This window comes from Setaria viridis, chromosome 9 (assembly GCF_005286985.2).
Source record: "Setaria viridis chromosome 9, Setaria_viridis_v4.0, whole genome shotgun sequence".
Taxonomy (NCBI): domain Eukaryota; kingdom Viridiplantae; phylum Streptophyta; class Magnoliopsida; order Poales; family Poaceae; genus Setaria; species Setaria viridis.
Window position 1 is genome coordinate 5,311,800 of NC_048271.2, and position 135,242 is coordinate 5,447,041.

The 135,242-nt window shown below is 46.3% G+C and overlaps 16 protein-coding genes, 2 long non-coding RNA genes and 1 pseudogene across 27 annotated transcripts in view; 10 read left to right on the top strand and 9 right to left on the bottom strand.

Annotated features, from left to right (window-relative positions):
• Nucleotides 1-290: 290 nt before the first annotated feature.
• Nucleotides 291-7,798, top strand: LOC117839575 (MADS-box transcription factor 34). Of its 4 annotated transcripts, none has more exons than XM_072290833.1 (9): nt 291-611; nt 691-943; nt 3,333-3,414; nt 5,825-5,886; nt 5,989-6,088; nt 6,584-6,625; nt 6,760-6,801; nt 7,067-7,307; nt 7,382-7,798. In XM_072290833.1, the coding sequence occupies exons 2-9, from the start codon at nt 759-761 to the stop codon at nt 7,399-7,401; spliced, it is 774 nt and encodes a 257-aa protein (XP_072146934.1). In that variant the 5' UTR covers nt 291-611; nt 691-758; the 3' UTR covers nt 7,402-7,798. The 4 variants fall into 4 exon arrangements, with proteins under 4 accessions (XP_072146934.1, XP_034575833.1, XP_034575832.1 ...); XM_034719942.2 differs by having other exon boundaries at nt 704-943; XM_034719941.2 differs by having other exon boundaries at nt 291-943.
• A 16,319-nt stretch (nt 7,799-24,117) lies between these two features.
• LOC117837305 (MADS-box transcription factor 14) lies at nt 24,118-31,401 on the top strand. Of its 2 annotated transcripts, none has more exons than XM_034716905.2 (8): nt 24,118-24,694; nt 28,326-28,404; nt 29,895-29,959; nt 30,047-30,146; nt 30,263-30,304; nt 30,479-30,520; nt 30,647-30,765; nt 30,904-31,401. In XM_034716905.2, the coding sequence occupies exons 1-8, from the start codon at nt 24,510-24,512 to the stop codon at nt 31,016-31,018; spliced, it is 747 nt and encodes a 248-aa protein (XP_034572796.1). In that variant the 5' UTR covers nt 24,118-24,509; the 3' UTR covers nt 31,019-31,401. The 2 variants fall into 2 exon arrangements, with proteins under 2 accessions (XP_034572796.1, XP_034572795.1); XM_034716904.2 differs by having other exon boundaries at nt 24,122-24,694; nt 30,901-31,401.
• A 216-nt stretch (nt 31,402-31,617) lies between these two features.
• On the bottom strand, nt 31,618-35,011 carry LOC117837304 (uncharacterized). Its single transcript, XM_034716903.2, has 5 exons — nt 34,649-35,011; nt 33,137-34,536; nt 32,814-32,927; nt 32,577-32,708; nt 31,618-32,101 (listed from the first exon to the last, which is right to left on the bottom strand). Exons 2-5 carry the CDS (start codon nt 34,442-34,444, stop codon nt 31,967-31,969), a joined length of 1,689 nt encoding a protein of 562 aa, XP_034572794.1. The 5' UTR covers nt 34,445-34,536; nt 34,649-35,011; the 3' UTR covers nt 31,618-31,966.
• A 458-nt stretch (nt 35,012-35,469) lies between these two features.
• LOC117835971 (senescence-specific cysteine protease SAG39) lies at nt 35,470-37,485 on the bottom strand. The gene is made up of 2 exons (XM_034715311.2): nt 36,883-37,485; nt 35,470-36,469 (listed from the first exon to the last, which is right to left on the bottom strand). Exons 1-2 carry the CDS (start codon nt 37,346-37,348, stop codon nt 35,883-35,885), a joined length of 1,053 nt encoding a protein of 350 aa, XP_034571202.1. The 5' UTR covers nt 37,349-37,485; the 3' UTR covers nt 35,470-35,882.
• Nucleotides 37,486-44,652: 7,167 nt separating this feature from the next.
• On the top strand, nt 44,653-47,820 carry LOC117841007 (uncharacterized). Of its 3 annotated transcripts, none has more exons than XR_011897168.1 (3): nt 45,059-45,533; nt 45,751-45,830; nt 46,373-47,820. It is a non-coding gene; the product is annotated as an uncharacterized lncRNA (long non-coding RNA). The 3 variants fall into 3 exon arrangements; XR_004637142.2 differs by lacking the exon at nt 45,751-45,830 and having other exon boundaries at nt 45,104-45,533; nt 46,373-46,414; nt 47,173-47,820; XR_011897167.1 differs by lacking the exon at nt 45,751-45,830 and having other exon boundaries at nt 44,653-45,533.
• Nucleotides 47,821-49,994: 2,174 nt separating this feature from the next.
• LOC117837190 (two pore potassium channel a-like) lies at nt 49,995-51,897 on the top strand (annotated as a pseudogene).
• A 344-nt stretch (nt 51,898-52,241) lies between these two features.
• LOC140221262 (uncharacterized) lies at nt 52,242-53,298 on the bottom strand. The gene is made up of 3 exons (XR_011896979.1): nt 53,160-53,298; nt 52,969-53,066; nt 52,242-52,542 (listed from the first exon to the last, which is right to left on the bottom strand). It is a non-coding gene; the product is annotated as an uncharacterized lncRNA (long non-coding RNA).
• Nucleotides 53,299-53,362: 64 nt separating this feature from the next.
• Nucleotides 53,363-58,328, top strand: LOC117838219 (two pore potassium channel a). Of its 2 annotated transcripts, XR_004636548.2 has the most exons (5): nt 53,363-53,502; nt 54,253-55,180; nt 55,284-55,445; nt 56,759-56,949; nt 57,731-58,328. XR_004636548.2 is itself a non-coding variant. In XM_034718162.2 (4 exons), the coding sequence occupies exons 2-3, from the start codon at nt 54,291-54,293 to the stop codon at nt 55,438-55,440; spliced, it is 1,047 nt and encodes a 348-aa protein (XP_034574053.1). In that variant the 5' UTR covers nt 53,363-53,502; nt 54,253-54,290; the 3' UTR covers nt 55,441-55,445; nt 57,731-58,328. The 2 variants fall into 2 exon arrangements, 1 of the variants encoding a protein (XP_034574053.1); XM_034718162.2 differs by lacking the exon at nt 56,759-56,949.
• Nucleotides 55,903-60,370, bottom strand: LOC117838218 (meiotic recombination protein SPO11-1). Its single transcript, XM_034718160.2, has 15 exons — nt 60,206-60,370; nt 60,003-60,114; nt 59,814-59,890; nt 59,618-59,719; nt 59,463-59,536; nt 59,248-59,264; nt 58,532-58,601; nt 58,393-58,429; nt 57,836-57,883; nt 57,700-57,758; nt 57,579-57,610; nt 57,391-57,496; nt 56,863-56,983; nt 56,687-56,750; nt 55,903-56,211 (listed from the first exon to the last, which is right to left on the bottom strand). The coding sequence occupies exons 1-15, from the start codon at nt 60,309-60,311 to the stop codon at nt 56,085-56,087; spliced, it is 1,152 nt and encodes a 383-aa protein (XP_034574051.1). The 5' UTR covers nt 60,312-60,370; the 3' UTR covers nt 55,903-56,084.
• A 9,133-nt stretch (nt 60,371-69,503) lies between these two features.
• LOC117838217 (phytochrome C) lies at nt 69,504-74,577 on the bottom strand. Its single transcript, XM_034718159.2, has 4 exons — nt 71,959-74,577; nt 71,044-71,860; nt 70,479-70,772; nt 69,504-69,977 (listed from the first exon to the last, which is right to left on the bottom strand). The coding sequence occupies exons 1-4, from the start codon at nt 74,015-74,017 to the stop codon at nt 69,740-69,742; spliced, it is 3,408 nt and encodes a 1,135-aa protein (XP_034574050.1). The 5' UTR covers nt 74,018-74,577; the 3' UTR covers nt 69,504-69,739.
• Nucleotides 74,578-79,698: 5,121 nt separating this feature from the next.
• Nucleotides 79,699-81,704, bottom strand: LOC117835700 (uncharacterized). Its single transcript, XM_034715039.2, has 3 exons — nt 81,303-81,704; nt 80,812-80,893; nt 79,699-80,643 (listed from the first exon to the last, which is right to left on the bottom strand). The coding sequence occupies exons 2-3, from the start codon at nt 80,891-80,893 to the stop codon at nt 80,018-80,020; spliced, it is 708 nt and encodes a 235-aa protein (XP_034570930.1). The 5' UTR covers nt 81,303-81,704; the 3' UTR covers nt 79,699-80,017.
• Nucleotides 81,705-90,539: 8,835 nt separating this feature from the next.
• On the bottom strand, nt 90,540-100,878 carry LOC117838939 (polycomb group protein EMF2B). Its single transcript, XM_034719144.2, has 21 exons — nt 100,514-100,878; nt 99,800-99,936; nt 99,629-99,684; nt 98,850-98,958; nt 98,592-98,748; nt 98,448-98,516; nt 97,411-97,547; nt 96,788-96,847; nt 96,309-96,433; nt 95,887-95,951; nt 95,138-95,190; nt 94,863-94,916; nt 94,722-94,781; nt 93,877-93,923; nt 93,652-93,788; nt 93,369-93,495; nt 93,225-93,273; nt 93,032-93,115; nt 92,866-92,945; nt 91,204-91,293; nt 90,540-91,107 (listed from the first exon to the last, which is right to left on the bottom strand). The coding sequence occupies exons 2-21, from the start codon at nt 99,923-99,925 to the stop codon at nt 91,008-91,010; spliced, it is 1,785 nt and encodes a 594-aa protein (XP_034575035.1). The 5' UTR covers nt 99,926-99,936; nt 100,514-100,878; the 3' UTR covers nt 90,540-91,007.
• Nucleotides 100,879-105,206: 4,328 nt separating this feature from the next.
• LOC117840750 (oligopeptide transporter 3) lies at nt 105,207-109,353 on the top strand. The gene is made up of 6 exons (XM_034721271.2): nt 105,207-105,914; nt 106,816-106,913; nt 107,029-107,604; nt 107,706-107,961; nt 108,054-108,236; nt 108,335-109,353. The coding sequence occupies exons 1-6, from the start codon at nt 105,390-105,392 to the stop codon at nt 108,947-108,949; spliced, it is 2,253 nt and encodes a 750-aa protein (XP_034577162.1). The 5' UTR covers nt 105,207-105,389; the 3' UTR covers nt 108,950-109,353.
• On the bottom strand, nt 109,230-114,255 carry LOC117840749 (protein TORNADO 1). 3 transcript variants are annotated; one of them, XM_034721269.2, is made up of 4 exons: nt 114,116-114,255; nt 112,672-114,017; nt 111,097-112,322; nt 109,230-110,959 (listed from the first exon to the last, which is right to left on the bottom strand). In XM_034721269.2, the coding sequence occupies exons 1-4, from the start codon at nt 114,163-114,165 to the stop codon at nt 109,580-109,582; spliced, it is 4,002 nt and encodes a 1,333-aa protein (XP_034577160.1). In that variant the 5' UTR covers nt 114,166-114,255; the 3' UTR covers nt 109,230-109,579. The 3 variants fall into 3 exon arrangements, with proteins under 3 accessions (XP_034577160.1, XP_034577161.1, XP_034577159.1); XM_034721270.2 differs by lacking the exon at nt 114,116-114,255 and having other exon boundaries at nt 112,672-113,881; nt 113,953-114,027; XM_034721268.2 differs by having other exon boundaries at nt 112,672-114,229.
• An 811-nt stretch (nt 114,256-115,066) lies between these two features.
• Nucleotides 115,067-116,499, top strand: LOC117840752 (glucan endo-1,3-beta-glucosidase 4-like). Its single transcript, XM_072291121.1, has 3 exons — nt 115,067-115,202; nt 115,863-116,120; nt 116,203-116,499. Exons 1-3 carry the CDS (start codon nt 115,076-115,078, stop codon nt 116,235-116,237), a joined length of 420 nt encoding a protein of 139 aa, XP_072147222.1. The 5' UTR covers nt 115,067-115,075; the 3' UTR covers nt 116,238-116,499.
• Nucleotides 116,500-117,242: 743 nt separating this feature from the next.
• Nucleotides 117,243-118,249, bottom strand: LOC117840751 (uncharacterized). The gene is made up of 5 exons (XM_034721273.2): nt 118,089-118,249; nt 117,946-118,016; nt 117,762-117,842; nt 117,625-117,668; nt 117,243-117,472 (listed from the first exon to the last, which is right to left on the bottom strand). The coding sequence occupies exons 1-5, from the start codon at nt 118,138-118,140 to the stop codon at nt 117,373-117,375; spliced, it is 348 nt and encodes a 115-aa protein (XP_034577164.1). The 5' UTR covers nt 118,141-118,249; the 3' UTR covers nt 117,243-117,372.
• A 6,191-nt stretch (nt 118,250-124,440) lies between these two features.
• On the top strand, nt 124,441-126,847 carry LOC117835086 (uncharacterized). Its single transcript, XM_034714444.2, has 4 exons — nt 124,441-125,371; nt 125,469-125,570; nt 126,165-126,314; nt 126,412-126,847. The coding sequence occupies exons 1-4, from the start codon at nt 124,637-124,639 to the stop codon at nt 126,592-126,594; spliced, it is 1,170 nt and encodes a 389-aa protein (XP_034570335.1). The 5' UTR covers nt 124,441-124,636; the 3' UTR covers nt 126,595-126,847.
• A 549-nt stretch (nt 126,848-127,396) lies between these two features.
• On the top strand, nt 127,397-133,718 carry LOC117835083 (transcriptional adapter ADA2). Its single transcript, XM_034714442.1, has 12 exons — nt 127,397-127,728; nt 127,815-128,058; nt 128,645-128,710; nt 128,784-128,909; nt 128,988-129,063; nt 130,295-130,361; nt 130,445-130,503; nt 130,620-130,685; nt 131,138-131,360; nt 131,534-131,744; nt 132,705-133,004; nt 133,134-133,718. Exons 1-12 carry the CDS (start codon nt 127,676-127,678, stop codon nt 133,338-133,340), a joined length of 1,698 nt encoding a protein of 565 aa, XP_034570333.1. The 5' UTR covers nt 127,397-127,675; the 3' UTR covers nt 133,341-133,718.
• A 723-nt stretch (nt 133,719-134,441) lies between these two features.
• LOC117835084 (protein STRICTOSIDINE SYNTHASE-LIKE 3) overlaps nt 134,442-135,242 on the top strand; it is a 2,562-nt gene continuing 1,761 nt past the window's right edge. Inside the window, exon 1 of the mRNA XM_034714443.2 lies at nt 134,442-135,242. This exon is cut by the window's right edge and continues 1 nt beyond it. Coding sequence (XP_034570334.1) covers nt 134,627-135,242 — 616 coding nt within the window. The 5' untranslated portion in view covers nt 134,442-134,626.

The window sequence follows — 135,242 nt, forward strand, 5'->3', positions numbered from 1 at the left end:
GGGCAAACTTGTACGCTACGACACGAGCCGTGTGATCGACGACGACGACGACGGTAGCTGGTCGAGTTTTTACGGCGCCTGCGCTACTGTACCGCGCGGCGCATGAGTCGGCACCTACGTTCTCAAAAATTACTGCTACAACCAGGCTACCAGTATAGCATACTCGCAGTAGTAAATGGGGTATCTGTCGAGCTACGCTGTCAGCGCCCCCGCGGCCGGTTAAAAACCTAGGAGTAGTAGCTGCCTACTAGGAGTAGTAGCTGCTAATGGGCTGTAGCCTAGCAACCTAGGGTGAGGATGCGAGGCGAGATCCAATCTGCACCCCACGAGAAGAAAAGATTCTTCTCCGCCTCGCCTCTCTCACCCGTCTCGCTCATTCCTCCGTTCTCAGCCTCACCCAGCATATAGCTAGCCCACCACCACATGCCGCAGGGCCCTCCTCCTCCCCCTCGCCGAGCTAATTGAGTGCGCGCTAGAAGAAAAAAACCCCCCATCAGAACGGGAGCAGCGAGCTCCAGCTCCTGCTGCGTCCTGCTGCGCCTGCGCTAGGGTGAGCGAGGGAGACCGAGATCAGTCTCGGCAATAATTGCAGGCGAATCATAGTTTGAGAGGTAGATACTACATATATAGAGCTGGTAGCAGCAGCTAATAAAGAGCAGTCGAATTGTTACTTCTTTAATTTGTTGGGAGGTTGATTTGGAAGGGGAGACGAGATCAAGAACCGACAAAGGGGGTGAGATCGATCGGGAGGCCAGGCCATGGGGCGCGGGAAGGTGGTGCTGCAGCGGATCGAGAACAAGATCAGCCGGCAGGTGACGTTCGCCAAGCGCCGGAACGGCCTGCTCAAGAAGGCGTACGAGCTCTCCATCCTCTGCGACGCCGAGGTCGCGCTCGTCCTCTTCTCCCACGCCGGCCGCCTCTACCAGTTCTCATCCTCCTCCAAGTAATCGCGCACCAACCATACTCTTCTTCCATCTCAATTCCCCTTTTCTCCTTTTTACACCTCCAGCGGCGCGCCCACGTCCTTTAACAAATTCGCGGTGAAGAAGGCCATGCGCAATTCGATCTGAATCCTTCTTGTCAGTCCTCATGCATCGTCCTTGCATGATCTCATGGGGGTGGTGCTCTTTGATTCGCTCGTTTCCTTTTGCCTGTTCTATTGGGCAACTGGTACAGTGATACAGTCATCTCCTCAGCGAGCTGCATAGAAAGGCTACAAATGAACAGGGGAGCAGCGAGCAGGAGATCGACACATGTATGCATATACCGTGTATGTCTGGCGTATGTCACTCATAGGAAAAGAAAGGGTTTCATTTGATGTGCACCTGATCAGTACCTGCAGGCCTGCATATGCATTACGCATAAACTTTAGCCTAAATTCAACACTGGTTTTACATGCCAACTTGTAGTACAACTAGATTGTAAATGGTGTGTTGGCCCTTTCTGAACTGTGCCGTACGTACATCATGTTAAATTGTTGATGGGTAGGATTAACATATGCTGCACGTTTGTTAAATTCAATTGAGCATGTACTTCTCTGCACAGTTATGTTTGTTTTGCACAGTATGGTGTCTAGATGGTCAAACATAAAATGGTGGCATCTAAGTCTTAGTACATCGACTTGCCGCAAGCAACCTCTATTTGATCTATCAACGATGCATTAATTCAACTCTGACTAAATTGAGCCCCGGTGGTAACTTGTCTCCTAGGAATTCTTTGATACATCTTGCAATTGTTAGTAGTCCCTCGTCTCACATGATACCTATATAGTACCTAGTACTGTTGCATCTCTTTCAAAAAAGGAGCACCGTTGCATCATGTGCATGTTATGAAGATAAAACCGATTCTACTTTCTTTGGAAATATATGCCGCTTAGGACAAGCTAATTAGTTTTAAAAAGAACTAATTAGCTTGTCCTAAATGTCACATATATTTAAAAACGGAGAAAGTGGTTACATGTTCTAAAACTGTTATTTAGTGTTTATTCTTAATTTCTAAAGATTAAAGGCAGTCAATGATGCATGAAATTAATGTGGCAAGTAGCAGAGGTGGTAAAAAACTGTATCACTTGAGTAATCCTGATATGCTGTATATCAAGACAACGATAGTGACTGGTAGCGATGTGCTGTTGTAAAGTTGTTCCATAACATGTAATTCTAGTAATCTAGTTGACTATCCACATTTTCTTATACAAAAACGGAGTATAGGCTATGACATAGTTACAATGTTCCCAAGATGAAAATTAAAATTTGTACTTCACCCTTGAATAGCAAGCATAACATTTCTAACCATTAATATATCAAAAAAATATTACATCCTGTCCAAAATAATTTAATGTCCTCAAATGCACCGACTCAATTTTCTATAACTTTGTCATCTTAGTTTATATGGAAGAAAACACAAAAGTATTTTGATCAGACATGGAAATGATGCTTACAGATTAATTGTCAGGAATTTTTGCATTCACGCAATTTGTCTATTTGGCACAACTCTCCAAGGATTTCCGGAGCTACTCATCTCTAGCTCCAAAATTCTTGGAGCTGGAGCTACTGTCATGTTGAACTTAATTTGATTGAGCAAATTTTTTAAAGTTATTTTAGATTAAAACATGGTTTAAACCGTTTTATTTTTCCTATAAACTCCAAATCCTGCATGGATCTCAGAGTTGGAGCTATGCTAAACATGATCATGATTAGAAAAGTAGCAGCCATATATATGTGTTGTAGGCTGTATATCCTAGACGAAAAATGAACAGTAGTTACCATGCTGGTTTGGTCCTAGGGCTTCAGTTGCCATATATGATCACATGATTTTTGTTGAAATAATTGATGCACTCATCTAGAGAAGTTCAAACTACATATTTCACAGTGTGAACATATTTCTACTCTTTAATTTCATAGTCAGCATAGATGATATTTATTTATCTTTTAGATAAGCATAGAGGATCTTTCTATAAAGAACTTTGGGCTAGCTCAGGACTGTGACCTGCAATGCCAAACTGAGAGAAGCTTAAAATTATCCAAGGAATTGATAAATAGACCTTGTTCAACTGATGAATTCCAGTAGTGTATGGATGAGTTTGAGTGTGTCCGCCTATGCAGTTTAAAGTCGCTGAACCAACTTCTTGGTTGCATGGTAGCTCTTACAGCCAATCAACTGAAGGGGCAGAAGTAACCTGTTGACCTAGCAAGGCATAGTGGACTGTAAAATAATGTTTTACCATTGCTAGAACCAGCTATATGTTCTATATCTCTTCATGATTTGATATGTTTCTCTCTATATATTTATATACATATGGCTGGATCACTTATACCTCGTGTTTCCTATGACAGTCTGCTTAAGACTTTAGAGAGGTACCAGAGGTACATCTATGCTTCAGCTGATGCTGCAGTGCCGTCTAGTGATGAGTTGCAGGTGCGCGGACTATCCATTACTAGTATTGCAACATTTTTATATATATCATCTTTCTCTCCCATAAGAACCTTTTGCTGACATTTGTCAAGCTCTGAAGCTATACATATTATACTATGAGCTTTGTTACAATGCTTTTAAAGTACCAGTGGTATTTGCATGTACTTTCCTTTCTTATCCTTGTTACCTAAAAAGAATTAAATAAATTTACACATAATTAAAAGGGTATCATAGTAATTTCTTACTATTTTTGTACTGGTCCCACCAAATTTGTACTTCTTGGTACTTCTCTTTAGGTATTTCATGGTATTTTCTTTGTTTCCACCGTTCGATTTTGCCGGATGGATGGCTCTAATTTTTTTCAAGCACTCTAAAATTTCTTATTATATTATTATTAGGTAATGAATTTAGTTTTCGATAAACATGATCAATTGTTGTTGATTAATAATGCCCCATAGTAAAGAAACTGTATATTTATTTGTTGTTTCTCGTTGGTTTATATATTGTGAAAACCCACCTGATCATCAACTTGTACAAATCACATTTTTATTTCAATAACCTTTATGAATATGTTATCAATATAAAACACAACTGAAAAATTATTAGTTTTAAACTTAGTCCAGTTATACACAAATTGGTGTTAGCTATCCACATTTTGCTCCAACCCTTAGCAAGACACCAAGTCAAATAAGGATGTAGTAGAAAGTTGCATCGCCTGCTATTATGTTGGTATACAAGAGGAGCAGTGCCTTACTGATGGCCTATCATCACTGTATCTTATTGAGACTAATGCATAATAGAGACTGAATTCTACGAATTCAAATCAGTTTTTGTAAACTTTTGGTAGTTGGAGGATCTAAGATTATGCTAACTTTTGAACATTGCTGTGTACTACTGTTGCCAAATCTGTGTAATTCGAATCTGTTAGGATAGCAGTTGTAGAACAATAATGTCCTCATTCTTCACAAAAGATCACGGAAAAGTAGAAAGTAGAAACAAACTGCAATACCTGCTGCATGACCGAAGTAAACAAATATATACGTACTGTCATCTGTCATCAAGTATACTTTTTTTATACTTGAAAATAAATAAGGTGTGGGGCCTCCGAGCGCATGTATGCAGCCACGCGTAATTCCATGCTATCGAAGGTAGTGTTAGTTTGTACCTTATCAGCGAGTGCACCAGCTAGCTAGTTCACTATAACCAATAACAGGGAGTTTAATTTGGCAACAGCTGCATTAAGTTAAGCAGGGAGAAATTTAACACATCAAGGAATTAAATAGAAATATAAAAATGTGGTATACTCTATCCTATCAATTAACCTCCAAAAGAATATTATCTAGCATAGGTGGCGTGCAGCCCATAACCCCAACATTGGAAGCTTCAATGTCTATACTTGTAGTACTTGTTTTTCTTGCACTGTACCAGTATATATGATACGAAGGGAAATGGAAGTAGATGAGCGTCTGTCAGGTGCGAGCAGTTTTACTGCATGCACGTAACCAAAAACAATATATGGCGCTAGCTAGATTTAGTGCTTCCTCCGATCATAAAAGTATGTCCATCTAAGTTTTTTTTCCTAAATCAAACTTTTTTTAACGTTGACTCTGAATATTTAAAATTCTATATAGATTAACAATATAAGATTAGGGTACTAGATTAACCAAAAAAAGTACTTCCACAATATAGAAATCTTAGAATTTAATGCAATATATTTTATTAGATATTGATAGTCAAAGTGTTGTATTGGAGATATATCGACAATCTAATGGAATTATATTTCCGATTGGAGGAACTAATATTTATACCATTTGATGGTGATATTACAAAATGGTGCATTTATATACTACTAGTAGATATTGCTGTAGAATACATGCAATCCATCTTTGACAACTTTGACCACTGGAAATAGTTTACCATAAAAAATACTTGGCACAAGCTATTACATTGTTCATATTCTTGCTATCATATTAGGTGATGGTAAACATTGTGCTTGTTTGGTTTGGACCCTGAGAAAGCTGCCTGGTCCAGGCAACAATCTCAGGCGTTGGATTTTGGTGGTGTGCCGGAGGTTGGATGGTGCTGCCTGGGCAAAAAGTATTTAAATAATATGCATTTTATATTTCTTCTAGATAGTTAAGTAGCTATGGACTAATATAGGGCGCGCTTGGTTCCACCGCCTAGCTCGCCTCGCTTTGCCTCGCCTCGTCGGCGCGAGCAACGAGGCTGTAGGCGAGCCGATTTGGCTCTCCCCCGGGAGCAAGCCAAAGCGCTCGGGCGAGAAAACCAAGCATCCTGGCTTGCTCGCTAGCCTCGCCTAGCAAGGCAACAGAGGACCTAGCAAAAGAACCAAGCGCGCCCATAGACAGTTTTGGGACTGCTCTATCTAAGGTCTCGTTTCTCAAAAATGCAGAACAACTATCAAGAATATGTGCAGCTGAAGTCAAGAGTTGAGATTTTACAGCACTCACAAAGGTGATATTTCCATATATGTTCATGCTTGTTCTTCCCCTTTACAATTCTACACCAATATTTGCATTTCTTTTGGTAAAGAAAGTACTGGTGAACGCACTGCAGGAATCTTCTGGGTGAAGATCTGGCTCCACTTAGCACAAGTGAACTTGAGCAGCTTGAGAGTCAAGTAGACAAGACCTTGAAGCAAATAAGATCAAGAAAGGTAAAATAAGTAGAAAGGCATTCAGGATGAATGATGTCGATTGTGTTTGAATAAAATAAAATATAATAAAATTCTGGTGAACAGGCTTTTGTAGTTCGTTCCATGGCTTTCTTACCTTATCTCTGAAGTAATCCATGATGTATAATGTAACTGGAATTGCTTTGATTATTCTTCATTCAAATTAACTACTAGATGAATCTCACTTGGGAAAACAGAAGGACGGATCAATGTTGATCTATTCTACTTCAAGTTTAAGCTTATCCGGAAATTGTAGAAACATGGTTGAGGTTGTATACAATTTAGGAGACACTTTAGTGAACATTAACTTTGATCCCAGAATCTCAACACCACTTCAATTCACCATTCTGATTATTTAGTACTCACAAGCATTTCTTATCTGTTTCTTCTGCATATTACTCTTTGTAAACTTTGACTGGTGCAACAAGTTGCTATTTAAGTAACTCTTCTATTCATGTCTTTATCTGCATTTGGCAGACTCAGGTGCTACTTGATGAACTCTGCGACTTGAAGAGAAAGGTAAATGCTCTTTGCTAGCCCTATATATCGCCACATTCACATCATGTTCCTGGACTGTGAGTGGCTCTGCTTCAGTACTGAATATCGAATCATCCCATGTATCGCTGAGCATTCGGTCCTCTCATCTCTTGCAGGAACAAATGCTACAAGATGCCAACAGGGTCCTGAAAAGGAAGGTAAGTGACAGTCCAACAGCAAACCTCCCTAGAAAGCTTTGCATTCGTAGCTTGGGACCGCATGATGCACTGGACCACTCCCAAGAACATGTTGTCCAGTTCTCGTCTGAGGAGACGTTGAGTGCGAGTAGTAAAGCCGGTGCACAAAGTTGGTAGATCGGTTGCCCCCCCTGGTGGCGGCAGTAGCATATATAAAATGGGCCTTCAGCTTTCAGCTAGCCTGCATTGGCACCACACCTTAACTGATGATGGCCTGCACATGCAGGTCAAGCTGCAGCCTCTGCGCAGAGGCACCATTCTTCCTCTCCTTGCTCTTTTGCCGGATCGTTTCATTTGGGATCGCTCTTGTTTCAGCTGGACGAGGTCGAGGCAGAGGTGGCTCCTCCGCCGCAGCCGCAGCTGCCGTGGCAAGGCGGCAGCGGCGACGCCATGCTGTCGGATGGCCCTCCACAGCCAGAGCACTTCTTCCAGGCCCTGGAGAGCAACCCATTATCTCTGCAGCCAACGTATTTCCCCGGCCCCTCCTTCAACCTCTTGCCTGAACAAGTAAGACTGTTCTGAATCCCTTCTGTTTATGCAGATTCCATACCATGGACATGAACCAGCAGCCGGTGCCGGCGCCGGGGAGCTGCTACCCTCCTGCGTGGATGGCATAGCCATTGCTTTGTTGTTGCATTGGCCTGAGAAGTGCCCGTGTCCTCCAGAAATTCCAACGAGTTCTGTAATTCTGTTGCTGCTTTTGCTCGCCTATTCGCTCTGCTTGCAATGTTTGCCGAACTGTTCAAGTGACAAAAATGGCCCTGTATAGGTTGTGTCATTATCTTTAGTTGATCACTGCTCAGCTGCTTGATTTAGCGCTTCATTAAGTGGCCGCTGAAAGAAAGTTGGTTGAACTGCCTATGTTTTGGATTCCACATTGATTGCCAATAAGCATTGGTATGTTGGACTGCTAGAGTACCCATCCATTTGAATATATCAGTCGATCTTCTTTTGACAACATGAGGCGGACACGTGCGGATTTAATAACATGCCATCATTTTTGCCTCCATTTATCTTCCTTGCCATGAAACTTAAACGATCAAAACAACACTGGATTATTGTTTCCAAAGTTCCTTTTTTAAAATAAAAAACTTGTTTCTAAGGATCTTATATCAGGGACGTCAAGGCCATACTAGACTTATTACTTTACACAGTTTTTTTTAACCAGACAGCGATCTTCCTCCAAAGAGGGACGCCCTTTTCTGCTTCCATTGTTCTTTTCTTTAGTACCTCATCCACCGTAAATGTTCGCATACAACTAATTTTAAATGGTGCTCACTGCTCTCCATAGCCTGTCTGTTCAGAGTGCTTGTGCGAAGTTGTCTCTTGTTTCCAACTATTTCCATGAGAGAATTAACAGACCAGTAAATATTAAAAAAAGTTTAGTCAGTATAACACCATAGAAAGCACTATCTATATAAATGTAGCCTCGCAAAAAAATGCATTCAGAAAATGTCTGCATTTTTACTTCTAAATTCCTATGAAAAACTGAGAATTAAAAAAAAGAAAAGCTTCCCTGAATGGCTCAAAGGTCGTTTCATATCGGAAGCAAGATTTTGTTTTAAAAAATAATCTATTGCAGGTCTTAGTGATAGTGATTTGCGAGGGTTGGACTTGCAATGAACACGCATGACGTATCTAACTTAATTAGAAGGTTGGGAAGGGCTGCATAATATAATGCCTTTTCAGTTATCCAAGCAGTAAACTACCTCCGTTATCTGTTGATAATATGCAAGTGAATAGGATAAAGTTGTTCTACCTTTTGGCAAGATAGTGCCTGATCGTGAAAGCTATCAACGTCGGCCGTGGAGCACCAACGGTGGTCGGCACTCAATGGCAATTGGCATCTGCTGACAAGCTTTTCCATGTGCTTGTGGGCTCTTTGGCAGTCAGCAAATCAGCATAAAGCGTTAGCGATAAAAAGGTGAAATTCATGGAGGATAAGTGTCGGCATGCATATCTGCACTATTTATCCCTGCCATCAGCGCCAGTGACACATGTATGTATTTTCTAGAACCTAGCTGCGCTGGGATGTTACGTTGCTAACTTGAGTTTTGTTTTGCTCTGGGAGACGTTGCCATCATGATTTTGATTAAAAGATCGATATCACGGGGTCCAGGAATATTAGGATTGGCTACGCCAACATAACACTCGATTCGTTTAAAAGCCATTCAAAATATTTGCCATAAAAAATCTTAGAGCGAGCGACTACTATGCCTAAGAAAAGATTTTAAATCCGCTCTTTGGTAAGTTTTTTGTCTCTAGGAAAAGGGTTTGACACCTGCTTCATTGTGATCAGCTGGATGATCCAGAAGGAACGGTATGCATGGATGTCCGACCATAAAGTTCAGATTAGTAGACAAGCTCGTCGATTGCACACGTGAAATGGCGAGGCTTTGGATATTAGCATTCGGCCCTCGTCTCTTGCAGGAGCAAATGCAACAAGATGCAATCACCAAACAGGGTCCGGAAAAGGAAGGCAAGTGACAGCGCAACTGAATACTTGCTACTCCCTCCGTTCCAAATTATAAGGCGTTTCAACTTTCTTGAAGAGATAATGTATCTTAAGTTTGACCAAATTATACAATAAAATACTAATATTCATAATACCAAATAAGTACCATTAGTTTCTTCATTAAATTTATTTGTATAGTATATCTATTCGATGCTATAAACCTTTGTGATCCTCTCTAAACATAAAATAATTTGACTCTCAAAAAAATTAGAATAACCTATAATTTGGAATGGAGAGTAGAAAACATGGCATTTGTAGCGTGGGGCCGCACCATTCACAGGACCACTCCCAAGAATAAGTTGTTCAGCTGTTCTCGTCTGAGGAGACGTTGGGTTCGACTGATTGGAAAGCCGAATAGCCATGCAAATTCAGGGCTGTAGCTCATATCTTTGAGCTGATGACCCTCCACAGCCAGAGCATTCTACTCTCTCGATCTCTCATCTGAAACAAGTTCTTTCTTGCCTCTTTTTGTCCTCTGAATCCTGCGTTTCCGTTTATAAAGAATCCATACCAATATATATACCATGGGCACGAGCCAACAGCCGTTGCCGGCGCCGGGCGGCTGCTACCCTCCAGCGTGGATGACATGGCCAATGTTAAACATGTAAATGCTTATCCCGTCAAGGTGAACAACCTAGCGCTGATTAGTTAGATCAGATAGGATCAATCCCATGTAAATAGGAGAATATCGGCCAGGTTATTCATCTAGGGTTGTACACCACACTGGGGGTTGTTCCCAGCCTATTTAAAACGCAGGCGCGGCCCCTACGGGGTAACAACGCTTTCACAACTTTCACATGGTACCAAGAGCCTAGCCTCTAGCAGATCAATCTAGATGGTGAACCCTGGTTCCTCCGCCGCCGCCGGGCAGGCTATCGCGTCATCCCTCGGCCTCCCAATCTCGGAGAAACTCTCCAAGAACAACCTTCAGTTATGGAAGCTCCAGGTGCTGCCGGCCATTCGTGGTGCCCAACTTGAGGGGTTCCTTGATGGCTTGGCTGTTCCTCCGCCGAAGGAGATCAATGTCAAGATCGGTGAGACGACCACCAAGGGTGCCAACCCGGAGTACGCCAAGTGGCTTGCTCTTGATCAGCAGGTTTTAAGCTACCTGCTGACCACCATGACGTGTGATGTCATGTTTCAAGTCGGCGCTGCAATGACGGCGGCCGAGCTGTGGGCTGTGGTGGAGGAAATCTTCTCCTCGCATACTCGTGCAAGGGCGGTGAATACCCGCATTGCCCTCGCACCACGAAGAAGGGCGCCATGACTGCTTTAGAGTACATAGCCAAGATGACGGCGCTATCCAATGAGATGGTGGCTGCCAGGAAACCTCTCGGCGATGAAGAGCTTATGTCGTATGTTCTGACCGGACTTGACATGGAGTACAACCCCCTGGTCACGTCAATGTTGGCTAGGGTCGAGCCGGTCCTCCACAGCGGCATTTTAATCGAAAAATTGTTGCCATTCAAACCGATTGGGGAGGTGACTATGAGAGGCTCAATTCTTTTTTTCCGCAAAATTGGAATCTCTCATCTTGTGTCATGTCCTCATGCACATCAACAAAATGGTGCTGCCGAGCGCAAACATCGTCATATCGTTGAAGTTGGCCTCTCCCTCCTAGCTCATTCATCCATGCCCTTAAAATATTGGGATGAAGCCTTTTTGGCCACAACCTACTTAATCAACCACACCCCAAGCAAAATTCTCCAATATTCCTGCTCTCTTGAGATCTTGTTTCAAGAAAAACCTGACTACTCTATGTTCCGAGTCTTTGGGTGTGCTTGCTGGCCCAATCTTCGTCCATATAATACACACAAACTTGCTTTTCGATCTAAACATTGTGCCTTTCTCGGGTACAGTCACATGCACAAAGGATTCAAGTGCCTTGACATCTCGACTGGATGCATCTATATCTCACGCGATGTTGTCTTTGATGAACAAGTTTTTCCTTTTTCCGAGCTTCATGCCAATGCTGGCGCTCGGTTGAGAGCTGAAATAGAGCTCTTTTCTCCTACTCTCATGAATTCATCTAGCATTTTTGGGAGTCCTACAGTACCTAGCACTGATGTGGGTAATAGTTCTTTACCTTCCAATGATGCTACTGATCAAACTCCGGTGGAAAATCCTCCCCTGGAGCTCGTATTTCATGCCGTTTCAAGGGGGAGACAAACACGGCGCTCGAGGTGGATCTGCCTACCTCTATCCCTTACGCTGGCACAACATCTGCTCTGGGATCTGTTCCCGGATCCTTCTCAGTGCTCAGGTCCACTATGTTGTGGACTCCTGCTGGCGGGAGCCATCCAGCAGGCGCCACACGTGCGCCTGAGGACACCCTGCAGGAGCCGCATGTGCGGGCGTCCAACACACGGAAGCCACGCGCCACACTGCTATGGGCTCCGGACGCCCCTGCCCCCGACCGCGACTGTGCCAGGTGAATCTGCTGCAGCACCTGGCGGGTCTGGTGCGGCTCCTAGATCCGGTGATCCACCTCCTCCTGCGGTGTCCCCTACGGTTGCTGCAACGGCTCAGCCCTCCCTTTGTCCTCGCACACGTGCGCAAGCTGGTATTCGCAAGCCGAAGATGTATGCTAACGGTATGATCAAGTATGGCCTGACTGCAGCTGCAGAACCCACCACTATCCCTGATGCTTTGGGGGATGCTAATTGGAAGAAAGCAATGGATGTTGAGTATATGACACTTATTAAAAATCAGACTTGGCATTTAGTCCCACCTAGTCAAGGCAACAATGTTATTGACTGCAAATGGGTTTATAAAATTAAGAGGAAGCCTGATGGCTCCATTGACAAATACAAAGCTCGCCTAGTTGCCAAAGGATTCAAGCAACAGTATGGTATTGACTATGAGGACACACCTTCAGTCCTATGGTCAAAGCAGCTACTATTCGACTTGTTCTCTCTCTTGCAGTATCTTATGGATGGAACCTTCACCAACTAGATGTCCAGAATGTGTTTCTTCATGGGATTCTTGAAGAAGAAGTGTTCATGAGGCAACCTCCTAAGTATGAGAGTAAGACTCAACCAAATTATCTTTGCGAGCTTGATAAAGCTCTTTATGCTTTAAAACAAGCGTCGCGTGCTTGGTATTCTCGCCTCAGTATAAAGTTACAAAGTCTCAGTTTTACACCCTCTAAAGCTGATGTGTCCTTGTTCTTCTACAACAAAGGGGGGTTGTGATATTTCTCCTCATCTATGTGGATAATATTATTGTTACAAGTTCATCCACAGCAGCTACCTTGGTATTGCTCAAGGATCTTCAGGCCGAATTTGCCCTCAAAGATCTTGGTGAGCTCCACTACTTCTTGGGTATTGAGGTAAAGAAGGTACATGATGGTATTTTGTTGACACAAGAAAAGTACACATCTGATTTGTTGCACCTACTACTAGTAGGAATGATAAACTGCAAACCGATGAACACTCCAATGTCTTCTACTGAAAACTGTCAGCCAATGATGATCAACCACTTGGGTCGACGGATGCATCTCAATACCGAAGTATTGTAGGGGCATTACAATACTTAACATTTACATGACTAGATATATCTTTTGCTGTGAATAAAGTTGGTCAATTTCTTCATATGTCAACTACTATCCATTGGAGTGCAGTCAAGCGTATACTAAGATACCTACAGCACACAGTCAGCATAGGACTCAGATTACACAAGTCATTGTCTACTCTTGTGAGTGCTTTCTCTGATGCTGACCGGACAGGATGCTCAGATGATAGAAGGTCTACGGGTGGCTTTGCAGTCTTCCTAGGATCCAATTTGATATCATGGAGTGCTTGCAGTCTTCCTAGGATCCAATTTGATATCATGGAGTGCAAGGAAACGAGCAGCAATGTTGAGGTTAAGCACTGAACCAGAGTATAAGTCATTGGCTAATGCTACGGCAGATGTTATGTGGGTGCAAACATTACTAAGTGAACTTGGGATTAAAAGTCCTAGATCAGCCAGGTTGTGGTGTGATAATATTGAAGCAACATATCTTTCAGTCAATCCTATGTTTCATGCCAGAACCAAACATATAGAAGTGGATTTTCATTTTATTAGAGAAAGAGCAGCTCAAGGGCTTCTTCAGATCAGGTTTGTATCTACTAAAATCAAGTTGTTGATGGGTTTATGAAACCAATTCCAGTCCGACAGTTGGAAAGCTTCAGGCGCAATCTTAATTTAGATACTGTGTGGTGTTAAACATGTAAATGCTTATCCCGTCAAGGTGAACAACCTAGCGCAGGTTAGTTAGATCAGATAGAATCAATCCCATGTAAATAGGAGAATATCAGCCAGGTTGTTCATCTAGGGTTGTACACCACGCTGGGGGTTGTTCCTAGCCTATTTAACACGCAGGCGTGGCCCCTACAGGGTAACAACGCTTCCACAACTTTCACAGCCAGTGCTTCATTCCATTGCTTCGGAGATCCCTAAGAGTTATGTTGTTGCTTTGGCCTGAGCCTGACCCTTTTCTGCTTGCAATGCTTGCCGAAATCGTCCACGCGACCACATGGCCATGCGTAGAGCGGGTTCTTGGTGTCCTCGTCTTCGTCTGTTCATCACTGCTCCAGCGGCTGATTAAGCGCTATGCAAACTTTGCAAAGTGGCGTGGCGATGCATGCTGACGTTTTCGGAGCTTGCATCGCTTAGTGATAGGCTTAGCGATAATTAAGCATTGGCTATGGAATGAAGAGTTTGTCACCTCCTCCCTATGTCCGCAATTCTAATTTTTCTAGGATAGATTAGTGGTGGTGTGAAAAGACTCTAATACCCTCATTTGTTGGCCACATGCAGTAAGTTTTGGCATGCAAATCATATCTGACCACTTAATTAGGCAGCTAGTTAAATCTATTTTCTAGGATTGCGCTCTTTTATAGAATTTTTTTTAAAAGCTAGGATTGCACTTTTCATGGGACGGAAGGAGTATCTGTTTCAGAATACGAGACGTGGGAATTTAGATAAGAGTTTGTCAGAAAAGAAATACATAGGTTAATTTTTTTAAAAGGAACCGGGGAGGAAGCTGCTGATTATACTAAAAAAGAAGTAAATCCAGATTGGGCAATAAAAAAACTACAACAACAACTAACAACACATAGCGAGTTGGACTGGGAATTCAACCCGCGTCACACAAACCTATAAACGACGCTTGATGCACTGCCAAAGCCCAGTAGATTATGCCAATTAGTCATCTTCACCGCAAGCGTCGTCGTTCCTGACGATATCCCACGCCAAACCAGCCACTACCATGCAGTGCTAACCGCCGCAAGCCGTGTAGCCACCATGCCTCCTCCACCATGCCTCCTCCACCATTGCGCCATGCCGCCATCGTCCCTAGGTCACACCCACGCAATCGTCGATCTCCCAATTACGACCCCACGTTAGTAGAAGTCAAAAGGATGGCACACCACACCATGCTGAAAAGACCACCGCCATGTAGGACGCATCGCCAAAGTGTCGCTGCAGCACCGAACATACCAAACGACCGAAGCACCGCATCGGATCCTATACCCTCCAAGGCTAACTCGAATATGTGGGGGCCTCGCCACATCCACCACCTCACACCACTCCTCGGACACATCACCTTAAAGCGAACGGGAGCCTCGCCCCTTCTGCCGCTGGACTCCACACCAAGGATCCACTGGCTTCGCCACCAGGAGTGACACAGAGCCACCGAGCCGCTCCAATATCTTCACCTTCGCCTAGACGCCATCGAAATCCTAGCAATACCACATGGTCGAACCTAAGGCTTCTAGATACTATGGTCCATCGCCTTGGCGAGACCCCTATCAAACGTCAGCTAAAGAAGGGGTTGTGGCAAACACAAAAACAACACCTCTAAGGAAGGGAACGGCGCCCGAGGGCGTCGCCGTCTTCGAAGCTGGTATAACCAGCTAGACTTTTGCCGGTGTTTCCGCACGACCCACTTCACTGCCAGCGTCAGGAACGCCTTGCCACCACCAGCGCAGAGCCTCATCACGTCGCTGGGCAACCTCCTGCAACATTTCTCTGCACGCGACCACCACCCGCTGTGCCTCGCGCACGCGGCCTCCGTGGCACCACGCGCGGCCATTCCTCGTCACGCTAGCTGCCGCTACGCCGTCGTGCCTCCTCCGCGTCGTACTCCTACTGCGCACTGCTACGACAGCCTCGTGCCGCGACCCCTGCCACTGCCACATCTCTGCGGCACCGTGAGTTGGCCGGAGCACCTCCATGACCAAGCCCCGCCGCTGCTGGGATGCCGCTCGCCCCGTGCCGCTACAGCCACGTCACCGCCTGCTCAGCTCGCGCCCCGCGGCCTCCACGCGCCGTGCTGCCCCCGGCGGGCCGCACCACCACGGCGCCGCCGTCAGTCCACACAGGCATCCGCACCTCTAGCCGCCTCCTTGCCCGCGCTCTGCCACTGCCTCGTGACACACAGCCACCGCTCGGCCCGGCCGCTGCACGCCGTGTCAACCTGCGCGACGCACGTACGGCCGTTGATGGCCTCCGCCGCCACCGGTGACGCCGTCGAGCTGTGGCAGCAGGCGACAGCCTCGCCGCCACCTACCTTCGCTCCTCCGCACGCAGCCACCCGCAACGCTGCCGAGCGCTTCCACCCGCAGATCCGGGTGCTCGCGGTCCACCCGGGCACACCACAGGGCCTCCTCAGCTCGCGGCCGCCCCTTGCCCGGCGCTGCGGAAGACAGCAGATCCACTGCTAAGGGCGACGGATCCGGCCAAGGGGCCTCCACATCCGACCGCGGAGCGCCGGAGCGAAGCCATCGCCGCCGGGGAAGAAGCTCGCGCCGTCCGCACAGCGCGCGCATCTCCGAGCTGAGAAACGCCTCGCCGTCGCCATCCTTGCGGGAGCCGGGCTTCCGGCCTCCCTGCTCAGGCGACGGCGAGGAGGAGAAGGAGAGGAGAGCGGAGCCCCGGCGGCGGCGGGCGAAGGTCCGCCCGTGCCGCTTGCGGGAGCGACGCGGGCGTCCGTATTGTATATTGTTGGAATACACAGGTTAAGATGACACACGCTTTGGAGATCTGCCTCGAGCAAAAAGGAGTCGGAGTGTGATCCACACTATACGGGGGGAAGAGCCGTGTCGATTGGACGATTCCTCGCATGGAGTGTAGTCGGAAACATATGCAAGCAAAAGTGGTAGGAGTGTGGCCTGTAATGGATCTAAAAAGTGCTGCATGAGGGCAACGATTGGATAAGACCCTTGTCACGAATCCGATCAGTGATAGGTGCAGTGCACACCCACATCCTCAGAGCTAAAGCCCCCTTTTGGCTCATATTTGAGTGCCTTTTCTCATCATTCGATTCTAATAAAAAATATGGTCAAAATGAAGGAAGAGTCCCTCGGTAAACATTATTGGCTCTTCAAGGTCGATCTTCAAGGGTGCAAAAATTTGACCATATTTTGTATTAGAATATTGTTATAGTAAAAATACGCTATTGTTAAAGCACTTGTAAGAGAAATCTATGCAAATGAAATTTGTGTTTCATAACTAAATATTTTTTAGATATATTGGCAGGTGCATGACTGATCACAATTAACGACTTATTAGAAGGTGCTGCATAAGTTTGCACTATTTGCTTGTATTCTAGTATGTTTGCAAAAGCCCCCACAGTTATGAGTGGACAAACTTTTTGTCAACATGGTGCTTTGTCGTCTCCTTTCACGACATAATAAGCAGCCTGCTACTGGAGTAGTAAAATACCTCTCTCGGTACGTCCTCTCGTGATACTGTACAGATAATGCTTTGAATTATCCCACCACCAGTAAACTACTTCCATTGTCTGCAGATAATGTGATGCAACCGAAGAGGATAAAATTGTTCAACCTTTTCTGCAAGGACAGTGCATGATCGTGACAGCTGTTACCATCGGACGTAGAGCACCAATGTTGGTTGTCATCCAATGGTATCTTTTGCCAAGCCTTTTCGTGTGCCTGTAGGCTATTTCAATTCAGCATAAAGCGTTCACGATAAAAAGGTAAAATTCATGCAGGATAAGTCGGCATAGTACATTATTCTCAAACATATATATCCGTACCTCTCAACAGTACCAATAACACATATATGTATTTTCTAGAATCTAGCTGGGATGTTAGCTAGGGTTTGCACCTTAGATTTTAATCAAAAGTTGTTGACTTGCAGGAGCGCAGCTTGCGGTGCTCCTGTAATTACCGAACCATCGGGTTTCGTTAGGTTCCGACAACGAACAATATAATCGCTTGGCATGAATCTCGTCGGAACAAGCAACTTGGGTTGCCGCTCTAGTGTTGGTAATTAAAGCCTGCTAGGACGCCTTCAATAATCATCGAGATCGAGATGAAGGAAGAAAAGCAATCTAGTGTTGGAAAAGTTAGATAAAAGCAAAAGGAAAAAAAGATAAAAGTAGATAGATTTTGATCGGTTGGATACCCTCAATAGGTTGTGTACCTTTATATATAGGGTGGGAAGATCTTACTGGGAGGTAAATCCGTTATGAAAATCATGTCAAATTACAACTCTCTATTTGGACTACCCAAAACCGGATCCTCTGGTTGAAAAACGGACCCTACTGTTTACCAGACTGTGAGCATCTTCTGGTCTCATAACTTTCACATCAGACAAGGTATATATCCGTTCCAATCATCTTGAGAGCTTTGTCCTAATAAGCTTGAATATGTGATTCTTCACGGCTCTCAATACAATCAAGCTAAATTATCTAGCTAGGCAGAATGCTCACAAAACACGCCCACACACTAAACTTGTGGGAAAATGAGTATTAGCTCTAAGATTGCCAATTTTGATCGTTAACATATGACCTCCTTTTTTTAAATAATGCTTGCATATCAAAATCATTATTGTGACTAAAACTGCCTCAGTGTGATAATCAGCAATAATTCAGATAATTCATGGGCTATATGCTATCAGCCATAACGATCTATGCTTGCTTAAAATGTTGGTGGCTTTATTTTCTTGGGTCTGCACTCCCTGGTGAACCGTGCTGATCTTGTTGGTATCACTTCAACTTGTTGTTCCATTATCCTTGTTTGCGCATTCTTTGTAGTTTCCTCTTTTATGTGTTGAGATAAGCACGAGGGACACCATTTTGGTTGCAAATACCTTAAGTTTTGTAGTGCTTACTTCAATTGGTGAAGATCCTGTTGCTCTTGGCGGCAATTTTGATTCCTTAACTTTATTTGACTGATAACCAATTCCTTTGCATTTATTATATATTTTCCTTTTTTATTTATTCAGAATTTTCCTGAAAGCCCGGCTTCACCTTGTTGTCTAAGCTGGAGGTTTTGGTTTTGTTCTTTCCTAGAATTTTTCGAAAAAAATTGGATGATTTGGTTACAAAATTGGATGCTCCGATTTTGGTAGAACCCTGCATTGCACCCTTTCTTTTGACTTGCCCCACGAGCACCGAGGTCTCCAATGTAACATGGGAGTATTCTTCAGTGGCACTTTCTTCTGTAAATCTCTGTCTCCTTTTAAGACTTTAGGTCTACCTTCACCATGGATGCATTTTCCCTTTTAGTTGGTTTGGCTTGATCAGGCTGAATTATCACTTATCGGCACTACGAAAGTGACACAAAGCTTCGTTGCCAAATTGTCTCGGCCACAAAAAAAAATATCTATAATTGACTCAGCCAATAGTTGACTTCCGTTCCGTGCACACGTATCTATCGCCGATAAAGGTGTCATCAATTTTATCTGACACCATTGCAGTCATAGCTAGGTTCACAGTTCATATAGGTAAAGTGGCCACCATTTAGATAATTGATGCGCCACTGTCACCCACGGGCTGGGTGTGGCCTGGTGCAGGTAATACAAGTGAGTGCAATGTGATTAGCTAGGGGTACGTACTCTTAGGGTACACGCAATGGTTACAGAGAGCAGGTTCAGCTATAGACAATACCAATGCCACATAACAGATTCATTTTAATATTTATTTCTAAAATTTTAGTGGGTCCCACACTCATCTACCTTCTTTCTCTCCCCTCTCTGCCCCATCTTCCCCGAGCCGCTCCTGCGCCCAGCCGCTCCGCGCGCTGCTGAGCGCCGGCGGACTGGCGGCTGCACCCCTCCTCCGCCCGCGGTGGGGCTCGACGGCCTGTTGGCCCCATCACAGACTCCGGCCACCGCGGCTCGCCAGTGGTAGCGGCCTCCCAGCTCGCCCATGTCGCCCCCGCTCAGCGCCCCCGCAGGCCGTCGGCCGCCGCCTCTCACCTACGGCTGCCGCCCCTCACCTTGCTCCGCTGCTCTGCAACCACACCGGCCGCCACCCTCCACCTATCCCGGCGCCGACGCCTCGCTCCGCGTCGCCTCCTAGGCCCCAGCTTGCTCATGCCTGTGGCCTCACGCCGGCGGGGGCATCCTGCGCTGCCTCACCCCGGGCCGCGGCCAAGCTCCACTTGCGGCGGAAGCCGTCGGCGACGGCAGCCACCTGGGAAGAGCATCAACAGGAGCTCCGCTGTGGTGCCGGCCGGCCGTGGCCTAGCCCAAGCGGGGTCGTTCGGAAGGGAGAGGGAGAGGGAGAGGAGGCGAGGAGAGAGAGGAGAGGAGGAAAGGGGCCCGCGCGATATCGAAGTGCGGGTACGCTACATCTGTCGACGTTTTTCTCTCTCTCCTCTTGTCTCTCCTAGTAAGGTCTTAACGGCCCCTTGCGGGTGCCCTTAGCAGATTGTGCGCAAACTGTGGCGTCACCGAGGAATGTGTGGTGCCGCCGAGCCGTGCGAGCCCGCGATAGATGCGTGTGCCTGGAACGGGGTCGAACATTGGACAGTCTGCTCACGAGACAGCGGTGGTGGCATATACTCCATACAAGCATATAGCATATAGGCAACTGATCGATCGATAACAGGATCGTGAGGTCATGTCACGTGGAGTTTTGAATATAGCGGAGATGTTTTAGGGGAAAAATGTAGGATCCAACACTACTCCAGGAAGGACCATCATCGTTGGTTCCACTAAGTCCATCACCGTCAGTTTTGGACCGGCGAATTTAGATCGATAGGTCGGCTTCCTTCCCAACGGTAATGCCCTTTCTAAAAAAAACTATTGTCACCATCGCTCGTTGCTCGCCCATCGCTGCTGCAAATCCCACCCGCACCTGCCGTCGCCGCCGCTCCAAATCTCGCTCATGCCGCCCTCGCGTCATGCCCTCACGAACTGTCGCCACATCTCACACCGCCACGTCCACCACCGCTCCTCACCTGCATGCCGCTGCCACTCCTTGTCCGCCGCCACTCCTCACCCTACCGTCGCTCTTCATTGCCACCGCTCGCAACTCTCTACTAGTGTGGGGCAAGTGAAGGGGGAGGGGAGGGGTAACAAAGGGAGAGGAAAGAGAGGAAGAGGGGAGAGGAGGCTGACCAGTGTGGATGGAGATATGAGATGGAAAGTACGGATGGAGAAGGGAGGAGGAGGTTTTAATTTGTATTGTATAGCATTATCACTATCAGTTCGTAACTAGAGCCGGTAGTGATGCTCCTTTTCACCGGTTCCAATAGCCATTGTCCCCACCAGCTCCCGGTGGTGGAAAGACATCGGTAATACCAAAAATATCTCGAGAAATTCTAGTTATGTGCTATTTGTTACGTGAAGTGTGAATGGAGTGCGGCCCAACCGGGGAGCTACTGATTTCGCGTAATTGCTCTGATGATTTACACATAGCTACAGAAAAACGGTATGATGTGCACGTGCACCGCGTGGGGGCATGCATTTCGTCTCTCGTCTTGCACGGCCGCTCACATCGTGCCACACTTTACGTACCATCATTGGCTCATTGCCTGCACAATTCCCTTCGTGGTTGCAGTAACACGGGGTACATACGCCGGCCAAGTTGTCCTCCCAAGTCCCACGTGCATCATGCCCATGCTGACTGACGAGCGCTTAGTCGTCATGTCCTAGGCTTTTTTTTTTTATCTACGGTGCCTTTTAAGTGCCATGCTGCCATGCATAGATATGCATCCTAGTAAGTCCTAACACACACAGCCTTGCAGCATGCGCCATTGGCTGATGAACCAGGAGCATATGCGTGCACGTCACTAGCACAAATTTACAGTACCACACCGAGGGTACGTACGTTCACCTGTATGGAATCCAAGGACCACCCTTGACGTCGTGAGCACATGACGCTACAGTAGAGTACTCACTCTTCCCGTCACTGTTCGTGACTGCATCATCACTGGCACTGCACTGCACGCAATGAATGTAGCTACGGAGCACCACCACCAATAGCCCAATACCAGTATCCTCCGGTACACTGGCACTACACTGCTCCTAGATACTGCCCCCATTCCCCTATTTCTCGCTACAAATACTGCACTGCATCGTGCATTCTCCCCCCTTTTTTTAACCAGAAATACACACGAGCAAACGTGGCAAAAAATACCCTGTGGTGCAGGTGCACGAGTTCAGTGGCGTGCACCCCTGCACTGCACTCGCCTCCATCGTCCAGGGTCATCTCACCTCAACCACCGCGCGCATACCCAGCTGAGCTGAGCTCACGGTCGGTCACTGTCGCTGAGGACTCACTGTGGGCGCCGCATCCTGCAGCAGCAGCAGCGAGGGATGTTTGAATCTCCGTGCTAAACTTTTAACTCCTGTCATATCGAATGTTGTACACTAATTATAAGTATTAAACATAAGCTAATTATAAAATCAATTTCACAACCCCTAGGTTAAATCGCGAGACGAATCCATTAAGCCTAATTAGTCCATGATTTGACAATATGGTGCTACAGTAAACATTTGCTAATGATGAATTAATTAAGCTTAATAGATTCGTCTCGCAATTTAGCCTTAGAGTTCTACAATTAATTTTGTAATTAACTTATGTTTAATTCTTCTAATTAGCATTCGAATATCTGATATGACACAGACTAAATTTTAGTTATGAGTCCAGCACCCCTAAGCCAGCCACCCCGGTCGTAGACTGGCCGGTGGTCGATGCCACCCGGAACGGCCCAGAAATGGGAGGCCCCTCGCTACAGCAGGCCGCCCCACGCGCTGTCCTCCCGGCACTGGACCGCACAGACACACCGAGCCAGGAGGCGACGGCAACGCCGACCCGTCGCTCCCTTTCCCGTTTTGCCCAAACATTTTCGTCCCGGACGAGCACGCACGTGCACGTGCACGTATATAATAATGTAAAGAAAAAAAATAAAAAGAACGACCAGCTTATTGCAGACACCATTCAGATGCCGATCATTTCATGATTTTTTTTCTCCTATTGTTTCATGTGGATTCAGCAGCCACGGGACGAATTTCCAAACAAATCGATTTGGTTTCGTGGACGCAAGCAAGCTCGACAACAACACATCAGCGAATCAGGTGAGATAAATAAATAAAGGGACTATCTATTCATCTATCATCAGTTTTCAACCCTTCGGATCAATTTTTGGATCGGATCTCCAACGGACGTCTTGGATCACGCATTGGGCAAATATATGACCTTCTCAATCCTGTCCTCTTCCTCCTCCCGGTACCCCCGCCGCCACCCTCGACACCACCCATCACGCCGCCCCGCCTCATTGGCGCCGGCTCGGTCCGCCCACCCATCTCCCACCCCCTCTCTCTCCTTCGGCGTCGGCCTTCCTACCCCTGGCTCCTTCATCTTCCTCATCTCCAGCGCCCCCACCTTCCCCGCCGCCCGATCGGATCTGGCAGCACCACACCGTCACATCCGCCGCCCCGACGAGTGTCGTACATACATCTATGGGCCCACCAGAAGGTTTGGACAGTCCTAAATATAGGGCTGGACACCGAGATGCATCTGACATGGAGACCATGGCACAGGACAGCGTAGTCTACATGGAAAGATAGGAACTAGTTGAGGATTAGGAAAGTACTCGTTGTAATAAGAGTAGAACTCCTCTAGTCGTATCCGACTAGTATTCTTGTAACCAATCGACCTGCAATCCTGCCCCCGACAGTATAAGGCGAGGCAGGGACCTATCCAAAGCAATTCAATCCAACCAACATACAGGACGTAGGGTATTACGCAATCTAGCAGCCCGAACTTGTCTAAATCGTGTGTTCGCGTTTACCTTCGAGTTCCTGATCTCGATGAGCCCCACTAACCAAAACACTATCTTGAGCACCTCCCTCAGTATGTTGCCGAGTTTAAACACCGACAACGACCATCACTGCTATGGCCTCAACGCCCCCGCCACCTACCCCATCCATCCGGGGGTCCCTCGCCGCCCGCGGCAGATGGCGTCCCCACCGCCTCGCCATCCGCCCCCGCACCACCACCACCATCAGGCTAGCTAGCTCCCCGACCATCTCCTATAGATCTGGAGGCCACAAACCCTCCAAATCTAAAATCTCTAACCCAAACCCCTGACCCCAAGAGCTCGCCGAAGTTAATGGAGGTTGTCGGAGGATGCTGGACACGAAGGAGATGGAGTCCAACACGAATCTTGACGCCAAATCCTAAGGCAAGAAATTCGATATATTTTCTCCAAGAAATCAGGCGACAGAAATCTAGCATTTATCATAAATAAATACGAAGGAAAGGAAAGGAGCGAAGATTCGTTTCATCGGGAAAAAAGAAAAAAAAGGAGCGAGGATTTTCTCGTCATTAATTGGTCTCCCGACCTGGCTACGGGAGAGAGGCGGTTTTCGACCGTACGAGGAGGAGCCACATAACCCCGCGGTTGGCGGGGTCCCCCGGAGACGGGGAGGCGCGGTTGGCCCGGCCGGCCCGGTCACGGGGCGGGGCCTCGCCCAATGGCTGCTCGACAGCGGCCGGCACAAAACCATCCCGGTTTCGCGATACCGCCCTCCGCCTCCGATCCCGTCGCGCGGCAGCGCGCAGCACCGCTTTAAATCCGCCACCTCCCGGCGCCTCCCTCCTCCTCCTCCACCCGGCCGGTCCCCCGCCTCCTCCTCCTCCCCCCACTCTCTCTCTCTCCACTACCGCTGCTGTGACGTCATGCACTCGCCGGCGCTACCGCCTACTACCGTGGTCTACAGCCAGCCGTAGGCTTGTCCAACCAATCAGTCAGCCCTCTCGTAGCCTAGTTAGCTCTAAAGCTGCTGCTGCTGCCGTCGTTGTCGTCTCCGCTGAAGCGACGTGGTTGTTGTCTAGAGGATTGGTTGTTAGAGAGGGAGCTAGCTAGGATTCGGTTCATAGGAGGCGGAGGAGAAGGCGGCGGCGGCGATGGGGCGCGGCAAGGTGCAGCTGAAGCGGATCGAGAACAAGATCAACCGCCAGGTGACCTTCTCAAAGCGCCGCTCGGGGCTGCTCAAGAAGGCGCACGAGATCTCCGTGCTCTGCGACGCGGAGGTCGCACTCATCATCTTCTCCACCAAGGGGAAGCTCTACGAATTCGCCACCGACTCATGGTACGCGCTCGCTGCCTCCGCCACCGCTTAGGTTTCGTCGCAATCCGTTGATTCAGCTGGACTGCTCCATTTCCAAGCTGTTTGGACTTTGAATCACGGTTTTCGGCTATTATATCTGTTTCAATTTCGTTGAGAATTTTCGGCGGGGGCGATCTAGATGAATTTTAGCGTGTAGGGTGGGCCGCTCGTGCGCTATATATGAGGTAATTTTATGTTCCGCTTTCGCTTGGTTGGTACTGCTCTATTTGGGGAAATTTTTGTTGCCATGCTGCATGTGTTAATTGCTTGACTGAGTTGACTCTTACAAAGCTTGGTACCAGAAGGGGAAGCATACTATGCTATAATCATCTCATACTCTTAATAATTAGTATATGTACGTATGTCCTTGGCATGCTGGGATGATTTGGGGATTACATGGTGGATTATGGTTTCTGTAATTTGGATTTTGCTCATCCAGGTACCATTAATTTCTAACCAGATGCTAACTAAGTCGCTGCTGGGTCAGCCCTTGCTTGCTGCTTACATCTTGTTCCTTTATTCGCATTTCCACTGCTTAGTAAAAGTTTGGCCGCGATTATTTCTTTGTTCTTCGATCTATCCTTTTTCTTGTGCCTTTTTCCCTCCTGATTGGCACTAGTCGCCAACCTTATGGTATGCAACTATACAAGGTTTCATACATGTAGTCTTGCTCACTGCTACAAGCATCTAAGCTAGCTTGTCTCTCTTGAATGATGATCGATGATGCTGAGCCTAACTCCTCCAGTAGGGCACGCTCGTATCTCAAGCCCCAAACAACACATAAACTTTAGTTTGTGCGTGGACTTTCTTTATTTGACTTTGTTATGATACATGTTACTGGGGGTTGCCATGATTTTCGTCAAGGGAGAACAGTTTTGCTGCTAATCCATTCTTCTTCAGTACGTACTTACTTTTGCTGCTATTAGCCCATATTGGCTTTTATAGTTCTATTATTACCATCTGATTTTTGAGTTTATATTTCACAACAATTAGTGGATGTGCATGGTTTCTAAATAGATTAACAGAACCATTCGCTACAACTGCGGCTTAAGCTGCTGTGAATTTCTTCTCATTTTCCCCTTTTGTTTCATCGCCTTTTTGACACCAGTGTATCATATCATCTGAATGACCAGTAGCCCTGACTTCCACGTTTGTGGACATGCAAATCTTGTTAGTTACTAACCATGCATTTTAGCAGGTTCATAGTTTTAGTTGATTAAACTTGTGCTTACTGCCCATACCTTTTCTTTTTTCCCAGAACTATGCTAATTAGTGAGCTCAACATCTATTTGAGTAAACACATACTCTTTGGTGCATCAAAATAACTATATCTATTCTCCTCTTCTCTTCTCCACTTTCTAGTCCCCCGAAAAACCATTAATTTTAATGACAGTGGTCTGTCGTGTATGTGTCCTCCAGAAGAACCACTCGTTCGGGTATAATAACTCAAGTGTCTTCCTCTGCGAGCTCATTTTGCAGGTTAATCAAGTTAGAATTATTTGTTGGGGGGGGGGGGGGGGGGGGCGGGGACTGTTCGCTTGATCTAACCGAACTCCATCCATCTTCATCAACTTTCTGAAAAAAGGAAGTGTAGGTGGCTTAGCACCTTGCATTGTACTGCAATATATATATATCTCAGACCAAGAAGAAAATGTTGAAAGTGTTTTGTTGATGCGTAGTCGGTTCTTGCATGAGCAACATGTGGGGAGTTTGTATGGAACCTAAGGCTGACATTATATTATCCATTCAAGTGTAGCACTCGTCTATGGCAGTTGTCTCAAGCTCCTGTAATCTACAGTGAGTAGGCATGCAGACATTCTGTAAAAACACAAGTACAGCAAATACATGTACTTTACCAATGGTACTTGCAATAGTGCCATGACTTTTTGATAGAATTGAAAAAAATACAGGTGTTTTACCTTTCGATTTGGTGAAGTTGTACCTGAGAAACTGTTGCTTACGCAATATTCATTGATTCCTAGCGCTTATATAGTGACTGAATATTAGTATTTTCTCTACCAGAACATAATTTGCAACAATTTCAGTTTCTAGACATTCCTCACATGCCTAGATTGATTTTCTCCTTTTCTTTTCCAACATATCTTGATCATTTTTCATACTTAATCTTGTGAAATTGCAAATAGTTGCAGTTTGAATTGAAAAATTAACCAGATTAGATTCTGAATGCATGTTATATGCATCTCGATCAATATCACATGTGTGATTTTCTTTCTCCTGGTTGTGATTGTGTACCAATCCATATTTTACTGAAAGTAGAACATTCCCCCATATCACTTATTGGCACATCGATGCATGTATGTATCAGGGCATCCTGTTGTGGATTTCATTGATCTGAATTTTCAATTGCAGTTTTCCTTGTTGTTTAATTAAGAGACAAGGTTCTATGAGGTTCCCCTAACTTGGACTTACAGCCCACTTTCTTGAAGTACAACTCAAAAGGCTTTTGGTTTTATTTTAGCAGCTTTTTTCCTAACACTTTTTTTCCAGAACACCTGTGATGGTTGGTACATAGTGCAAATTATCCTTCTCCTTTCTGTAAAGCTCTAGAAATTGACTTTTGTGTAAAAAAAGGTAAAAGATTATGCTTGATATTTATGCTCCATGATTTGACAAATTTTAGTAACCAAATTCCTACGATAACTCAAGAAAACATTAATTGAAAAATCACACACATTTATCTGTTTTCTTTATGGATTAATTTAACAAAATATTTTTAAAAACACAAGTTCCTTAAGATAATTTCATAGTAATACCCTTGCAAAAGTTTTAGAATATATAGTTTTCAATATGTCTTGTAAATTAATTGCATGGACCATGGAGGATAAGAGAAACTACCATTGTAAAAAAATTAAAAAAATCATTGTATATCATGATGTTTTAAATTTAGTAAGCTTATGTGATTTGCTAGGTAGTCATATATTAAGTTACTGCAGTAACAAAGAGTTTTGAAGCATAAAAGAAATTATACAATAATTGTTCACTGTAGCACTTTCTATGTTTGGAGAAATTTTCATTTTTAGACCAAGGCTCTTTATTAAAATGCTGCAGTTTGGTTGATAATAACAAATTATATGGTACAGGCTATATAAAGACTAGTATGAATTCGTAAAAGCTACACTTCCATTCTTCCACACTGAAACTGATTCAAAGAGCTAGCTACAATATAATGCAGTTAACAACGTCCACAACTTTATTTTGGTTTGGCATCTTTAACTTACTTCCTAAATGTTGCTGTCTTCTGTAACTGTTGTTCTTGAGGTTGCTGCTAATGTAAGTAGCTGGGATGTCAAAATCTGATCCCATTTTTGTGTCCTGCTTCTGATTTGGTTTCTTAACCAGTTGAACCATGTGTTTTTACATCCTTGTAGAAAAAGGGAGAATCTTTAGATAGCATGTCTTTATGAAATTATAGTGTATAAATTTATTACATTACGAATTTATGCTTGAAGTCTATTAGGACTTAAAGATGCCTAATTGCTTACAGTATTGAATACACACTCCTTCCATTCTTTATCATACAGATTTATTTAGTTATTCGTGCCTACATTTATTTACTTCCAGTGATAAGATATCATTTCCACCGTTTTCACAGTATGGACAAAATTCTTGAACGATATGAGCGCTACTCCTATGCAGAGAAGGTTCTCATTTCAGCAGAATCTGAAACTCAGGTACTAACTTCATTCATCTGTTTTTATTCGATTCATTACTGTAGGTTTTTAGCTTTTTTTCATATGAGAAAATCTCATTCAGTTCTTGTCAAGTTGGGCTGAATTTATAATCATTCATGCTGATCAAGCTGTGCTCAATAAACATGTTGGCCTTTTCTTGAACTATTGATAGGACCTGCTGTTTCATTACTTCTTTTGCCAAATGACTAATCTAAACCTAGGAACAGTAAACTGCTTCTCCTTTGCATAGATGTACCATTGGTGCAGTAAATATGATTGTTATAAATCAGCAATTAAACCTATCAGTAATTTAGATGGCATGTAGCCGGAGCACATTGTGGCATAACATACTTAATCAGCCGGTCCAAGGAATGCCTTAGTTTTAGGAATTTTGTGATCATGTGCTAATATTTGTCAAGTGCTAGCAATTAATGTTTTGCAAAAGCAGGGGTTGTAGGATTAATATGCACGTGTCAATTACTGGTGATTGACCACTAGTCAAAACAAATTGGCATGTCCGAAAAAAGGGGACAAACACAAATTAGAACAGACTCATTCGAATTGTAATTGTTCCCAAAATTTGTTTAGCTTTTCAACAGGATTTACTTCGATTTTTTATATATATTTGGTGGAAGTGGGAATCACAAGATACGCATCGGTGTGACAGTTAAAAGCAAACATTGGCATAAAAAGGTTACAAGAAAATATTGATTATTTAGGATACTCTTTGTATAAAAAAATTTCTTTATTGTATATTAACTCACTGTTTTCAGGAGGTATTTTTTGTGTGACATTTGTAGGATCATAAAGTAGCACATATTTTTATTGGGGATTAGCATAGATAGATCCTAACAAGTATCCATATGTATAGGACAGGCTTTGGAAGCACACGAAACACTAAATTCAAATGTACAATATGTTGCCAACCATCTTTTTCGCCATTTCTTATGGTTATCCTAATGCAAACTCCATGGATATTTGTCATTTTTAGACGATAGATGATTGTAGTGTCCTAGTTATGAACAGTAATAAAATTGAATTTAAACTAATTGAAAAAACAAATCACACAACACATAGCAGTGCTTAGTTCAGTTAGTTATCCTTGGCTATCATGTACTCCCTCCGTTCCAAATTGTAAGTCATTCCAAGAATCTTGGAGAGTCAAAGCATCTTAAGTTTGACTAAAATTATAGAGAAAAATATAAATATTTATGATAATAACATTTATGATGTCAACTAAGTATCATTAGATTCTTTATCAATTATATTTTCATAGTATATCTATTTGATGTCATAAATCTTTATATTTTTCTCTATAATTTTGGTCAAACTTGAGATGCTTTGACTCTCCAAGATTCTTGGAATGACTTACAATTTGGAACGGAGGGAGTAGTTAAGTCTCCCTTCAATTGTGATATCCTGAATTCGTAGTATTCCTTTTCATGATGTTGGCCCATATTAAATAATGCAAATTTTCTTTACTTGTGTAGGGCAACTGGTGCCACGAATATAGGAAACTAAAGGCGAAGGTTGAGACGATACAGAAATGTCAAAAGTAATTTTTAGTGATTTACGTTGCAGCAAGTTAATATGAACTACCCACGGCGAGAAGATAATATGAGCTAATTGGTGTGTCCTGCAGGCATCTCATGGGAGAGGATCTTGAAACTTTGAATCTCAAGGAGCTTCAGCAACTAGAGCAGCAGCTGGAGAGTTCACTGAAACATATCAGATCCAGAAAGGTAGCATGATCATATATATGACACCACCGTGCATTACTTTTGCGGTGTCTACGCGGCGACATCCATTTGCCCTGTATGTTGAAAAGCTGACCAGTACATATTCTTTGCATGTGCAGAGCCAGCTTATGATGGAGTCAATTTCAGAGCTTCAAAGGAAGGTAAACTGTCGGACTTGCGTGTTAGACTAGTGTGATTTCTTTAGCTGTCCATCAGAGGGATATGGTTTGTTTCAAGCCATGTGAATGTTGTGACTACGCTGCAACATCATCCGCTCGAATATATCTGCTCCTGTGCTTCGCTGACTGCTGGCACGCGATGCATTGTTGCTGCAGGAGAAGTCACTGCAGGAGGAGAACAAGGTCCTGCAGAAGGAGGTAGGCATAGGCCGCCGCTGTTGGCTGCTCAACCCGTTGCCTCGTCCATGCTCCAGTTTTTTCCTCTTGTTTTCCCATGAAGCAAAGTTGAACTGATTTGACAGAAAGCATTGTTCCTTTCTGCAGCTCGTGGAGAAGCAGAAAGGCCAGCGGCAGCAACCGCAATGGGACCAAACTCCACAGCAAACCAGCTCGTCTTCCTCGTCCTTCATGATGAGGGAAGCTCCCCCAGCAACAAATATCAGGTACTCCTACATCACATCACGCCCCAATCCCAAACAGTGAAACCTTCCCTGTTTTCCCCAGAACGCGTCGATGCGTTACTGACAACTTCAGGAAGCGAGTGACAAGAGGGTGCCCCGTTTGTCTGGTTTGTGCAGCAGCTACCCTGTCCCTGTGGCAGCAGGCGGCGGGAGGGTGGAGGGGGCGGCACCGCAGCCGCAGCCGCAAGCTCGCATTGGACTGCCTCCATGGATGCTCAGCCACCTCAGCAGTTGAACTGGAAGGCTTCCTCTCACCCGTCTCGGTGTGCGGCCAAGATTCAGGAACGGTAGCATGCTCACCCGGCTGCCTCGCTGCCTCCACCTGGTGCGTTATTATCGTCGATCTTGTCGTGATCGCGAGCGGCGAGTAGCAGCAGCAGTAGGGGTTTACCATAATTTGAGCAGCATATAAGTAGCAATCTACAATGTGTATATTTTGCCTTTGTTCATCACCGTTTCCGGCGAGGCTACAGTACCATTGAGTAATTTACCCATGTAATATTTATGCGCAGCATGAGCGTCAAAATTCCATTTTCCATGGCAAATGTGCGCGGTTTATCAATTCAATCCTGTAAAGCAACAATTGGTATATTCAACAAGACATGCGTGCCTCAGTCATTCCTACCTGTAGAAATACCCATGGGGCCCTGAGCCATTCGTTTATGCATCACCTTTCCTTTGTACAGAGTAGATCCTCGTGGTTGTTCCAGAATGCAAAGCAAAGATACAGCTAGTGTATAACAAAAATAAAGAAAAAGGAATGCATCTAGTTGTGATATAAGTGATGTCGCCTATATAAAATTACAAATGCATGTATGTGAAAACGCATGTAACTGAGCTGAACAACCAAAGCACGACGACACGGTATTCTGTCAGATAAATTATGAAAGATGGTCTGCAAGAGGAATTATGTTTCTGCTATCAGTCCTGTACAACCAATTCTCGATCCCAAACCAAGGGTCACGACTAACAAGAATCCCTACCACTTCAAGGAGAGTAGTCGAGTTTAATGAATTCTAAGCCCTAGTTGCTTCTAAGGAGGATAATAAATATCTTCTGAACTATGGATCTTGAGCCTGCAGGTGAGATTTCTGCCTTGGAGAAGGATGTGACTACGACGCACACACAAAGGAGATGGGTTTGAGATGGTTTTGTGCGAACTGGGTATTGGAATATGCTATTCTTAAAACCTTGGCAGTTTCTCCTTCAGGCGTGAAATGAACTTGAATGTCTCCTCTGCTTTGACCTGTTGATACATATCATTTCTTGATACCCTATCAGGATGGAATTTCAGAAGTGCTTGCTTATAGGCTTTAACCTGAAAAGGATAAGTAGTCTCGTCAAATTAACTATTACAGATATTCTTAATTCTCTACGATCACAGCAGAAAGCATATTGGGAAATCTGAATAAATTCTGTGCTGCTTGAATGCAAACATAGGTTTACGAAACACAGGTGGCTTCCGATCTTCAGCTATACACAACTATTGTCCTATTCTTCCCAAATATGCAGTTAGTAGCCTTTTTCTGTTTTATTTTTCTTACAAACAAGGTCAACCCTTGCAAAGTTGAAATACCGCCTGCAACTGCAGAAGCTAGCCACAGCTGTTCATAAAACTATTCGAAAACATTGGGGTTTTGCTGCTATGGTCAACCATGGACAAGGGCCAACAGTGTTTGTACTAGGCAAAACGTTCTGAATCAATACAATAAAAAAGCTTGCAGCAAATAAACTTTCTACAACTAGCAAGCAATGGGCTGAGTGTATCCACAAGACAGAGGCACAGGGCATACCTCACCACCTTCAACGGGGATGCCTAGCGCACGCAATATTGAAGTCATATCCCAATATCTCCTTTCCAGATCTTCAAGTTCCTTTCTTACTACGCCCCGATACTGCTCCTTTAGCTGTATAGCTTCTTCATTCTACAGGAAGAAAGAAAAGGTAACAGTTATATAATGCCAAAAAAGTATTGACAATTAACAAATAATTGTGCTAGCATCACATTGTAGACTGGTGCAATAAGAGACCTTTCTCTGTGATTCACGGACTTCTTGCAATCTTTGTTTTTGTCTCTTCTCCATGTCAAGCAATCGTTGAGCCTCAGCTTTCTTTCTCTTTCGCAATTTCTTTGCTTCCTCAGCCTGCAATAATATTTTCCAACAAAGAACCATAATCAAGAGTCATGTGACGGATCCAAACATTCCATACGTGCCACCTGTTTTGATCATTACATATTTTTTTGCAGGAAGTTTTTAAAACTAAGCGTTGAATTTTATGTTCCCAAATCCATGCACACGTAACATAGTTCTAGTATAGTTTAGAATTAATTCATGGTGGCCAAATACTGTACCTGTATTTGTAGCTGCCGCTGTCTGGAAGCCCACTCCTCCTCTGCTGCCCGTTTGTACTCAATTGATTCTTTGTGTCTTTCACGTTCACCAATCACTGAAGCATGTGATGGTTCCGGTGGTGACTGATCCTTTTGTGAATATTCACCATCAGGTATTTTCTCATCAATCTTATCAGGAGTACTGACAGACATTGGAGGACTTCCATCTTTCCGATCTGCTGAGGAGTTTCCGGGAAACACCATATTCGCAGAGACAAATTTATAGACAAAGGTTCCATCTGCGCGAGGAGTTTGAAACCCTTCTGAAGTTTTTTGAGGAACAACCCCTTCTTCATTTGAACATTCCTTGGCACTAGGCGCTGAAGAAGGGCCATGGTGATCCTTTGAAACGCCAGTATTATTTTGCACACCTCCCTTACAAGCATCACTAGAACTCTGAAATATGTTCTCATCGGGATGGGGTTCTGCATGGACATCCTTTGCACTGCTATTTGTATCCTGCATGCCTTCTGTTCCTTCTCCAACATTTCCATTAGAACATTTTTTGGCATTTGGCACCGAAGGACCTTGGCCATCCTTCACACCGTTGGCACTACTTTGAACGTGTTCAGAACCCTCCTTTGTACCACCAGTATCGTTGTGTGAGTCACCCTTCCATGCGGTGCTAAAATAAGTCTCATCCAGATTGCATCCCGCACCAAAGAAACCCTCTGAATCCTTATATGGTTGTGCCTCCGACCTGGCACATGATTCAAATGCAGCAGCCCAACCATCCTCACGCTCATGGACACCATGAGGCATCTTCTTCCTTGAAGCAGCCGTCTCCCACATCTCTCGGGCCGTCCCAGACGTATCATCCAGAATCTCGCAATCCGAGCTGCCACCATCATCAGTGTCAAAGTCCCACCCCTCGGACAAATCACTGTCCGATGTGCTATCGAACCCGTATCTGTTCCCCGGGGAACCCCGCCCCGGTGTCATCGATGCCGGAGACCCAGACGACGCACGGGAGGTGCTGGGGCCTGCCTTATCCCACCCAGCACCTTCCCCCACGTCTTCATCATCGTCTATGGTGATCACGTTACCAGACAAGCCGTTCCCTTTCCTGGCCTGGCACCCAGGCGCCGCCGCAGGCGTCGGTGGCGGAGCTGCGCCACCAATAATGAAAACCTCCGGTTCCGAGGCATCTTCGCCACCATCGTCGTCCTCGTCGATGACCACCACGTTGCGAGGCGCCACCGGGCAGCTCCGCACGGTCCGGGTGGGCCCCTGGAAGGGGTTGAAGTTGCTGAACCGCCCCCACGACATGGCAAGCCCGGCCACGAGAGGATCACCGCGGCAGGGCGGCGGCTAGAGCATGCCGGAACCCGCGGCAAACCCTGGGCGGCTACGCGTCGATCCTGCGCGGGGGGAAGACGGCGGGGACACGCAGATTCAATCAAACACGATCGTGGCCAATGCGAAATCGGGAACCCTAATCTCCAAGAAGGGGGGAGGAAGGAGGCAACTTACCGTGGTAGCGACGCCGGCGGCGAGAATTTGGATGGAATTGAATCTGGGACCGTCGGCCCCGAGCCAGGTCTCCCCCGCCGCCGCCTGCTCGATTTGGGAAAGGGGAGGAGGGGATTTGGTTCGGAGATGGAGCCGGTTGGTGACTTGGTGTGGGGACGAAGGAAGGGGATCGATCGGGCTCGTCGGGCACCAGCCGCACCGCAGCGGATGAAATCCGGCCACCCTTGTCTTTCGGATTTGGACTATGGATGGGGCCGTTTCTATTTGGAAAAGCGGCGGGGTGGGAGGCGGAGACCGCGGGGGCGCACGGGAGGACTCGGGAGGGGCCGGCGGGGGAGCAGCCGAGGAGGGGAGGGGAAAAGTTGCCAAACCACGAGCCGGAGAGGCGAAATTGGTCACGCTTCTTCCGGGATCTTACCCCGATCCGCGCACGGTCGTTTTCGGGGTTTTTTCGCCGGCCGCGCGCGTGAGGGGTGGCGTGCGCCCGCTGGGCCGCGGAGCACGGGCGCGCGTATGCCGGCTGGGCTGGGCTGGGCTGGGCTGGGCCGCGTGTCACATCAAGTTCGGCGAGAGTTTGTTATTTTTTTTTTATCTCGCCAGTCTTTCAGAAATACCACCAAATTATCATATAAGGAATCAAAAAGCTACCACTAAAAGATATCATTCTGGTGGTATTTCGTTCAAACGATAATTTGGTGATATCTTCCAGTGAGTGATACTGTGTCCATGATCTGATACTGAATTCAGAATTCGGATACAGCAATCCTTCCATGGTTTCAGCAATCTATGTCAACTGCAAACACTAACGTAGTTACAAAGTATTACACCAAAACTACACACGATTTTATATGTATCCATGTATACATTTAACTGGTTTGAAAGCCAATCTGGCAATCTGTACACGTGTGGCCACCAGTCACCACATAAGGTGCAGGTACAACCCCCCGAGCATTCTTACTGCTACAGGAGTGAATGGTTTGCATCTGGTCGTGACAGAGACCATCTGCACACATCATTCATGCTATATAGTGTAGCTCATACAGCCACACCTTAACAATTGGAGTAATTCAGGACATTAATGTAAATCACAAACTAGTCGAACCTGCCATGCACTCTGACGTGTCGTCGTGCATCGCTTGGATTCGATGGAACATCACCCACACGTACAGTACAATACTATAGGCTGCGATCGCTGATCTCGATGCGATTGGCACGTACGGTGGATATAGCATAGCTAGACGGGGTAGGACGGCAGCTTGGCGAGGCCGCAGACGCCCGGCCCGCGGTCGCCGCGGCGGATCCGGACGTAGCCGCCCTCGCCCCACGACGCGCCCCACGAGTTCTTCATCACCCAGTACCGGGTGCCGTCGCCGGCGGTGCCGTACCCGACGGCCGTGACGGCGTGGTTCAGCTCCGTGCCGCAGGCCCCGGACAGGACGCCGCCGCCATAGAACCGGAAGGCCGGGTCCGCGCCGTTGATGGCCACGGACACCGGCTGGCGCGCCACGGCCGCGGCCAGCGCGGCCTCGCTCTCGCGCGGCACGTCCTCGTGGCCCCGGATGGACGCGGCGCGCGCCGCGGCGGCGGCGGAGCGGCAGGGCCCGTCGTCGCCGTCGTACGGGTACCCCGACTCGGAGGCCAGCCCGCCGCGGCGCGCGATGAACTGGAAGGCGTCGTCCATGAGGCCGCCCTCGCAGCCCTGGTCCTCGCCGTCGACGTCGCAGTCCACCAGCTCCTGCTCCGACAGCGACACCAGACGGCCCGTCCGGATCTTGTTCAGCCCTTCCACCGCCGCCACCGCCGAGAACGCCCAGCAACAACCTGCGACAGTGCATGTATGCTGCCATGTTGTATTTGGACAGATAACCACATAAAAAACTCCAGTAATTGTCTAATTGATGATGTAAAAAACAAACTTCCTTATTGATTCAAATTACCAAAAGTGCACGCACCAGTAGACTCTAGTCTTCTATCAGTACAACAATCTCCACTAGTCTACTGTCTGTTCCGCTTTAACCTTTCCGTTTTGACCGCACGCGTGCGTTACGAAAAAGCTAGCGAGATGGAGACATGTCCACGCACGCAGTATGTTTTAACCTAACTTCAATTGATTTTCCATTCCAATTTCTACTTAAAATCAGTTGAAACTATTATTCATTTTACATTCATCATGCATGTGGTGTGTGTGTGTGTGTGTGTGTGTGTGTGCAGGTGGCGCGTGTTTAATTTCGTACCGCAATCTCCTTGGTCCTTGACGCCGGTGACGGCGCCCATGGCCCGCCAGTCCACGCTCTGCGGCGCGTCGGCCAGGCTGACGTTCTCGTACCTGAACCGGCCGCCGCCGTGGCTCCCGGCGGCCGGCGCAGCCGGGCGCCGGTACCCGGTCCTGGCGGCCCGGAACTCCTCGTCGGTGAGGTCGGCGAACCTGTTGGTGACCAGCCGGTGGCCGTGCTTCCCCGCGGCGTTGAGCGAGTCGATCAGCCTCGCGTTGGCACGGAAGATCTCCAGCCGCCGCGCCTTCTCCGCCTCGTCCTTGTACGCGCGCCCGTGCTCCGCCATCCACGCCTCGTGCCGCAGCGCCATCGCGGCGGCGGCGTCGTCCTCCCCGGCGGCCAGCTCTCGCGCCGCGAGCGCACGGGGAGCGGCGCACACGCTAACCACGGCGAGAACGGCGAGCATGATGAGCCGTGACACGGACATGTTTGCAACAACAAAAAAAAAAGTTCAAGTGCTATGCACCCAGCAGAGAGCTCAGGTGTGTGCTGTGTGCTGTGGGGAGCAGCCACTAGTTTTGGCCCAAAGCAAGTGGCTACTTCCTGGCCGAAATCTGCAATGCAGGGATGGCTTTATATAGAGCGTCGTCAGGGGCAGGAAAGAACAACCCAAAAAAAAAAGAGTTAGGCAGTTAACTGTCACTACTACTCTGTTAGTGCTAACAGGCGAATTAGCCTAACACAAATCATCCATCCATGGAGGAATCACGATGATTGGCACGAAGAAAAGAGCCGTGAAGTAAGCTCCAACATGGACCGTTCTCACTCACATTTCATTCACTCATTCTCTTGAAAGGATCCAAAATTCAGACGCATTTACACATAAACCTGATGCAGCTGGTGGACATCAGCATTCATTAGATAACGAACATGATGTTACCTGCCGTCTTTTTTTTTCCCCCCGAGCGAGACGGGCAAGAACATGGAGTCCACATGAATGCTACCGTTGCTTGCATTGGGTCCCTGCAAGGCAGGGCGCAGGCTCTCTGCTGGTTGGAGCTTGGAATTGGATTGGTGGCGGGAGCCAGCGGCTCTCCTCGATCGAGCCATGAGTGATTCCTGGGGTTCTTATGGTCAAGTGATGTGGATTTTGGATTCCTATACGGTAGCCTCTGAATCCCTTGGCTCGCAGTTGAGAGATTGGGGGCCTCTTATCCTCCGAGAGATTGGGACTAACAATTGCGTGGATATGAAGAGCGCCTAGGTGTCATTTGGGATGCAGGAATTCATATACATTCCTTCGAAATTATGATTATTTCTTACTACGAGTTTACAAGAAACTTTGACTGCAGTAGGTCAGCTATAGTAAAAACATGATGATAGGCCCACCGGTCTCGTCAGATTGGATCTGTAAAGACTGCACGAGTTTTTCGAAAAATACGGCATCCGAGTTCTTGATGCCAAAAGCGGCGCGGCTTCCGGGGCGTAGTGCCACCTTGGAGAGGTTGATGCACTCAGCAATGATGTTGCTGATGCGATCTAGCCCCATAATTAGATCGGAAGGTGCAGATGGGCAGGTTGTCGCGAGGATGCGTGGGATCCTCTGAGAGAGAGATCGCCGACCTGCTAGGCAAGCGGCACGATGATCCTCGGGTGAAGACCTTGCTCCGTTGATGCAGGTCTGACGGATGTTGAGCCGGCGGCGAACACCGAGTCGGCGATGGAGGCGGCGGAGTCGGAGTCCACCAGCATGCTCCCAAAGCGGAGCTGGACGGATTAGCGAGGAAATCCTTCGTGCTCTCGGGGAAGATGATGCCAGGATGGGATGCCATCAAGCTCGTTGGAAAGGATCTAATGATCACCCCTACCTGACGCGCCAACTGTCAGATTTAGTGACTGGCAGTCCACCAGGGTTACCCAGGTGGTAGATTTGTAGGCGGAGGGAGATCCTAAGATCAAGGACTCGAATCGTAATACAAGGACGCAAGGTTTAGACAGGTTCAGACCTCCGGAGAGTAATACCCTACATCATGTGTTCTAGTGGATTGTATTGCTGATCGCAGGTGCGAAGAGTTATCGTGAGGTATCCTCGGGGGGTGTCTCTAGCCGCCTTATATAAGCTGACAACCTAGAATTACAATTGCATAGGATATAATCCTAGTCAGTTGTTACATGGGAAGCAATCTGAGTCGATTTACAACAAGTATCCCATGATATCCGGGCAGAATCCGTTCACCCAGCCTCCGGACTTGTGCTCCACGTATCTTCCTACCTTAGCCCGCACAGCGTGGTCTGGCGGGCCTATGTGTCAGGGCCAACCAATATACTGATCGGTGAGGACCCGTGGGTACCCTTATTCCTCACCCGTACATGTCATTATAATTTTCAATAATTTGAAAAATACCATGTCAGTGACTAAGGTGGCTCCCACCTGTCAGTGACACAACTGATGGTAAATTTCCAATTGTTGAGAATTATAATGGCACGAATCCAACCAGCCCAAACTAGTCTCTAGCTAGGTCGACATACCGCCCAATATGATTTCTCCGTACAATTCACATGAAGAAGAAATAATCACGAGAGTACTATTTGAAGACGAGAATAGATGTACTCCTTCCATTCCAAATTGTAGGTCGTTTTATGTTTTTAGCTTCATAGATATTATTACGTAACTAGATATAATATCTAGGTGCATAATAATATCTATGAATCTAGAAAAATCAAAATGACCTACAATTTGGAACGGATAGAGTATTTGCCTTCTTTTGTCTTAACTAGCTCACGAAGATGTTCTTCACCATGCCATGAAGTGCCGGGATCCTAGGCCCGGCCCAGCAATTCTTACCATGCCGTGTTTGGGGGCTGGTGTGGCTTTAGTCCAGAATCTAGAAATGCGGAAGGTGAATTAACATACTGCAATAGGAGAATAGAAAATGGTGCAAGGCTGACAAAAAGGATCTGTGAGATTATAGTTGTCGATGAGCGTTTCCATCACTAGCCGACATCGAAATCTCATTGCTTACATGACATTCGATCGATGACTACACCGGGTTGTTTTAGAGAAACCAATCAACTTGAAAGGTTGCTGATGCATAGATCACTGAGGGCCTGATTAGTTCTCGTTTCACCACAGCCTGGCTCGCACCACGCATCCAGGCCCGTGCCGGCCAGGCCTGCTAGATGCACCAGGCTTTTGTTTGCTTACCTACACCCGGACAGCCAGGCTTGATGCAGCTCGTGATTGGTTACTTGCACCTAGCCATTGGCAGATCCTTTTTCCCTCCCAGCATGCTAGGCCCCGCGCGCTCGCCTGCACCGCGCGAGCTAGGCTCGGTGGAAACGGCCGCTCCTCTCGTTTCCCTCGAGAGGCTCTTTTGCACGCGCACAACCTGACTTGAAAATTGGACCAGGCAACCAAACTGACGCTCCCCGCATGCGGTGAGCCTAGCTTAGCCCGTCCTAAGTTGCTAGGCTAAGACTAGCCTGGCTAGAATCCTAATTTAGCTCATGTTCGGTTAGCATGGTGCCATGACTTTGTACTTGACTAGAGGTGGGGTTACCACCTGTCCGTGCTAAAGACATTGGGCCTGTTCGCTTCAGCTTATTCAGCTGGCTTATCAGCTACCAAACAGTGTTTTCCTCTCACAACAAATCAGCCGTTTCAACTTTTCAGCCGGCTTATAAGCTGAAGCGAACAGGCCCATTGATTCCTAAGCATAAAAAAGTATGTATTCAATTCTATGGGGAGATAAGCACTGGCTAGTTGTAAAGAGAACAAGAAGCACTAGCTACTGCTCGAGGGAAAAACAGAACACAAATTCGATTTTGCCGTCACCATCCAAGCACATGGCCGCCATCCAATCCTGCTCCTACCCCTTCGGTTTTGTTGTCTGGCGCGGGCCTGCTGGCTGCCTTGCCTTGTGTACCTCCGCACGGGCGCGTATGGCATGATTCGGTTTGAGTTGGAGGAGTTTGATTCGATTGGAGTTCGAGCTCGATTGGATTCAATTCAGGAGAGGAAATCGACGACTATGGAGGTTGAATCGAGTTCTAGCATGGCCAAATTGAACTCCGCTGCCTGCGAATTCCCTTTTCCCCGACAAGGTGACAACTCGTCTTCCTTCATACAAGCTCTGTTCTCCATGGTGCTCCATGGTGTGTCTTGCTCGGGCTCGCCGCGTAAGGGCTCGCGCTCCATGGTGCTTGGGCTCCATGGTGCTCGCGCGCCGCCGCGGGAGCCTCTGCCGGCCGTGTGAATCCCCTCCTCCCCAAGAACTCGTCATCCTCACTCATCTCGGCTTGAGGTTGAAGACGATGGTGCATGGGCAACTCCAGCATCTCTACCTCTCAAACTCTGCCTCGCGGGACTCCCCTCTCCGCGGGCATCAACAGCTACCTCCAGCTCACCGGCGCTGGTGATGGCCGCGTGCGCTCCATGGAGCTTCGCTGACTGGAGCTCGCGCAGCAAGATTCCAGGTGGAGAATTGGGGGCAGTGTTAAGAACATTGGAGGCAGGTGAGGGGAATCATCCCGTGGCTGTACGGCCGGCTAAGCCTGGCTCCGCTTGGTAGGCTAAAGGGGTTCGATGCATAACTCAAGCCTGGCTAGGATCCCTACACAAACATGAGTATCTTGGCCTGCCTAGGGGTTAGCCACCTAACCAAACACACCCTAACTTTTGATCTAATGTGTTGGAGCCCAAAAGTAGCAGGTATGGGAAGATCTGGTCAGACCTGTTTAGACTAGTCTCCCAACCATTTAGACCGATCTTCCAACCAGCCAGACCAGTTTGGGGAAAGTTCCCAAAGTGCAAATTGGAATTTACCATGGCGTAGCTCTCGTTGAGACGATCGAAATGTATATATGGAACGTTCGATTTTGATTTCGGATGAGAGAGTTATACCCTCAGGAAGATTAGAACCTTGTGCAGATAGGTCAGACCGGCTGACCCTACCGGTCAGACCGGTTGGATCAAAGTGCTCCAAATGAATATTGGACTCCACCATTACGTAGATCTCATCGAGTAGATCAAGATTCATATATATATAATGTCCGATTTGGAGTTCGGACGAGAGAGATACGATCTTCGCAAGATCTGCACCCGAGTAGACTGGTTAGACTGGTTGCCTAAGTTGGTCTGACCGGTCTTTGTAGGATCTAGGATACCGACTAGAGGGGGGGTGAATGTGCGATTTTAAGCTAAAATACAATACTTAACAAACTTTAATTAGAAACTTAAAAGATAAGTAACTACTAGCAAATCTACCACTAGGTATGTCAAGACGAGCTAGGATGACAAGTAATAAAACAAGATATATGAAAGCATTTATTTGAAGTAAGTACTACTAAGAAGGTAGAGAGCAAGAAGACAATCGAGAGAGACCGATATTTTCCTGTGGTGTCAATGACTTGCCGGTCACCCCTAATCCACGTTGAGGTGGATTCAATGATTCAATAGCTTCTCTATCAAGACACCACTTGATGTTTAAGCCGAATTAAATCAAAGAACCTCTCCAAACCTCATTTCCACTAGAGTTGCTCTTCACCACTCCGGTGAGGTGAGCACAAAACCTCTCACAAGAATAGCCAGAGCAACTTCACAATCTCCTTGAAGTGCTCAACGGCTCCACAAGCTCCAAGCCGTCTAGGAGGTGGCAATCTCCAAGAGTAATAAGCCAATTGACGCTTGCTTGAAGACTCCCTAGTGCTCCAAAGCTTAAGAAATCAATGCAATGTACTAGAAGCCTCTCAAACTCACTAGAAAGCAATCTCAATTCAATGCAAGTGAGTGAGAGGTGGAGAGAGAGGCTCAAAAGATCATAAATTTAGTCCAAAGAGCCAAGAGAGAGCTCCAACAACCGGTGGGGGGGGGTATTTATAACCCCCACCACCAAAACTAGCCGTTACAGTAAATTTTCGTGCAAAACTGGGAAACCGCGATCCGCAGTACAAGTCGCGGACCATCCGCAGTACAAAGCCCAACGGCTATATTGGCATTTAATGCGTGTCAGAGAAGAACCGTTACGGGGGTCGCGGACCGTCCGCAGTACAAGTCGTGGACCGTTTGCGCCCCGCGGACCGTCCACCAAATGAACTGCGGACCGTCCGCAGTTCAAACACCTGGCAGAAATAGTTTTTGGAGACCCTTAGCGGACCGTCCGCCATTTGACCGGCGGACCGTCCGCCATTTGACCAGCGGACCGTCCAGCATTGGCGCAGAAACTCCATTTCAAAAGAGATCTTTTCAATATTAAAGAAACCATATGCTCATCTTAGATCTAAACTTTGATATGCAATGCATTCTTTTGAGCAAAGAGGCACTATAGAACCCTCAAGCAATAAGAGAATTGACCCCTCTTAATAGTATGGCCATCTATCCTATTAAATCCGGTCATATTGTTCATCCACTAAGCACCTATTTGACCGGCAAAAGGAAAAACCCTATTTTATACCTTTGCCTTGAGCCTTCCATCTTCAAATCAATTTGGAATGTCATCGTACTAAGAATCATAGCCACAACTCATTCACGGGACTAACCTACACTCAATATTACTCATTGAAAAACGTTAGTCCTCAAGGGGTTGTCATTTATTACCAAAACTCAAATTATGGGCCTAGATGCTTTCAGTCTTGCTCTGTGTAATCCGAGTAGGAGTTGTGATTTAGCACAAGTTGTATTAGGGTTTTGGCTCCTGCGTGGGGAAGATCTTCCCTCCCTATAAATATAAAGGGATTCAGTCGATTGAGGGCATCCAACCCAATCGAAAAAAACCAATCTACTATTTTGTATCTTTTCCTTTATTCTTTTGCCCTAGCTTTTCCAATCTACTACTTGCTGTTCTTCCTTCGTCTCGACGACGTTTGAAGACGCTCTAGGTGACCTGCTGATTCTATAGCAACCCTGCGTACGCCTGCTTTGACGGGATCCTTCCCGGACGAATGTTCGAAGGTCTACCGTCGGCCTGCCCGATAACCGGTCAGACCGGTCCTGTAACCGGTCAGACCAGCCTGCGCCGAGATGCTGTAGTGAGCCCCTCCACACACGGCACGGTCGTGCGCATTCGTGTGTTGGCTATAAAAACGTCAACACAATGGATTCACGAATAGCAAACCGCTGACTGCGGGAGACATTTTCCCGTGCTGCCATGCATGATTGCACCCAATGAGAAATTGCTACTGACGGCTGACAGGCTCCATGTCGCCGTCGCAGTATCTCCGTTTCTATACGCAAGAAGGCGTGACCAATCCGATGTGAGCCTATGTGTATTTAACAAGTGAATCCCGGCGAGGATCGTCAACAAATGGGGCCTCCCCGTTGTCCAGTAGTATCGCTTCAAGATGAGATTCCGGTTGGGTTCCTGTCAGCTGCCTTAGCTAGCTGCTATAGGCTCCTGTCACCCTGTCATCAGTCCCAATGATACAGACGCAACTCTCTCTGAAACTATTGCTCCATCACCCGTATGTCTTCTGTATGAGACATAAGAACTTGTTTCACTCTTTTTTCCCTGAAATTCTTCAGTTATCACCCCAATTCTTCAGGACAGTCTATAGCACGAGAGTAGGACATGAATCACGACAAAACAAAACAAAAGGACGGTAACGACGAACAATGACAAAATTGGAATGGTTTACGTGAAACTTACAAATTCACCAAAGTCTGAAAAGCTTGACCAATTACTCTCACGTAAAAACGTGAAAAGCGACGTCGCTTTTTATCTACGCGCGCTAGTGCCCTTCTCGCCGGTCGCCACCAACAATGTCTCTCCCCTTGGTCCCGGACTCCCGGTGGAGCAGTCGGCAGTCGCACGCACGAGCTCCACCGGCGGCGGCGCACGCGCGCGTGCCCGCCTTCCAGAATCGGCCTTATCAGCTAAGTCATTGGGTGCGCCCGCAACTCTTCCCACTCGCTCGATCGCTAGCTTGGATTGGATTGGCTGGCTCGCGTCTCCGTTTCAACCGTGGTCTCTGGTCTTGGAGTGCTGGACATTCCGACGTCAGAGGTCAGGCCAATCGCGGAGCTTTCTGCGTGCCATCGATGATAGCTCCTTCTCCCCCTCTGTTTTTTTTCCCCCTCTCTGTTCGTTTTTGGCGGCCGCAAGCTTTTCTGCTGGAAGCAACAAGAGATGATACGGAGAGGAAAGAAGTGGTGGAGGGAGCCCTCCGACCATAACGGGCCGGGCTTTGAGAGTGAGAGCAGCAATGGCGATGGTTTATTTGGCATGTGGCCCATAGCTGAGCTCGACTGCTTTGGCAGCGGCATCTCTGATGACCTAAATCCGGTGAAGTTTCCCGGGCCTGATTGGGCCACGTCGCCCTTTTTCCTGGGACGTCCGATCTCGAGCAAACCTATCAGATATACCATGCCACTGTACTGCAGAATCGAGTGCCTTCCTTCGATACGGCTCGGCAGCCTTCCAGTCCCTTCGTCTCCCGCGCCGGCGTTTCCCCTTCCATAAATCCAGCTGCGCACCCACCGTCGCGCATGCCGTAGCAGCGTCGTCCACCCAGGCAGAAACCCTCTCTCCCTCTTTGCATCGCCCAAGCAAGAAGCCAACAATCCTTTCTGTCTTCTTTCCATCACCCAAGCAATCCTACTCTATCTGACCTGCAAGCGTGAAGAAAAAGGGATCCCCTTGAGGCCTTGAACAAAGCACGATCTGCACTGCAACCAGGTATGTTTCTGTGCTAGATTTTACATCCATTAAACCGTGAGGGTAGATTCTAAGAAGATTCGTAGATGTGAACTGTTTCTTTTCCCCTAACCCTGTAAGAATTTTTTTTTCCAACATTACTTTCAGAATGATTGTTAATATTCTACATGATGTTAAAAGTAATTGAATGGTTTCCTGTACACATAATTGATTGATGTGCTGATATATCTGATTACAGAGTAGTCCATTGTCAGATAAGATCTTATCTTGAAGTTGCCTATGTGCTTTCTTGCCAAAATATGTGAGATATTAATCACTGTAAGTATGGTGCTAGAGCTTTTTCTTTTAAAAGTCATAGCAGCCTACCATTAGTTGAAGGTATATAGAGCAGAGTAGTCAACAACAGAGTGTGTTAGGTCAAGAACTGGATTAACCTCTGAATATATTTAACTTAGGAAAAGTTAATATATAATATTATGCAATTCGAGTATGGGTCTGAATGTCAAGATTTCAAAACTTAATCTGCTAACAACTTTACAGAAACAGAGCATAATGATCTGATTTTACATGAGTAGAAATTAAGAGCAGAAACTGAATACACTTTGTCTTCCCCAAAGAGATGTAGTACTGATCATGCAAGACCCTGACTGAGTAGCATAAGGCAACATCATTGATGATCTGATTTTGCATGAGTAGAAATTGAGAGCAGAAATTGAATAGACTTTGTCTTACCCAAAGTGAGGTAGTACTGACTATGCAAGGTCCTGACTGAGCAGCATAAGAAATCATCATTACTCATCAATATATTCTACACCCTATATGCCACTTTTCTGTAACAAAAGATTGTGTTTCCAATACAGGCCTGCATGGACTGAAGATTGGAGATAAGCAGACAGTAAAAGGTATGCTCCAAAAAAACTTGCATCCTTCTCAGTCTTTTAGCGTACAGTATTCAAGAAATCTACTTAACCCAAGTGATTTACTTAACCCAAGTGATTTTACTGAAGTCGACAATATACGATACACATTGCTACTGTCAAACACTGTGATTTAGTCGACTGACTAGGAGATAACAGATAAGATGGCCTCATGAGCTGTATGGCTGATTATCTCAAATAAGGGGCTGTTTGGTTCCACGGACTAAAGTTTAGTCCCTATCACATCGAATGTTTAGATACTAATTAGGACTAAATATGAGTTAATTATAAAACCAATTGCACAGATGGAGGCTAATTCGCAAGACGAATCTATTAAGCCTAATTAGTCCATGATTAGCACATATTTACTGTAGCATCACATGGTCAAATCATGGACTAATTAGGCTTAATAGATTCGTCTCGCGAATTAGCCTTCATTTATGCAATTGGTTTTGTAATTAATCTATATTTAATACTCCTAATTAGTATCTAAACAATTGATGTGACAGGAACTAAACTTTAGTCCCTGGAACCAAACACCCCCTAAGCAAATCTGATTTCCCTTACTCTGTACATTAGAGATAAAATATGTCAGGAGAGGACACTAAGATTCACTTTTACCTTTGATTGGCTTAAAGACACCTTAGTAATTCAGTAGTTGGTCCTTTTGGTGAATGATTGTGTCATTTCCATGCTGGCACCATGTACTTCGTATTATTCTTACATCAGCTTTTTACCAGCAGCTTCTTCCATCAGTCCATCACCTTATTTTATCAGTTTTTTACTCTCGAGAGCCAGAAGTCCAGAACCGAAGATGCAGGTCGGCAGTAAGATAACGTCCGCACCCTGGTGCCGGGCCCGGGCTTATCAGTTGGTCTCCCTTAAAAAAGCACACGGCAACCATGCGCAGCTCACGTCGCCGTCGATCACTCGATGATCTGATCGGCGTAGCTCCAATTGACAAAAAGCCGAGGTCGAGAGAGCCGGAGACGACGGTGGTCGGTGTAGGAGCTGAGGCCTGAGGCCCTAAATGAGAGCTAGAGGAGGAGGGCGAAGAGCTTCCCTTGCCCACAAGATCCAATCTGGCTCACCCGATCTGACTCGACTCTCCCAGAAGGTAAACAAGCTCCTCACGGTCAACCCATGTCTTCTTGACTTCTTGTTTGCTTGATGCCAAATCTGATCTCTTTTTCAAATTGTAAACACTATTAGTTCTGCTTCAGTGTATGTATCAAATTGTAAACACTATTAGTTCTGCTTCAGTGTATGTATCAAATTGTAAACACTATTAGTTCTGCTTCAGTGTATGTATAGCTGTAATTCTAGTGGAGAACTGAGCTTTATTCTCATTTTTTGAAATGAACCGCACAAGATACTGCGTGTTTCATTGATATAGTAGAAAAAAATACAAGACTAGAAAAGAAAAACAAAAACAGACTTACCCGGTTGGATTGGGACATCAATACGGGTAACCACTCGAAACAAAACCGCCATACCGCCACACCTGACCGGTTGGATTGGGACGTCAACGTGGCCTCACCGCTCCACTCGTTACGGCAGCACCCACCAACATTCCCGCTCATTTATTCGTCGAAACCTCCAGGCGTGGCCCTACGTCGATAGCAAAACGATAGAAGCAGACTGCACCGTATCGAGAAGGCCACTGCCATGCGGGACTCTGCGCTGCAGTGTTGCTGTAGCACCACACTCCACCTGACGGAGTGATACCACCGAATCCGGACCTCTCGCAGGCTGCCCCGTAGTCGCCACCAGGATAACACAACGCGTGGAGGTCTCGCCACATCCGCTGTTGGACTCCTCTCGCACTCGCCGTCTCGAAAAAACACCACGCGCGGGGGCCTTGCCATGCCTGCCACGGTACTTCATGTCACGGATTCGTTTCTTTTGTCGCCGTCAAAGTGGTGAGCAATGCTGCCCCGCTCCACCAGATCTCCATCGATCAGCTAAGCTGTCGTCTCATGTCGACTTCACTTCGTTGCTTCGCCCGCGCAAAAACTTCCGCCACCATGTCAGCAAACCAGAGAAGTCGCTTGTACCAATGTACTGTACCGGGTAGCCTAGTCAAGTTGAGCAACCCATCGCGGTCCGCTGCAAGCCTAATTATCCAACGATGTCGTTGCCGCAAGCGCCGTCTTCCAACACAGTCCCACGCCACATTGACCGTTACCAAGCAACACCAGTCGTCGCGGTCCGCTGCAAGCAGCTCAGATCGATAACCCTGCGACAACCCTTGGCCGCTACCATAACTGTGATCACCTTCGTGCGATCTCGGTAACACCCGTCCAGCTTGCCACGCAGCGGAAATATTGCCACCAGCTGCGACCGCCCAAACAAAATGACCAGCAATGCCAAAGTTGAGATGGGGTCTCTAGAGACGACGCCTCCAAGAGGGCACGACGCCAATGGCGCGGCCGTCGTTCGTCTAGAATCTGGACAGGGTTTTCACCCAGAGGACCTCGTGCAGCAGGGTTCTAGCTCAGACATGACACCCCCAACAGGGAGAACGACGCCCTAGGGCACCGCCGTCAACTTCACCAGCAAACGCCGGCAAGGACTTTCGCCTAGAGCATCCCGACCCGTCGTTGCACGCTCACGGTTCGGCACTCCAAGATCACAGTCACGACAGTTCATCCGAGGTGGTGTTGCCGCTACGCCTCTATGCACCATGCCGCCATACCTCCACCTCCGCCCCTCGCGCAGCCTGTGTGCATTGCCTCCTCTGCCCCGCTGTCCTCCATGGGTGCCTCGGCTGCTGCCGGGCTGTCGCGCCGCCTCCTCCGCCGGGCCGGCGCGCCCGCATCCTGGCGCCTTCATGTCACATGCACCACCCAACCCCATGTCGCGCGGCCTCGGGCTGCCTCGCTTCTGCCGCGCCGGCCCCATCGCACGGCCTTCTCGCCTCACGCCTTGTCCGTCGCTCGCCCCGCGCCCGAACGTTCACCTCCACCACGTTGCCGCTGCCCCGCCTCCTCCTCAGCCTCCCGAAGCCTAGGCGGCCGTTCTGACCACCGTTGTGCTCTCTCGCTTCCTCCTCCCTGCGGCCACGGAGGCCGCGGACAGCGGCGGGGAGTGCCCACTCGCACAGCCACAGACCCCGCCGTCTCGCTCCTCCTTGCCCAGATGCCAACCCCGCCCCCGGTCACGAGACCCTCGCCACACCGGGAAGGAGGCGTTGGCCCGCGCGGGGAAGGCTGTTGCCGCCACGCCAGACAGCGGATCCGGCGCTGTGGCCACCGGATCTGGCCGTGGAGGCCCCGGATCTAGCCTCTCCGGCCTGCCGCGTGCCGCCTCTTGATGGCCCCCTCCGGCAGCCCCGGCGGCCGCGCCCGCCTAGGGATGAGGAGGAGACGAAGGACGCCCCGACGCCGCCGTCCTCGCAAGCCGTGCGGGCTTCCGACGGCTAGCTCGGGCGGCGGCGTGGCCGTGGGAAGGTGAAGGAAGGGGCGGCGGCGCGGCGGGGTGCGCCTGCCCGTGTCGCTCACGTGGGAGCGACGCGGGGCAGCTTTATTCTCATGGATGGGATAGAGAGTTAGCTAGTGTAGAGTGAATGCTGCAACAAATGTCTCTTCTCCTGGGTGTTCTTTATCATCCAACCTTTGCTTGGATAGCATCTCCATCCCATCCCAAGGTTTCCATGTTCACCCCAGAAGCAATCCTGGCTCGATTTCATGGATTTTTTTAAGCTACAACTAGAACAGAAGATCCGATCTTGGCGAGTGAGGACAGAGACTGGCATGGAAATCTGACCTAGTAAGATATGGACAGGTAGGGATGAGGGGATGATGACTCTGCCCTTCCCATGACCAGAGGGCCAACGAAAGGCTCATGTTTGCGGTTTGCCTTCCCCTGCCTGTGGAATTAGCCTTCACACAGCCCTTACCTATCTGTTATCAGACAACGGTACTGTATAATATTTCATCATGCTGCTGTTCAATTTGGGTTCGTGATGGCTTCTCTTTGATGTTCAAATAGCTTACCATCTTGGTCAACCCTGTTTATTACAGCACGTCTCCTGATAATATGCAAGTCACCAAATTTGTTCCTTCTCAGTTACCTATCTCATTATCATATATGTTAATATGCGCTAGATTATCTGAATTTCAGGTCCTCGAACACGATCGCAGCAGATCCAGCCCAAGCTGATGGCTGACAACAGCATTCATCAAGCATTTATAGAGGATCCTCCTAATGTACTAAAAGAGAAGCCATCTGAAGGAGCTAAATGGTTTTGACGATGCAGGTCAACTCCCGCAGATCCCACTGATCAAAAGCCCTCAGAACACGTCTCTGCAGAACGCATCTCTGCGTTTCAAGCCAAGGACTTATTCAAAGGATATATGGCCAAGCTTCAGGCTTGTAGGCCTCCTCGTCTTTGTCTACCTGCTAGTGGGTGTCATCATCTTTTACCGTTTCATGGATCAGATATCTGGGAAGAGAAGTAACAGAGTGCTTCATGCCTTGTACTTTGTTATTGTCACAATGACCTCAGTTGGCTATGGGGATCTTGTCCCAAAAAGTGACACGACAAAGCTTCTTGCTTGTGCTTTCGTCTTCACAGGAATGGCGATAATTGCTCTCTTCATCAGCAAAGCTGCGGATTATCTTGTTGAGAAACAGGAGGTGTTGTTCTTCAAAGCAATGCACATGAATATGAAGGGTGGTGAGGCCAAAATGCTCAGAGCAATGGAGACATATCGGATAAAGTACAAATTCTACACTGTCGCTCTACTTCTTGTGATGATTATTGTAACTGGGAATCTATTTCTGTGGAAGGTTGAGAAGCCGAGCCTTGTTGATTCCTTCTACTGTGTATGTGCCACGATGACTACCCTGGGTTATGTTGATAAATGCTTCTCATCCAAATTGGGGCCCATTTTCGCAATATTTTGGGTAATCATGAGCACTATCCTCTTGGCTCAGTTCTTCCAGTACGTAGCTGAGCTCGCAGAAAATGCTCGCCAAATGGGTGCTCAACAGGAGGATAACAACCATGGACCTTGAGGCAGCTGATCTGGATGGCGATCATCAAGTCGGGTAAGTGCATTAGTTATAACTCATTTCGTCACTCCTCTTCCATTAGTCTATTTTCAGAAGTGTTTGGTATCACTAGTGCTGACGTCTGAACATTGATCTCTTCACACTTTCCAGTGCTGCTGAATTTGTACTTTACAAGCTAAAAGAGCTGGGCAAGATCAGCCAAGAGGAGATATCTTCTTTCCTGGAGGTGTTTGACAAACTTGATGTTGACGGCACAATCTCAACTTACGACCTTACTCTGGCACAAACCAGTCAATGACTGTTGTATGCATATGCATTTGAATTTGATTTTGCTTTGTAAAGATACAAAGCAACTTGACTCAAGCCTGTAAGAAACAAATATTGCTGGAAGTTTATCTGAGCTTTCACACAGCGCACCCTACACGTATCGCATACGTGAAGTTTTTTAACTCTATCCCTGTGGTTTCCATGTTTCCAGCATATCATGTTAAAATTGCCGAGTAGCTGTTATGCTCACCTGGATAGGTGCAAACTTTTGAACTTGTTACATTTGGCTCCAGAGCTATCTGCAAGCAGCAAGTCTGATGCATCTGATGCCCAGCAATCATTCAGGAATAAATGCAGAAATAAACTTATTCCGGGATCATGACCGGGCACAACACATAGAACAACTGTAGTTGCAGAACATTGAACTAATGGGTTGCCATCACTGCATAATGCCACGAGGCTAACTTTTTCTGAGAAAATTTAAGCACATCTATCCAGATTCCTGTAGTCAAATTCCTGCGGCGAGTTACCTTCCAACCACACGAAATACAACTTAAAAGATATGTTTATTTACATGATCAGTCATGTAACTACTATACTAAACTACATTCAGGCAACACAAGTGCATAGCTATAGTCAAACAAAAGAAGATCCTATTCAGTAAGGCACATTCTGGACATTACGATTATGGATTATGTCCAATATTATATATGACTTGTTTGATCTTCTGGGGGATGTATTTGTCTGATAAACAAGAAATGGAGCTTGCAGATAGTGCCTCAATCTCAAACTTGACACCCTTTTGTAACATTGCTTCCAACTCCGACCTGCCAAATGAGAGAGTATACAAGTGAATTTCAAAAGGAGAATTCTAAGAAAGTAAAGAAAAAAATAACTCAAATTTTTTTAATGTTGCTGCATCAACATTGATCATCAAGCACCCTGCCCGGTGGTGGAGTCCACTTTAAATCAGAGTATTCAGATTCACACAGTCACACGTGTGATGTTGGTGGTTTAAATAAGTGCAGCAAGGCCATTTTCACGTAACCTTCTGCCAGTTCTGCAATAACATTAGGATGAAAAAGATTTTCACTATTACAGACTGTATTTCTTGCCTTCCATACGTGCCAAACAGTGATAGTAAAAACGGTCGCATCTTCATCAGAAGAAACAGCTAGGAAATCAACGAGCCATTGTTTCATCGAGACAGGGTATTGGATCTTACAAGTTCCACTTGAGGCCAGAGGACTTACATTTGACCAGCCTGCTTGAGGATGAACCCTCTTTAGCATCTTCCTGGGATAGCCTCATCGATGATGCTACCCAGGTGGTAATTGGTAAACGATCCCACCTAGTCAAGAATCGAGATCAGGCCCTCGTGCGGTAAAAAAAAAACAGAAATTATTTTATCCGGTGTCAACTGTCAAGGTGAGAGTCAACGGACCTGCGCAGCTTTTTACCAGCAGCTTCTCCCATTAGTCCACTTCTGGATTCTGGAGGAGCAGAACCGAAGATGCAGATCGGCAGTAAGGCAATAACGTCCGCGCCCTGGTGCCAGCCTTATCTGTTGGTCTCCCTTAAAATAGCACGCGACAGGCACGCGCAGCTCACGTCGGCGTCGATCTTGCCGGCCTAGCTCGAGTTGACAAAAAGGCGAGGCCGGGATAACCGGAGACGGTGGATGAGCCGAGGCTTGAGGCCCTGAGGGAGAGCTAGAGGAGGCGGGCGAAGAGCTCCCCTTGCCTGCAGGATCCAATCCGGCTTACCCGATCTGACTCTCCCACAAGGTAAAGAAGCTCCCTGAATTGGTCAGCCCATCCCTTGACTTCTTGTTTGATTGATGCCAAATCAGGTCTCCTTTTCGAGTTGCAAGCACTACTAGTGCTGCTTCAGTGCATGTATAGCTGTGATTGTAGTGGAGAACTGAGCTTTGTTCTCATGGATGGGATCATGGGATAGAGAGTTAGCTGGTGCAGAGTGAATGTTGCAACAAAATGTCTCTGCTCCTCTGTGTTCTTTATCATCCAACCTTGCTTGGATAGTTGAAGTCCATCCCATCCCGAGGTTTTCATGTTCACCCCAGAAGCAATCCTCACTCGATTTCATGGATTTTTTTTAAGCTACAACTAGAACCGGAGATCCGATCTCAGCGAGCGAGTGAGGACAGAGACTGGCATGGGAATCTGACCTACAATTCTACAAAGATAGGGACTGGTTGGGATGAGAGGATGACGACTCTGCCCTTCCCATGACCAGAGGAGCCAAACGTGAAAGGGTCAGGCTTGCCTTCCCCTGCCTATAGAATTAGCCTTAGCACAGCCCTTACCTCAATCTGTTATCGGACAACGGTATGTATGTTCAATTTGGGTTCGTGATGGTATGTCCATTCCAAATAACTTACCATCTTGGTCAACCCTGTTTATGTGTAGCACGTCTCCTGATAATATGCAAGTCCCCAAATTTCTTCCTTCTCAGACTCTCAGTTACCTATCTCATTATCATATATGTTAATATGCGCTAAATTATCTGAATTTCAGGTCCTCAAACACGATCGTAGCAGATCCAGGCCAAGCTGATGGCTGACGATAGCATTCATCAAGCATTCATAGAGGATCCTCCTAATGTGCCAAAAGAGAAGCCATCTGAAGGAGCTAAACGGTTTCGACGATGCAGGTCAACTCCCGCAGATCCCACTGATCAAAAACCCTCAGAGCGCGGTTCTGCACTTCAAGCCAAGGAATTATTCAAGGATATACGGCCAAGCTTCAGGCTTGTAGGACTCCTCCTATTTATCTACCTGCTATTGGGTGTCATCATCTTTTACCTTTTCATGGATCAGATATCTGGGAAGAGAACTAATAGAGTGCTTGATGCCATGTACTTTGTTATTGTCACAATGACCTCAGTTGGCTATGGGGATCTTGTCCCAAAAAGTGACACGACAAAGCTGCTTGCTTGTGCTTTCGTCTTCACAGGCATGGCGGTAATTGCTCTCTTCATCAGCAAAGCTGCAGATTATCTTGTTGAGAAACAGGAAGTGTTGTTCTTCAAAGCAATGCACAAGAATATGAAGGGTGGTGAGGCCAAAATGCTAAGAGCAATGGAGACAAATCGGATAAAGTACAAATTCTACACTGTCGCTCTACTTCTTGTGATGATTATTGTCACTGGGACTCTATTTCTGTGGAAGGTTGAGAAGCTGAGCTTTGTTGATTCCTTCTACTGCGTATGTGCCACGATCACTACCCTGGGTTATGGGGATAAAAGCTTCTCGTCCAAATTGGGGCGTGTTTTTGCGATATTTTGGATAATCATGAGCACTATCCTCATGGCTCAGTTCTTCCTGTACCTTGCTGAGCTCTATACCGAGCGACGGCAGAAAATGCTCGCCAAATGGGTGCTTAACAGGAGGATAACAACCATGGACCTTGAGGCAGCGGATCTGGATGGCGACCATCAAGTTGGGTAAGTGCATTACTTATACTAACTCATTTCGTCACCTCTCTTCCATCAGTCTATTTTCAGAAGTGCTTGGTATCACTAGTGCTGACGTCTGAACACTTTCCAGTGCTGCTGAATTTGTACTTTACAAGCTAAAAGAGCTGGGCAAGATCAGCCAAGAGGAGATATCTTCTTTCCTGGAGGAGTTTGACAAACTCGATGTCGACCAGTCTGGCACAATCTCAACTTACGACCTTACTCTGGCACAACAAATCAGTCTATAACTGCTGTACGTATCTGTATTAGATTTTGCTGCTTGAATGGTTTTGGTTGATGTTGTTAGCATTCTGTTGTCCATATGTACACTGTAATCTTGTAAGAAATATACAAAGAACCTTTCTTGAATCAAGCTTGTAAGAAACACCTCCATCCCTGTAGCTGCCGTGTTTCTAGTATATATGTTAAAATTGCTATGTACCTGTGATGCTCACCTGGATAGGTGCAGATTTTTGGACTTGTTACTATTGGCTCCAGAGCTGTCAGCAAGCAGCAAAGCTGATGCATCTGATGCCCAGAAATGATACAGGAATAAATGTTGAAATAAGCTCAAGTTCTGGGATCATGACCGCACACGACACATGGAACATCCATAGTTGCTGAACATTAAGCAGTTCACTTCTAATGGGTTCCCGTCACTGCTGCAATACAAGTAGTCAACTTGTTGCGAGAAACTTTAAGCACAGCTATTTAAATAATTGTAGTCAACTTAAAAGACATGCAACTACTTAAAAGGTATGTTTATTTACATCATCAGACATGTAACTACTATACTAAACCAGTCATGCAACATAAGTACATAACTATAGTCAAACAAAGGAATAGCCCATTCTGTAAGACAGGCACATTCCGGACGGGTGCAAGTATAATCTTATAAATGCCTTCCTTGTTTGATCTTCTGGGGGATGTATTTGTCCGATAAAAATGAAATGGAGCTTGCAGATAGTGCCTCAATCTCAAACTTGACACCCTTTTGTAACATTGCTTCCAACTCCGACCTGCCAAATGAGAGAATATGCAAGTGAATTTCAGAAAGAAAATTCTAAGAAAGCAAAGAAAAAATGACTCAAAATTATTGATAGCTAAATGATTCATTTTATGTCTTCAGAATATAAAGTGCTTGCACCTAACGTGCCTTTATTCATAAAAGCAGGAAGCTATACAGTTATTGAAGCTAAAGGTCTGACACTGAAGACACTAAATCATAATAACTGACCATTTACAGACTAACCAACATCACTAGCTCATTTATCTACATCTGGACAGCATGTTCTTTTGTGGGTCTCATCGGAAGAAATTATAAAATTCTAGTTTAACCATTACTGATTACTGAATACCGAGACAGAGACCACGCATCAAAAGACAGTTCTAATAGTAGATCTGAGCATGAACAAGAGATCAAATCAAAATCGTGGAGGAAATGCTTGTAATACACTTAGTGCAACTCCAAAGTCGAAATTTCTGCTCGTTTACCTCCATTCTGGGGCTTCCTTGTGTAAATAGCACCTAGCAAGAATACTTTCAGCTTTCCTCCTATCTGTGCAGAAGAAAAACAGGCTTCACAAGTTGGCATTTGACATACAACAACAAAGGACCATCTTCCTATAAAAAGATTACATAAGGCATTTGTATCACTCCAGATTGTTCACCTTCAGGTGACAAGTGAAGGAGGCAACAGTCTGGAAGGCAAAAATCCTCAAAGTCGGATGTGAAAACCCCAAGCCACCGTATATCAGGTACACGCAGCAAGTTTGCATCATATGCCAATTGCTTAAGATTACACAAATAGCAAAGGGTGGTCAGTTAACACAAGTAAAGAAGCAATAGTCTTGGTTTCTTAGTGAAAAAATATATTAAAAGCCACCTTGGACAATAGGACAAAATCTTGCGAGTACGATGAGTAGCATGGGCATAATTACGTTTCATTTTTTAAAAAGGAAAACCGGAACTATATTATATGATTTATAGACGACCTTACTGCTAACATAACTTCATAAAGGACTAGAAAATTCAAATGCAAAGATGCCAGGGCAGCTATGGAATGTATGAAGAAAGGTGCACTGTGTGATCGCATCCATGAATTTGTTAAGTGCAATTTAAATCTGCGATTCTGCTAAGAAAGGTTAGTTCGTAATATCAATAGACAAGTAGAACAGAATTAGATAAGTCGCGCTTACCAAGGAACCAAATTTATATGTGGCCAGAATGTCAAAACCATAAGGATCTGAGTCCACTAAGCAATAAGCAGGCAGATGCAGCTGTTCAACAAGGTGTCTCAGGAATCTAGTATGGGAAAAAAGAATTCATGACTGGAATAGCGTGTTCAGGAATTACAAAATGAACTTAGAGAATAAAGAGCACATGCCTTCTTGTTGGAATATCTGGGTAGCCTCTTCCCTGAGGAGACAATGTGATATCATAAAACTAGATAAATGAATTTACAAGAAGCAGTAAGCCGATAACACTATATGTTAGTTGCCACTTACTGTAATAACGATGCAGCGATTTCTTTCACAGAACTTGTCATTGGCCAAACGCTGGAACACTGCAAAGGGACTACTGAAGCGTACTGTACGAAGAGTGGAAACTATTAAATGCAGATAGAAAATTTGAAGCTCATACCGGTCTCCTTCTCAACTACAAGTATGTAGTGAGCAACACTAACAACATCTGCAAGAGGAAAAAGAAGGAAAAAGACAACTTCAGTTTACTGCAATGTACTTCAGGTAAGGGGAAATCGAAGTTCGTGTAACACGAAAGGAAGCCTGTATATAGTTACTTGGAATGATAAGGATACCCAATTCCATAATTTTTCAAGATAAAAACATGATATAAACTGTTAATTATCTTGATAGCCAAGTTTTGCTTATAACCATATAGGGATGTCTAAATCTAACTTGCTAAGCAACCATATGATAGCCAAGTTTTGCTTATAACCATATAGGGATGTCTAAATCTAACTAGCCAAATTTAAATGGAAATAATTTACAGAAAGATCAAAGGTAGCTGTTTAATTCAGAATGTATGAGTCTTTTTCTCTTGAGGGCACAGAATGTATGAATCTGAATTTGTTTGAAAAAAGAAACCTATGAAATTGATGGAAAGATTTTCAGTATCCCCTTCTACACATTTTACAATAGCACAAAAGGGAATTGTGTTCTTAAAGTTGCTGGAAAAACCTTTGATTGCCTCAATGCTAACAGGGATGGAGAAAGCCTGGATATACAGAAGGTAAAATCAAACCAATTAAACGGAATCTTAAAAATAAACCACTTGGCAAAAATTAGGGTCAGGGCACAGGAGAACATAGAAGCTTACAGCATTGACACTTGTTATACAATACACTTTCTTTTCACCCTCCACAAATCTTATCCAGCCCATCACCAAACTGGGATAATGAAGGCATGTACAAGTGCACAAAGGTAAAAATGAGTACAAATAATCGAGTAATTATATGAATATAACATGGTCTTGAATTTCCAAACTCCTATAGTGACTTTACTGAATACTGAACACTTCTGTAAGCTTCTACGTTCTCCTGTGCCCTGACCCTAATTTTTGCTATCGTGACTTTACAAATAATCCGTGCCTGCAGCTACTTGAGTATTTTGTATTCAGATAAATCAAAGACAACTCTTCATATATGCAGACATGTCTTCTGCAGAAAATATCTCAAATTTGTGAATTAATACTAGGAGGGATAACATATCTATCATGGCTTCATTTCTTTCCCCCTCTTCACATGCATAAACCTAGGCAACTTTTTGGGAGGCGTAGTGGTATCCTTCGCTAGCAGATTGATCAATAGATGCATAGCACAGGTACAAATTAGACTAAGGCTACGTTGAAAGAACAGTGTCCCGTCCCTAATAGTTCATCAAACACACCCACATCATCTTTTTACATAGAGGAGCGAAGTGCTTGGGATGACTAAGAAACAAAAAGAAAAATTTATTGGTTTAAGTTATCAAAATGAAGCGTCGTAAAATCATAGAAGAATAGAGATCAAATGTATCTTCAGAGACAGTTCATACCCTTTCACGACAGGAACCTGCAGGCAGCCAAGGGATCACAATATTCAGTCAGCTATGAAGAACAATCGAAAAACTTATCAAACGAAGACTGTATGCATCATGTAACTCATGGTGCTGCACCGTAAAGGAGCAAAGAGAACCTTCTTTGCTAACGGAAGGTCCTCTCTACATGGATAACAAAAGCATCTGAAAATAGGCATACTGATGGTACCTACCACATTGAGATTGTGCCGACTGCACTTGAAGAGTATGCAGATATCATTAATGGCACGGTCAACAACAGCTACTTCTGCAGTGAGCAAAGGAATGTCTAAATTTTAGTCACCCATAACAGGAAGAGAAGCAAACATTGCAGCTAGTGAGCACAGACCTACGAAAATGGAGGGGTACATGTAGTAAATGTCCCTCTTGGAGCAGTGCTTGTTCTGCTGCAGGAGCTGCTGCACCACGAGCAACACCCTCAGGAGCACATCTGGGCATCAACAACGAATCCCGAAGTAATTATCCTGATCAATTACACCTACAAATTGGGATGTATGTGCGCGCTAGACCGCGCGGATGCATACTGAGGCGGGAGGTGTGGCAGTCCTTGTGGAGCAGGGAGAGGACGTCCGTGCCTACGGGGGCGTCGTAGCTGCAGGCACTGCAATCACGCACGAGCGCACGGCCAAGCAGGTCACACATTTGGGTGAAATTGCTCGAGAGATGTGACGGTGAGGAAGGAGACCGTGTAGGGAGCGGGGCGGGAGCCAAACCATGGGGACGGGGACGCAGCGTCGGCGGCGGAGCAGTAGTTCCGGTACCGGTGGAGCACGATGGACGGGGAGCGGCCGGCGGCGACCTCCTCGACGACCCAGCGCACGAGCCCTGTGCCGCCGAGCCCACCGCGAGTCAGCTCTGAATGCTAGGGGAGAAAATAGTTTAAGGGCATGCCGTTGAGGAGAGGAGGGGCGGGAACCTTTGATCCTGCGGAGAAGGAGCGCCGCCGCGTCCTGCCGCCTTCGCAGCCGCTGTTTGTCGCAGCCGAGTGCCGCCGCACACCTCCTCTTGTCCCTCCCGGCCATGACACGAGTCGGTCGGGATGCGTGCGCCGCTGCGGCTCGGGCTTCTCCCACTCGGCGCAGGTTTTTGACCCAACAACGGCTACGCGGCTACGCCCACCTCGCTTAGAGGTTGTTTGGCAACATCATCCTAAAACTTATAGTACCTATCACATTGGATGTTTGATATTAATTAGAAGTATTAAATATAATTTAATTATAAAATTAATTGCACAGATGGAGTCTAATTCGTGAGACGAATCTATTAAGCCTAATTAGTCCATGATTTGACAATGTGGTGCTACAGTAACCATTTGCTAATGATGGATTAATTAGGCTTAATAGATTCGTATCGCGAATTAGTATAGGGGTTCTGCAATTCGTTTTATAATTAGCTCATGTTTAGTCCTTCTAATTAGCATCCAAACATCCGATGTGACCTCTTTCGATGTGCCAACTAAGCTACACGTCACATCATATTTTTATTTTTTTAAGATAGTCTCGTACATGTATCCATATAAGTATCCATATAAGGTTGACGTATAGTGCTATATAATTATAAGAGATAGTGTTTGACTCTGACTGTCAGAAGACATGTCTTTTAAACTTTAAGTGTATGAGCTAGTACTTAACTTTAACCACTGGAGGAGATCTTAATGGAGGAGTTTGGTTCGGAAACAGGCGATCCGTTATTTTCACACCCTTCATTCTTTTTTGTTTGGGCTGTGAAAAAAAAAAGTCGATCCATTACTTCTTCCATCCAACCCTTCTACGTGGAATCTAATGGAGCGATTGGGAAAGGGTTGAGTAAAGCCCTTAAATTCTTAACTGCAACGGTTCATAACAGAGAAATATGTTGCAGAGTCTGTGCTAGCTGTTTGATCCGTCGTGCGTAAAATTGGTAAGGTACGTATTGTTTTCCGCGCAATACCACGTACTCTAGCTATCACTGCAAAAGCTCTCCTCCAAAATAAAAATGAACAGGAAGGTACTGGAATGGATCCATCCTTACGTGTGCACAGAAAGGCACATTATTTTAACTGAATCAAGACTAAGACTTTTAAAAATAGATAAAATGCTTCGATCTGGATAAACAATCCAAACTACACCCCACCAAATCCATTGGTCCACCTATAATAATCACACTGGGAATTGCCAATAGAACTTTTTTTAAGAAATAATAATCACGCCAATGCACTCAGCCCAACCACACTCGAACCCCTAAAAGCGCATAGGTGAGAGGATACATCTTAGGCCAATTTCAAAAAAAAATTTATTTTTGAGAAATTTTAGAGTAGGAAAGGAGAGCTGTCCATCCAACGAAATTGAACGGTGGAAACAAAGGAAGTGCCATGAAGTACCTAAAAGAAGTATCAATTTGGTGGGACCAAGTAAAAAATAGTAAAAAATTACTATGATGCCCTTTTAATTATGTGTAAATCTATTTAATTCTTTTTTTAAGAAGGATAAGAAAGAAAAGTACCTGCAAGTACCACTGGTACTTTAGAAGCATGGTAACGAAGCTCTTTGTTTTTACTGTTTTTGAAACTTTCGTACTAACAAAATAGAAATAGAAGATGGATGAAACTACTTCTACCTTACTTTATTTTATATTTTCTATTTCATAGGCTACACGACACTTAACTTTATGACTCATTAAGAGTTGAAAATTGTGTACACGTGGTTCTATCTGGGTGAAAATGATTCCTTCTATCTTTTCTTTACCTCTTTACTACATTATAAAAAGATCCTAGTTGGCATATTAAAGGAGAATGAAATTTTCATTGGTAGTGACCTTAGGTCATTCGACGTGAAGGTTTCATCACATTAAATGAGGAGGCACGTAGAAAAAAAATGATAACACAGTAAGAAATTTATCAAGAGAAATAGAAGAGATGTGTATCATCTGGATGAGACTAGGTGTACATTGTTTTCCAGAACATGAAACGTGTTGAAAATGGCAATTGGGGCTAGAGGATTTCATTCCATCTGATTTTGCCAAATCAAGTGTATCGCAAATTAAATGCTACGACTTTGGTGTACATTGTTTTCCTGAACATGAAACGTGTTGAAAATGGCAATGGGGGCTAGAGGATTTCATTCCATCTGTTTTGCCAAATCAAGTATATCGCAAATTAAATGCTACAACTTTCTATGAAACTGGGAAAGAAACTCTACACTACAGACCTTATTTTTATTTACCAACCCAAACTTCTTATGATGTGTCACTATTGAAAACAGGAAATAAAATTTTCGTTAAGAAAGCCACTCTTGAAAAAAAACAGAAATGAAACTCCCCGCTAAGAATAGCCTTATACAACTAGATGTGTTCTCCTAGCGTGTTCCACAAGGGCCATGCTATTCTGGCTCGCTCATCAGGAGGGCTGTGGTGCGTGATCTCAGACAACATGCAGTTTTTCTTTATAGGAAAGTTTATGTCCCCATAACTTTTTATGTTTGGAAAGTTCTAAATTATGAATACAACTTTTACACATTAGTTTTTCAGACAACTTCTTAGTCCTCCTTTGGAACAAAGGATTGGTTGGGGAATTTTGCAGGATTTAGGTCTTATAGGAATTTTTCCTATGTATCCAGCTGATATCCAACTAGAACAAAGGGCTGGACATCCAAGAATCCTACAAAATTCCTCTCGGATGCCTCAAGGGGATGGCCAATGGCCAACCTATTGGAAATTTTTCCATGTGTCCATCTCTCATCAAATTCAGTGTTTTTCCTGTGTTGCATCCAAAGGTTCTATTGGAAAGTTTCCTACATTTTGAATTCATGTAGGATTGCATTTGAAAACCAACTAAAATCCTAAATTTTTTCTATTCCTACGTTTTGATATTTCTGCATTCCAAAGGAGATCTTATTATAGGATAATTTTTCAGCCCAATTTTGATCTTATTATAGGATAATTTTTCAGCCCAATTTTCACAATACACATAAGTTATTCAAGCAAAGTTCTCATAAGATAATTTTTTTAGCACAACTTTCATGATATGTACAACTTTTACATGTAAGTTTTTTGAAACAATTTATCATAGACAAACTTCAAGCACAACTCATGCGAGAATACTACCAAGAAGACTTCTCATATAATTTTTATGGATAAGTTCACCATACGATTTCTCGAGATAACTTTTTAGTATAATTTCTTCAAAACATTTATAAAAAAACTTCTCACTAGACCACATCATGGAATGTAAAAAGAAACTAAAAAGGATAATACTAGGTATTATAGAACATAAAGGAAAAAATTGAAAATAAAAGGAAGGATGAGTTTTATCTAAACGCGTGTGTAGCTACTCTTATCATCATTATACCACCATACGTATGTGTACATACTCATTTATCACATTGAGTATGTTCACATACCAATTCTAAGATATTCCAAAGCAAACTATATGAAAATTTTCAAAAGCACCCCTAGTTTATAAATATATTTTGATTATACCTTGTCACTGGTATATAAAAATTAGTATGTCCACATACTCTATGTTTGATCACATATTCAACATATATACCACTACAGATGGTCTAGTATCATCACATACTACGTGTGCATACTTTTCATTCGGTCAGATTCATCGTATATCATGAGATACGCAGGTAGGAGTAGCTACACACGCGTGTAGAAAGGATTTTCCCATAAAAGGAAAAATAATTAATACCTACTCCTTGTGCCTGCCTGCACGGCTGCACCCACATCTTCTAGAGTCGACAGCAATGGGGAGCTTAAGGTCGGGCCACGAAAGGACAGTACTAATCTTTATCAAGGTTAGATAGTTTCATGTGTATAATACTGATTTTTAATTCCACCAAATGAATCGCCGATAACAGCTTAATATTTTTAACTAAAATTTGCAATAGAACTGAATAGGCGTGTGCAATTGCAACAAAATAGCTGATAACCGAGAGGAAACTCAAAATCCAAATGAGATATGGGGTGGTTAAGACCCCTTTTGAAATGGATGGAAAATACAGAAATTATGGAGAATTTGCTATATAGAAAATTTTCTTGCGAGAGCCTTTGGTTCTAAGGGGTGTTTGGCAGCACTCGACTCCAAAAAATAGCTCCACTCTACCAACTCCACAAAATTTCCGGCCAAACACGTTCAGCTCCACAAACTCTAGCTCCAGAAAAAATGTGGAGTTGGGGGTCAGCTCCATGATTTTGTTTCCCCTATCACAGGGGGCTGCAGCATCTGTTGCCCGTCCACGCCCACAGGCTCTACCCAAGAGGTTTTATCGGACATGGTCTAGGGCCTCTCAGGGTCCACCACCTATCCACCAGCTGACGTAAGTGCTTCTGCACTCATATGTGGATTTGCATCATTTGCTTTTCCAGGAACATGAAAATTTGGATGATTTGCAATAGAAACTTATACATCTATTCAATATTGTCATAGGTTTCACAATGATTATGACTGTGCGAAAGAGACGTTTGTCACACCAGAGCTTTACTTTAGGCTGAGAAGACCTTTGTACTCCATTCCGGTTGAGGAACTGCTTGAAAAGGGAGATGGTAATACTTATCTGCTATCAAGTTTCTCAAAGTGGTTCCTCAGATCAGCAGGCCTGCTCGTGCATGGAAACCACAACCGTGGCTATTGCATTGCCCCATCATTTACAAATGATAATCTAGATGTTTGGTTGGCCACTGGTCAATGTGCACTGAAGACTGTAAAATGGTTTTTATCTTGGTGAGAAAGTGGATGGACAGAGGATGTGCAAAGTAACTTCATATTCAGCTCTGGTACAGTACTTTATCTCTATTCTGAAGCAAGTAGAAGGCCCTGACATAATGGACAAGCTCTCTCCCATCGTCAAAGATCTTTTCCAGAAGATGGAAGGTAGACTTGAAAATGAAATGATGACATATCTTGGGGAGATGATCCGGAACCACCTAGCTTTGATGTCAACTGATGGTTGCATTTATGTCATCCAAGAATCGGAGAGGCTTCTGAAGAAAGAGCTGCTACACAGTGCAAGCAAACATGAAAGAGAGATGGCTATCAAGATTTTGTCTTCTCAGCCTTACCTGTGGTCCTCCACCACCCCAGCATCAACTTTTGATCCCCATCGCCAGGGGGCATGGGTTGATATAGCCATGAAACACACGACATTAAGGCATTGGTATCAGTTTAGCTTAAAACAAAGAAGTGGCAGATCAGATGTATTATTGGCAAAGTAGCGGGCTGTTCGCATCAAGAGGGGTTTTCATCACTCTCAAAAAGTTGCTGACTTAGTATCTTCTGGAGTAAGTTTTGAATCCCTATGGAGAAATGGGATAGCCCACTATGCCGAGGTTGAGCTAAAAGCAAAACTGTTGGAAGCATTGACAAGTAATGATCAGCAAAGTTCTAAAAAGCAAATAAGGGGACAAGCTCACCAAAGCGTGGCCGATCAAGAAGAAAGTGCCCATTGCAACTTTCATTGTCAATTACCCCCAATACCTTCCTACACAAATTGAGAACTTTGCCCGTACAAAGATGTTGAGAAGACTAGAGCTGCATAATTGCTGGCCATGTCACACTAGATCTTATGGTTGTGCTCCGTTGATAATTGCTGGTAAAGAAATGCTCTTACTAGCTCCACACTATTTTTTATTGTGGAAAATATTAATGCATTTAGGTCTGCATTCTGCAGGATTTAAAGCTATACTCTTAAAGCTAGGACCGCGCAATGCTTCTCAAGTAAAAACACATATTGTTTCTGTACTCCATTTGGACTGGCCTCATCTACCTTTTTTTCTATAAATGGGTTAACATGTTAGTGTTGATAGTTCGGTTTTGTTTTGGAATAAGGTTATAGCAGTAGTATCAGACTCTTATGATTGTTTCACCTCATAGTGTTCTCAGGAGATCTATTGCTTGATGACTGGAATGTGCTACTGCGCTGTTACTTTCCCTAGAATGATCCATTGTGTACTAGCATTTCGCTAGAGGGAGGGTTACACATTAATATAACTGATGCAGCATTGCAATTTGCAACGACACATCTGTTACTTCCTTTTCTTCTTCTTTTTTGCGATAGATGTATAGACAACGCTTGGTGAGGGTATTATTTATTCTGCATTTTGCACATTCTGGATCTATTGGTAGCTTGTTGTACTGTCCACATCTAGGAGCTATTTTGCACACTATATGCTTCTTTTTTAACAAGATAAACATGTTTGTGTTGTGAATCCATGACCTATTGTATGGACATCTAGTGCTTGAATTCCTGTTGTCAGTTGTCACATCCATTAGCTTATAAGTAGTGCAGACCTTAGATTTTGTGTGGCTGATCCAATTCTCACTACACATGCAGGGGATATTGTCCATTTGCTCGAAATCTAGCAGCGATGATACTGATGATGATGAGATTGATAATGACTTCAAAGGCAACAATTCTGATGGTAATATTAATATGATTGTTAATTCTTAGGTAAGGCACATACTACTTCTGCGCTTCCTTTGGACTACCCTCACCTATCTTTTCCTTGTGGTAAAAGGGTTAACATATTCCAAATTTTAGTTTGAGACTACCCTCACCTATCTTTTCCTTCTGGTAAAAGGGTTAACCTGTTCCAAATTTTAGTTTAAAGTTTCAATAGTTAAGTGTTATTTTGCAATCAAATGTTATTAATTGTCCCAAATTCTTATGATTGCTTCAGCGTTCTTAGGAGGTGTATTTGCTTGTTGATCGAAACATGTGCCCGTTAGTTTTAACTTTTAAGCAAGACAAACTTGTTGCTTGTGGCATTTTCGACATCCAGATATTTGACACACTATATGCTTCAGGTTTGAGTAGGATTGAAAATTTTAATGCAAGTTTTCTTAGCAAGATAAAACATGTTCTTGTTGTGGATCTATGGCCTATTATATGGAAACCTGCTGCTCATATTGCTGTTGTCTTATCGATTGGCTTTTAAGCAACGAGAGCTTATATTTTGCATACCTGACCTAATTCCAGTTCCCATTACGCATACAGAGGATTTTATTATCTGTTGGCTCTAATCTGAGGAATTATCACACTGTTGATGGTGAAATTTACGAAGACATACACTGATGATGGTGAAATCTACAAAGACATACACATATGATGGTGAAATCTACAAAGACATACACTGATGATGGTGAAATCTACAAAGATATACAAATCTGGTAAAAGGGTTAACCTGTTTTGACTTTTAGTTTACTGCTTTGATAGTTAGATGTTGTTTTGCAATAAAATGTTAGTGATTGTCCCAAACTCTTGTGACCTTTTCAGTGTTCTTAGGAGGTCTATTGCTTAACGATAGAAACATGTGCCTTGTTAGCTAGCTTTAACTTTAAAGCAAGAAAAACTAGTTGCTTGTGGCATTTTTCACATCGAGGAGCTATTTGGCACCTATATGTTTTAAAAGTTGATAAGGATAAAAAAAATATGCAATACAAGGTCTTTTGCAGAGAAAAGGGTGACCGCCTGTTTTATTCATTATTGAAGGAAAGCAATACAAACTTCTAGAGCCTTCCCCACAACTCATGATCTATGATATTTTTCATGAAGGGACTAGATGTTGTTGCCATGAAGAAATTAGAATAATGTAGACCATAGATATTTATCTAGTGAAAAATCTAGAAGGGGTCACATGTCATCATCCTACGAACTCCTTGGCTTATAAATAGAGGCCCCCTTCCTTGCCATGACATTCAACCATGAGCATGGTAGATGAGTGGAGTACGGTAGAAGTAAAGGGTGAGTGCTAGGCCAGCCACTAAAGAGATAGTGTTGTACACTCTTGTGTAATATTGTTGTGTTGTAATAAAGTTCTGTTTCTTACAAGTGTTAGTCTTCCGGTTGAGCCATATAGTTTCTAAGTATTTAGTGCATAAGTTGTGATCCATCGAAGGTTGGCTCTGTCACCTAGGATCACAAGGGTCTAGACTTCATCGTAGGTTAGTTCTGCCACCCAGAAGTCAACTTCATTTGTTGGTAGGCTCTGCCACCCGGAAGTGAGAAGGCGACTCTACCGTCAAAAGGACCCGTCGCACTAAGTAACTAGAAATTAAAAGGGCTGACCGACTCCAAAGTGAGTTGGTGTCCTAGGTGTAAATCCTCAGATTAGTGGGTATTGTGGCCACCTCAATTTCCAACAATTGGTATTAGGGCTTGGCGGTCCGAGACCGTCTGGAGGAGGCTCTCTAGTAAGCACAGGGTGCTTGCTGTGTTCGGTGTCATACCAAGGCGCTAAGAGGAGACTCTGCCGGTGCACAGTCTAGGACTGTGAAGCTCATTGGTCCAGGACCAAGAAAGCTAACTTGACGCCGGGCGTCAGTTACCATGGCAGATCTTGCTAGCGCATGTGGTGGGATTAAGAAGCTCTATAACCATAACTATGGCTATTGGAAGACCTACATGAAGTCATACCTGCAAGGTCAAGACCTATGGGAGGTTGTTGCGGGCGCCGAAACAGTGCCTCCACCAAAGGAGAGTGGCGATAGTTCTTCGAAGAAGGAGGGAGCCGATGCCTTGCGGAAATAGCGCATCAAAGCCAATAAGGCCATGTTCGTGCTGAAGGCAACTATTGAGGAGGACCTACTGGAGCACATCCGAGATGCGGAGACCCAAAGGAAGCTTTGAAGACTCTGGGGAAATTATTCTCGAAGAAGAATGAAGCACGCCTCCAACTCTTGGAAAAGGAGCTATCAGGTATCTCCCAAGGAACTTTGACTATTAGTCAATATTTCACAAAAGTAAAATCCCTCTGTCAAGAGATATTCAAGATTGCACCAGATGAGAAGGTTGGTGAGACCCGTACGAGGAGAATTATCATTAATGGTCTTAGACCCGAATATCAAGGGTTTATAGCCGCAGTGAGTGGATGGTCTACTCAACATTCATTGGTGGAGCTAGAAAATTTGTTGGCTAATCAGGAGGAGTTAGAAAATTTTTGTTGGCTAATCAGGAGGAGTTAGCCAAGAAGTTGGGAGGCATTACTGTGAAGGAAGAAGAGGAGGCTCTCTTCACAAGCAAAAAGAAGGAATTACCTCGGGGGCAAGGAAGGCCGAAACCAAGGTGGATAGAAGGGGGCAAGCATCACCTAAAGGAGAAAAGTAGCTCTTCAGGAGGAACATGGTTTGTGAAATGGTCAAATTTCCTTCGGGCGAATTCCCGCATTCACCAGCAGAACATGGTTTGTGAGATATACTCTCACTGACAACACAGTGAAGCTCGTTCAGAAGAAAAGAAGAATAAATGTGGAGCTTTTATTCATTCTCACAACTCAACATACACATCCAGTTCTCGGTTAAAGTTACACTACACCTAGCCAACTCCTGAAACGACCAAATCTATCCGCATTACAAAGACCGTGCCAGATACAAAGACGACCAACGATGCTTCAAACTTGCTACATTTGACTATTTAACACAGCCGAGCTCTCAGTGGAGGGAATGCTGTTTACAGTTCTGGGTGCAAGAGCGTCAGAATCTACTTGTTGAAGGCTTGGACCGCTTGCTGCTGAGCTGGGCGACCGGGAACTCTACCAGGACAATGAACGATGAGCTGTCGGCTTCCCGGAGGTACTGTACTGTGCCGCTCATCGTCTTCACCAGCTTCTGGCTTATGTACAGGCCGAGGCCCTCCCTAGACATCTCTGGGCTGTGCCGGAACATTTCTTGTATTAGGGCCTCTGGGACACCCGGTGCTGGATGGACAATCCTGCATTCATTCAGAAAGATCAGCAGCTGCTATGCAGGGGGATAGGCTTCACAGTCCCCACAAGAAGTTATAGGTCGCGGTGTTATACTACCGTGACTTATATTCACCACGGAAATGTTTGTAAGGATGGCTGGGATGGAATGGAATCACTTTTACGCAGGTGTTATTTCTACTGTTTCAAACAGCAGAGTAGCCATATGCCAGAGTGTGACATGTATCACCTGCACCTTGACTGATGCAGTGATAGGATCTGCAGGATGTGGGAACTTGAACTAAGATGTTCGGAGGTGAATTTGCTAACATTAGGGCCTTATCTGTTGCTTGTCAACATAGCCATTTTAGTTCATGGGTTACAAATAGCACGATTAGGAGCAGTGCCAAATTTGTTTGCTAGAGTAATGGAAACTGATACAAAATGCACTGGTTCACTTATTTGAGAAGTCATCCTTTCAGTTCAAGAACAAGAATCAAAAGAACAATATAAGATGATTGGCGTGTTACCTGAACTCTAAATGAGCAATCTGCATGCCAGACCCAATATTTTCCTTCTTGGGAATGACTTGGAGTACAATAGGTCCTTCGGCTGGTTGGGTGAATTGAAGAGTGCATGCCAGGTAGTCTGCTAGAACCTGCTGAAGCCTTAAATTGTCTCCATAGAGGTGCATGCATGATACTTCCACAGGCCAATCACGTTCAATAGAAATCCGTTTTTCCTTGCCCAGAGACATGCCTTGCATGAGGACTGTATTCAGAGCTTCCTCAAGTTTGAATTCTACTGTGTTCATCTCCATATAGCTGCAACAGCAAGCATTTGTTTATCAATGGTTAATAAATGAGTACAAGTGGACAGGGAAGCCTTGTTTTATGCATACATCTTCTAGCACTTCAAGCATTACTACATTGAACAAAATTTTCAATGTCTCAGAAATTCTAACCACCATGTAAATATGATCAGCAATATTTTCATGTGTATGTTGCTCCATATATGCATTCTAGCATTATAGAAAAAATATGCAAACAATTAAACTAACAGTACTACAAATGATTTGGACAGTCTGGCACTTACCACTGTTCAATGCTTTCAAGATCAGTGTCATGCAAAATCTTTTTCAGCTGATCCTGACAGAGAACATTAGATGCAACAAGCCGCCTCTGTTCCTCTGTCAACTCGGAAGGTTCCAATAAACTATGTGTAAATTGCATGCCATTGAGTGGGTTCCTTAATTCTTGGCGAATGTAGGTCAATTCCTTAAAGCTGTTTGTAGCCGCTTGCTCAGACATTTTCTGCACCTGGAGAGCATGCTGAAGCTCTGGGCTGGCCACATGCAGGAAGCAAAGAGCACCGGTGATCTTGCCCTCAGCATTTGTCCTCTTATTTGCTGTGAGAAGGGATTCCACATACTTGCCATCTGTGTTGAAGAAACCAAAAGGGAGTTTCCCGGGATCCTGACCCGAAATCACTGTGTTCATCAGTATGCTAAGTTTCGTTAGAGTAGCATGATCTTTCACCCTACAGCCATAATCATGAAGGGTGAAAACCTCCCCAATTAACAACTTGTCAATGGCATCTTCCCTCTTCATACCGGTAATCTTCTGCATAGCTTCATTCCACTCTAAGCAGGAACCAAGATCATTGATCATAAATATGGGAGGGATGAGCTCGCTGGGGTTCTTCACTATGGCAACATAGTCTCCTTGTATCCTAGTATATTTATCCATAATCATCTTCTGCCCAGTCAAATCTTGTGCTACAAAGCAAACTCCAACAACTTTCTCTGAAAGGTCCCGACTGCAGCAGGAGTTGACCATCAAAATTACAGGGCCATTGCATTCCTGTTGATTGAATGTTTTAAGCCTGATTTCCAGATTTTGCTCCTCAATTCCTGAAACACAAGGAGGAACTAAGCTGTCATACAAAACAATGGACAATTCAGACTAAGCTGGAGAGAACAGAAGATCATTTGAAGGCATAGTGACAAACCTTGTAAAGCTGAGTCCAAAATCTGTTTAACCACTTCAACAGAATCAGACATGACAAGATCTACCAGAGGCCTCCCTATGGCTTCCATAACAGGTAATCCAGTTAGTTCTGCGGCTTTATTGTTCCATCCATTTATGTTACCGGCAATATCAACAGCCAAGATAGGGGCAGTTGCTGTCTCAATTAAGCGGACCATCTCATCAGTAACTGTCCTTAGTTCAAGTAGCCCCTGTATCTTCTTCGTATCCTCAGATGGAGCTTTTACAATGGTCCTTACATTGTTTCTGTTGGCATCTTCATCTTGCAGGGAGCCACGTAATATTAACTGCAAAGAATGGATAGCGTCCATTTCAACATCCTCCCAGGGAACACTTCTCCATTTAACCACCTCCAAGAAGGCCTTGAACGAAGATCGTGGATGCATCTTCCTGCCGTTCTCATCTGCATCCACTGCTTCATGCTTAGCTCCACCCCACTTGATCTCCTTTGCTGTGTGGGCTCGGAACCAGAAGATGAAATCTTTGGAAGAGATCTTTATGGCTGCCATGCCACACACAACCTCACGAAGTGCAGCAGCACCAGGATAACCCGCTTCCACTAAGCTGTCAGTACTCAGCCCAGTTGAACCATCATGGTTCTCCTGCAGCCATGCGACAATGCTCTTTATCTCTGCCTCGGAGGGAACCGATCCGAGCACCCAAAGCTGGTTTTGGTAGTACAGTGCAGCTCCATCACACTTTACTAGATCCATCACATTAGGCGACTGGGTAAATATCCCAACAGGGGCATCCCGCAAGAGCATGTCACACAGAAGGGTTTGCGTTCGGAGGATGTGCCTCTCCTTTGCCTGAGCAGCCAGTTCTACCTCCTTGTTGAGCTGTATGCCGAACACTTGCAAGAGAAACTCGCAAGCATACCTTAGCGGGAAAGGAACGAACCTCGGGCTCGTGTGATGGCAGACCACCAGCCCCCACAGCTTCCTGCCTTTGGGCTGCTGGTCACTCCCAGTATCCTCATCCTCCTCATCTTCGTTTATAGTTACTGACATCACAAGCGACGCAACAGAGCCCATGTTTGCCATGTATTGCGCGTGGCAACCATGGGGAGCCCGGAGCGTGGAACCACATAGGCTGAGAGGCTGTGCTAGGCTATCATCCTGAATGATCTTCACTGGAACAGCAGAGTAATCGCATATCATCCGCACTTTGTTCTTCATAAAGAGAAACCTGGACGCCTGTGGGATGTCAGTGGCTGGGTAGTGCAGGCCAAGATACGGCTCCAGATCAGATCTCCTGCACTCGGCGATAACCTCGCCGTGCTCATCCTCATGGAACTTGTACGCCATGACCCTGTCGTAGCCCGTGAGCTCGCTCACCTCACGGACAAGGACATCGCAGAGCAGCGAGAGGTTCCCGCTGGGCAGCGACTGCAGCCTGGAGATAGCCTTGGCGGCGAGCTTGTACGACTTGAGCGCGCCCGCAGCGGTGACCGGGACGTCGGCGGGGTTGACCGGCTCGAGATCGATGACGAGGCCGACGTCGATGCGGTGCATAATGGCGTAGAAGGGCTTCCCCAACGTCCTGGCGTGCACGAGGATGGGGTTGAGCAGGTTGACCTCCCCGAAGGTGGCGGCCTTGTGCAGCGCGACGGAGCTTTGGGAGCGGAAGAGCGTGCGCACGTCGGCGCCGACGGCGAGCGCGTCCCGCTGGTCGATGGTGGGGACGGCGTGCGGCGTGAGGTCGAGCATCTCGGGCGCGTTCTCGCTGTAGGCGAGCAGCGCGAAGGTGTCCGGGTGGACGGCGAGCAGGCAGCCGAAGGGCTGGATGTAGCGGCCCCGCTGCATGGTCTGGAGGTAGGCGGAGACGGTGCTGGTGCTGGCCAAAGGGCGGTTGGCGGCGCCCACCGACGAGGAGTAGTCGAAGTGGCGCTGGGAGCCCTCGAACTCGGCGTGCAGCTGCGCGTCCACGGGCGTCTGCGCCACCACCCGCGCGCTGTGCTTGGACCGCGCCGAGCTGCTCCGGGAGCATGTCCCCCGGTTGTTGGACCGCGATGACGACATCTCCGCCGCCCCCCAACCCAATCCCCCCTTCCTCCTCCTCCTTCCCCGCTACCGGACTAGCCGCGGCGGCGCTGCAGCTGCGAGGGGAACAGGAGCAAATGGGCAGAGGAATCCGCGGGAATCATGCGCGCGGCAGCCGTGGAATACGCCAAAAGCGGTGGCGCCCTTTGCTGGGCAGAAGGACGTGGGGTAGGGGATTGGATTCCGCCGCGGATAAGCACGGGGGAGGATGGGGAATACTACGCCTCCGGGGCCGAGGCGAGGCGCGCGCGAGTGGGACAGCGAGCGGGCAAGCAGCAGCAGCAGCAGCGATAATATCTTCTCTCCTGCCCTGCTCCAAAGGGGAACACGAAAGGGAACCGAGGGAAGCAACAGCAACAGCGATGCGCGCGCGGCTGACTCACTAACCGCGGGGAGAGGACGCCGGCGCGGCGGCGGCGGTCGGCGAGGAGCACGCGGACGGATCGGGGGATTGGGAGCGTCGGAAATTGGAGGATGCGCGGCCGCCGCAGTTGAAGACGAGTGGGTTGTCAGGGCTCCGAGAGTGGAAAGCGATGTGGCGTCATCCGGGGGTCTTCTTCCCCGCAACTGTCGACGCCCTTTCCATCTCCGGTAATGGTGAATCTTACCGGTAAAGCGATTAGCAGTAAATTACTACCAGTAGATTAGATTAAAGAAGTGGCTGCCACATGGTTACTAAACTAGATCAGTCGTTAGCTTGTCGGGCCCCTGTCGGGAGGATTGTAATTGAGAATAGAGTCCTTCCTAGTTGGGATTCTGTTCGGCAAGCCACAGCTGACAAGCACAAGCCATTGGCCAAGCCGAAGCTTATCCCACCTGATTATGCACAGCAAGCATTGCTTCTCCTCACTACGGGGCGGCATTATTGCTGATTGGGTCCAGAGTTTATACGATGCGACGCCTCGCCTCGCCCATGCATTATTTCTTCACCCACGCGGGCCACGCTGATCGTTGTCCTCGATGGCTGCCCAATCACGAATGCGAACGAGACTAGGAATCGTAGCAGATTAGCGCCTCCCTTTGCTGTGCACGACAACAACTTGTAGCAGCACATCAACGGTGATCCGTGAGCGAGCGCGATGTCAGGAGCGGGGTAGCACTGCATCGGCAAGTGGCAATGGCAACTGTTCCAGTTTGGGCGTCATCTCGCTGCTTCCAGCCACTGCACTGCCCTATACATTGACCATGATCTCGATGACTTGTCGACTCCTTCGTGCTCGGAGTGACACCAGTCACTGCTCAGCTTATCGTGTAACTGAACAAAGGGCTTGTTCGCTTCAGCTTATTCAACCGGCTTATCAGCCATCAAATAGTATTTTCCTCTCACAACAAATCAGCTGTTTCGGCTTTTCAGCCGGCTTACAAGCTGAAGCGAAGGCCAAAGCTGTTGGACGACGTTGATTGGCAACGTAAAGCCCCAGTCCCCAGACACGACTCGACCGGGTGCTTCGCTTTCAGACCTTTTTTTTTTCCTTCGCCGTAGAATCTGTCCTGCTTACTTTGAGGACGGAAAAGATGTGCGCAGCGACCGCTTAGATTGGATGTGTCTGATTGGAGAGCAAGGTGTGTTTGGCAAAAAGTTTTATGATAAGCTCGGTCACCATCTGAGATAAAACTCCTCTATGGGAGGCACTATGGCCAAGCCAATTTAAACCTGGCTAGAGCAATGGTTTGGCTCGGTGTTTGATTGGTTGTATAAGTTTAGCTTGAGCTGAGTTCATCTTATATTGGTTGGGTGCATTGGCTTGAGTGAGCTCATTTTCTACAGCATAGGGTGAGTTTTAAGTTCGTCACCTTCCTATCTCCGTTGTCACCGACGAACTGTCCATTCACCTCCTCTTCCTCCCCCATCGAATCCGTCTCTACCCTCGAGCAGCGCACGCACCAGAAACATCGGTGGCGGCGGCGCACATACTAAGAATGGCAAATTCGAGTTGATGCGACGATGGAGCTCCAGGTCGGCTGAATCGAACTCCACCAAATCCTGCTTGCTTCGTTCTTTCTTGATCCGATGATTCGGCTTCCTCCATGCGTGTTTCCATTCGTTGATTTTTGGAAATTAAGAACATCTCGTTGGATTGCTAAGATTGATTTCCTGCGTGATTACTAGCTACTTTGCCAATTAGTTTATTGGGGGTAAAAGGAACGCTAACTTCGTTGGGGATGTGGACGAGCAGATTCAAAATAGCTGCAGCTACCGCTGTCATCCTTGTCGATTCATATCAATCTGGCACATGCAACTAACGAGAGCGCCGCCCGCGCCATCAATTCAACGCTGCCTCTTCCGGCTCCTCGTGCAGGCTCAATTGTTGTTGCTTCCTCTTCCAGTCGTCCTCCACAGCTCATTGAGCTCGTGTGCGAAGGGGCGGCAGAGTAATGCAAGAGCGACGGCGACGAAGGTGTTGGACTCGAGTAATGCAGGAGTGACGACAGCGGAAGTGTTAGACTCGACGTGAAAACTCGACGTGGTCGTCGTCGTTGCCAACTTGCCATGGCCCACTCTATTGGTTCGCCAGTGGTACGGGAGAGGAGAGGTTAGGCCTTGGGAGGTGAGGGAATCCAAGTGCATTGTTGCGCCGAGCCTGGCCAGCGGAGAACGGTTACGAAATGCGTACTAGGTGAGACTGGCTTAGGACCTCCTTTTTGCATTAGCTAAGCCTAGTTAAAGATCTTGTGCAGGAACAAACACATCGAAGCTACATCATGGGAGCCACGATAGAAGCTACGCACCCTACCGATCGCAGCCTACGTATCCTTCACCCTCCTCCGACTAAACACCCGAGAACCGATCGGCCGACCGATGGAGATCCCGGAACAGAGCCCAGACATGCCGAGCTGTTTCCGAAATCGCAGAGCGTCGCAGCGCTAGTGTTGGCGCTGGAACGTGCGGCGGCTCGCGTTCCTCTTTCCCCTCCACGGCACTGCGGAGTCGTGACGGCACTATATAGAAAACAATATCCGGGCACTGCGGATGACTTTGAGGCGATTTGGTAGGCGGTTATGGGGGCGTGTCTCTGCTTGTGCTCGTGTAATCCAGGCAGATCTGGCGCATCACTTGGTACCTACTACCTGCCAGGCAAAACGTTATGGAAGACGCCATGCTACTGCCAGTACGACGTGCTGCTCCCAGTCCCGGCCAATCAATGCACGGCTTGGTTTTTCAATCTTGGGCCACGGCCTACACGGCTGGCTACACGATCCAGGGAGGCCCGTGGGCTCAATATCTGATTGGGTTCGGAGCTCTTCAACATTTGTTGCTTGATTTCTCCCACCTTCTCTCTCAGTATATGTAGTTGGTGGAAAGTTCTCTCCTGAATTAATCCTCTCCTGGTCCAGTCTGATTCAAAATTCGACCAAAAGCAGACAGGATGCTGGGAGAATATTAGGAAATTGGTGGGATTAGGGGGGAGGGCAACGCATGATTGGATAGGTCAGGATCAGAGCGCACCAAGTTGCAAGCACGGAGCTAAAAGACGAAGGATTCCCATGAGAAGCTGCTGGACCATGGAGAAGGCCACAGCCGCAGTGCTCCACACGTAAGCACCGGCGGCAGCGAGCATATCAGGCCACCTGATGGGACGCTCGAACAACCAATTAACCGAGGTAAGGTTCAGGCTCCTGCCGAATGCGTCGCCGATGAGATGTCCAAGCTAACCTCGCTCTCTGTTGGGGGTAAGGTTCAGAATCGTTTCATCAGAAAAGAAAGAAAGAAAAAAAGAAAAGACATGGTAGGAATGTAGGATGGCTCCTGGTCCTTGGAGGACCGATGTGACCGGTTACAATAGGGCTAGCTGTTTGGTGTCGTGCAATCACCTCCTTTTGGGATCGTCTAATGATGTTATGAAATGGCATTAGGTTGACTGTACTAGTGTTTTGTAATCTAAAGAGTTTGCGTTTGGCTTGGATGGTGTTTGGTGAGCACACAAGATTAGAATGAACCTGACCTAAAGAGAAAGAGAAAAGAGCCACGTGTTTGGTACATACATGCTACCTGATCTTAGACTGTTTCAGTATGATTGTACGAAAAAAGCCAACTTTGTGGTAGATAAAGATGAACAAAGTTTAGTGGCGTAGCTTAGTTGATGCTACCAACATAATGCTTGCGGGATGTACCGTATGTTGTTCAGTTTTCGTCAATTCAGGAGCCATCAGGAACCAGCAGCAGCAAGTCGCAAAATCGCACGTAAACTTTGTGTCCCGGAGAGAATTCACATGCCATGTAACCTGAACTACGAGAAAATTTAAGCAGCCCATGAGAAGCACGCGATGAGAGTACGGCTCAGGTGGTGGTGGACTGGTGGTCAGAGGCGAGTCCAAGCCAAACCGAGAGGCCCACGCGAGCACGGGAGTGGAAGGAAACGGAAACGCCCCACCAGCAGCGGAGCGGAGCCAGCAGCTGCAGGTGGCCCGTCCAAATCAGAGCGGGATGGAGGCAAACAAAGCACGAGCACGATAGGATACCGCGGGATCCCCCACCGCTTCTCCCTTCTTCCGCTCCGGTGGGCGAGGCAGCCGCGATCGCGGTGACCCCTGACCCAAGCGAAGGTTCGGCGTCGGCGCTCGGCCAGAGAGTCACCGAGTCACACACGGGCACACGGCACAAAAGCCCCAACCCCATTGCCCAAGGACCACCCCGCCCGGCTGTCCCCGTCGCACGGTGGCACGGCGCCCTCTGACCCTCTCCCCTCATCCTTCCCCCTGGCCGTCGCCCGCCGACGCGCCTCACCCCGTCCCCGCGTCCAGCCCAGCGCATCTACGTCCGTATGGCTCCATCCGGCTACGCCGTGCGTCCGGCTTTCGCTGCCCACATCTCGCTGTCGGGCGCGCCTCCACTCGCTCCGTTTGACCGTTTCCCATTGCTCCCATCACCTGACCCCGATCCTCACCTCGCCTTCACACACTTCACCATTACGCGCGTCCACCTCAGTACCTCACTCACCTCCCCGTCCGCACTCCGCAGTGAGGAGCCAGTGGCACACTGACACTCTACACTATCAAAGCTCCCCCGGATTGGCAAATAGAACGTACCCGTCACGCCCTTCGCCGTCATGGCCCTATCTTTGCGCAATAAAATAGCACGGACACGCCACATTTACATACATCGCTTGTGGTGACAAAGGGAAGCAAGGGGACAAGCTGAAAGCTTTTGGTAAAGAAAAGGAACCCTTTTCTTGAGTGCAACACAAAGAAAGAAACAAAAAAGTGAGGCTGCAGGTACAGGCAGAACACGTCTCCTGCCATGAACGGATGAACTTATACGCTGTTTGATACTGTTGGCTAAAATTTAGCCCTTATCACATCAAATGTTTGGACGCTAATAAGAAGAACTAAAAATATGAATTAATTATAAAACTAATTGCAGAGAAGAACTAAATATGAACTAATTATAAAACTAATTGCAGAAGCCCTAGGCTAATTCGCGAGACGAATGTATTAAATCTAATTAATCCACCATTAGCAATGGGTACTGTAGCACCATATTGTTAAATCATGAACCAATTCATCTCGCGAATTAGCCTCCATCTGTACAATTAGTTTTGTAATTAGACTATATTTAATACTTCTAATTAGTATCCAACATCCGATATAAACTTTATCCGATATGAACTAAAGTTCAGTCTGGGAGAGCCAAACAAAAATTTAGTCCTGGGAGCCAAACAAGCCATTAACCTCTTTTCCCACCTTGTCTTCTTTTCTATACGGAAAATCAACAGCATTGCTTATTTTTATTCTCTCACTCACTTGCCCTAATAAACATGTAACGAAGCAGAATAAAGTATAGTGTATATGCTAAGTAGATGACAAGAAGGATACGGTGTACATGATGCTAGTATAGTATACGGAGTATGATGAATCTGTACGGTGATGGGTTGATTGTACACGAGGCATGATTGGGATGGCAGTAGGCGCTGGTGGTAGAGTGGTAGGTAATTAAGGGCATGCTAATCAGTAGTGATGCTCTTGAGGAGGTAATCGCATTCACATGATGGTGCAGGCGTAGGAGGGGTCGTCCTCGCAGCAGACCCGGTAGCCGTAGGGCGGGTTGCAGGGGTACGGCTGCGGCACGTACTGCGGCATCGGGATGTACTGCGGCGGGGGCGCCGGCGGGGCCTCGGGGGCCTTGCCGCAGGAGCAGCAGTGGCACCCGCCGTGCCCGTGGTGGCAGCAGCAGTCGGACGGCCACGCCGGGAACGGGTACGGGTACGGCCACGGGTAGGGGACCTCCACCACCTTGGGCGGCGGCGGGGCGGGCTCCTGCTTGGGCGGCGGCGGCGGGGCGGGTTCCTCCTTCGGCGGCGGCGGCGGGGCGGGCTCCTCCTTCGGCGGCGGGGGCGGAGGGGGCTCCTCCTTCGGGGGCGGGGGCGGCGGGGGGTCGACTTTCGCCGGTGGCGGCGGGGCGGGCTCCTCCTTCTGCTCCGGCGGCGGGGGCTTGGGCTCCTCCTTATTAGGCGGCGGCGGCTCCACGATCTCGATCTGCTTGATGATCTTGCAGGCCTTGCAGCAGAGCTTGTCGGCGAGCTTGTCCGCGTCGAAGGGCCCCGTGACGATCACCACGTTGTTCTTCTCGTCGTACGTGATGTCGTCGATGCAGAACTCACCCTTCTCTGCTTTACCAAGAATCAATCGTCAGTACAATAGTTAGTTGCTATCAACGAGCTCAAACAGAAACGAAGAACAGAAAAATTGCGGCGCCACCCTTTCGAGGGGAACAAAGAAGCAGAGCTTTCTTGATCTGAGAGAACTTGCAACCATGGTTGCAAGCAAGCACGCACCTTGGATCCTGGTGAGCACCTTCTGGATCTTGGTGTAGCAGCGGCAGCATTCCAGGTCCACGCTGACTTTGATGGTCGGCATCTGCACTCAAACACGATCAGAAAGAAGTTCTTCTAAGCCAATTTTCCCTATCTTTGTTTGCACACAAGATAGTTCAACAAACAAACACAGAGAGATGCATCAACTTCATGCACACAGAGAAATTAAAGGCAGAGAAGGCCAGCCACCTGTGTGATTGCTACTGATCTATGGCTACCAGCACGAAAGAAGGAAACAATCAAGAAGGGCAGCAAGAAAGCAAAGTGCCCGTTTGAAGCGTGCAGCACACTCCAGATTAAACAAACTAATTAACCAGGGCCAGGACGGCCGGCCACTCTTGCCATCAAGAAGTTTGGCAGAAGATCAAACTCAATACGCAATCTTTATGCCATAAATCCTCGAATTCTGCAAGAGTAAGAACGAGAAGGACATGGAGAGAGCGAGCCAGCACCTTGGTTCAACCGACCCGGCGCCCGCCAATGCGAGCCAGGCAGGATGAAGAAGAAGAAGAAGAAGAGGTGGTGGTGGAGAGGGAGGGAGGGGGAGGAGGAAGAAGAAGAGGAGGTGGTGGTGTGGCGTGTACAGGCAGCTATATAGGCACCAGCCATCCCCTCTGCCCCCCACGTCATCTGACTCAATCTCATCCCGGCCGGACCCTGGAGGTGCCGTGGCGACGCCAAAAGCAGGCGGGGAGAGTAGAAAGATAGAAGCAGCCATGGAGAAGCAACTAGAGAATGAAAAAAAAGGGCCTTGGAAAGGCGGCAGCAGCCAGCAGCACCAACACTTGGCTAGCTGCCTAGCTTCCTTCCACCGCCAGCCACACCACCCGAAAGCACACTCCGCGCCGCCGTCGTCTTCGTGGCTGTTATTTGGTATTCCTCTCCAGGATGATTACCTCGCTCCTTTCCTTTCCTTTGCGATGAAAAGAAACACGGTATGATACGCACTCACTCAGGAGCTTTCACGTCAGGCGACAGATCGCGTGCTGGGGGCTACTGGTGACTGGCACGGTTCGGTTCATTTTCGTGACGCCGATGGTGCTGCTGCGAGAGTGAGTGTGTGCGTTTGTATTCGCCTTTATTTTGATCCGGAAAGGTCGTATTCCCAGCGCGGCCGGATACGTGCCCCGGTGAAGAACAAGAACTGGTGGTAATGAACACCAGCCTGGAGGCAGATGGTGCGCACCGAGCGGTTGTTTTCACACTTTTTCTTTCAGATGATTTCAGCCACCATCACATCCTCATACCTCGGTGTCTCTCCGTGAATATTTGTAGAGCTTTCAGCTTTGATGAATCTTTGACCCTTGGATGGATGCCAACAGAGGATGACAGGAGCAAGAACAACAGTGAGCGACGTAAGCTTGGGGTTCCCCGGTTTTGGATTCACCTGACCAATACCAGATTGTTCTGACGATGCCTCAGGCTGCTCTGGCTGCGGATGACGAGATGGGCTGCGGCTGGCCGGTTGCACTCTGCGGCATGGTCCACCCCTTCCGGGTGCTTGATGGTTCTTGGACCGTGGCACCGTGCATCCGTGCCATGCCCATAGGCCACAGGCCACACACACACACACGACGCAGCATCATCCATCCATCCGTCCCCTCTTGCAGCTAACACGATCTGCTTCGAGTCGTTAGCGAGCGGCGGCACGCTGCGAGCCCGTGATACGCCCGGGGTCCACGGCAACGGCCGGCGTTCAATGGGGTATCTCAGCAGGGCCAGGCCAGCAGCTAGGATTGATGATAACAGGAACCCGTCATCCGCACAGTGTACGCACGCAGCAGCAGCATCCATCGGCAATCAGCGAGCGAGCTGCATGTGTCCGGTGATGCTTGGTACAGCAAAACCTCAGCCTCAATCACAGACCGCTGCTCCTCCCTGGTTGTTGAGCGAGAGCTGCGAATCCGAAATTCAACTCCTAATCCTGCTGCATTTGCGTGCTATCGATCCGATAGGGAGGCCTTTAACCACTTGATTGCAAAGAAAGGAGATTCGCTGGCTTTCTTCTTCTGTGGGGAAAAGAAAGGGAGAAAGACGAGGTGCCGGATCTTCTTTCTCACTTACCCTACCATCTGATACAGAAAAAGGCGACGCTTCAGGTCAACAAACCAGCAAAACAAATGGCGCCCAGAGACACCTCGATGGTCAGCTTTTCGATCCAGCGGGCACGGCAGAAACCCGAGACCAAAGACGTGCACGCTACACGGGAAGGGCAGGCAGAACAGAACCCGCCGCGCACCGGAGCCCCGCGCGCACGGACGCAAGCCGAGGCGGCGCACACGCCTAGGCGACGGGCAGAGGGAGGCTTGGCGTTTCCCGGGCCGCCGTCCTTTCCTCGGTGGTTGCAAACAAAAGGTGGCGTCCACAGGCCGCAGCCTCCGCAACGGCAACAACCGAGGCGCGGTCCATCCATCCAATCCAAGCCGGTGCCACCGACCGACCGGCCGGCCGGCCGTGCCCCGGCGCGGTTCGGCTAGGCCAGGCCACAGCCCCACACGGCCACACGCGTCCTCGCGCCCGCCCCGGCCTCGCGCTGCCGCTGGCTGCCTCTCCTCTCCACCCGGCACCCGCCAGCCAAGTTGTCGAGCCAGCAACGCACGCGAAACGCGATCCCGACTCGCGGGCACAGTGCCGCGACTGCCGCCCGCGCGCGCCCCATCTCGCGCCGCACCCGGAACGGCAGAACGGGCGATCCCATTATTGCTGCCTGCCGCTTCTCTTCTTCCTCCCCCGGTCACTGTCGATGGCCTCGTCAGACACGCATCACCACTCGCCGTCGCTCGCGAACCGGACATCGGACATTTCACGAGGAGCGGCTGGCCGGTGTCGGTGGTCGCCGCGCTGCTACTCGCCACTGCAGATTGCGTGAACAATTCCATGCCTGCAGTCACTGCATTTTTCAATTCTTTTTTCCCTCACCCAAGTTTAGTTAGCGTGAGCGTATGCCTAGACACGTGCACCGTGGCTACTGAGTACCGACACGTAGATGGCGACGGGAGGGAGTGGAGAATTGGAGATGAACCTGGTGACGCCGAAAGCGCGCCGGCGTGCCTTCCATTTGAGTGAGATTAGGAGCAAAGGAAGCTGTAGCTGGTGAGAGACGTCGCCCCAGTGCCAGTCCAGCTCGCTTGCCGGAATCGTCAAAAGTGCAATCGTTCTCTCCTCTTTTTTTTTTGAAAGGAAAAGAGCCTTTGTTTTGATTCCAGCAGTAGCTGATCGATTGTTCCCTGCGCCTTTCTTTTCCTTTCGGGTTCGTTAGATCTGCTCCTACCAGAAGCTTCCGTGGCGTGCCAGCACTGACAGAGGCGAGTTCCTACTGCAAGTCGCTGTTTGAAACGGCAAGTAGCCGTAGAATGTAGCTGGATCCGGTTCCTGCATCTACATAGGGTCGGCACGGCGCCGGCCGGCCACCGCACTGCCACATCGGGAATAGCTTCGGGGCTCACACAACGCCGTGGCTGAATTGACGCCGGCCGGATCGGGAGTAGCATCCGTCGATTCGATCGGTTGCCACGCAGCTGCCGGTGCGGCTGTGCAGGAAAAAAAGGGGACGTGACAAAAGGGCCCCGCCGGCCGATCGGACAGTGTTGGGGGTGGTTGCAGCCCCGCACAAATCCAAGTTTAGACCACTCGATCGTTCGAAAAGAAAAAATGAGTTTAGACTACTCGATTCGGAGGTGTAGGTTAGTTGCCCCGTTAACAACTTGCCCACCCCTGCACCGTACGGGACGAGTGGCCGATCCATCCAGCCATCTGATCCAGGGCACACAGAATATGAAAAAGATGCATGAGATACTGCCATGGCTTGGTCACCCAGCAACAGCAAATCACCAGTTGGAAGGAAGGAAGAAGACAAGGCGTAGAAGCTGCAAGAAGCTTCTGCCTCGGTGTGGGTACGTGCGGCGGATTCTTCTTCAGCGATCAGCAACGCTGGCTTGCCGGCTCGGGCTTAGCTGTAAAGGGCCTGCGATTTTTCTTCCTTCCGTCCGTTCGTGCACGGACTCGCATTAAAGATTGATGCGTTTATTTCGTCGATCACCAAGCCAGCATTGCATTGCATCCGGGTTACGGGCTCGGCCCTCGGCGGCATCCGGCGGTCGCTTTCGTGGCGTCGTCGGCCGGCGACTGCGAATCAAGGGGAGGGAGGGATCGGAGGACCACGTGTGCACACATCCAACTTCTCAGGCTCAGAAAAATCGTGCGAGACTTCGGCGCGCTATCAACAAATTAAGCTTCAGACTTTGGAAACTGAAACGCATGCTCCAACCGCGCAAAGCTTTCAGATGTATTTGTAGCGGTCAGTACGATTTCGATCGTGTTGCGAAACGAGCTGATTTGTCTCGCTTTCGATTTAACGCGCGCTGGAACCTGGCGTACAGGCCCAAACCGCGTACAGGCTCACTCCGCGCACAGTGACACCGTTGCAAGTGTTCTCTTGCCGCACGCACAAAATCCTCGGTCCTCGCTAGCAGTACACACAGAATTTTTTTTAAACCCGACAAACTACCGAGGGGTGCTCGAGGTAGTGTGTTGGTTAACGAGACTCGTCGAGATCAGCAACTCGAAGGTTCGGACCGCTAGATTGCGTAATATCCTACGTCATGTGTGTTGGTTGTATTAAATTGCTTTGGAGGAGGTCCTTGCCTCGCCTTATATTGCTGGGGGTAGTGTTACATGTCGGTTGGTTACAAGAATACTAGTCGTAAACGACTAGAAGAGTTCTACTCTTATTACAACGAGTATTTTCCTAATCCTCGACCAGTTCCAGTCTTTCCATGTAAACTACGCCGTCCTGCGCCATGGTCTCCATGTCAGATGCGTCTCGGTGTCCAGCCTTATATTTAGGATTGTCAAAACCTCTCTGGTGGGCTCATAGATGTACGTACGACAAGTCCACGAGTACTTTTTAGTCAAATACAGCAGTTCCGAATACTTTTGCAGACTTCATCGACTAGTTTAGGTGCTCTTCGAGTACTTCATCTGGTTAAATCTTCAAAGGTACTCAAAAACTGTCATGCGGCTTGAACGTGCTCAAGCCTCATTTAACTCAGTCTCATATCCTTCAATTTTGAATTTTATATGGAAGTGCGTCGCACTTCATATAGAGTAACCCCCGAGCCTTATGTTGAATTGAAAAATCATGCTGAGGGTCAATCTGTAATTTGTATCACTTTCCTCTTAAAATCCGGAGAAAAAGCTTTGTTGTCGATGGACACGTGGCACAACCCCTGAGCTTCAATGCCTCGATGACTAATGATGAACCTTAATAGTTTCCCGAAGGGCACGCCGAAGAGGCACTTTGTCGAGTTAAGCTTCCATCGAAACTCTTGCAAACTTGCGAAAGTTTCTTCTAGATCTGCAATTAGGTCATCAGGATTTCTGGTCTTTACGACCACGTTGTCCACGTACGCCTCCACGTTGCGGTGTAGCTGCTTCTTGAAGCACTCCTGGATTGCCCTTTGATAGCGCCTGCGTTCTTCAACCCGAAAGATATTGTTGTGTAGCAGAAACCTCTGTATGGGGTGATGAACGCGGTCTTGATCCGGTCTTCCTCCTTGAGAGCTATCTGGTGATACTCCGAGTAGCAATTGAGGAAACAAAGGAGGGCGCATCCAGCTGTGGAGTCGATGACTTGATCGATCCTAGGGAGCCCAAAGGGATCCTTTGGACAGTGCTTGTTGAGGTCTGTGTAGTCGACACACATCCTTCACTCATTGTTGCTTTTCTTTCGCACCAAGATGGGATTGGCGAGCCACTCTGGATGATAGACTTCTTTTATGAAACCCGTCGCGAGTAGTTTGGTCAGCTCTTTCTTGATGGCTTCCCTTCTGTCTTGGTTGATTCGTCGTAGGTGTTGCCTTTTGTGTAGCTTTTGGATTCACGTTGAGTGAGTGCTCGATCAACTCTCTGGGCACCCCCGGCATGTTCGCTGGTTTCCACACGTAAATGTCTCGATTGGCCCGAAGAAAGCTGATGAGCGCGCTTTTCTATTTAGGATCCAACCCTGTGCTAATCAGGACTGTTTTGGAGCTATCACTAGTCTCAAGGTCAATGGCTTTGATGTCTACTTCACTTGCCGGCTTGACCTTGGTTGCCTCCGACTTCTTTTCTAGAATCTCAAGCTCTGATGGGGACACTTCTTGGATGCGGTGAAAACTTGCATCATCGAGTTTGGTACTTGGGTAGTTGCTGCTAGCCCCACGGCTTCTGTGTCATAGTCATATAATATCTTCAAGTCTCCGTGCAGGGAGAGTACTCCCTTGGGTCCCGGCATCTTGAGCACCAAGTACACATAGTGCGGGATGGTCATGAATTTGGCCAATGCTGATCTTTCAAGGATGGCGTGGTACGATGTTTTGAAGTTCGCTACCTCGAACCGGATGTATTCTGTCCGGTAGTGTTCTTTGGCCCTAAAGGTAACTAGCAAAATCACCAGTCTAAGGGGTACAACCGCGTTGCTTGGGACGATCCCATAGAATGGAGAGTTCATTGAGTGAGCATATCGACGACGTCGAGGCCCATTTTGTTCAGTGTCTTGGCGAATAGGACATTGAGACCACTACCACCGTCAATGAGTATTTTAGTAAGTCTGGAGCTAGCGACAACCGGATCCAAGACGAGGGGATACCGTCCTGGTCTGAGAAACTAGTCCATTTGTTCTTCCTGGAGAAGATAATTAGTACCTCGGACCATTTGAGGAACGTTGGCGTCACAGGTTCAATGGACATTATCTCTCGAAGAGTGAGCTTCTGGGACCGCTTAGTAGCAGTACCCGGGGTTCCGCCGAAGATGACGTTGACGTGTTGGATGGGTTCTGGAACTTGCCATTGTCACCATCATCTTCGTCTTCCTTAGCCTTGCTTTTATTTTTGGTGCCAGATGGCTCTGGCAGGTCCTTCATGACTCTTCATAGATAGAAACAATCTATCACAGAGTACTTGTGGTATGGGTGCTATGGGCACTGTTTCTTTAGGAGCCCATTGAATGAGGGCTTATCTTGATTCTTCCCGCTACCTTTCTTGGATGACTGCGAAATTGCCGCGATAGTATTGTCTCGCTTGCACTTGCGGTTGTGACCTCCCGAGTAGTTATATCGATTGTCATTGTTGGGGCGATCGTTGCAGTTCTTATCATTGCATTGGCCATTGTTCTAATTGTTGTTGTTCTAGCCCTTATTGCGATTGGACTCAAACCTTTCGATCTCCCTATCTTTTTCATCTGCCCACGTCTGTACCATGATCTTAAGAGATTTGACATCAGCGGAGCATCTTCTGCCGATGTCCTAGAACATCCAGCAGTCGTGGAGGCCATTCTGGAAGCAGTCAATAGCATCGTGCTTCATGACATCCACGATTATGGCCTTCTTATCGAAAAAGCGATGTAAGTAGCTGCGCAGGGTGTCACCTTCTTGTTGTTTAACTTGAGACAAATCGATCCTATTGTCAGGACGCTGCATTGCCCCTACGTAGTTGTTGGTGAACACTATCTTGAGGTCCTTCCACAAGTTGATAGAGTTCTTATCCAACAATCCGAGCCATGTGAGTAGTGTCGCCTCCATGCAGATAGGGAAGTAGATAACTTTGGTGTCGTGGTTTCCTCCAACTACTTGTACTGACAACGAGTGACATCGGAGGCATTGGACTTGGTCTTGCTTGCTATCGTACTTGGTGATACCCGGGGGTTTGAACTTTTCGGGTAGAGTTGTCCTCCTCACACATCTTGAGAAGGCGAGAAACTTGTCAATATCATCTCCTGGGTGTTCGACTTCTTGCTCGCGCTCGCAGCCGTCCGTCGATGATGGTACGGGCGTCGCGGCTGGCATTGATCTTGTTGCAAAGGTCTTCTACTGGGCGTTGAGGCTCTGGGTTAGCCCCACGGTGGCCACGATCTCCCGAGGGTCCTGCCTAACTACTTTCAACTCCAGCTTGGCTTGGTCTAGCGCCTCCGGCTTGACTTGGTCTGGACGAAGGACCTCTATAGCTGCTGCCATGTTGACTTCACTGGGATGGGGAGAGTTGGACTGACTTATCAGATTCTACTGATCGAGTTGTTCGTACGCGAGTTCCGCCAGTTCAGCCAACTGCTTTGTGTACTTGTTCTGAGGCATCGCGCAGGTGATGAGATCAATAGACACGACGGTAGCCAGGGGAGTACGATGATAATGCGTTTAAACTGCTTCAAAGGTGTTATCCAGGTTCTGGATTGGTAGGTCTGCTGCAAGGCGGCGACGACGCTCTACTCTTGTGGCGTTTCTTGCTCGTTGTCGAGTTCTTTGAGCTTCGGTCTCTTCTTCGACAACGTTGGCGGTGAGTTCATCCTATGAGATGTCATTCGGGTGACGCTCATGTCGCGGGTTTCTGTCATGTTGCTCTTCTTCTTCGTCCTCTTGTATAGTAATGACGGTGAAGAGTTCTTGCTCTGGAGAGTGGCTTCCCGAGCTTGAAGTGATGACCTCCGTGGTGCCGCCTTCCTCGTAGATGGGCGACAGAGGAGCTTCTTCCTGGTACGAGAGAGTGTCGACGTAGGTGATGAGGCACGAATCGTCGTCTTTGGCAAGAGCGGATGGCTTCATGTTGGGCCAGCAGACGAATCTGCCTTGGTGAGTTGATGTGATTACCAGGCTCTGCTGCGGACCTGATAAAGGAGTCTACTGGTCCGAATCCGAGTAGTAGTTGAGGCCCTCGATCGTATCCATATCGGATTGTGATCTGGACAGGGCAGCCTGATAAATAGTGGCTGCATCGCGGAGTTCGAACGGGAATTGACTCGGGTGGTAGTTTGACTCGCACGATGGTTTATGTGTCGGCTCGTGAAAATCAATCTGACCGGCGGGAGAAGTTGAGTTGAACTCGGACTCGTCCCCCAGCCTCTGAATAGGTGAGAAATTGAAAATTCATCGAAATTCTTGACGAGATCCTCCAAAGCTTGGCGCTAAAGCTTCATGGTTTGTTGCTTCTTCTCCGGGGTCGACGCAATGTGGCGGTGGAAATTTCCAACACCGTCTGCGATGCAAACCCAGGAGCCAAAGACAAACGTCACACCTGCTTCGAACGCGACGATTGGCTTGATGATGACTTGTGCCATCGAGTTCGCCAGTGGATTATCGACGAGTCCCCCTACCCAGGGCGCCAACTGTCGGTGTTTAAACCCAGCAACCTACCAAGGGTGTGCCCGAGGCAGTGTTTTGGTTGATGGAGCTCGTCGAGATCGGGAACTTGAAGCTTCGGGCCGTAAGATTGCGTAATACACTACATCATGTGTGTTGGTTAGATTGAATTACTTTGGAGGAGGTACTTTGATGGAGGTCCCTACCTCATTTTATATTGCTGGGAGCAGAATTACATGTTAGTTGGTTACAAGAATACTAGTCCGATACGACTAGAGGAGTTCTACTCTTATTACAACGAGTACTTTCAAAATTCTCGACCAATTCCTATTTTTCTATGTAGACTACGCCATTCTGCATCATGATCTCCATGTCAGATGTGTTTTGAACTATCCAATTTTTTTGATGGGCCTATAGATATAGATGTATGTTCAACAGTTTCTGCCTTTTCATGTAGATTACGCCATCCTATATTATGATCTTCATGTCAGATGTGTCTCGAAATATTCAAATTTTCTTTTCTAGTGAGTGTTCGACAGGGAGGTGGAAGGAGGGGGGACGTACAGACAGAAGTACACAAATCTTCACCAAACAGTACAAACAGCGTATATCTAGCGCGCGCAGACGCAATAGATGTTCAACGACGCTCAATTGTATACAGGAAATAAGAAACACTACAGTGAATGACAAATTATTCATCATCCATACCACACTCCACCAGTAAACAACATCCAGTATCAATAAATACAATCGATCAGTCATGAATGAAACAATGATTGTCTCGGCCACGGATGCAGCCTAATCCCTTGATTTCTTCCCAGGAGGGGAGCTGTTCTTAAACCTTCCCCTGATTTCTTCCCAGGAGGGGAGCTGCTCTCAAACCTTCCCTCCAAATACATGCCGCTATGGTACCTTCCAAGTTATTCCACAAAAGGTTTTTTCTTTCTTTCTTGTTCAGAAAACTTCTTCAATTACCAGACCTACAACTGATGCCATTTTACACAAGTTGACTAGCAGTTTCTTTGCATGGAATTTACTTGGGGTCAGAACTTCAGTCTTGGTAGCTTTGGAGAATTATGTTACACGTATTCATGGTGCGGGCATCAAGAAGGCTGTGGTTCCAGAGTTTAATCATGAAAAAACGCCAGCCCCTATTCATGAATCAAGAAAATTGCAAATTGGATTAAGTATGCATAGTGTCGGAGAGGTATTATTATTACCACATATATTCTAAAGCAACTGCTCACCACAGCAGGGCAGGGTTTTGCACAAGTTGTTGGCCATGGGACCTGGTGAAGGCCTCACAAGCCCAAGGTATATGACCATCAGCTAGCACCCTGCAATTTTGCTTCTAGTTAGAACCCGCGCAAAGAACGAATAGCATGGCTTGTAGATATATTGTTGATTCTGAAATACTGTAGCAAAAGCAATAAAATGAACAAAACTAATCAATTAAATACTGCTGAAGAATCTGAAACAAAAAAGCAGTTAAATGAATCATGTAGAGATGGATTGGAGCATGTTTAAGAAAATGTGAAGGCCCGTGTGGGGAAAGAATTGTGAAGAATGGCATTCAAGACATGCCTTGCTGAGTACATGCTTGCAGAGCAGAGGTCAGGAGCAACCCGGCTTGCTCCAACCACTCAAATTCAACGCACTTAGGTGCCTCACCAGGGCTAGCCCCCAGAATATTTCCCTGCCCCTCAAGCGTGGAGCCACAACAGGATTGTGAAGTACCCAAGGGTGGTAAAGTGCCTAATAATTTAGCCTAACAATTTTAAAGATCAGGCTCAATAAGAGCCGGGCTAAAATACTATTTGTTTTTGAACTAATATTAATCAGGGCTGTGTTGGATTGTGAAGGAGGCATAAGGGCCATGATCCATTACCACCAACCTGATGCCTGCAGAGTCCTACAATTCCATCGATCTCAGTAGGACACAAATATTTGACTGTGTGGAGTCTGTAGGTCGTGTATGGCGTGCCGTGCGCGTGGGTGAGAGAGTGTGTCTGCGTGTGCATGTGTGGGAGGCCCAACAAGGAAAAAAAAAACAGCTGTATGCTCGGAAATTGCTCCATCTTAACACGTTCTGAAACATTCATAAGAACCTATGGAGATAAAAATGTAGTAACATTTTGGTTAACAAAATTCAGTAACTCGATCTGAGATCTGGCCACAGGAAAATTTCAAATTTGGAAATGTAAACTGTATTAATTTTTGTCATTTCAAATTTGAGAGATTTGTGTTGTCTTCCTTCCACAAATTTATGAGAATAATGCTCCAAATCCTTGTTAATACATGCATGCCAACAGCATCTACTGCTGACACACCATTGAAGACCACAAAACTATAACTTGCAAAAGTGTCAATAGTAATATGCAAGGCCAATTAGATTCGATAGAATCAAAATAACAAAGTTGCATCCTTTCCAAAACAAAATTTCAGGACACCGTGTAGATGGACGCGAAGCATGTGGGGGCATGGACGCAGCAACACGGCAGATGTGGGATCAGTGAAGGTTCAAGTCCAGTGAAGACAGTGGAGATAAAGTAAAGTTGTTAATTGGAAGGGACAGCAATGGTGAGGCTTTGTTTCCAGCATGGATTGTAGCAACTGACGGTAGTGTTTTGCACCTAACAATGCACACAGCACAAACCAGGGGCTTTATTCATAACTGTGCAAATTTTATTGTATTTCTAAAAACAAGATTTTGACCAACTTTATTCAAATTTTTCACATTTTCAAACATTCCAGGAGCCGAAATCCTTGGTAGTAGTTCCATACAGAGAAAATGGCTAACACAAGTCATTGGAGTAAAGAATCTATATCGCCATGAAGAACAAACTAGAATTAGCAATAGCAGGCGGAAAAAAATTCCTATCTTCCGTGTCAGAACAAAGGGCACTGACCTTTGTTTTCGAACAAATGAATTCCACATATGCATAATAAGCTTCTCGTCTTTCGTAACATCAACAAAATCGTCAAGCATCTGCATTTCAGCAAAATTGTAAAACCAATGATTAAAAGGCAATACTTTATCCTGAAGAGCAGAGCAAAATAATTGTTCGATCTTACCCTTCTATCCTCAAAGTCGGCAATATCATCATCAACTTCATCTTCACTATCATGATCCGAGAAGACTTGTTCCAATGCCATTGGCTACAATGAAGTGTAACAATGCGATCAAGCTAGACTTTTGCAGGAGTATGTGCACGCATGCTGACATACACGAAAGCTAAATGGAAAGAGGTGTGTGATTTTCACTAACCTGTGCCCTGTGCGAATGGAAAAACTGACGTTTTTGCAGGAGTTGTTTACTGCCAGATAATATAAAAAACAAACAGTTAGTTAATGTTATAATAGATGCGCCCCAAGAAACAATATTAACATGAACAACATGCTATAAACATACTTTCTGGGGTCAGATCTCTCAACAGATAGCTTCCTTGACTTCCCAAACTGTAGCACTGTTGGTGGTGGAAGATTGCTACCAGGTACAGTGTGGCTAGGGTCAACTGGAGCATCTGCTACAGAAAACCCTGAAAAATTGTTAAGGAAACGTAGGTGTCAGATGCATAAAATGATAGAGCAGGCATGAAGCATCAGTGCAGGACTGCAGGGTTTTTCTCAGCATACAGAGTAATTAACTAAAAATTAGAAATAACCAATTCAACAGACAGTAGGATGGAGTGTACCGTTCTCCCTTTGCACATAATCATCTTCAGACAATGCCTGAGCATCTTCATGTGATCCTGATTCCATAATATGTGAATGTACATGCCTGAATTTCTCAGCAGTCGTTTCCAACCGTCTACGCTTCTTGAATCTCGACCTGATTGAAAGCAGTTAGGCAACTAAGCATATAATTATTATTATTATTATTATTTTTTTGGGGGGGGGGGGGGGGGAGAGGAGCATACCGGTAGGAAAATGTTTGGTGCCTTGGATCAACTCCCTCTGCCAGAAGCTGGATATAACCAGCCCATTAGATATTATAAATACAAATACTAATGAACTAAGCTCTTCAGTTTAAAGAAATAAACAGTATTCACCATGCATGAATGTAAGACCTTATCTGCAGAAAATCAGCAAGGCATACTGAATACTACTCGAAGAATTTTGAAGGTAAATGTAAGTTTCTAATGTGAACCAATAATTGTTTCCTGCACTTTCAGCTCGCCTTCGGTCTCTGCACTCAAGAGTGCAAGAAAACAACAGCTAACAGCTTTAGAACAGCGCAGCTGCAGTACCGGCGGGACACAGTGAGGATGCTGACCCATGTGTGTGAAGGAAGATAGTGTGCAGCCCAAAGCCTTCAGATGTCCAGCAATATTAGCAGCCTTTCATTCTGTTTGCTTATTGTAGATCAGTTCATGATCATCAAATTCCAAATCCTGTTGGAGTACTTTTTAGCATTCACTAAACAGTCGAAGTTTTCGTGGAAGAACACTAATGGGAATGTTAAACACATGGGACACCGACACTATTTATTTCACTATAACAGGAAAATCAGCTTAGGCTGAGTCCTATATTGTAGAAATTAGAGAGGGAGATAAGAGATGAGGGCAATGCCGCACACAGCGAATGTGCTGGGGGCGCCTGGTATACATATTGCTCAGGGGTGATTAGCTTCCTAATCATACAGGATTACAACTGGTGCCATATCTATCTATTCATGACGGGAGGCCTATATATGGTAGGCAACCAGTACAACTAGGAAAGACAATCGAAACATATTTCTCTCGATCATATATCACTAATTTACCTCAGTTTTCCAGGCATCAGCCTTCAAACTAACATTAACAGCCTGGCACTCTTCAGATATCTGTGTATGATAAAAATATTAATTATCAACCTATGAAGATTGAAGAAGATTTTGCAATGGAGATTTCAGCGGTTTACAAACCCAAAACTCGAAGTGGAATAGATCATGTGACGAATTTAAGTGACATCCGAGGCCCTAGAATCGTCAAAACAATGATATTAGATACAACTTGACGAAAAGGTAAAGTGAATGCAAGTGAACAAATCAACTATGTGGTGTGAAATAACAAAAGGATGTGTGATTTTATCATAAAGATAGCAGGTGAGGGTGTGAGAGTGTGACCTGATTGACCACATAGTGCAGCAATAAGTGATAAATGCATAAAAATAAAAATAAAAAATCTGCTTTAATTTTACCTTGAAGCTTCCACACGGTACCAAGCAAAATGGGCAAGAAAAATCTTCAGTAACTGGTAAGAATAAATCAATGGACCATATAAGAAAAGTGGAAAACAAAAGGAAGGAAGAAGAAGAAGCCATGATAATTGATAGCAATTAGATTTTTTTTCAAAAAAGAAATGCCACTAAGCATTCAACAGAAAGGTGTAATGTTGTCACATTGTGTAATGGTTTTTTTCGTGATTACACATCCTGATAATTCTAGAATTTTATCGAACACCTGATAACTCTAGAATGAATACCAGCATCTTTATTTCGTATTTCAAATCTTTAGAGAAGAATTTTAATCCCATGAATTGTACAATTTCCATCTATTCCTGCTACCCCGTTGTTCCTAAAATCAGCCAACAACTGTCCTTAGAAAGATTTCCCAAGGAAAGTCATATTTTCTTTTGAGAACATGAACATGAGCGGTAACTGAACACCCACACAATCTCGATTTCAAAGAGAGAGAATGTCATCGTAAGATATTTCTCTTTGTGGCTCTTAGCATGTAGATACAATAAGTGATTTGACAAAACAATAAACATACCACCATCAACAAGCGTTGCTACCATTCGGTCTTATGTCGTACATAAAGTTTAACAAATAAGGCACAGGGTGAAAATGTACAGAACTCGCAACAAGAGCCAATACATGATGCAGCCTAGCAGCAACTAATGTGACAATGTAGGAGGGAGGGAGGGAGGGAGGGAGGGAGCCAATACCTTCAGTTTTTTGCATAGTATTATTGTAGTACTTGTAATTAAAAAGCACATTGCCAGCTCTCAACCTGGGGGGCATAAAATTAAATTTCCAATATGAACTTGGTTACATCAAACAATGTACTTGATAAAGCAGAAAGTTAATGGATGTACCAAATACAAAGACACTAGGTAATGTTTACATATCATGACCTATATATCATCTAGTGGTCACAGCAACCAAATGCAGCACAAACTAATTTTAAGCTTCAGATCATGTTCTTTAACAATAGTAAGAAATTGAAAGCTGTGCATATAATCATTACTGTTTGGGTGAACAAAGAAAACTTGGTTTGCAAAATATATGTATATATAGAAATGGAACAGGAGTAGGGCATGAAAGTTATTAAACTATAGAAAGGGGACTATGTATGTATTATAGTTACCTTATGATTTCTGGTAACATCGAAGGTGGGACATCATTATATGAGTAATTACTGTAAGGAGACAGAGACAAGTCTCTAGCACCAGCCTCTTCTGCAGACATGTGTACTTTTAATTGGTATGAACCCTGCAACAATAAAGCTTAATAATCTCAGCAAAACTGAAGGTGCTGCAATCCGACAAAGACAATATTTACTCAAATTCATTAGTGACAACTGGTTTCAGCTCCCCACATATGTAGCTGCATAGTGATTTGCAAATTAGGTTGCAGCAAATCTGATCTTCTTGTCATTATATCAAGCACAGAAAGTTTATTAACATTTGAATTTTGCCCCTCTTAACAGTTGAAATTTTACCAATAGTTTGGACCGATTTGATTTGAAAGATGAGCTAAAAGTTTGTTCAGGGCAGAATCTAGAAGGAAGAAATAGGAAGAATTAATTAGATTACACATGTAAGAAAGAAACGGGTAAAACCTTACCGTATCATCAACCTTATGGGAGCAAAATGTCAAGCAATTGTCTTGTTCCAGAAATTTTGGCTGCATGCATAAAACAATATTGTTTTCAACAACAAGCAGAGAGGATACTAGAATCCCTGAAGCATGAGAATTGAGAAACAAAACAAGGAGAGTATTAAACAGAATCGATGGAATTTTTCCTGGTCAGCATATTCCAACATGTACCGTCAATTTCAGCTAACTTATCATGTTTGCTATGTTGGTGCCTTTTTTATTGACTCGGTCCAAAATTACCACGACAAATCTTCTTCATACAAAACTAGCCATCCTCTTAGTTAACACGGAAAAAAAACACTGTAAATTTCTCATCATGCTAATTTAAAGGACAAGAAAATTACATGAAATGCAGAGGCACAAACAGTTTCGGGGAAGCTTGGATTCCGGGATAAGATAGAATGTAGGGTTAATCATCAACATTCGAATTAAAGGTGCGGTGAAATTCTTTTCTGAAACAAGTTCACATAATAGTGTGGAATCTAACCATATAATTATAAATTGAACAAAAAATATATATTCAGAAAATAAAGTTATATTATAGTACATGCTTAAGAGAATTGTATCTTAAAAACCTGAATGTGACATACCTCTAAGAAGCTTGGGCTCATTTTAACTGTAGAAATCAAATCTGCAGTTTCTCCCACACTTAAAGTCACACATTTCTCCAAAGAGGAAGCAAGTAAATTAGTTGCTATTTTACCCCAAGAACATTTTCCTTCAAGCTCTGTTAAAATGCATGACATAAATTGTAGTTAGTAAATTCAATAGGAATACGCGTCTACACTTGGTTTACTTTCAACCACCTATATTCTTAAAATTGTTTCTAAAATGCAAATGTTTTGAATTAATACTTTCTAAAAAAAGGTAATAATGACAGTGAGGGTTCCCTTGGCTGGAAGAAAGATTAATCCGATTACTAACAAAAATAGGACTTATCAACACGCTATCCATGTTGGATACGTGATCACATAGTGTCAGAATATTCTATTCATCTGTTCTTTCCAATTACAGTACAGATGAGCAAACATAACAGTTTTTTGGCTAAACTAACAGAGCAAAACATTCTGTAAACTGAAGAAGCAATACTCTCGAAGTTTCCATTTTTGAGAAAGTGCATGGCAGATTGATTTCTTTCCAGAAGTCCACATGAACGAGGACGTTTGCAGATGTAACTTCAGAACATAACGAGATAGTTTGGTCCAATTAGGTTCAGAAGATTGTTGCCCGATAATATGCAGTATGAAATGTTCACATGATGAAGACAGACCCAGAAGCATCTTGTATTAGACAGAGAGAAGCTTTGCCCTCTGCCTCTTGGATACAGGCGGTGTGGGAGCCAGGTATTTGATAAGGCAACTAGACCTTTGACCTTTCTACTACAAAAGAAGCAATGCACAGACGGCTAATTCAACCAGCGTGGAAGTCATATTTCTGCCACTAAAAACTAAATTCACACTAACTGAAATAATTTCTTGAGAATTTTCTGAGTTTCGATCTTCTGTTCTCTTGACTGCTATGACTTAAGATATTTGTGTCAGCCAAATCCACCATTTTACAAAAAGAATAAATGTATTGCGGCAAATGCTGATTAATTATCTGCCATAAAATGTCAACGTGAACTTACTTTGGAGGGAAGAGCCTTCCACTTCGTTCCCAGAGCATTTATCTTCACCAATAATTTGTCCTACTTGCCCTATTTAAATAAAGAAGAAATTGATGACCAGCGAACGAGTGAAGAACAAAAATTCACATAGGATGCACACTGTACCACAGCTAATGAAGATAATGTTAAGGTTGCATGCGCGGGAGGTTGACAAAGTCTTCAGATCAGGAATTATGAAAGTGGCTTCAGTTTTGTCTTTATTTCCAAATTCGCTAAAAGAAGTAAGCAAACAAACCCGGCTGAATCGATATATTGGAGAATGCTGCAAAATCATATCATGAATCAGAAATAAATATCCTATAGTACACAACCTCAAAAATTCATTTGCTCCATTTTCACCAAACCACAGAGGGCTACACTTACCCCTTCAAGCGTAATATTACTAGTAGGTCTAGCTAAAAGTACATAAAGAGGAAAGATATTCTGTGCTTGGGTATTTGTACTTCCAGAAAGTGATATGGTTAGCTGAATCCTGCATTGGTACAGATAAACAGTCAAATGCAAGACAAACAAGCAAGTTTCTTTTTTTGAACAATGCAGGTAATTTATCATAAAGATTACACCTGAGTAATTTTTTATCTTGTCTGAAAAAGCTACTGTTCAGGTTTCTACTATGCTTATAAAGAAGATGCAACCATCTAGTCAAGATCCTAACTGAAATAATAAAAATCAGAAGCAATCAGTGTTGGGATTATCGGTTATTTCTCTAGCTTATCTGCTCCAAACATAACTGGTATTTATGACATGTTTTGGTCTTGAATGGAAAAAACTGACTAAATTTAGAGCAATTCGCTTGCTTTAGCTGGTCGAGAATCCAGAGCAATAAAAGACTCCAGATTTCCCACACAAGCAAATATATGACTCTACCCAACCATGTGACTCCAAAAGAATAGATCGACCGTACAATCTTTGGAAAGAGAACTGTAGCTCAGTCAAAACAAATCATGTAGGTACTTATATGACACTAAATTGGAAATCCGTACCACTGGTGCTGAGCACGCATGTCTGTGCCCATGCTGTGATATTTAAAGAAAGGGGCGTAACTACTATATTGGTCCTGACTTATCAAGCCGTTGACTGGAACAGCACCTACATAGGTGCACAACCTTTAAAGAATATTACTGCTTATTCAAGGGCCGAACCTCTTTTTTCTCCTTGCCTGTATCTTGTATAGAAGGGATCTTTGAATAAAAAGGGGCTGCCAAATACAGAGAACATCATTGGTATATCAGCACTTACACATAACAATTAATAGTAAGAACGGACATGTGAGCATTGTTTTGACAGGAGTGTTGTTGTAAGATGAAATTTACATTTTTTACAGCTCGCCGCTGGATGATATTGTACAACTCAACTGGCTTGCAATACAAGGCAAAACTTTTTTCTGCAGCCAGTTGCTCATCTGGAGACAATCGAGCCCTTGAATGTTGAAGACACATCACTAATATTCCTGCACACAAACACAATGTGAATCAGGAAACATAACCCATCTCAACTCACTTCAAAAACAGGAACCACAACATAGTCACGATTGCACATCTCCAAAGAGCTGAATTTATAGAAAACAACTTGACTAGTTTCCAAAATCAATCAAGTTAGGTACGACATAAATTTCCAGTGAGCTATCTACAATCGAACTTCTCGCTACCTGCCCAACTTAAACCTACCAACTAAGACGTGCAACAATGCACTACCGAAGTCTTTGAGCAATGCATGTATAGTTCCGTGCCGAGATATTATCAATCGTGTACCCCACACACAGGCCTACGAAATTTGGATAGCCCATACTTCACTTAAGTGATGACGGTTCAATTCCATCCTACTTTATTTGAAAACAAATAGTAATCACCCAGACCTAATCGAGCCATGGATGGATTAACGTCGCTATTAGGTTAAAATCACCTAGCAGCACACAAATCCACAGCTAATTAAAGGATTTGGGCTTGATCAAGAACCAAGAGGCAAACCCTGCCTCCGAACGACGGAATCAGGATCACTAGACAACACGAGCAAGAACCAGCTCTCACCTGGAAGATCTCTGCCCCCACCGGACCGAGAGGGGAACCGTGACCGGTCGGAGGAGGGTTCGGCTGAGAGAGGCACGGACCGGTGGCGTTATGCTCGCCGTCGCCGGGGACGGGGATGGCGTAGGGAGCCTCCTTCCCTTCCTATGGAGGTCGGACTCCTGGGGGGCACTTGCACGCTTCAAGGAGGTGGACACGGAGTGACCCACACGGCAAGCTCCACCTCCGGTGTACGGCGGCGGCGAAGGGGAACTGGGAATTGGGAGGGTTTGTTGGGAGCGGGAGGCAGCGCTTATTTCCGCGCCCGGTCGGGGTCGAATCGACTGCGGCTGCGAGCGCGTGAGCGTGACCGCGTGAAGGTGAAGGATACGGGGGGATCTGGTCCGAAGAGCTACCTCCAGATTTTTCTCAGCCGTTCGATTGATATGTAATCGCCCTAAAATCCAGCTACCGGTACCAAGATGCTTTCCTTGCGCCTCTGAATATTGCACTAACTCTGTACACACACACGCCTACGAGCAGGTTTCAAGATCAACAAAACCATCCAAGATTTTATAAACACTAAGCAAGCCATATGGCTTTCACAAGTGGAAGACTATTTTATTTGTGGTTTTATAATAGCCTATCGTGAGACGAATCGAACTCGGACGGGTAGCCCCCCAACTGGAGTCGATACCACTAAGCTCTGTGTCGTTCTCTTGCTAAGATGAGTTTATACATGATATAAATGTTTCTTAGATTTTCCTCAAATATTTTTTTGGAGTTTTATCTTGATCTTACATGTGTGTTTTAGACATTAAAGTTATTTCTACTTACGTCGTACCAAATCAAATTCCCACGGTAAAAGAAACATCTGCGTTATAAAGAACACCTTTTATATAGAATATAAACATTCCAAGTGTTATGGCATTGCGGAGGATTTCGGTGAGACATCCAAGGTCAAACTTGGATCCATAGTGCTTTCAACTGGAGTCTTTACCACTAAGGTACGTGTTCTCTTCTTAAGATAAGTTTATACATGATATAAATGTTGCATAGACTTTTATTGAACTTTTCTTCAGTTTTGTCTTGCATTTTATGTGTGTGTGTGTTTTTTAGACATTACAGTTATTTCTATTTACATAGTTACGTACGTCATACCAAATCAGATTCTCATGAAAAAAAAGACCCTGCGTTTAGTAAAAGAACATGTTTTTTTCGGAATAGAAACATTTCAAGTGTTGATGAAAATTTAAATCCATTTTATAAGTTCTATTCATTAGGGCATGTGCGATGTGTAATGCGATGTATAGACTTTGTGTACACAGTTTGTAAACAGTTTGTTTGTCACTTGATATGATTACAGATGATGTATATATGGTGAGAAAATGGTATCTGCATTGGTTTCTCTCATCGTTCTCTGTAGATCGCTATTGGATGGCATATGTTCTTTATGTTTCTCTCTCCAAATCGTAGTGCCTCATGTTACATTTACATGAATTTTTTACACAACAAAGCTAAACTACTTGCAGGTGAATCTTTGTTATCGGAAATGTCGTCGACGGGAGGGAGTAGTTTTTGCGCGCAGCCTTGCAAATTCGGAACGAACCAAATTACTCCTTTGCCGAATCCATTGCACGGCCCAGTAAATCGCAAGACATCACTAGGCCGAATCCCCATTCCACGGCCCAGTACTCTTTTGCCCCACGTTCCACAGCCCAAGCCTGCCCGCCTCCGCAGCCCAGCCATCCCAAAACCGACGCAGACAGAGGCCAGAAGAACACCGTGACGTCTTCCACAGTCCCACTGGTCCAGTGCCGCGGCGCGGACATCGCCGGCTCTCTCACGCACACGCGGCCGTCGCGTCGCCCCCCAACTCTCCAATCCATGGCGCCACCCAGCACAACAAACCACCGGTTCAAGTTCAACGCCCGAGCGTGACGCCGACGCGAGCATGCGTGAGACGGTGAGAGGCAGAGAGAGTGAGAAACCAGGCGGGAGGCGACGGTGGTGGAGGCCTGGACCTGGAGGCTGGAGACTGGAGGCCTGCTGCGAGCTGACGGCGACGCGTGCATCTATCCGCCCGGCGACGGGTGGCCGTGCGTGCCCGCCATAGTGGGTTTGGTTTGACGAATCCAATCCCACGGATCCCGCCGCCCGCCTCCTTCCTTCCATCCGTGGCCCATGGGGACCTGCAGTCCTGCGCCGGACGGCGACCCAGCACATAGGCAGAAAGCGAGGGCGCGAAAGCGCCCGCGACCCCGCCGGGGTCAACGCTGCTGCTCCGCCCTGTACCGCAGCCACAGTACCAGGCTACCAGCAGCAGCCGCCCCGGCACAACCGCCCAACGCGTGGAGCAGCAGGAGGTCCCAGGCCTATGCGCTAGATGCCCTGTAGCCTGTTGGCCGTCGATGCCGCCGCACGCCGCCGTCGCTGGGCTGCACACGCGGCACCGCGTTCACGAGCAAGCCTACCACTACTCCACTACAGCTTCCACCCTCCACTACACCACTAATCGCTAGTGTTACAATCCGCACGTACACGTGGAGAGGAAGCGTGTGTTTGAAGCATGGCTGCGTCGGAGGAGGAGGACCCGCCTCGTCCCGGGTGTCTCCTCGTCGGCGCCGCGGTGGCGCGGGGCCCCGGCGGCAGCGCACGGTGAGCGCGTGGTGCGCGCGCGCGGGCCTCGCGGCTCGCACACGGCGCGCGCGTTTGGCGGGGTGGCGCGCTCGCGGCCATTATATATGCAGGGGCGTAAGCGCACCACGGCCATCTATGGCCGATGGGGGGCTCCGTTTCGCTTTCGGCCTTTTCCGGCGAGCGCACTGGCACACCGCACACGCACAGGGAGCGGCATAACGGAAAGCGAGAGACCATTTGGCATCCAGCCACTGTTGGAAAAGGCCAGCTCTGACTCGTCACTTGTGTTCGCCCTCCTCACGATGGAGAGAGAGCTCGGTGATGATGGGAAGCCGGGGCACGTTCGATGGTCCTGTTAGGACCGGGGGTTCGATCAGCTCCGTTGTCCACTCATCACTCAAGCACTCGGGCAAACGGCATGATGATTTGCTGAAATTGGTAAAATGCCGTCCTCAGCCGGTTTGCTAATTTAAGGTCAGATTCCCAGCATTGAGGTGGTCGCTCGCTTTCTGTTCAATCCAGCGTCGAGAACATGAGTGCTCGGCTTGGTTACCCCTGCTGGGCGCAAAATCAAATGGTATCGAATCAATGGACCTCCAAAAAGGGTGCGTGTGCACCAGGCTCTAGCGCAGTGTCCCATGGAAGCAGAACAGTGCATGTGCATGCAGTGTTGCAGTATGTCCAAAATGGTATTTCTGTTGTGATTGTGAACGGTGCAACTGCTAGCGCTCAATAATCTGACTCTGGATACATAAGAGTATAATAAGACGTCGAAGAGTACTCGTATCGACTAAAATTCATCCGTACCGTTCTACATTCGGAAAGCTGCTTACTGATCTCCATTCTCCAAGGTCTTTTAGTCTCCATCTCAGCTGAAACTGCGACATGCTGCTGTTCACTCCACGTGACCGGACAAGAACGCCACAAAGCTGGCACCCTTTAATCGATTCCCATTGCAAAAGTGATTGGTACTGCCCTGCGGCTCCGGGGCTCCGGGGCCGGGCGCCGGGCCGCCGGCCATGCATGGCAGTCTGGTGCTTGTGCCTGGCACGCTGCCGCACTCGTCCCCTGCTGTCCTCCTTCTACGGCAGGTGGAGCAGCAGCCACGCCGCCCCGCCAGGCGCCAGTCGCCGGCGCCACCACCCATGTGTGCCCGCAGAACCAGATGCCCGCCTTCTCTGCATCACCCACCTGTGCCTCGGCAGGAGTCCTGCAGGACTCTCCATGCCCACGCGCTGATGCGCGAATTGGTGTCCACTCGCTTCTCATTTTCAGCGGCCAAGTCCCTTCCCAGCCAGTGGTACCGTTGGAGTACAAAATCGTCTTGGCGGTTGCCTCTGGATGACGAATATGTGCATGACAAGGGGAAGTCTTGTCTTTTTTTCAGCAAGCTCGGCGTGAGGAATATATGAGCAAATCAGTCGGGGCAGTGGACACCATGACGGCACCAGATTCTTGGCCAAGGTCCAAGGTTCCATCCCCGATTTTTTCCCTTCTCCACAAGCTGATGCTCGATGTCATCCCAAATGTTCAACAAATATCTTTTGGTCTGGTTCGACCGCACGAGAGGTGATACGAATTAACAACTCGCAGAAGCGAGCGCAAGAACTGAGATGTGCTCACGGTGCCATGCAGTGCTAGTGCATGGCACAGTACAAATGCTCTGCCGGGCTCTGCAAGGAAAACGGAACACAAATCACTCCACAAAAACTGGCAATGCGCATTGCACAGGCACACTCAGCTCGCTCAGGTCAGCTTCGCACATTGCAACGAGGGGATTAAAAGGCGGCAGCAGCCGGGCCAACTTTTACTACTTTCCAAAGCACGAGCGCTCAATCTCGCCAATCGCCGGGTAAAGCGGTGAGGCGCGCGCGATTAGATTAGAATCATGTGCCCCTGCGCGCCGCGCGCGTGCCGGCGCGTGCCCCGCGGGTGCCCAGGTGGCCGCTCCCCGCGCCGCCCGATCCCGCCCGCGGACGGCCACGATGCGCGCGTGCGATCCTCCCAGCCCTCGCCACGTCTTACCCCGGAGTTCCACGGGAATGAAGTGAACCGGGCGCGTACGAGGAGGAAGAGGACGGAGAGCCGCCGAGTGCGATCGGAATATAAATAGAGGCGAGCAGGGGTCTGGCGCTACCATCCAAGACCCGAGAATCTCTAAAGGCTAGGCTCCCGTCCACGGCGGGCAGCGGCGAAGCATCGGCCGCGTTTGGGACTTGGGAGCTAGCGGAGCAGAGGGAGTGAGCGAGGGAGGTGGGTGATGGCGTCGCGGAAGTCGCCGGTGGCGGCGGAGGAGCGGGTGGGGAAGCAGGGGGAGGGGGAGGGGGAGGGGGGGTGGGAGCGGTGCCCGGTGGAGGAGGTGGCGCTGGTGGTGCCGGAGACGGACGACCCGTCGCTGCCGGTGATGACATTCCGGGCGTGGACGCTGGGGCTGGGCTCCTGCGTCGTCCTCATCTTCCTCAACACCTTCTTCACCTACCGCACGCAGCCGCTCACCATCTCGGGGATCCTCGCCCAGATCCTCGTGCTCCCCGCGGGGCGCTTCATGGCCGCCGTCCTGCCCGACCGCGAGGTCAGGCTCCTCGGGGGACGGCTCGGGAGCTTCAACCTCAACCCGGGGCCATTCAACGTCAAGGAGCACGTCATCATCACCATCTTCGCCAACTGCGGCGTCTCCTACGGCGGCGGCGACGCATACTCCATCGGCGCCATCACCGTCATGAAGGCCTACTACAAGCAGACGCTCAGCTTCGTCCTCGCCCTCCTCATCGTCCTCACGACCCAGGTACTTAGCTTGTTGCCTGGCACCTTAGCTCGCTAACTGCAGGTGAGCACTTCACTGAACTGTGGCCAAGATTAACACGCGCAGTTAAATTAATCATGCACAAGCAATCAATTTAAATTCTTCATTCTTTCTTCAGCCCCGTTGCTTTCGAAATCTAGTATAATATGGTTATCAAGTAAGCATCAAGCCTGATTCGCTACTTTCTTCTGTGTCGTTTCATCTTGACCCATCTCTGGCACGCGAATGTAACGTGCACAGTTAGTCAAGAACCGAATCAAAGGTGCGGCTGATAAGAACATGCCAAGATGCCCAAACCAATCAATATCCTGCGTGTGTTCTTGTTTGCGTAGGAGTTACTTACCTCACCACCAATCATGGCCCCAGGGAAGAAAGCGAAAAAGGGGGGTTTGAAAAATCCCATGCCTATGTCATCATGAGACCATGCATGCATGTACTAGGATGGCCTACAAATAGTTGGCAGGATTTTGTTTGTTTGTTTGTGCACATGCGTTTTCTTCGTACATTTCATAGTGGGCAACTTCAGAATCCATGTATGATTGCTGGTCCTAGTTGATAAAATATTTTTTTATGAAAAAATCTAGTTGAGAAAAAGGGCATTTTTCTATGGAGAAATCTAAGTTGAAAGGCATGTGTTTCCGTTAAATAAACACTTACATTTAAAAGCGAAAGCACAGATTCTTTTCTAGTTCTTTTGGGTTAACTAATGACCCAGTCCTCGATTAACTAATCCAAAAGAAAAGATATTGTGCTTCCCTTTTGTTTGTTTTGCATCCATGTGGTCATCTCTGGATAAACTAGAATGACAGGAGATGCTGATGCCGTAGTGACGTTTTGACTGGTGACATTCTAACAATCTGTACTTGGTGGCTGCACACTGCAGATACTGGGGTACGGCTGGGCCGGCATGCTGAGGAGGTACCTGGTCGACCCTGCCGAGATGTGGTGGCCTTCTAATCTTGCCCAGGTCTCACTCTTCAGGTAACTAATCACTCTGCTTACTACTACCTCGAATCCTCGATTAGCAGTAGCACCATGCCACCAGGTAGAGCTGACCCTGTGTAATGGTCTCTGCCTCACTGGGTGGACGATGCAGGGCGTTGCACGAGAAGGAGGACGGGGAGAAGTCCCGGGGCCCGTCGCGGATGCGCTTCTTCCTCATCGTCTTCTTCGCGAGCTTCGCCTACTACGCGCTGCCGGGGTACCTGCTACCGATCCTGACCTTCTTCTCGTGGGCGTGCTGGGTGTGGCCGCACAGCATCACGGCGCAGCAGGTCGGGTCCGGGTACCACGGCCTCGGCATCGGCGCCTTCACGCTCGACTGGGCGGGCATCTCGGCGTACCACGGGAGCCCGCTGGTGGCGCCGTGGGCGTCCATCGCCAACACGGCCGTCGGCTTTGTCATGTTCATCTACATCATCGTGCCGCTCTGCTACTGGCAGTTCAACACGTTCGACGCCCGAAGGTTCCCCATCTTCTCCAACCAGCTCTTCACGGCCGCCGGGCAGAAGTACGACACCACCAAGGTGCTCACCAAGGACTTCGACCTCAACGTGGCCGCCTACGACAGCTATGGCAAGCTGTACCTCAGCCCGCTCTTCGCCATCTCCATCGGCTCCGGCTTCCTGCGATTCACCTCCACCATCGTCCACGTCCTGCTCTTCCACGGCAGGTACGTACGTGCATCGATGACCTTGCTAATTAATCCTTGTTCTGGTCGGCGCTGATGCTCTTGGACTCATTCGTGAATTGTTGTTGTGTGCTCGTGGACAGTGACATGTGGAAGCAGAGCAGGTCGGCCATGAACGCGGTGAAGCTGGACGTGCACGCGAAGCTGATGCAGAGGTACAAGCAGGTGCCGCAGTGGTGGTTCCTCGTGCTGCTGCTAGGCAGCGTGGTTGTGTCGCTGCTCATGGCCTTCGTCTGGAAGGAGGAGGTGCAGCTGCCGTGGTGGGGGATGCTCTTCGCCTTCGCGCTCGCCTTCGTCGTCACGCTCCCCATCGGCGTCATCCAGGCCACCACCAACCAGGCACGCTGATCATTGTGCTTTGATCTATTGTGCCCTCAGCTCGTTGCCACCATCGTCCTCTCGTCTGAATGTGTGCTGTTTCATTCTTGCAGCAACCAGGGTACGACATCATCGCGCAGTTCATGATCGGCTACGCGCTGCCCGGCAAGCCTATCGCCAACCTGCTCTTCAAGATTTACGGCCGGATCAGCACCGTGCACGCGCTGTCGTTTCTCGCTGACCTCAAGCTCGGACACTACATGAAGATCCCCCCACGGTGCATGTACACGGCCCAGGTAGTGATCATCTTCAGCATACAGACATGCACATTTCGGCCAGTGCTATACGAGTGAAACGAACTGATCCTAAACATGCACGTGTGTCGCCGTCGCAGCTGGTCGGGACGGTGGTCGCCGGGGTGGTGAACCTGGCGGTGGCGTGGTGGATGCTGGACAACATCGAGAACATCTGCGACGTGGAGGCGCTGCACCCGGACAGCCCGTGGACGTGCCCCAAGTACCGTGTCACGTTCGACGCGTCGGTGATCTGGGGCCTGATCGGGCCGGGGCGTCTCTTCGGCCGGCACGGGCTGTACCGCAACCTGGTGTGGCTGTTCGTCGTCGGCGCCGTGCTCCCGGTGCCGGTGTGGCTGCTGAGCCGGGCGTTCCCGGAGAAGAAGTGGATCGCGCTCATCAACATCCCCGTCATCTCGTACGGGTTCGCCGGGATGCCGCCGGCCACGCCCACCAACATCGCCACCTGGCTCGTGACGGGCACCATCTTCAACTACTTCGTGTTCCGGTACCGCAAGGGGTGGTGGCAGAAGTACAACTACGTGCTCTCGGCGGCGCTCGACGCCGGGACGGCATTCATGGGGGTGCTCATCTTCTTCGCGCTCCAGAACGCGCACCACGAGCTCAAGTGGTGGGGGACGGAGGTGGATCATTGCCCGCTCGCCTCCTGCCCCACCGCGCCGGGCATCGTCGTCAAGGGCTGCCCGGTGTTCTGAATGTTCAGAGAGCTGACCATGGTAACCGGTGCATGTAAGGGCGTGGCGTAACGCAACACCTGCTTTGAGAAACCTTGGATTCAGCCGAGCATCGATTGACCGATGCAGTGTCTGTCACTCGTGAATGTAACACGTACTTTCTTCATCACAAAGGTGCACTTATGGCAGTGGTGGATTGAGGGGGAGGAAAACAGGAGCAAAAAGTCCACACAACAGCGCTCGGTGTTCTGAGGTTTAGTACACCCTAATTTTGAGTCATAATGCAAAAAGGCGGCTCGGATTTCATGTAACCAATAATTTATTCAAAGGACTTTCTTAAGAGAAAATTGTACTTGATTGTTGGCGGCTGGGTCATATTCTGAGACTGATCCGCTGATGGTTATACATGCACTATTTGATCTAAATGGGCTTATCTGTGTGCTAAATACATGGTTGATCTAAATACATTGGCTCGATATAATCATGCAGAAATAACTAGCATTTAAAAGAAATTGAAGCTAGCAAAAGCTTCATCTATCTCTGGGTCACCAGACTGATTCCTAGCCCACTGGCCACTGAGACACTGAGTAGTTTGTGGTTAGCACAACATATTTGTTCTAGCACATGGATCTTATCGGCTCTGGATGTGGCTCAAAGTGGCAGCTCGAAGATCTCATCTTCCCTTGCGGCGATGTGCTTCCTGCAGATCCATGCAATGTGGCCATCATCTCTGTACCGAACCCTCCACAGGCCAAATCTCTGCGCTATGTCCATCCCTGTCAAAACCCCTTGCCCTTTCAAGAAATCCACAAGCCACTGTCTGGCTGCCTTCATATCCTCTCCCATGTCGCTCGCGCCACCTTGGTTGCTGTTGTTCCTCCCTCTTCCATACAGTGCTGCAGCACCTAAAGCCCCCACTGACGCGGCGGATGCAGCCGCTCCATACATGGCTGAGGAGTCTAGCAGGTGCACCACTTCCCTGCTCAGGTCAGGTATCATCTCCCCCATCCCGACAATGAAATGGGCACCGATCTTCAGAGCAAAGGTCAGCAGCTTCATGAACTTGCTCATGTAAGGCAGCAAGGATTTCACCGTCTGGTTGTCCACTTGAATCAGGTCACAGCCGAGTTGGTCTTCTACTACATGCATCTCTCTTCGGAACTCACACAGCATGTGCACCCGTAGGGACCGCATCCCAGGCAGTATTCTTGTGACCAGCTGTTTGGACCGGTTGTCCAGGCTTACAAGATAGAACATCTGAGGTACTTTCCTTTCCTCCAACTGGATGTTATAATTCATCACGTAGTCCATTTTCCTGTGGAGTTCAGTCACAAGGTGATACTCGTAATACCTCAAGCTTGCTATTTCCTCCTTGAGGTCCCTTATTCCTTGTTCCACTCTCTTCAGTCTTTGGAGAACCATCTCAACACCTCTTGCAATGCCTAATATGGAAGGATCAACCACATCTGTTTCAGGGATGATCTCGGGTTGCTGCTGATTGTCTGGGGTGACAGCAAGTTCAGTTGCGAGGTGCTGTAGATCATAGTACCTACGGTGAAGAACTTCGTGGAAGTCATCATCTGACAGCATATCTCTGGCATGGTCTGATCCTGATTGTAAAATGATCCTTTTATTGCTCTCGATTGCACTCCATGTATGCTCATATTCATATATGCTTTCTGCTGGCAATGACAAAAGAATTTGCTTTATTCTTTTCAGAGGCAGCTGCTGTGTTTGGAGGAACCTATGTGGTATGAGATACTTTACACAGTCCGGTCTGATAATGCTTTCCTCAAACATCAAACTGGAAGACAAGTTTAGTATGGTAGGGATTATCAACTTGTGGAATATCCTGACCATGTCAGTAACACTTTTGCTGGAGCATGCAAGCACATCTATGGATGAGTCTTTCTTTCCCAGCTCTACTCTTAAATGGACACCATTGATCACTGTATAAATAAGGTTTTTCTCCAAAGTGTAGAGTGCACCCTGTTGTTGTCCCAGGCACATGATTTTGTTGTGCAGACGAACCTGGAAAAAAGGTATTCTTTCAGAAAATCAAAAACATATATAGAAACTAATTCTGGTGTTGTCAGTACATATCTCCAAATCGCACGCATACCACTTCTGGCAGCTATACAAGTAGTTAGAGAAACAGAATGTTTTACCTGAAGCCTTGGAAAGAAATCACTTGTCAAAAACATGTGTGTATCTTTGCATTTAAGACGCCTTCCAACATATCTGCATTCTGGAATAGTTAAGTGCCACTGTTGAGTCCCTTCTTTGCTTTCCTCAAGAATAGCTGGCACTAGAAGTAATGTGTTTGGGTTCCCAGGATCCTGTTCATAACACAATTCTAGTTTCAACAGCAAATTTATGACATCACTGCCCTGGAAGGATGCACCAGCTCTCCAGTTTGATCCTTGAAGTTGGTTCCGCAGCTTCTCTTGTAGAATCCTCTCCAGCTCTTGTCTGTGGACAAAGCCATTTCTTTCTGTCTTGACTGATTTCAGTGTAGCTAGTTGGCTGAGGACATCTCGACAGAACCAGTCACAATCCATGATCAGTGCTCCAAGCTCCTCCAAAAATATGATTTCACCCAAGTTATGCAGTGATTTTGCAACAGCACGTCTTCTTGTGTCCACTTTCTCCACATTATCACGCCTTGATCTCAGTCTTAGTGCTGGAACATTAAGTTGACATAGTTCACGGAACTCAGACCATCTGATTATAGCTTTATTGTTCTTCAACCTCCAGTCATGCAAAATTCTAACAAAGTCATTGCATACTTCATAAACTTGAGGTACTCGCTGGAGAATTGTCTTAGTTGTCATCCGGAGGTGATTAGTGAGTCTAGTAACGGAAACCAATGATCTTGCATCCACAGCAAAAACAGTGGGGTAAATCTCAGCATATGGAAGGAAGTCTTCTCGGAGCCTTTGTACAAGTGCAGCAATTGGCTCTAACCCTTCTGGTAGATGAGCTACCTTATCATAGTGGGTGAGAACTATAGTTACACTGGGAAGAAACAATTGTGAAACTCTCTTAGCATTTGAAACCAAAAACTTCAGCCAATATATCAGTTCCCATTCAATCTGATCTATGGTTTTGGGATATCGATTAGCAGGCTTAGCGACCAAGCTAGATACAATCATGAAAAAACATGGACCACCATGCACCAGAAACATAAAATCCTGCAAGGCAAAACTCTCCTTGTGTCCATCAAGATTACACATTGTCAACTTTGTGTTTCCATCAAAGAAAGCATTAATCTTATTCGCGCTGGTGTACGCCGTTTGCTCAACTGGAGTCTTCGAAGTACTTGGCACATCCAGGCAGGGCGACTTTAATGGGTTCATGCACTCGTTTATGGAGTTGTGTAGCGTGCTCTTACCTGCATGGACACACAAATTGGATTAACAGTTGCAATGAGAAATTGAAATATCAGTTTTATTTTCCCTTTCCTTTCCTTTTCTTCTTTCGCATGTGTGATATTCTATACCATCAACAAAATCTATGTATTCATTAAGCAGGCTAGTATTGCAGTGAATTTAATCAAGATTCCAGGGAAAATAAAATTTAGACTACGTAAATAGCAATTCCCCAAGTTAAAAGAAAAAAAATGATAAACAGCATGTGCTAATGATTTAGCTGCTTAATTTCTGCTTATAGGCAATAAAGAGGAGGGTATTAATAGAAATGCTGATCGTTTCAAAAAAAAATAATATAAATGCTGATGGTACCTGCTGATTCCTGGCCACATAGAAAAACACGGCAACAAGTAGGAGCACTTAATGGTAAATCGAGAAAATCATTTGGCAGAACAACACTTCCATTCTGACAGAGCTTCTCATAAATTTGTTCTGTTTTACCAGAAATATGCAAAGGTGTTTCATGCAGGTCAATTTCTTCAATCCAAGGATTAACCTCTAAAATGCCAATAATCGTCTGCAAGATTACCTCCCCCTCAACTCCCTTGCAACCTCTCAAAGACAAACTTCGAAGAGTAGCATTCCTCTCTAAACTAGTAAAGATTTTGACAACATCAGTTGGCTTCAGGCTTGCATCATTGCATATTGCCAGCTGAATTAGGCTCTGGTTTGTCTCCAGCATCTGCAAGATTGCAGTTACACCATGCCTGCCTATCTTTGCTCCCTCTCCTCCAAAACTCAAAACCTTCAATGTGGTATTGGCTTGTTTCTGAAGTGGAGAAAAGGTGCTAAGAGGGCATAGCAAATGCTCCAATCCTACTCCACCAAATCTATTTCCATCCAAACTCAAGTTCTCTACATAGTTGTTCTTGAAGAGTCCCGCAGCTACATACACCACCGCTTTGTTCCCAAGGGAACATTTGCTAAGCTTGATGGTTTTTAGGCTCTTGTTCCGTTCAAGAACTCCTCTAAGCTCTTTGGTCCATTTGGACCTTAGTGGGACACTTGACATGTCCAGTGTTGTCACTGTGGTATTCCATGCCAGAGCACAAGCAACCCGATGCAGGCCTGAGGAGTTAATGTTGTTGTAGATCCTAATGCTCCCAGTCTCAGGCAGAAATTCAACAATTTTACAGCTATCCAAGCCACCTTTAGTGCCACGACTGTGTCCCCATATGTGAACCTCCACTCTGCGGTTGCGTGCCAGGACAGCAGAGATAAGCGGAGCCACTGTAATGGAGCTGTTGTCAAGTATGATCAACTTCTTCAGCATATAATTCACCTCAATCATCTTGGAGAGCTCCTCTGCCCCCTTGGAACCTATGGAGTCCTCCCATACTTGGAACTCCTCCACACTTCTGTTGTTTGCCAATGCTGAAGCGAGCAATGTGGCTCCAGTGGACCCAATTCTACACTCAGAGAAAACAACTGCCTTGATGGTGTTGTTCTTTTGAAGCATTTCTGAGAGTGGAACAAGAGCAAGTGCTGATTTTGTGCTGAAAACATTCTTCTGGAATTCCACCTGCTTCACAATCGAGTCAAGGCCTAAAAATGAACAGAGAAGTTGCAAATCCTCAATCTGCCATTCAATACCATGGAATAGGAGGTCCGTCAAATTTCTGTACTTCTCTTCGTTCTCCACAAGGTGACGAAGAAACCTGTTCAGGAAATTGACACCATTATTGTCCATGCAGACATGAACTCTTAGTGATCTCTCACTTTCCATGGAGAAGCCTGATGTCAAGTTTGCTGGAACCTGGTAGAACGCAATGCTCTCCACGTTGTTGTAGGCCTGCAAATCAACATCTCCAATATCTCTGGTATACTCCCCCTTAGATGTTGATGTTATAGTGATCATCCTGTCACCCATGCTTCGGAGGGGATGGTGGAGGGTAGATGAATAAGGGAGAGAAAGCAAATGCAAGAGGTCCCCTTTACCATGCAAGGAGAATTCAGATGTATATTGCTATGGAACAATATGGCTTTTGCAGTCAGATGTCGCATATTGCAAACACTGAACGTGGTGTGGAAAGACAGCAGATGGAGAGGCATCAGATTCCTGCCTTGTCAAAGGGAGCATCATAAACAAAGCAAGAACCTTTAACTTGCTTTGCTGACCTGGAGAGATATAACTGGTGAATGAAATAAAGTTCAATTATACAGGAATCTGAATACAAATAACATGAGAAAGGAATAACATCAGCTCAAAAGCAGCCCCAGAATGATTTAATTTATTTCATAAAATAATACACCAGGATCTCAAAGTTGTCTATTGTCCTCCTTTAAATGCTCTGATATTATGCACTCTGTGTGTAGTCCCATACAACCTAGGCACAGCATCAGTACATTCATTGTTCAAACAAAAAAAATGCTACCTAATCTTTTGTTTTCATTAGGATCAGACCATAAACAAAAAGAACTTCAATTGAATTTACATCATTAGTACAAGTGATGATGTAAACCCTTTTCCCAGTGTACTTTTGTATTGCTTATGCCAGCATCACATGCTTCATTCAAAGGAAAGAGAGATTCTCTTATTTGTCGGTGAAGTAAGGAATACCAACCTTTAATTTTTAGACAGCAAAGGGACTGTTGTTTTTCACTCTTATTATACACGATCACAACTTGTCATACCTACTTGTAGAGTTGTCTGGTTCCAAATACAATGTCATACAAGAACTTGAGTGGTAGCACCTAGGAGTTGAAAGAAGGCAGAATGCATACTTCCTTACCACCAAATGCAGGCAGAATGAAGAGTTGGAATCTAAAGAAGCAGGCCGCAACTAGGATGACACTACTCCTTTATTTGATCCTCCACTTCCTTGCAGTGATGGCTCAGCAAGGTAAGAGGATATCTGCTAGATACTGATTCCAGAAGGTTTGTGTGCTCGTCTTCCCTTGTACTCTCTGATTGCTCAGTGTTCTTCCCATTGCAAACTTTGAAATTGACTTAAAGTTTAAGATCCCATCAGCAAGATCTTGGACAGTAAAAGTCTGGAAAATGTGATAGGTTAAAATCTGAGCAACCCTACTGATAAATGTTAAAACAAAGTAATGATCGATAAACAAGAAACATGTTTCTTGATAGGATGTGTGCAAATTACATAGATGTGTCAATGACAAAAGAGAGAGATTACTTTAAAATGCTTCGAGATCAAGATCCACTACACAAAGTATCATATAATGATTTTTCCATCACAGTATTAACTAGTTATATTCATTGTTCCAGAATAGACCGTCAGAACCTCTGCCCCTGGTATGAAAAAAGACTATCTCATTCCTATCCATAATAATGGGTTGCTAACAAGACATACCCAAATGTAACTTTGTTACCCAAATGCTGATACATCACAAATATATTAACGATATTTTATCATATTCTCAAGTACATGCAAAGAACATATGAATATGGAAAGGATACAATAACTGAAATTTGAATGCATGGCTCCCAGAAAAATAATCACAACCATTTAAGAAATCATTGTGTGTTTTCATCCAATTAGATGATCGAAATTGGGACAAGCAATGGTGCATAGCAGATGAGCAAACACCAGATGATGTCTTACAGCAAGCTCTTAACTGGGCATGCGGTCCCGGTGGTGCAGACTGCACCATGATTGAGCCAAACAAATCTTGCTATCTTCCCAATACTGTCAGAGACCATGCATCATATGCCTTCAACAACTACTGGAGAAAGTTCAAGAAACATGGTGGTACTTGCTACTTCAATGCAGCTGCAATCGTCACCGACTTAGATCCAAGTATACTTCTAACCTGGACTCTGAAAGTCTGAACCATTCCAAGTTATTAATCTTACACCATTCACTTAATGCCATCTTGCAGGTCACAATTCCTGTCATTTTGAGCCAGCAACCTAGTATGAAGGAAATGCTTCATGTATTCCTATGAAGAGCGAAGTTACCTTCAATGCTAGCTTTCTCCTCATGTTGTTACTTGGAGTTTTGGAAACATGGATGTCTACAGAAGGCAATAGCTGACATGTTGCTCCATACTCCAGATGTTTCAGTTCTTTCATGTGAATTTTAATCAGAACATATTTTCATTTTTCACCACGTATCTGGTTTTATGTTAATGTGAATGGCTGGAAGAGTTTCCAATAATATGTAGAAGTGCAGACCAGATATACTTCCTCTGATCCCTTATATAAGTCCTATTAGGACATCGACATACTCTTCAATATGTCACTTTGACTAGCAATATCTATATAAATATAGCACCACAAATAGAACAAAGTAGATATTATGAAAGTATTTTTCATGATCAATCTTAAACATCAATCTACATACTTTTTTATAAATTGATGGTCGAAGTTAAAAACGTTAGACTTAGGGCAAACCAAGAAGTGACTTATATTTGGGATCAATAAATATTTCTGTACAGTATTGAGTTGGGGCCTGAGACACAAGAAGAAAATATTAACATGACACCTTTCTCCAGAACAGGAGCGGATCCAGAATCAGACTGCAGGGGTTGCTGAGCCTCTTGTAGTTAAGCTAACTTCATATTTTATAGATGAACTTGAGAACTAGAAGATTAAATTTACATACATGGGCTGAGGGGGTGCTGCAGAACCCCCTGCAGATCGCTCCTGCTCCTGAATATGGTCAAACCATTGCTATAAAGTTAATCTGCAAAGTTGAAGTCCAGAGTGGTTTAAACATGTTTTCCCAAACAAAAGTGAGCTCACATCATGGGTGGAAGCAAGAAGACAAGCAGTAATGATGCCAAAGCTGGAAAAGCGAACCCAAGCTTTGAACAAACACAGTCATGAAATCAGCTTGAGTTAATGAGACAGGAGGCGTAGTTTCCTTGGCACGACCAATCAAACAAAGATCACAAGCAGCATATCGTGCTTAGGAAGATACAGGAAAGGATGGACTGTATTATATTTAACCAAAGGTGCATACAGTACAAGTACAAGCCCATAACCTATTAAAGTACCAGATGCAAAGCTTTGAGAATTTTTGTTTTATTGGCTAAAGCACAATTTTGTCAGAAGAGAAGGCTGGCCCAAGCGGCGATGAATGCAAAGCCACCCAGTGGTGCTGGTGAAGAAAACTTCCTGTCTTCGAGATAAGCCACAGTGTAACACCTAAATGAGAATGATCCATCATCCGTCAATAATGATTTTAGAATTGACAATTCCAATAAAACGAAAGATAAATCTGGAAAACATTCCTTTCCCTATTTGTGTTGGTTTTTCCAGACGATTTACATTTCGATTAGAGAGGAGCATATGCTTACGTTCCAGAGAAGAACACGATTCCAGCCGTGAGAAGCCCTCCGAACTGCAAGACAAGAATCGCACAGTGCGTGTGAACTACTAGCGCTAGAGTAACACCAAAGCGTAAAGGGAACAGCACTAGTACAGGAATACTGACAATGTTGGGGCGTTTCGTGATGGGAGCCCCGAGCAGCGCGGCGGTGTGGACGAGATGGTACAGGGACGCGGTGTGCCAAACCTACCAAAATCATCCCCCACAAATTGCGCGAAGCAGATCGATAAATCTGGACGAACACGTTGGAAGTAGCAGAGGAATGCGGATGTGGGAGAACGTCACCTACCTCCTTGTACGCGGGGTTCTTGGGGCGGAACATGTGCGCGCCGTAGGTGCCGAGTCCAAGAGCAGCAACCCCTGCTCAACTCAACCGCTCATCCCGGTGGTCCGGTCAAGGAAACAGGAAGGGGAAGGGAGCAGATGGGTTACCGGAGACGGCGGCCACCTTGTGCCACAGCATCGGATCCATCGGCGCCACCATCCTCCTCTTGTTTGGTTGGTCTCCTCCGTGGCTTGCTTCTGCGAATCTGCTCTCTCTCCTTCGGTCCCTTCTTCCTCGTCGCGCTGGTCGGCGGCAGTCCAGTACTGCAGTCCTTTTGCGGGGGTCAGATATTGACCAAGACCTGGGCCGATTAAGAAGCACGGCCCAGTAAAACCTAGCCCACCAAACCTATCCGCGCAGCTGAGATGCCAACCGGCCCACCAGGCACACGCGCTCGCGCTCGCTACCGCCGTGCCGCGCCCGCCGCCGTCTCAATTCAAAATCATCTCTTCATATGGCCTGGAAAAAGAAAAGGGAAAGAAAAAAAAAGGAAAAACTGAGAGAAACACCCAGAATGAAAGAATTCGCATGTTCGATGTCAAATATTGAGAGGTCTACGACTTGGGTGTGCCTGTGAATTGAGACCTACTCCCTCCGTTCCAAATTATAGGACATTTTAACTTTTCTAAATTCATAGATATAAAAGCCAAAATAACCTATAATGTGGAACAAATGAAGTATATTATGAAATCTCTCTACTTGAGACCGAGTAATTTTAGGGAAACAATTATAACAGCCCGCAAACCCACATGTAAGTTTATGCGGATCCTCAAGCTAGTCCATTTTCATCTATAGCGATCCTAATCTGGTGCTAACATATGGTGAATGTGTGCCTAACTAAATCTCAATAGGTTCGTTATCGAACTGACCTCATTGACATTGGAGTGCTCTTCCTGAACAAGGAAAGAATCCTATTTCAACTTTTGAATTGGCTACAGTAGGGTAGAACTTCAACATTATTAATTTACTGATGGGATGTTTGTTGTTACTTGATGTCTGCCGAGTTTTCCTTGAGACTACAAAGTTATTTGTTTCCCTAAACTAAAATATGCATGTTCAATTTGTCTAAACTTATAATTCAATTTAGTTGTGAAGTTAATAATTTCTTTTCATGTAAGTTCAGTTTTACCTAAAAAGTTATTTGTTTCCTTAAAATAGGAGGGTGACGATACGTGTGAATGAGGTTACAAATAATGAACTAAGTAGTCTAGCGTTTTTCATATAAAGGTTACGGTGCTCTATAATATTCGCTCAAAATTTCCTTAGAACCCGTGGCCCATGGATTCATGACCTTCCACCTTCAAATATCTAAAATTATTACCAGTTAACCAATTTGCTGGCACGTCTCATGTGGTTTTGGCTAAGTTGCATGGAACCATTTTAGGGCTATGGGCCTGTTGAATTAAACATAGAACTATTGCTTTTAATTGTTTCTACTCTACCCTGGGAGTTCTTACATTACTAATATGATTTCTTTATTTTGGAATGTGATTGGATCTGAGTTCATTCCACCCACATAACATATATTCTATTAATATGAGGGTTATTTCATAAGGTTCATTTTCTTGCCTAAGGAATGTATTCATGTATTGTTCTTTTATTCCCTCAACAACAATCTCTGTTTCTTGGCCACTTTATCCGCTAACACATGTTGTCCAAGCAGGCTTTGGTAGACCTAAAATACTGTTGTCTTGCCAGATTGCTATTTTTGCAAGTTACAAGATTGATCCCTTGGCACAAAGGTAGATAGCACCTTAGTGTATATAGTCCTTCTAATATGTTATGTTCCATTTTGTATTCTATTGTCATTCAGCGTTGATAATCCTTTTGGTGATTATATATCTATTGTTCTTCTGTTTCTTAATTGCAGAGCTACTAAGGTATCGTATCAAGTATCATAGGCGGCCATAGGTGTGGCCAACTGAAAGGTTGGAATGAGAAGCGAGTGATTAATTTGTTGAGGATAAAAAGGTGTGCTGTAACTCCTTTCATACTTTGGTAGTGTACTAATTTTGTTTAAATTGGTTTTCCTGCGTGATATCTCCTTCCACAAATGTGAATGACATGATTGATCTGATCATTCAATAAGTAGTTTACCTGAACTCTGAACTTCAATCTTACTCACTTCGTTGAGACAAAATAAGATGAATCTTGAGTGGTTAATGGAATCAGTATTTTCAAATGAGCTACTGGCAGGGCTTTGTTTCATCCTCACTATCACCATGTAGGAAAATCCCTTTCTCCCAAATTGCGTCATCTAGAAAGATACCTCTAATTCGCAGCCTTGGTGGGTACATATTCTCAACCATTCGAGCTAAGGGATCACCACATAACATCAATGTTTTTATGCATTAGTCTTCTCTTACTATTTGCACTCCGACCTCTACTTTTCCTTTTCCTTTTTAAATACGCTGCCACATCTTTTGTCCATGGATTGCTGTTCTAAAATGCAGAGTTATGAAGAAATTCAGTTTCAGTTGTAAGGTGCTGATAAAGAAAAGCTGATTTGGTAACTCCATTTTCAGACACTACTTTACAATGAGGCAAGACACCTACAGATGCTCGAGGTTCTACACAACCTGCTGAACCAAGGTACGTTGCCACTCATAAGTCATAATGAATAGATAAACTTTTTCCATGACTTGCCTGATTTAGTTTATACATCAGCTTTTTCCATGACTTGCCTGATTTAGTTTATACATGGCTGATGTATTAATGTGGTCCTCTTTATAAAAACCGCGTAGAGGTTTAAGAACAAGCCTCAGGGTTTTTGAAAATAAAGTGTGCCTTATTAGAGTTAAATTTGTGTTCTTTTATGATGTCATCAAAGAGCTAATGAGAGCACCACTGCTTCTGCTTTGTTGTTTAGGCTGACAGGAATGCTCAAGGTTATATATCCTACTACATATAACAAGGTTTTATGGACATAATGCATCTTTACAGTATCTATGTATTACAGCGCCCCCATCAGAAGGCAGGAAGCACTTTTGCTGCTGTAATTCAACTGGTTCTGGGCCATTTCTTCATTTCCTCTAACATCTGAAGGATGCCACATATCAATAGCTCTAACCATGCTCCTATTAGCTTATGCAACCACCTTAAATCAGGGACCGGCAATATGCTGCCACCTCTGTTTTGTTTTTTCGAAACATTGTTGATCTTTGGTCTCGTAGACAACAATTACCTTGCCTACATGAGATGTTACTGTTTTGTACTACATTTTGTGTATGTGCGATGCTATAGTCAATTGTGCCTTGCAAATTGACACATAGTCTTTCAAATCTGAATAATTAGTTTCGCAGCCAAATTTATGGTTACCAACTACGATTCATACCTTCTGCGTTATTCATAGATTTGCTTGGACCTTTAAAAAGCTACGCTCAAATACAACCATTAAGGCATACTATCTACACTAATGCTGACAGCACGGACCATACACGCCTCTCTACAACCATTAAGGCATACTATCTACACTAATGCTGACAACACGAACCATACATGCCTCTCTGCAGGCGCGGCGTTGGCACGCCAACCATCCTAGTTATATATGTTGGACACTAAAGACTCGTACATGGAAATGAGGTATCGGTCTAAATGTTAATTCTTTATCTTTTTCTTGAGTGCCTTAGCACCTTTCGATTAAGAAGAAAGTAGTTTACAGACATAATCTCGATGAAGCCAAACAGAGCTTGACCAGCACGAGAGCACAAAGGACCAAATAAAGTGTTAGAAAGAGAAATACTGAAGAAACACACAACAACAACCACATGACTCGAGGCAACAAAGAGGAAGCACACTCGAACCTACAAACCTAGACATAGCGACTCTCCTGAATCTGCCAAAAGATACAACCTCGACAAGGGTGCTAAAGGTCTCGAACTGCAATGGTGGCAAAGCATCCACACAAACATCAGGCTCACGGCGGCAAAGCATCCACTCGAGCACAACCACGGTGGCAAAGCATCGACCCAACCAACACGGCCACGACGGCAAAGCATCCGCCCAAAGCAACCAACGACGGCGACAAAGCATCCGCCCAGAGCAACCAACGACAGCGGCAAAGCATCCGCCAGACGACGATGACCTAAGCAACCCAGGCGAGGTGGACGAATCGAAACGAAGGCAAGCGTAGAAGAAGACACTCCCAAGGAGAACAGACGACCACCACGAGGACCGTGACCGGTCGGAGACGACTGGGGGTGGCGTTCAGCAACGATCCCTGCAGTGACAGCAGCAAGAACCCGTTGAGCTTCCAAGACGACGCCTCAAGGGAGGGAGTGACGCCACTAGCACCGTCATCGTCCGACCAACACAGTCAAGGCTTTCACCCGGAAGCTCGCCGTAGGGAGGGAAAAGGGGAAAGAATGATGCCTTCGAGAAGGGAAGCGGCGCCCGGGGCGTTGTCGTCATTGACCCGCAACCAAGCACAAGGCTTTCGCCTACACCCGTTCCCTCCCTAAAAATCACCGCCGCCACCAGAAATCACCGCCACCACCAAGAGCACGGGGATCGCCAGGCGCGAAGGAGCTGGAGAATGCCGCCACATAGTCAGTTGCCCGGTCCCCCCGTCGGCGGAAGATGGCGCAGCCACTAGAGAGGTTGGGGGGGGGGGGGCGCAGGCGGCCACCCGGACAGTCACGCGGCGGCGGTGCATGCCTGATAGACCAGACAGCCGGGGAGGGACGCGGCCACCCTCGCCGCCCGCCCACCGGCCGATGGCAGCGGAAGGGGCGGCAAGAGGAGGGACGCAGGTCCAGCCACCGGAGGGGGGGGGCAGCCTCCTAGCCGCGATCTCCTGTCCTTCGGACGACGGAAGGGGGAGAACGTAGTGGTCATCATCGGGGAAGGGATCCCCACGCCAGGGATGTGTAGATCCGGGCTTAGGGGAGGTGGATCTGCCAGCAGCGGCCGGCGGCGCCTAGGGTTTGTAGAGGGGGAGTGGAGAGGGAGAGAGGAGGAGCGAAGGGGAGGGAGAGAGCGTGCTGCGGGGTCGGCTTCGGCGCCGCCGCAGGCCGCCACAAGAGTCAAGCGAGTGGGCGAGCTAAGCAAGAGAGCGGGGTGCGAGAGCTTCCAATTTTAATTTTTTATCGTTTGCTTCATTTCATCCTTCCTCATTTTTTTCCACCTTCTCAGCTTCGTTACATTCTTCCATGTTTTCCATCCATACGCATCAGTTTTCATGTACTTTTTATATCCGCGCTGGTGTTAACTAAATTAGATCTTGGGTTAGGAGATACGGTGGGTTATGATCTACTACAGAGTGGAGTCTAAATGAGGTAATCCAGAGAAATGTATGGGGCGATGACATGCTTGGCGGTGTCACGGTAGGCGTCAAGGTAAAGCTGATTGTGATAGAGTCACCACCTATTCATTGACTCTCAAAAGGCTAGTTGCAGCCTTGTAGGAGGTCTTGTATCCTCCATGACAGTCATTGTACTCCTTCCGTCTTATAGAGAATGCAACTCCCGCTTCCCGATAAATCAACTAATTTTAAATTTGATCAAATTTATACAAAATAGTACTAACATTTATCATACAAAATAAATATCAATAAATTAATCATGCAATATATTTTCATACTAGAGATGTGAATGTTAGTATTTTTTTTATGTAAATTTGATCAAACTTAAAACTGTTTGACTCCTCAAGAAGTGAGAGTTGCATTCTTTTTTAGATGGAGGAAGTAGATGGTAGAGGAGGGTAGAGTTGCATTCTTTTTTAGACGGAGGAAGTAGATGGTAGAGGAGGGTAGAGTTGCATTCTTTTTTAGATGGAGGAAGTAGATGGTAGAGGAGGGTAGTGCTGGGATGGAAGCCATGGAAGGATAATCGTGAGTCATTTAAAAGGTGGAGAGGGGGTAATTCAGGACGAAAGCCTCGTAGAATGACGGTGGAGCCGTGGAGGTAGGGAGAAAAACCATCCATGCCCATGCAAAACCGCCGGGTCACAACAAAGTTTGGCTATCTGGGCGGACACCGCCGGGTCACCTACCTGGCCCTTGTTTACTTCCCACAAAACTCCCAACTTTAACACTATGCAAAAAGAAGATTCCCCATCACATCAAACTTGCGGTACATGTATGGAGTACTAAATGTAGACGAAATCAAAAACTAATTGCACAGTTTTGTTGTACTTTGCGAGACGAATCTTTTGAGCCTAATTAGTCAATATTTGGACAATAATTCACAAATACAAACGAAACGCTACAGTGTCGTATTTATAGCAAAATGACAATTTGGCACCTCCCAACTTCCCAAGTAAACAAGGACCTGGTGGAAGAGGAGCCAGAGAACGACGAGGAATTCGCGTCGTGTTTGGCGCTAGATCTCCGGTTCGAAACTTTGAAACCCCCTTTGCCCTTGGGCCCCACTTCGGCCCGCTCGGCGTGCAGCAAAAGGCGCCGCTGACACGACTGGCAGGGCGTTCGCCTTGCGAAACAAAAGGCGTCGTCAGCGAACACCGAGGCGAAAACGCGACGGGATCGCGCAGGCCCTTCATCCTACCGCATCGCCACATCGGCAGGCCACGGAAGGGGGGAGGAGACCATTTGAATTTCGAACGCCGCCGGCCACTCCGCTCCCCATCATTCCCCACGACCCCTCCCATCCTCCGCCTGCCCCTCCTCCACTCCGGTCTCCACCGTCCGCCGGCAGAGATGAAGAAGGCGTCCGCGGCCTCGCGCTACGCGGCCTACGACTCCCCGTCCCCGTCCCCGTCCCCGCGCCGCGCGGCGCCCTCAGCCCCCGCCGCGGCCGCGACCCCGGGAGGAGCGCACGGCAGCAGCAGCAGCCGCAGCCGCGCGCTGGTGGTGGCTGGGAGATCCGGCCGCGACCTGCTGGGCGGCAGGCCGCAGCCCCAGCACCAGGGCAACCTGGGCTCCGTGCTCCGGCGGCTCATCTCCATGGACAAGAAGCCGCCTTCCGCCAAGGGCCACCTCCCGGTGCCTCCTGCCGCCGCCGCCGCAGCGGCGGCGAAGAACAACGGCGGCGGGAAGCTGCCGGGGCTGTCGCGGAAGCTATTCCAGAAGGGGCCGTCCGCCGACGCGGCAGCGGCCAATAAGACGAAGGCCCTGACGGACGTCAAGAACGGCGGCAACAACGCCAACACGCGGACGCTCGCCATGGTGCTGCGCAGCGAGCGGGAGCTCCTGGCGCAGAGCAAGGCGCAGGAGGACGAGATCGCCGCGCTCCGCCTGCAGCTCGAGAACAAGGACCGGGAGGTGGAGCGGCTCAAGGACCTGTGCCTGCGCCAGCGGGAGGAGATCAGGACGCTCAAGGACGCCGTCCTGTTCCCGGACGCAGAGCGGGAGCCGGAGCCGGACCGCCGCCTCCGGGATGAGATCTCCACGCTCACCGGTCAGATCCAGTGCCTTGCGCAGGAGCTCGCCCAGGCACGTTCCATTCCATGATCTCACCGTGTGTTCTTCACTTTTGCACCTAGGCAGTCGATTTCTAATGCTCTGCCGCCTGCTGTTTCACTCTCTGCAGGTTAAGGCCGAGAAGCACTCGGCAAGGTCCTGCTTTGAAGATGATGGATACTGCTCTTCCCCTAGGACGCCGGGGTTTAACGAGGAGACCGCTTTCTCTCTGGTGGGTTCGATTGCTCCACTATTTGTTTGTTCTTACAATGGCATATTGTTTGTTCCTGATTACAAAATTACAACTTTTGAGTTGTATCCCGTGCGGTTTGAATAACCACTAGCAATATGCCTGGTTACCAATTAATCTGTGAATAAGGTGGGGAATCAGTGTATTGCTTTCATGATAGTATTCTCAACCTGCATTTTGCGTTTCCTGAGGAATGCAGGTATTTGTGTTGCTGCAGAGATTATTTTTCTTCTATATAATTGTTTACTTCTTTTGTGTTTATTTCTTTATGTATTATGAAGTACTGCACAAACAAACCAGAAACTGGCTACCTCACACATTATCTATCCGCCGTGTAGTAAGAAATATATGCCATTGATGATATGATAGACAGACTGCATACATTAGTAATTTGAGAAAAACATAGGTTCATACTCTTATGTAGTTCTATCATTGATGCAGAACAATATTTTGCACGCTCTTCTCTTGCACTACAAAATATACACTGATTGTGTTCCACGTTGACAAGTGCCTAGTTGTCAGCACAAACAGGCTTTATCTCACTTTTCTTATGATCTATTCTCTCTGCTAACACAGGAGTGCAGCATTGGGGAAGCTGAGACACCAAACTATGGTAGCCCAGATGAAATGTTCAGCAAAGATCTTAACCCTTGCCTGACCCCCTGCATTGCCAAGAGCAAATCCGATGTATCTGCACAAATCCAGTCTTCTTCCCATTCCACAAAGGTGAATTTCTTCTCCTATCATTTTTTTGTTGACCTCAAGCGAAAGCAAAGAAATCCGAAATAACATTTTTTTGCTATGTCTATCTTGTGCTTGCCAGGAGTGCCAGGAATCCAGTGGTTCTCTTCGCAGCAGCAGCAAGGCAAAAACAGACCGCTCTTACAATTCTTTTGGAAGGCCAATGTCGAAGAGCTCTGATCATCACAAGCCTACCTCAGGCACCAGCAACAAACGACGAGTATACAAATCCGATCAAGACAAGATCTATCAGAACCTGTTTTGAGTTCATCATCATCATGAACGTGCCACTGAAGGCAGCCTCTGCTATGTGAATTATTTATAAGTATGTGGGACTTGTATGGTCCGTCGATACTGGTTTCAAACTGCAAAATAACAGTGTTCATGATCTTTAGCAGTGAATGCAATCTTGGTTTTTGCTTTGTTGAGTTATGTTCTTGCTTGCCCGGCTATTTGCAATGCCAGTTTGACTCTGTTATGTCATGGATAAATGAATGTGCAAATTCTATTTTTTTTAAGATGATGCACAAAGTCATGTGGATTGCGACCTATGGCAATGCGATAATAATATAGCATTTGCATCATGTTGTTCGGAGCGTAACAGATGGGTGGATTGCTTTTGCCGATAGATGCAGGTGACAAGTGATTTGCAAAGTGCAATTTGGTTCTAGCTTGTGAAATTGTTGAAACTGGTGTAATAAGCCTCTTCTTTGATAAATAAACGTCTTGTGTTGATGCTTGTTCTATGTGGATCTGGTTCAGGAATATTTTAGATCAGTACCTTTTCCTGGGGCGTTGTACTTAGAAGTCCTCTTGAATGGAGCTATTTTCGTTGGTCAGCAAAATGTTTAAAATTGTTTAATTTTTACTTTTAGGAATCTGGCTAAATGTTTGACTGAAGGCATCTCTGAATTATGTTCGTGTTCATCGAACAAAACCTTTTATACAGGGAAGAACCATATTCACCTCCCGCTACCAAAAGGTCAGAGCCGTCGGATGAAGTAATGAACGGCCCAGATCTGAGATCACCAAATACAGCTGCCAGCCCGAGTCCACTTCTGACCGACTGACCTGACCTCCTCGTCTCTGTCCCTCTCTCTGATGGTCGTCTTCTCGCGACACCTCGATCCCCGAATCCCCAATCCGACATGTAAAAAAATCCCCAATCCGAACCCAAACCCAGATCTACCAAAAATCCCCAACTCCAATCGACCCTCCTCCGTCGCGATCACCCCTCCCAATCCGACCCCAATTCTACCCGATGCGATTAGCAGCGGCGGCGTAGCGAACCGGCGCGTTCGCTAGGGTTAGGGTTTCGAGGGTTTGCGCTAGGGTTTGGGTTCGCGATGGGGCGGTCCCGCGGGGTGCCGAATTCCGGCGACGACGACACCGGCCACAGGTTCCGCACGTTAACCCGCCTCCCCGATTTGCGATTTCGTTATGCTACCTCGCGCGCGCGGAGGGATGAGCTGGTGCTGGTTGCAGGTCGAAGCGGAGGAGGGTATCGTCGAGCGGGGATGCGACGGACACCATTTCCGCGGCCATGGGAGGAGCAGGCGAGGGAGGGGGCAAGAAGGCGCTGTACCACTGCAACTACTGTAATAAGGACATTTCCGGGAAGATACGTATCAAATGCTCCAAGTGCCCTGACTTCGACCTCTGCGTCGAGTGCTTCTCCGTCGGCGCTGAAGTCACCCCACACCGGAGCAACCATTCTTACAGGGTCATGGTTAGTGTACTCTTGCTTATGTTATCTTTGCTTGACTTGATGTTTTGGGTAGCACTCCACAAATTTTCAGTTGTGGTACAATGCTTATTTGATTTACCAGCCTCCAAAATGAGTTGTAATTTGTATTAGTCTAGTTAATGCTAAACTTGCTAAGGCATGTACAAGCTGCAGCTGTTGATTGTTTATTGAAGCATTTTGAGCTGGTGAGCAAGCTGTTAACAGTTAAAATTAGAAGTTCAGAGCCGATCGCTACCTAAGTCAAAATGTAAAGCAGATAAGTGTAGCGCCCAAGGTTTAATTGACACAAACATTCATCCTTTTTGCCCTTGCTTGCTGCAGAACATTCGGGCTTATTATTCGTTAACCCCAAGTAAACTCATCCTTCTAGCCTTGCTTATCCAAAATGTTATATGGTTTCATCATTTCTTAGCCAAACTGCATTTTACTTTAATCCTTTCTCAACCCAGTAGTAGCTAATTTAAAAATCGTAACTAATATCTATATGAGCACTTAAACACTTAGTGTTGTATCCTGTGAAGGTTGTTATTCCTGATGATGTCTTGACTTGAATGTTGTTTTGCAACAGGACAACCTGTCCTTCCCACTTATTTGCCCGGATTGGAATGCAGATGAAGAAATCCTCCTTCTTGAGGTACTGATATGTCTGTTTGGTACATTTACATCCTGGGAATTGTAATTTGATTGTTTACCCATCATGATTGTAGGGAATTGAAATGTATGGTCTGGGAAACTGGCTTGAAGTTGCAGAGCATGTTGGTACCAAGTCGAAGCAACAGTGCATTGATCATTACACAACAGCATACATGAACTCACCTTGTTATCCCCTCCCTGTAACTATTTTCTCTACCTGTTTATAGATCAATAAGTTACCTGGTACTGCTTAACTCAATGCAACGTCATGATTGTAGGATATGTCGCATGTTAATGGCAAGAACAGGAAGGAACTTCTTGCTATGGCTAAAGTACAGGGTGAGAGTAAAAAAGGTGAGTCAAAATTTATTCTTAGGTGATGGAAACAATCAGTACATTTTGTTGTGCATTTGAAGCCTTGACTTAGTGGGAGATATTTCTTACTGTCCAGTCATCAGGTTTGGTTCATGCTTGCTGACCTAGTTTAGGGGGTGTTTGGGAACACACTCCTAAACTTTAGTACCTGTCACATCGGATGTTTGGACACTAATTAGGAGTATTAAATATAGTCTAATTATAAAACTAATTGCACAGATGGAGTCTAACTCGCGAGACGAATCTATTAAGCCTAATTAGTCCATGATTTGATAATGTGGTGCTACAGTAAACATTTGCTAATGATGGATTAATTAGGCTTAATAGATTCGTCTCGTGAATTAGTATAGGGGTTCTGCAGTTAGTTTTATAATTAGCTCATGTTTAGTCCTCCTAATTAGCGTCCGAACATCCGATGTGACCCTCCTAAAGTTTAGTAGCTCGTATCCAAACACCCACTTAGTATATGTTAGTTGGTCATAGGTGATGTGATTTAGTGTTTTAGGTGGAATTTGTATTGCAGTATCCGGTCGTTGGCTACAATATAACATGTGTTTGGTCACTTGCTGTTTGTCTTCACATCTTGAAATATTAAGGCTGTGTTTGCCATTGTGGTGTCTTGGCAAAAACACTTCTACTTTGGATCGGTATACATTTTTGGGAGCGATGGCACCACAACCGTACTGGAAATCTCATAACTAACTATTCCTTAGTGTATTTGGTCTTAACCCCATTATAGGACATGTTTTAGTGGGCTATCCATCCAACTGCAGTATGTTACTTTCAAACGGATGTATGATTTTTTAAATGAAAAATTTTCCTGTGTTGATCTCATATCCATGTACGTTAATTTGTGGGTTGTGGGTCTAACGGAAAGAAGAATGATAGTATGCACATATATCAGCATGCTCATTACCCCAATACTGTCAGCGGCAGCAGCACCATCTCTGTGTGTATGCACGGGCATGAACACAAGAATCTACACACATGCACGAGCTGATAATCAAATAACACTGCTGCTATAAGTTTTTTTTATATTGGTAACTCTGTAATGATTCCGATTGTCGGGACGCCAATTACTTTCTAACTGCTGCTCTGTATTATTCAATTATAAAAAGAAGAATAACAACAGTAGGTAGATATTTGAAGAGAAGATATCTTACTATATTGGCTTGTTTGTATATCTCATCTTTCTTCTTTGTTCATGTAGGGACTTCGCTGTTACCTGGCGAACTGACTCCTAAGGCTGAATCTCCATTTTCTCCCTCCAGGGTCAAGTATGCCATTATTTATCTATGAATACCTATGAATATGTCACTTAAGCTTCAAAGAGGCTTGTTACCAGCTAGATCTTGCATAGGTTGGAAGAAGCACTTGGTGATGGTCCTGCAGGTCGATCTCCTTCGCACATGGCTGGTGGTATGTATTGGAAATGACCAATTAGACCGACCAATCCTGTAACAGTGCATCCTTGGTCTACGTCTAGAAATGTTTTCATATTGTGCTAATTCTGGCTTCTGGTTGATCTACTGCAGGTGCAAATAAAAAAGCTTCAAATGCTGGACAGAATAAAGATGGTGCTAACATATCAAAAGTTGAAGGTATCATAGATGAATACATCATTGTTATTTTCTAGTTTTTATGTTCACTCAGCACCCAGGTTCTCAATGCCCTTGTGTCAATAATAACACCAGTTTACTGTTCTCTTACCAGTGACGAATGGGCAAATTAAATTGAAATAAAACAATTCTTAGAATGTGTTCGTACGGTTTTAAATTTTAGAGATGTTTTCATCAAGAATGTCATATTCTTAAGAATGGAATGCTCAAGATTATTGCTAGTGCTATATCCTTTTCTTTAATTATTAAATGGGTTTTTTTGTGCTGGAAATATATAAGAAATGAAATGGAGATACATGATCTCTTTATGGTGTGGTCTGAAGTGGAGAATGTGTTTCCTTTTTTAATTAAAGCTGTTGGAAGTATTGTTTTACCTTCACATTACTGCCTAAACTACATGTTGATCCTTGGCATATTTAATTTGTATGTGCCAGATGGTCATGTTGATAGAAGTGTTGGTGTGAAGAAGCCCAGATATTCTGCAGATGAAGGCCCTTCTTTGACTGAACTGAGTGGATACAATTCAAAGAGACATGAGTTTGACCCAGAGTATGATAATGACGCTGAACAAGCGCTTGCTGAGATGGAATTTAAAGAAACTGACTCGGAAACTGATCGTGAACTGAAACTCCGTGTGCTGCGTATTTACTTGTCCAGGTTCGTTCAGAGTGAAGCAATTCTTTTGTTCCTACTAAGCAGAAAAAGCTGTATTATTGTGGTAACTTTTGTTCAAAATGCTTTAGTTGCTGAGTTAATAGTGTAAGTATGTTTGTATGTTTATTTCATTGATTAGAATGTTTAATAATGCAAAGTAACTGTTGCTTTTGTAGGCTTGATGAAAGGAAAAGGAGAAAAGAGTTCATATTGGAAAGAAATTTGTTATTCCCTAATCCCTTGGAGAAAGATCTTACAAATGAAGACAAGGAAGTTTACCATCGCTATAAGGTATTCATGCGTTTTCTTTCCAAGGAGGAACATGAAGCCCTTGTTAGGAGTGTCATAGAAGAGCGAAAAATTCGGAGGAGAATTCAAGAGCTTCAGGTATTGTTTTTGTTCATTGCCTTCTCTTACTGAATCAACTACAGCAATTATTTCTCATTCTTTTTATAGAATGATTGAATTTGGAGTTCCACGGTCAATCTGCTAGAACTATTTGTTCATGGATCGACATCTTTATATATGTTTGTGCTACATGAAGCTGAGAAAGTTATTGTGGATAGATTTACATGCAAAGGAACACATATTAAATGCAACTGGAAATGTTGGCTGAGAACTAATCCTTTCTAAATTCCTTGCCACAAATGTTTCCTTTTTGCTCTTAGTAGGTAGGTTACATGTGCCACAAATGTGCAATGATCTGAAAAACTGCCTCAAACAAGAGAATATTAAACTAGCAGCACAGTTTCTTTTCTATTAAACAAAATAAAAGATAAAGTAGTGCCAAAATTCTGTGGCACATTGAATTTGTACTTTGTGAACCATTCCTTATTCGCATAGATGGTTTGTAGGTCTGCACATAGTGCAGCATTCATAATTTCTTAATTTCATTTGGCTTTCTCTTGTATTCCCACTTGTTCCACCGCACCCACCCATTGGCCCAGCCAATTATCAGTTTGTTGTTTTATTCTTATGAACTGCACTACATTTCCAGACGTTCTTGTGGGGCGAACCTGATGATATTTTAGTGCACTAACATTACATGTTTGATATTTCATCTTGGAAGTTGCGCTTGAGTTCTTCTATAGTACAGTCTTGACTACATTTTTTTTACTAGGCTTCGCATATGAAGGAAGCTTCCTTTTCTTTTCCTGGAAAACATGCAATAGAATGAATTTGTGCTACTGATCAATCTTGTTCTTGACATTTGATATTGGTTTTTTTGAGGAAGTTCTGTAGAACACTACCGACATGTGTGTCTTCCCTTAAGGTTCTAGTAGCATCAATTTGTTCCGTTGTGCAAATATAAATGTGATTGTTTACTTTTATTTTGTTGACTCTCAGGAATGTCGTTCCGCTGGATGCCGTACACTAGCTGAAGCAAAGATACACATAGAGCAAAAGAGGAAAAAGGAATACGAGCTAAATGCCCAAAAAGCTAAGGAAAGTGGCCAACTTATTCCAAATAACAAATCAGTACAAAAGATGAATCGACCTGTAAAAATTGAGTCTGATGGGAATTTGGATCCAAAGAAAGGTGGTGCTGGCTTAGATTCTCCTAAAACCACAGGACTTACAAGTGTGAAGCAGTGGGATGACTGGGATATAGTTGGTCTTCCTGGGGCAGAGTTATTAAGTGCTAGCGTAAGTGCATCTGAAATCCAAGTGCCCTGTTCGATGACTCATGCTCATTTCTGCATATTAGTCCTGTGGTCTTGTTCATGCGTTTTGTATTTGTTACAGTAAAAGAATGATCCATCCGTTTTATTTCAGGAAAAGCTTCTATGTTGTCAGAACCGATTGCTGCCCAGTCATTATCTGAGAATGCAGGAGGTGCTGATGCAGGAGATATTCAAGGGTAGTGTACACAAGAAAGAAGATGCTCATGTCTTATTTAAGGTTGATCCTACCAAAGTAGATACTGTTTATGATATGGTAACAAAAAAGCTGGGCAACCATGAGGAGGCTCCGACTGTCTAGCTATGCTTGACTTGCCAAAAAAACCAAATATTGGTTTCTCCTCCGAACCATAGCTGAAGGTGGAGGCTGTAGTAAAATTGAGTCGACCATAGTTAAAACCTGAAATTTGTGTCATTGTCTGAAGCACAATAAGGCATTCCGGCCAAATTGTAAAATTATCGAGCCAACGAGAATGTGTAGCATGAGTTGCCATTGCAGTTCTTTCCTCGAGGATAGTCGCCATTGTTGAGAGTTTACTGTTGCAGATGTGCTAGTGCCTTGTTGTAGGTATAGGGCCTGAGTTTATGTATCATCGTGTATGTAACATTGTCGCCCTATTTTTATGCCATTGTATCAATATCAGACATTGATTATTAAAATTCCATCTTGCAGCCAAAATGTTTTCCGTCTGTATTGGGATGCTTTTGCATCTTTGTTGTGCTTGTTGGTTCGGTCAAGAGCAGAGCCTTCAGCTAGCTCTTGGCTGTCCATTCTGTTGAAGAAACCAATACTCACCATCACGAGATGGACCTTTAACCTTTTACATCACGAGAAGCTGAATTCTTGACACGAAATGCTCTGATTTTGCAACTTAACGGACAGGGACACAGCTCCTCATTAAACTGTAGAGTTTTGGTTGCCAGACCTGAGTGTTGCAATCGACTGTACTGCGGAGCCGACTGTCTTCTAGGCTGAAACGTCACACCTGTTACACGTTTGGTTGTTTTATATGCAAACATGTCAAAACTACCGTAATTTCATCCGAGTGATCTCGTGGTCGCTCAAAAGATAGTCATGCATACTTTTTTTTTAAAAAAAGAAAATTATGGGAAGCCTTCCTTTCAAACAAAAAAAAAGGTGGCAGCCAAGCCAACCGTGCTTTCTCAAAGAAGTATTTCGAGGAACATTATTACCAGTGCAGGACCTGCTTGGCCATTATCGTCTTGTTGGTACGTCCATTTTATGCACGAACCACGGAAACGCCGTGGAAGAAAAGGGAAGAGCCGAGACACGTGCCGGAGGGATGGGATCATGTGAGCACTCCGTGGGGGTAGTTGGCATGTGTGGAGCGCGCACGGGCTGCGACGGCCGCGCGCACCCTGTTTCTTTCCACGGCGAAATATACAAAGCCCCCGGCAGCCTCGGCGCGACGAAGTGATGACCCGGGACCCCTCTCCTCCTCGCTGAGCGAAACCCACCTCCACCAGTGGGCGCGGGGGCGCCTGCGCGCAGCGGAGAAACCCAAGCGGCGCGAGCGACCGAGAGGAGGAGGCGCGCGCGGGGGACGGGAGGGATCGAGAGCGGGGATGGCGTCGCCGGGGGTGGTGGCCGCGGCGCTGGTGGTGGCGGCGGTCGCGGCGTTCTGCGGCACGGACCCGCTGCGGATGGGCAGCATGGTGGACTTCCCGGGGTTCGAGGCGCACTTCGTCGACCTCCCGGACCCGGCCGAGATGCCGCCGCACGCGGACGCGCGCGAGCGGCTGCGCGGCGCGGAGGTGCGGTTCCGCGGCGAGGTGCAGGGGCCCGAGAGCGTGGCCTTCGATCCGCGGGGCCGCGGGCCGTACACGGGCGTCGCCGACGGGCGGGTCGTCTTCTGGGACGGCGAGCGGTGGGCGCACTTCGCCACGGCGTCCCCGCGCTGGACGCAGGAGCTCTGCGGCGGGCCCAGGGCGTCGCCGCTCGAGTACCTCCCCAACGAGCACATCTGCGGCCGCCCGCTCGGGCTCCGCTTCGACAAGAGGACCGGGGACCTCTACATCGCCGACGCATACTTCGGCTTGCTCAAGGTCGGGCCCGAGGGCGGGCTCGCCACGCCGCTGGCCACGGAGGCTGAGGGCGTGCGCTTGAACTTCACCAACGACCTCGACCTCGACGACGAGGGCAACGTCTACTTCACCGACTCCAGCATCCACTACCAGAGAC

Excerpts from the sequence above, each read along its gene's own strand:
- LOC117839575 (XM_034719941.2), top strand. The coding sequence starts at position 759 with ATGGGGCGCGGGAAGGTGGTGCTGCAGCGGATCGAGAACAAGATCAGC. Across the intron at positions 3,415-5,824 it reads CGTCTAGTGATGAGTTGCAG|AACAACTATCAAGAATATGT; the intron begins GTGCGCGGACTA and ends TCAAAAATGCAG. Across the intron at positions 6,626-6,759 it reads TCTGCGACTTGAAGAGAAAG|GAACAAATGCTACAAGATGC; the intron begins GTAAATGCTCTT and ends CATCTCTTGCAG.
- LOC117837305 (XM_034716904.2), top strand. The coding sequence starts at position 24,510 with ATGGGGCGCGGCAAGGTGCAGCTGAAGCGGATCGAGAACAAGATCAAC. Across the intron at positions 28,405-29,894 it reads CAGCAGAATCTGAAACTCAG|GGCAACTGGTGCCACGAATA; the intron begins GTACTAACTTCA and ends TTACTTGTGTAG. Across the intron at positions 29,960-30,046 it reads ACGATACAGAAATGTCAAAA|GCATCTCATGGGAGAGGATC; the intron begins GTAATTTTTAGT and ends TGTGTCCTGCAG.
- LOC117837304 (XM_034716903.2), bottom strand. The coding sequence starts at position 34,444 with ATGTCGTGGGGGCGGTTCAGCAACTTCAACCCCTTCCAGGGGCCCACC. Across the intron at positions 32,928-33,136 it reads AGCGGCAGCTACAAATACAG|GCTGAGGAAGCAAAGAAATT; the intron begins GTACAGTATTTG and ends ATATTATTGCAG. Across the intron at positions 32,709-32,813 it reads TCCGTGAATCACAGAGAAAG|AATGAAGAAGCTATACAGCT; the intron begins GTCTCTTATTGC and ends TTCTTCCTGTAG.
- LOC117835971 (XM_034715311.2), bottom strand. The coding sequence starts at position 37,348 with ATGTCCGTGTCACGGCTCATCATGCTCGCCGTTCTCGCCGTGGTTAGC. Across the intron at positions 36,470-36,882 it reads CAAGGACCAAGGAGATTGCG|GTTGTTGCTGGGCGTTCTCG; the intron begins GTACGAAATTAA and ends GCACTGTCGCAG.
- LOC117838219 (XM_034718162.2), top strand. The coding sequence starts at position 54,291 with ATGGCTGACGATAGCATTCATCAAGCATTCATAGAGGATCCTCCTAAT. Across the intron at positions 55,181-55,283 it reads GATGGCGACCATCAAGTTGG|TGCTGCTGAATTTGTACTTT; the intron begins GTAAGTGCATTA and ends AACACTTTCCAG.
- LOC117838218 (XM_034718160.2), bottom strand. The coding sequence starts at position 60,311 with ATGGCCGGGAGGGACAAGAGGAGGTGTGCGGCGGCACTCGGCTGCGAC. Across the intron at positions 57,884-58,392 it reads TAGCATTGAGGCAATCAAAG|ATGTTGTTAGTGTTGCTCAC; the intron begins GTTTTTCCAGCA and ends TTCCTCTTGCAG. Across the intron at positions 57,497-57,578 it reads CCAGATATTCCAACAAGAAG|ATTCCTGAGACACCTTGTTG; the intron begins GCATGTGCTCTT and ends TTCCCATACTAG.
- LOC117838217 (XM_034718159.2), bottom strand. The coding sequence starts at position 74,017 with ATGTCGTCATCGCGGTCCAACAACCGGGGGACATGCTCCCGGAGCAGC. Across the intron at positions 70,773-71,043 it reads CTTGAAAGCATTGAACAGTG|CTATATGGAGATGAACACAG; the intron begins GTAAGTGCCAGA and ends TTGCTGTTGCAG. Across the intron at positions 69,978-70,478 it reads ATTGCTCATTTAGAGTTCAG|GATTGTCCATCCAGCACCGG; the intron begins GTAACACGCCAA and ends GAATGAATGCAG.
- LOC117835700 (XM_034715039.2), bottom strand. The coding sequence starts at position 80,893 with ATGCCGACCATCAAAGTCAGCGTGGACCTGGAATGCTGCCGCTGCTAC. Across the intron at positions 80,644-80,811 it reads GGTGCTCACCAGGATCCAAG|AGAAGGGTGAGTTCTGCATC; the intron begins GTGCGTGCTTGC and ends TTGGTAAAGCAG.
- LOC117838939 (XM_034719144.2), bottom strand. The coding sequence starts at position 99,925 with ATGTGTCTTCAACATTCAAGGGCTCGATTGTCTCCAGATGAGCAACTG. Across the intron at positions 96,848-97,410 it reads TGAGCCCAAGCTTCTTAGAG|CCAAAATTTCTGGAACAAGA; the intron begins GTATGTCACATT and ends TTATGCATGCAG. Across the intron at positions 93,274-93,368 it reads GAGAGATCTGACCCCAGAAA|TAAACAACTCCTGCAAAAAC; the intron begins GTATGTTTATAG and ends ATTATCTGGCAG.
- LOC117840750 (XM_034721271.2), top strand. The coding sequence starts at position 105,390 with ATGGCGTCGCGGAAGTCGCCGGTGGCGGCGGAGGAGCGGGTGGGGAAG. Across the intron at positions 106,914-107,028 it reads GCCCAGGTCTCACTCTTCAG|GGCGTTGCACGAGAAGGAGG; the intron begins GTAACTAATCAC and ends TGGACGATGCAG. Across the intron at positions 107,605-107,705 it reads GTCCTGCTCTTCCACGGCAG|TGACATGTGGAAGCAGAGCA; the intron begins GTACGTACGTGC and ends GCTCGTGGACAG.
- LOC117840749 (XM_034721268.2), bottom strand. The coding sequence starts at position 114,229 with ATGGGTGACAGGATGATCACTATAACATCAACATCTAAGGGGGAGTAT. Across the intron at positions 112,323-112,671 it reads ATGTGGCCAGGAATCAGCAG|GTAAGAGCACGCTACACAAC; the intron begins GTACCATCAGCA and ends GTGTCCATGCAG. Across the intron at positions 110,960-111,096 it reads ATTTCTTTCCAAGGCTTCAG|GTTCGTCTGCACAACAAAAT; the intron begins GTAAAACATTCT and ends CCTTTTTTCCAG.
- LOC117840752 (XM_072291121.1), top strand. The coding sequence starts at position 115,076 with ATGCATACTTCCTTACCACCAAATGCAGGCAGAATGAAGAGTTGGAAT. Across the intron at positions 115,203-115,862 it reads TGCAGTGATGGCTCAGCAAG|ATGATCGAAATTGGGACAAG; the intron begins GTAAGAGGATAT and ends TCATCCAATTAG. Across the intron at positions 116,121-116,202 it reads CGTCACCGACTTAGATCCAA|GTCACAATTCCTGTCATTTT; the intron begins GTATACTTCTAA and ends GCCATCTTGCAG.
- LOC117840751 (XM_034721273.2), bottom strand. The coding sequence starts at position 118,140 with ATGGTGGCGCCGATGGATCCGATGCTGTGGCACAAGGTGGCCGCCGTC. Across the intron at positions 117,843-117,945 it reads AGAACCCCGCGTACAAGGAG|GTTTGGCACACCGCGTCCCT; the intron begins GTAGGTGACGTT and ends TGATTTTGGTAG. Across the intron at positions 117,669-117,761 it reads TCACGAAACGCCCCAACATT|TTCGGAGGGCTTCTCACGGC; the intron begins GTCAGTATTCCT and ends CTTGTCTTGCAG.
- LOC117835086 (XM_034714444.2), top strand. The coding sequence starts at position 124,637 with ATGAAGAAGGCGTCCGCGGCCTCGCGCTACGCGGCCTACGACTCCCCG. Across the intron at positions 125,372-125,468 it reads TTGCGCAGGAGCTCGCCCAG|GTTAAGGCCGAGAAGCACTC; the intron begins GCACGTTCCATT and ends CACTCTCTGCAG. Across the intron at positions 125,571-126,164 it reads AGGAGACCGCTTTCTCTCTG|GAGTGCAGCATTGGGGAAGC; the intron begins GTGGGTTCGATT and ends CTGCTAACACAG.
- LOC117835083 (XM_034714442.1), top strand. The coding sequence starts at position 127,676 with ATGGGGCGGTCCCGCGGGGTGCCGAATTCCGGCGACGACGACACCGGC. Across the intron at positions 127,729-127,814 it reads GACGACGACACCGGCCACAG|GTCGAAGCGGAGGAGGGTAT; the intron begins GTTCCGCACGTT and ends TGCTGGTTGCAG. Across the intron at positions 128,059-128,644 it reads ACCATTCTTACAGGGTCATG|GACAACCTGTCCTTCCCACT; the intron begins GTTAGTGTACTC and ends GTTTTGCAACAG.